Source organism: Coregonus clupeaformis, chromosome 24 (assembly GCF_020615455.1).
Source record: "Coregonus clupeaformis isolate EN_2021a chromosome 24, ASM2061545v1, whole genome shotgun sequence".
NCBI classification, from domain to species: Eukaryota; Metazoa; Chordata; class Actinopteri; order Salmoniformes; family Salmonidae; genus Coregonus; species Coregonus clupeaformis.
In genome coordinates, this window is record NC_059215.1 from 60,432,701 (window position 1) to 60,576,879 (window position 144,179).

Genomic DNA, 144,179 nt, shown 5'->3' on the forward strand with positions numbered 1-144,179 from the left:
TTTGGGGGGTTTGTATCATTTGATTTACACAACATGCCTACCACTTTGAAGATGCAAAATATTTTTTTGTGTGAAACAAACAAGAAATAAGACAAAAAAACAGAAAACTTGAGCGTGCATAACTATTCACCCCCACCAAAGTCAATACTTTGTAGAGCCACCTTTTGCAGCAATTACAGCTGCAAGTCTCTTGGGGTATGTCTCTATAACCTTGGCACATCTAGCCACTGGGAGTTTTGCCCATTCTTCAATGCAAAACTGCTCCAGCTCCTTCAAGTTGGATGGGTTCCGCTGGTGTACAGCAATCTTTAAGTCATACCACAGATTCTCAATTGGATTGAGGTCTGGGCTTTGACTAGGCCATTCCAAGACATTTAAATGTTTCCCCTTAAACCACTTGAGTGTTGCTTTAGCAGTATGCTTAGGGTCATTGTCCTGCTGGAACATCTGTCCCAGTCTCAAATCTCTGGAAGACTGAAACAGGTTTCCTTCAAGAATTTCCCTGTATTTAGCACCATCCATCATTCCTTCAATTCTGACCAGTTTCCCAGTCCCTGCCGATGAAAAACATCCCCACAGCATGATGCTGCCACCACCATGCTTCACTGTGGGAATGGTGTTCTCTGAGTGATGAGAGGTGTTGGGTTTGCACCAGACATAGCGTTTTTCTTGATGGCTAAAAAGCTCAATTTTAGTCTCATCTGACCAGAGTACCTTCTTCCATATGTTTGGGGAGTCTCCCACATGCCTTTTGGCGGACACCAAACGTGTTTGCTTATTTTTTTCTTTAAGCAATGGCTTTCTTCTGGCCACTCTTCCGTAAAGCCCAGCTCTGTCCAGTGTACGGCTTAAAGTGGTCCTATGGACAGATACTCCAATCTCCGCTGTGGATCTTTGCAGCTCCTTCAGGGTTATCTTTGGTCTCTTTGTTGCCTCTCTGATTAATGCCCTCCTTGCCTGGTCCGTGAGTTTTGGTGGGCGGCCCTCTCTTCTCCTCCTCAGGTTTGTTGTGGTGCCATATTCTTTCCATTTTTTAATAATGGATTTAATGGTGCTCCGTGGGATGTTCAAAGTTTCTGATATTTTTTTATAACCCAACCCTGATCTGTACTGCTCCAGAACTTTGTCCCTGATCTGTTTGGAGAGCTCCTTGGTCTTCATGGTGCCGCTTGCTTGGTGGTGCCCCTTTCTTAGTGGTGTTGCAGACTCTGGGGCCTTTCAGAACAGGTGTATATATTCTGAGATCGTGTGACAGATCATGTGACACTTAGATTGCACACAGGTGGACTTTATTTAACTAATTATGTGACTTCTGAAGGTAATTGGTTGCACCAGATCTTATTTCGGGGCTTCATAGCAAAGGGGGTGATTACATATGCACGCACCACTTTTCCGTTATTTATTTTTAATTCAAGTTATTTTTTCATTTCACTTCACCAATTTTGACTATTTTGTGTATGTCCATTACATGAAATCCAAATAAAAATCCACATAAATTACAGGTTGTAATGCAACAAAATAGGAAAAACGCCAAGGGGGATGAATACTTTTGCAAGGCACTGTATTGTGAGACACAACTTGAGTGAACAACATATGGACTGTGCACAGATGTTGTACAGTCATCATCCCCATAAAGACATGTCTTTGCCTGGACGCCAGAGGACGGTCTCCTGATCATGGTTAAGGGCCAGGAATGCAAGGAGCTGTCAATAAGCACTCTGTAAAGAGACAAGAGACAGACAGGAGTCATCAACAGCAATAAACCAACTAAAATCACATTTGCAAATTCTAGAATATTCTTGAGTTCTTGAATATGCTGCTTTTATATGGGGTCATGTGGACTGAGTGGACTCAGTGAAACCTGTTAACCAATGTATTTCACTCGGACTGGTTATGTCTTGCTAATGCAGATAATAATTTATGATAATATATCATAAAAATAGCATATATTACCATTATATTATTATCTATTATATTATAATAATTACATAATAACAATATATGCAATTTAGCAGTTTTATCCAAAGCGTCTTACAGTCATGCGTGTATACATTTTACATACGAGTGGTCCCGAATCAACCCACTGTCCTGGCGTTGCAAACGCCATGCTCTACCAACTGAGCTACAGAGGACCACAGAATGTATGGTAAACATGAGTAGGACATTGCCTCCTAGTCTAGAGCCTTGTGAAACAGGCAGCCATGTAATGCAGTTCAGCTGGGGATTCTGTAGATCCGGGACTGCCAGTGTATCTTGGGTGAATCCTAAATGGCACTAGATATCCCTTTATAGGGCCACGGGGTTATACAGGGCTGTGTCTAGTCTTGTCCACCAGCCGGCTCCATAGCAATTAGCCTGGGGACGAGGTTATGCTGGTAAAATGGGCCTCCTGTAGCTCAGTTGGTAGAGCATGACGCTTGCAATGCCAGGGTTGTGGGTTCGATTCCCACGGGGGGCCAGTATGAAAAATGTATGCACTCACTAAAACTGTAAGTCGCTCTGGATAAGAGCGTCTGCTAAATGACTAAAATGTAAAAGTAGTGTACTGTATAAGAAATAGGGCGCCATTTCGTGTGAAGCCTTGGTTCCCTATCCTTTTCAGCGGTAATCCAATGGCATCCCCCTTTGTATTAGCATTAAGTGTCTCTGTAGAGCTGATGTAACAAATGGGAGCACATATTGGATTTCAATTGGATTGGATTCCCTGCCGGCTACAGGTCAGAGAGCCAATTACAGTAATGCTTCCAATTTACTCATTCAACCTTTCTCTTCCCCTTGCAACTCCTCCCCTGCTCCCCAGGTCATTGCTGTAAGTCTAGAAGAGAATGCATTCTGTCTAATTTCCTGGTCAAAAAAGAGTTTGATACCACATACAGATAAACCCCAGTATATTGAATTCCCTTAAAGAAACCAATGTTGGTTTTCCGTAACACTTAGTCCACTAGAATCTGATGGAACCAGTGATACAGTGATGAATGGCAACCACTGACCAGCTGCCTGAACATTCAATCATTCATAATACTGATACAGACTGAGTCAACTTTCACTTGTTGGAAGTATACGTTTAATGTGTCCCAATTGAATCTCAGCCTATCATGTGTATACTCATCCCTTTTAGAATTTGGGATGATGTTTTTCCATTGAGCGTAGTCGAGCCTTCTGAAGTCTTAATTGACAAATCCACTTAAATCACCCTGGCTGACTCTGCTTATGCAATTATCATCTCAGGGTTTGTTGTTTACGACTGATGATCACATGAGTCTGGTTCTCTTGTTGTTTCCCCCATTCATGTGTTCATCCTTCCTCACGAGTTCCATCCAGCCTTAGCCTGTCAACATAAATCGTCTTATTTTTTAGTTCCACTCTGGCAGCAAATCTCTTAGGGCCTTGTGTACTGATGATAGCATAATAGGTTGTATTTAGAAGACACTATGTGACACAAATTATTCCAAGAGATCAAACATGAGTAATTGGGTCTCCCTTTAATCATGTGATGTAACATACCCTAGAAAGGTACTGTTAATTCACACACACACAGCTCAGTTGGATAAGTAGTTCAGCAACATAATGTGATATACAAGCATGTTCAACAGCCTAAAATCACATTCATTACCTATAACCAATTCCAAGTAAGGGAATTCTCAAGATATTTCAGAATTAGGCCTACAAAATGTAATTGTGCCCAATCCAGATCCCAAATGAGCATTTCACAGAATCATAATTTTGATAATGGGAGAACTCCAAGAAGTGGAAGAGGGGTTTCTCTGTTCCCCAGGTCTACGGTACTTTGGCCTGTATAGGGAAGTGGAAGAGGGGTTTCTCTGTTCCCCAGGTCTACGGTACTTTGGCCTGTATAGGGAAGTGGAAGAGGGGTTTCTCTGTTCCCCAGGTCTACGGTACTTTGGCCTGTATAGGGAAGTGGAAGAGGGGTTTCTCTGTTCCCCAGGTCTACGGTACTTTGGCCTGTATAGGGAAGTGGAAGAGGGGTTTCTCTGTTCCCCAGGTCTACGGTACTTTGGCCTGTATAGGGAAGTGGAAGAGGGGTTTCTCTGTTCCCCAGGTCTACGGTACTTTGGCCTGTATAGGGAAGTGATGTAAAGCCTGTAGCGCCTGGAACCTGTCCACTAAACTCATTTCCATGGCCTAATTGAGTCACTCCAATCAAATCTCACTGCTGAGTAACACTGTGTGTGTGTGTGTGTATGTGATTACTACAGGAAGACCATGCCAGATCTGGGGAGGGTGGAGAATCCCAAGTCAAAACAACCCTGAAAAGCAATGCTAATATGATTAGGTCAAATCATAAAAACATGTTTTTTGGGAGGGGGTGGGGGGGAGACAGCAAGGCCTAAAAATGTGTCATACTCTTACATGCTAGTGCTACAGAAGCGATCTCACAAAGTCTCTCTTCCTAGAAATGCCCCAATAATCGAATAATGCTGTAGCTAAGTGATGGGACAAACAAACGTGGGGAGACACAAATAAAATCCATATCTGTATCCATTAATTCCTTAATTCTTCCATATCACCTGATCCATCTAGTCGTATCTTTATACAGATATGGAGCTGAGGCCATAAACCTTTGGTACATTCGACTGAGTGAGGTCACTCATCACTCATAGGATAATAGGTCTCCATGGCATTCTCTTACTGGAAGACATTCTGATGAAGCTTGTGGCACTACAGCGCTGACTTTAAGTTTCTAATTGGGTTGACTTAATTAATTGTGGGTAATGTGTTTGAGATCATATGTCCTTTGGGGATTAAAGGTTGCTGAAACATAACCCTTTGACCAGCTGGTGGGTAAAGACAAGTTGTCGGAGTAATGGTGAAAGCATGTAGCCAAACCTGTTTTAATCTAATTTACCTCCTATGTATGCATTTTGGGTCCATGACAAAACTGTATTTTCTTCTTGAATGCTTGGATTCGTTTATTCAACCCCATAACTCAACCTAAAATTTGAAACGAATAAATAATTCAACTTCATATGTTTCAACAATGTATTTTTCCTCTCTCCCTGTGCAGGCAGGTGCTTGTTAATCTGTTATTGACTTAACCCATAAACTTTGTTAGTCAACTAGGTAACATTCACATTGATAGCGTTTAACCACTGAATTATTGCACACAGGAGCTGCTGCAGAGACAATACCCTTCTTCATCAATTCCCATCCATTTATTTTGTGAATTTGATCAGGATGTACTTTAGTGGATCACACTCACTTAATCATGGCAGATGCAGACCACTCTATTCTCATTCAGTCCCAATTGGGAACATTGACGTAACAAGAGCATAACCATCTGTACTTGCTAAGGTGTAAATGCCCATGTCAATAATAAATTCCTCAGTTGAGGATTGAGAACTCTATGTGAACCCCTGGCGGTCATGTTTGGCATTACTTTTAATGACGCGATGATATGCGACTGCGCAGAGATGGCACGTCACACTTTCGAGAAACAGAGGAATGTCTCCAACTAGTTAGCTAGCTGGGTACGAATTAAATTATTTTACTCTTATAATGTCGGTGTATCACGACGAAGTTGAGATCGAGGACTTTGAATATGACGAGGATGAAGAGACATACTATTTTCCCTGCCCATGTGGCGACAGATTTGCCATAACCAAAGTAAGTACAGCGTGAGAAGATCCCCTGCGAGTCACGTTGTGCCAACTAGCCTGTGATGGTTGTTGTGTTTAATCTCTCTACTTGCAGGAGGATTTGGAAAATGGTGAAGAAGTAGCGACGTGTCCGAGCTGCTCGCTCATTGTTAAAGTAATCTACGACAAGGTTGGTGCTACGTTTTGATAGCCTCGGTTTTTCACGTTCTGATTGAGTCAACGAGACTAAACGAGATTTAGGAGGCATCGCGAGACTAGTGTATTGATGGGCCCCACCCTACTAGCTACTTGTCATTTAATAGATGTTTGCTCTTTCTTTGATATTATAACTATTGTGTTCATGGCGACTAATATTATTTCTCTATTCACCAGGAGGAATTTATGTCTGGGGAGATAATCGAAGCACCAACTACAGAGAGCAGATTGGAATTGACTCAGTCCTCCTGACAGCGATGACACACCCCCTTCATTTTCTAATCTCCCATCAGTAAAAGTGGACCCTGCTGCATTTGTTTGTGCTCTCATACAACACAAAGACACATTATGAACGATATGCATCACTGGTGAGGTCTGTGATGGAGAATTATCAGCATTCATTCACAGATTCCTGGCATTGATTTTGCAGAGTCACGTAAAGGACCCTAACTACTACTATTTGCACAATGTATTTAAATAAATATTGTATTATTTTAAGTCTTTCACTCCCTTTTTATAAAGATGTCATGCATTTTTGTTGATTCCTCAAGATTAAATCAGGATGAAGTGAATACAGTTTTTTTATTTGTAACTTCTTGTAGTCTTTCTGTTTGAACAGCAGGGGGGGCAGATGTTCAAGGAAAAAATACAGGCCTACTGTACACTATGTAGGGAATAGAGTGCTGTTGGGAAAATGGGTGGATAGACATTCTATCCACAGATACTATCCTTGGGATTTCTGAGATTATTTCAATTTAAAAGGAATGAGCTGGTGTGAGATATGGTGGAAACTCTTTAGCCCTTATAGGCTCTGGTCAAAAGTAGTGCACTATGTAGGGAATAGAGAGCCATTTGGGACAAATCCTGGGAGAGAACATGATGGTGTCCTTCACATGATATTGAAGGCCCTGCCTGTCTATTTATCCAATATCCAGTCAGCGCTGTGCCTGATGCTGTGGCGAGGGAGGAAGCTGAGCACAAGTCAATACGTCTAACTGCATCTCCCATCAGGGGGGCCACAGCAGCGGCAGGCAGGCATTGACAAACGCCAGCACTCAGTCAGAGGAACCTCACAGAGAGTTAGAGCACTGAGCAGTAGCATCCATGATGTGGGGATGTTTGTGTGGTGTGTGTGTAACAGTTGTTAAAGTACTCTGAATTTCACCATGTTCATATATTAATATAGCATGTTGATGTGTTATTATGCATGCCTGCATCCTGGGAATAGGAGAGTGTGTACTTAACGTTTTGCCCTGCGTGCTCGTGCTCAAATCATGTTGATGCACTATGAGAGGTAGGCACGCTTTTTCTGTCGTCTTTAGAAAAGTTAGATTCCTTCAAGCACAAAGTCGTACACACAGTGTTTTGTTCATGAATGATGTTGTATATTTAGAGTTTACTCATGAGTGGATGGTATTTTAAGATGCAATTGTAATTGTACTTTTTAGAATGATATTAACATTCTGAATTCAACATGTGGTTACTAGCTAGCTAAGGTATTGTATGTGTGAACGATGGCTAGCTCCTCGACTGATTCCAGTCCTTTGTATTGTGCGTCTGTTGTAGAAAGAGGCGACAATGGGCAGAACATATTTGTGCTCTACAAATGTTTTGTATTTTCTTTTGGATGCAGGTATGTGGTTTTACCTATGTAAAATGTATGTTATGTGTTGATACATTATAAGGAGAAGTTGTACTCATTTTTGTATTAAAAAAATCATTTTGATGCACTATAAGAGAAAGAGGCGACAATGGGCAGAACATATTTGTGCTCTACAAATGTTTTGTCTTTTCTTTTGGATGCAGAAAGTATTCTGATTCATTAAAACAGCCTGATCTCTGAAGTCCACGCCTGTAGTCCCAATCAATCACACACAACGCAGAGATACAACCATGCAGTACAATGCCGGTTACATGAGGATGGCATTATGTATCGTTACTCCCTCACATCTGGAGGAATATAGTAATTATTCATGTGATGATAATCATTTGTGTGAAGTGTGATAATCAGTCACAAACAGTAATGAATTGCTCTGCTGAGAGGGATAGACATTATTACAAGACAATGCAAATGTGATGTAATGTATGTACAATAATTGTGTTTGTGCTCTGTGCTCCCTACCCACTCCTTTTGGTAGGCGTGACGTCACATTTCAAGGCAGTTGGTTGAGCTGGAGGTAGAGGAGGAGACGAGCAACCCAGCGAGTTGAAGGGCCTGCGAGAAAAAAAAAGATAAACAAGCATATTGGTTTTTCAACGTCAACTTTTAGACCTCGAAGGTGAATATCGAAGACTACTTTAGCAAATTCCTGACCTGAAAATCCGATTGAACTGGAGAAACCACCAAGGTAAGAACACAACGAAGCGCTGACGAACTGAGTGCAAAGTTATGGTTGCTTGCTTAACGGGAGGTGCAGTTGGTGATGACTGGTGTTTGTGGATTTTAGTTAATGACACCATTACGAACGGATTCAAATTGTTATTTTGAAGATCATAAAATACAACAGTCAGAATAAGGCTCGTGGAATCGGCGCCGGGATAGTAGAATACTATTGATGTGTTTGTTTGTCCATGCGGTTTTCTATCTCCTCCGTGGCTTTGTCCATGGCAGTAACGAACATTACAATAGCCCATTGCCGCTTCGTAGTCTACGACAGAAATGTGTGTTTGCGCTTTTGCTAATATTTTTTGCACCATTGTATTAGTTATGTTTCAAACTTTAACATGATATCTCTTAAATAATCACTCTGCTTCGATTGTTTCATTCGTGGTACGTTTGTTTATATACTGTAGTTAGACAGTCTTGGTGAGCAACATGTAGGCCTATTTGCAATAAGCGTTCATGTTTTTTTCTCTATAAAACGTGCTCATTCATGCCCAGTAATTGTTGAGCTATACACCCAATATATACAATTAGAATACATTCTGCCTATGCGTTTCTGTTTTTCTGTCATTCTGAGCTGATAGTTTTTTGATGGCCATGATAAGGTGTGGTGTACCTGTTTTTGCTCAACTGTAACAAAACCTGAAACTGGTGATGAAGAAGATGCAACCATTATTCTCTCTATGTCAGAGGGTGTAGGCTAGCAAGCCCAATAGGTGTAGTAAAGATGGGACTCTAACCTTTTCGTGCGATTAACACCTTCAGATCTTAGGCCTAGATTTTCTTTGGCCACACCTAAACCACCGGAGGCTCCTCAGAGGAGGAAGGGGAGGACCATCCTCCTCCAGTGAATTTCATAAAAATAGTAAAACATTAAAAAAGTTATCGTTTTTAGATAAAACTATACTAAATATATTCACGTCACCAAATAATTGATTAAAACACATTGTTTTGCAATGAACGTCTACAGTAGCCTCAACAGCACACTGTAGGATAGCACCATGCTGTAGCCGGAGGACAGCTAGCTTCCGTCCTCCTCAGGGTACATTGACTTCTATACAAAACCTAGGCGGTTCATGGTTCTCACCCCCTTCCATAGACTTACACAGTAATTATGACAACTTACAGAGGATGTCCTCCAACCTATCAGAACTCTTGCAGCATGAACCGACATGTTGTCCACCCAATAAAAGGATCAGACAATGAAAGCATACGCTACAGCTAGCTAGCACTGCAGTGCATGACATGTGGTGAGTAGTTGATTCAAAGTGAGAGAAAGACAATAGTTAAACAGTTTTGAACAAATGAATTTCTTCAAAAATCAAGGAGAAGCGAGATAGATATATTTCAGCATTTTCTTTGATTTACTTAGCTAGCAAATGCAGCTAGCTAGCTAGTTTAGCCTACTCAAACAGAGGGATGCTATGTTAGCTAGCTGGCTATGACTATCCAACACAACACTGGAACTCTTCCAAGGCAAGGTAAGCTTTTGATTTTACAAATGTATTGCTAAACTGTTTACTGAACTGCTTACTGACTGTACACTGTAACGTTACTGCATGATTGTAGTGTGTTTGCTAACGTGTTAGTTCTATTAGCTATGTTGACTATGACGTTACTTTAGCTAATGGTGACAACGATGTAGGCTGTGTGTAGAGGTTATGATATGGTTTGGCTTGGAAAGGTTTTTTTGCGTGGTCACACAGCTGATGTGTTGTGGATTGAAGTCTACAAGCGAAGGGAAAAGTGAGAGGAGGAGAGCCCATAAATGCGAGAAGGAATACAACGTGGCCGCTATGAAAGTGTGATCAGGGGTGTATTCATTCTGCCTATTCAGTTGAAAAACGTTTCTTAAACGGAACAAAACGGGGATAAACATACCTGAATTTGTCCAATAGAAACTCTCGTTTGCAACTGTTGGACTAATGATCACACCCTAGATCAGCTAGATGCAGGCAAGAGTGTGCAAGGCGGTATTGAATGGGTCACTGTCTGTCCATGTGTCGTCACTGTCTGTCACCTCAAATCTTTCTCGAACTGTGTGCACCTACGTTGTAAACTTTCATTCATAGGCTAGGTTATAGCAATTTTGAAAATGTGAGTATGATATAGTAGCCTAAACCTATCGATGTTACATTGAACTAGGGGAATGGAATATGAATGATAGTCATCCAACATGCTGTAATACAAATAAGTCCATGCTCATGAATTGTTATTTTTGTCCTCATCTTAAACGGCACCGACCGCCACTGACCTAAACATGTCACCACAAAGGAGTGACAAACACAGCTCTGAATAGGAGACTTACTTTGCACCACTATGGCTGTGTTTACACAGGCAGCCCAGTTCTGATATTTTCCCACTAAGTGGAGCTGATCTGATTAGTCAAAAGGCTAAGCGAAAAAAAGATCAGAATAGGGCTGTGTAAACGCAGCCAAGGAAGCTTCTGCACCTGTGCTAGAGATACCAGAAATTCACTCTCTTTCAGTTCTTCTCACTGCTTATTATTTCCTCTACCTGCACAGGTCAAACTTCGAGAATAGTAATATCCTTCACAGACATAATATTTTCATCTGTCTGCTGTAATGGATAATTGAAATCCAATAAGTCATTCATTAGTTATGTACCACATAGGCTGGTAACATAATTTTACTCTCAAATGCATTCCAACAGTTCTGCTTCAGTTCTCACACTGCTATTAAAAGCAAATCAAAATAGCAGTCTAAACCATAAATAGAGCGAATGAGTCATTGGGTGTAGACTGACTAGTTGTTGAATGACATGCATTGGCAACCAGACCTATGAATATAGGCTACAAGAATCGTGAAATGATTATGGTTAAACTTGGTCAATCATAGTATTTTTAAACATAAATAATGATATGGCTCTTAAATGGATACTCTGGGATTTTGGCAATGGGGAAGTTGCTAACTAGCACTAGCACAATTGCTAACTAGCATTAGCGCAATGACTGGAAAATACCCATAGACTTTCAGTCATTGTGCTAATGCTAGTTAGAAATGGCTTGCGAAACTACCTCTAACTTCCTTCATACCGGACACAGAGACATAAAAAGTATATCAACGAGTTCATCTGACTCTGGGTCTTCCTTTCCTGCGGCGGTCCTCATGAGAGCCAGTTTCATCATAGCGCTTGATGGTTTTTGCGACTGCACTTGAAGAAACTTTCAAAGTTCTTGACATTTTCCCGATTGACTGACCTTCATGTCTTAAAGTAATGATGGACTGTCGTTTCTCTTTGCTTATTTGAGCTGTTCTTGCCATAATATGGACTTGGTCTTTTACCAAATAGGGCTATCTTCTGTATACCACCCCTACCTTGTCACAACACAACTGATTGGCTCAAACGCATTAATTGAAATGCATTCCAGGTGACTACCGCATGAAGCTGGTTGAGAGAATACCAAGAGTGTGAAAAGCTGTCATCAAGGCAAAGGGTGGCTATTTGAAGAATCTCAAATATAAAATATATTTTGATTTGTTTAACACTTTTTTTGGTTACTACATGATGTCATGTGTTATTTCATAGTTTTGATGTCTTCACTATTATTCATTTCATAGTTTTGATGTCTTCACTATTATTCTACAATGTAGAAAATAGTAAAAATTAAGAAAAACCCTGGATTGAGTAGGTGTGTCCAAGCTTTTGACTGGTACTGTAGGTGTAGCAAAGCAATTACACTCAACTGGCTTGCACATTTTGTGTAGTGCAAAGTCCATGACCAATCCAAGCCAGCTCACAGCAGAATCAGGCAGGCCATTATCCATGCCAAGGCATCCCTCTCCTCTGCTTTATTTCCCTAACAGTTGGATGAAGCAGAACGAGAAGAAGAGTGATGTTGATGGAGGTCTGGAATAAGTAAAAAATATATATTAGAGGTCGACGTGGAAAAAGGAGCCTTTTAATATTTCATCGCTGTGCAGTGAATCATCGATGCCAGGAACAAGGATGAGTGAGAGTAATGGTACTTTAAAGTATTGGAGGAAACTTTGACTTTCCTTTTACATGAGGTAAATGTTATCTAGCACATAAATTAAACTCAGTCTGCACTATATAGGGAATAGGGTGCCATTTGGGATGCTGCCAGTGAATCCAAGAAAACCTTGGGCTGAGCCACAGCCTGGTCAGTATGACCCAGAACTAACACTATGGTAATCTAGATTATGCACAGGGCATTTGATTTCCCTTGTGTGCTCAAACATGGTTTAGAGGACCTCTTCCCCATCGACCTGCACTGGTTCCCCAAGACGGTGGGAGGCAAGAAGCAGTCCCAGGCCGAGATCTTTGTGCTCACCAGCACTGACGGCAAGTCACCGACGGGCCCAATAATGATGAGAATAATAAGAGATTTTCTTGTAACAGGCTTTAATGATAACAGGCCCCGTGTAACAGGCCCCGTGTAGCTCAGTTGGTAGAGCATGGCGCTTGCAACGCCAGGGTTGTGGGTTCGTTTCCCACGGGGGGCCAGTATGAGAAAAAAAAAAAAAGTATGCACTCACTATCTGTAAGTCGCTCTGGATAAGAGCGTCTGCTAAATGACTAAAATGTAAATGTATTTCGTCACATGAGAAATTATCCCAATAGCATGCTCTAACTTCTGAACATGAGGAGGAGGCATGGGCAGGGGACGCACAATGATCCGCTCTGTTTGGTAGTGAGGGCTGACGCACTTCCCGGACCCTCTCACGTTGGGAGCATATGTCTAGCCGTTTTGGATGCGGAACTGCTAGTGCCCCTGGCAGTAGTTAGATACTTCTGTGTGGCCCCACTTCTCTCCACTTCAAAGGGGTTCAGTGACGTGGCTTGCAGTGTAACACTAGTTACCGGACCTTATGTCACTTCACCTGGTCTTGATATTGTATTTCCTTCCTCTCTTTCTGCTTGTCCTTCACCTTGGAGAATGTAGTGGGGTAATATTTGATATGTAAACCATGTGCAATCAAGTATTATGCGTTTTAGCTGTCTAAGATCAAGGAATGGTCATGAGAATGGAATTCTAATTAAGTGTATTTCATTTTTTTGTAAAAATGAAGAATACATAAAGCTGAAGTTACAAAGCATTAACAAGCATTACAAGGCGTTATTCTAGGCATGATCAGAGAGAGAGTGAGTCTCACCACAGCTGTTCAGGAACAAAAAAGAGAATGAGACAATGAATCTAAGACCTTTTATAACAGTTGTTTGGAATCAAAATCTGAGTTGTTGACCAATGGCATTACTGTAACGTTAACCTCCAATCAGATATCAGACCTACATGATGTAATCACAATAGAACTTCTGCTTCTCAGAGGTGTGACAATGGGGGTTGGTGAGATCAACACAGAGAAGGCTGAATTCTTGAGAAGACGATAATACCTTTTGCATAGTGTTAATAAGAAGAGTCACTGCGGGGGCTGCCATACAACAATATCCTCTAGCACTTCCTTCAGGAAGTTGAACTCTTTCCTCTAGTATCTTTCAGAACACATTTTTATTTGATCTTGAACCCATCTTTGATGCAGTCTGTGGGAACTTGGTAGTGCGCTAACTTTTAGGGTAGCTGTAAAACATGACACTAGTTGGCGAGGAGCCGTGTTGCTAATTCGTTATAAGGATTGTTTACCGGGTGAGTTTTTAACCCAGTTCCAGTAGCCAGGGATATTTTCAGTGTCAGGGCTAGAGTTGGCATCTTGCCTCTCAAGAGAGAAGGTGCTATTTGAGCATTCTACAACTTGGAGTTGAAGCGGGCAAGCATAGACTTAGTGCATGTGTTGGTGTACGTGAATACGACTGGGTTTGTCGTATTGCGAGCTTTGAAACATAGGCCTTGGGATGCTTGTGATCTTGAGAGCTGCTTGCTGGAAGAGAACATTGTGTTGGGGGAAATAAATCCTCACCACTGTTGCTGTTTCTTGTGATGTTTCGTGTGAAAGGGTCCTATCGGGGGGTTTCTGCTTGTAGACGGATAACTAAAAGGCAGAGGTTGGATTTACTTGGCTTCTGGTCAAAGCCAGCCAGGAAATCCTTGGGCTGTAGTGCGTAGGCAGACCAAAGGGCTGTCAAAGGGAGGACATTTTATTTGGTTTGTGAAGGCACCAGTGTAGCTTAAATAAGATAGCCTAACTGCAGTGTGTGCATGTGTGTGTACGCGTTTGCATCTGTATCTTTGGTCTGCCCTGTTAAGTCTGAATGAAGACAAAGACAATGCTCCACCACCCCAGAGCTCTGAGATTGGTAGTCATTAGTCATTACCTAACTCTGTGACATCATGGTACCTATGCTTCATGCGCCGGCTACATAAAGATGTCATTCCCGCGTCCCACAGGGCCACAGCGTTGCGTGTTCAGGTTTGCCAAGACAGAGACTCATCCAGAGAGGAAAAACAGAACAGGAGAGGGATCCTCTTAACATACAAGACTCCTCAATTACCAATGCAGAAATGGTTGTTCCTTTTTCAAGGGGAGCAGATTCCAAGAGAAAAGGAGGATATACAACATTAACTCTCCAGTGAATCAGAGTCAAAGTGAAACAGGATGTTTTGTAACCTAACAACGTAGACTAGTGTGTGTGACTGACAGCATACATCAACTAAGTAAGCCGTATGCAGAGAATAGATACACACCCCATGCAGTTTCCAGTTTGGACGCTTCTTTGTGTTAAACTAGACTAGAGCAGGCCTCACAACAGGCTGGATGACAGTGAGGTTACTCTACCGTGGTAAAGTGAACCGCAACAGGAGCACAGTATAATACAGAGAAATGTTTCTGTTGCGTTGAGTGTGCATGTCAGAGTGGTTCTGTCAGAGTAGGGATTATACACTCCGCTCACTGCGAGCGAGGTCGAAGAGCAAGTCTATCAGTGAAGCAGAGCCTGGTGTCACCAAATCATAATCATTGTCATTGTCACAGAACACTTTTGTCACTTGTGACTCTGGCTGTTGATGCTAAATGGGGCAAAGTGAGGGAGGGAGGGAGATGGGAGAAAGGTGAAGGGAGAGAAGGAGAAACAGCCCTTGTTGAAATGACAGCGGGTTGTCTCATAAAATTGAAGGGTTGGCAGTTGGCATGGGGCCGCTCGTTTGGTAATTGATCTCATTAAGATGTGCTGACTCAGAAGCATTATTCCTTCATAAAACAATTCACTAGAAGATGACTCATGGGTAGATTACTGTGTCTCTGGGAACCTTGTTGCTAGCTTGCACTGTTTCCTCTCCTTTCATGTGGTGGTGGAAATGTCAGTTGTTGTGTTTTGATAAGAAGTCATTTGAAAATTCTCCATCTGTTTCGTCTGCCTCGTCTCCACTGGTATGTTTGTGAAATGGATGATTTTCCCATGCTGCATCTGCTTCTGTTCTGTCTCTAGGCGAATAGTAATAGCTCCTCCGACTCCACCACTGTGAGATATTTGAATATTTCATGAGTATGTCTTTTTACCTGCTTTGTCCCACTTTTCCTCTGGAATATAGATTTCACAGTTTCTCACTGTCTCTGTTTTGAAAGCACCTTGGCTCAGAGTGACAGATTTTAACACAATTTTGGAGGTGGTTGCAATCACCACAGTCTCAGGATGTGCAGTGGATGGCAGATTTCCACCACAATCACTTCAAATCTCAACATCTTAGTTCGTACCGGGAAGAGTGACTAGAGTTTTTCAGAAATTGGGCCAAGACGAATTCCCCAACATCAATTTCGTCATCTCACGTAAATCAGGGTTTGAAACATGCAGATTTCAATCATGGGAGAGATCAATGAGAGCCTGAACATGCCTGTCAGAGTTCGACGGCCACAGTCTCTGCTACCCAGTATACTGGCAACAGCAATGCTTCGAGCTCCAGTTCTTTCAGTTCACGTTCTCGGGCTCAGGTTCATTTGATGAATACTAGAGTACAGCGACTTTGACTCCAAACTGACCGCTGTGTACAGTCAAATGAGAGATTCCTCTTCCTCCAGGAAACGTCAGGCAGGTCCTGGTCATCACGAAAACAACCTCTGTCCAGCCGAGGCATCCACAGCTTCCAGCTATGATGGCCAATTGCACGGATTCATGTGAAATTTCATAATGGCTTTTCCCTTTGGAGCTTGTTTTAGGCTAACTGCTGTGAAGATGGGATGTTAGATTCTACTGCTGTCTCATTTTGAATGAGCTTAAAGGATCTGAAAAGCAGAATCTTCCTAGCTACTACCCCTCATAGCAGCCGCCAATTCAAGTTTAGGCTAACACTCACCAGAGTGGGAGCGCTAATAGCACTCATCATAATTACTTTTCTCGCCACTTAAAAGCCCTTTTGCTCAAAGTTCTTAAGAGATTTAGCAGCCATTGCCCACGACCCCAACAAGTGGAATAGTAGGACTACCCTTACGTTTGATATTTTTAGTAATTTAGCAGACGCTCTTAATCAGAGAGACTTACAGAAGCAATTAGGGTTAAGTGCCTTGCTCAAGGGCACATTGAAAGATGTTTCACCTGGTCTGCTCTGGGATTCGAACCAGCAACCTTTCGATTACTGTCTCAATGGTCTTCTGTAGTTTGAACCACAGGGATGGCAAATTCACTTTTCAGATGCAGCAACTGACAGCATACACGTCTTTTTAGATGGTTGTTGTTTTGTGACTATGGACGAAGAAAAACACTTTGCAGCAGGCTTGTCATAGATTAGAATAGGTCTACGTTGTGACCTGCGCCTGACCTCATAAACTATCCATTCAATCATGATGAGTCATGAGTCTAATGTGACCTTTACCGGAATGTCGGAATGCCTCATGGAACTGGTCATCCAGTGTTGAGCAGATGGGATGCTTGCTGTGAAAATTAAAACTGGGGACATTGTTCTGTAGGTATGTTACCTGGTGGCTCTAATAGACTACTGTGCTCAAGACACTAACAGTGTGATGGAACAATACAACTGTCAAATCGGACAGACATCAAGATTACATTTTGACCTACTGTTTGAGGCTATAACTAAATACTTAGTTATGTTTCTGTTTGCGTGCCACCATGCCTCACTGTCAACAGAGGCAGCAGGATAAGGTGAGGCAGAGCCTGCCTCTGAGTCTAACTGTGGCGTGACTATTCCCTCTAGAACGTTCTAGACCTGTCTCTCTCTCCATTTCCCTCTCTCTCCTCTTACTCGATCCACTCTCTCCACTCAAACCTGCATTCCAAGCAGCTCTTTCCCAACAGAAGCATGTTACAGTGCTATTTTTACCAGCTAGCAGGGAGGGATATGGCACAAGCTGTTGTCAGGCTGAACATGAGTCGGGACCACAACTGAACTGAGCAGTGGTGCCGAAAGGTTGATCATGTAAACAAAACAAAAAAAGAATTATTGGAAAGGATTGGTTTATGTAAGAGCGCTTGCTGTTGTTGACCGGTCACTATGTATTTTCCCACTGGTTTCTAAGAAGGGTAGGATCTTTAATTCAGTTCTCTTTTTTTGCTCCCTTGCTCTTTCTGGGCAGGCTTTGAGTTGTTTTGTCTGCTTTGCTGTTTGTATTTGTATTTATTATGGATCCCCATTGCAGCAGCTACTCTTCCTGGGGTCCAGCAACATTAAGGCATTTAAGTCTCCATGTTCTTCTTTTCATAGAATAAAGATTGGTTTTCTTTGAATGAGGCTACTTTCTCTGCTCTTTGTGTCTGCTTCCTGTAAACACTTTCCCCCACCAGACAGTGAGTGCACAAAAACATTGTTTCTGAATATCAGGCCCAGACTCTCTCCTCATTACTGATTGAGAGCCTTGGGGTAAACCAGACTGTTGCAGTGTTCTCTCTCTCTCGCTCGCTCGCCCGTTCTCTCTCTCTCCTCTCACTGGGGAAATAAGATGTGTTATACATCCAATAAGACTAAAAGTATGTGCTCTAGCGGCAGACATGAAAGTTGTCACACTGCCTAAAGGTCCTTCTAAAGCTCCCAGCATGCAGACCATAATCTGGAGCCAGAGACTTCACTGGAAATCCAATCTGAGGAAAGTGGAGTCTGAAACGGCAATTTAGGACAGTGGGGGTAGGCAGACCTTTTTACATGCACTTGCATTAGTTGCTCTCATAATCTCTTGTGGACAGACTACGTAAACATAAAAGGTACCGTAGATCTGTCATGATACAACGGGGTGCGTGAGGTAACGAGCAGCATTACTTCCGGTGCTTTGGGCAAATCACGATTTCACAGATGAATTTCCAAAGGGGAGGGGACATTTGGCCATTAGACTTGCCCATAACTTGCAAGGAGAGAGAGTGGAGCTCTTCCTTCTGGTTCCGATCCTCGTTATATCTCTTATTTTAACACGTATGGTCCCAGTCACGACTCAGGAAATACAGGTTCCTAGGGCTCTTCCCTTAGGCCTACGTGCTAACTAAAACTATGTTAATATGATATTAATATGCACATCCTTGTGTCTATGCTGCTCCAATAGCCAGTGACAAGTCTCCAGAGAGAGGCCTAGGGAGCCTGTACTTCCTGTATCGTGACTATACTATGGGAGAGAGAGGGACATTTCTTGGCCCCTGAGGCTCCCTGAGGCACGGACTCCAGCTGTTGTGGTAACATTTGACCCCTCTTCCTTCCTGTTTAGGTTATGGATCTTGTCCCTCTTCCCTCCCATTCCCTCCAGATAGCTGATCTGATGTGATAGGCCTGTTCAGTCACGCTATCATGCATATTTCATCTCCATGTTTGATGAGCGGTAGCCGGGGTCATCAGTTCTTGTCTGTTGGAAAGAGCCGTTCTGTGAATGTGATGGATCCCACAACTTTCCATTTCTGGTGGCTTCGCCACCTCATCATCGCTCTCTGCTAGACCTGTTGAGGAAGATGGAGATCACACGAGAGAGAAAGACCCAGTCTCTCCAGCCTGCTTGGCAGAGACTGATAACAGAGATTAGCATAAAGGAAGGTTTTTATTCCCTCTTTAACGCAGCGGGCAGCTAGCTAGTCCACGGGTTTGGTGTATATGTGGCTATCATCAGGTCCCTCTGAGCAAATCAAGTGGAACGCAATTACTGTGTGTGCATCCTCGATCTGATAAGGCTTTTAAAAACATTCTACCTCTTTCCCTCGCTCTGTCTTTTTTCTCTCTCGCTATCTCTCCCTCTCCTCTCCTTCTCTCTCTCTCTCCTCTACTTTCACTCTCCTCTCCCCACGTCTCTCTCTCACCCATCCATCATTCATCCATGCTGTTGCGCTTCTAACTGAATTACCAAGGATTCATTGTTTCATGTCTGGAGTTAAGGAACCTGTCGCTGTGTAACTGACAGCACTGAAAGGCCCAGTGGATTTCTGTGGTTGTCTTATTGGTCTTAACAGGGCTTGACGATCAGTCAGCAGTTAAAAGGTGATCCCAGCCATGATATGCTTTATCTGATCTAGGGCCTATGTCTAGAGCAAGTTGTGCATAGCAGGCATATTTGGCTGCTCCAAAATATCCAAGCGGGCAGGCAAAAGTATGGCCAAAGATGACATCATTCCTTGCTCACACAGCGTGTGCGTAGGAGGGTGCGCGTGCGTGCATGTGTGAGTCAGTCCACCGTTAGTGTGACATTGAGCTACGTCGTCTATTTCATAATTCAGGAGAATAGTTCATCTCCCCCCTGTGACGGTGCTGTGGTGTTAGAGAGCGAAGGAGGATGATTAGACCTAGATGGTAAGTTGGCAGTCACACACACACACACACACACACTCGTCCCTCACCCACCCTGGCACTGTGGGCCAGGGCCAGATCAACAGATGTAGCTGGACCAGCTCCCCTCTCCTCTCTCTGTGCCGTGACTCTTCCTGCACTCTGGTTGACCCTCTAATGCAGATGTACAATACAGGCCGTCACTGTGTGGGTGCCGTGAGGGCCACGATGTATATACTCCTAGCACTGACTCCCACTCAACAGCAGTAACAGCTGCTCCCTGTTCTATACTGACTACTGAAGGAGCCTAAATCACTAGCACTATGCTAATAACATACGATGCAAATATTATCCTCTTTTGAATAACAATCAATGACAGTGTGATCTCTTTAATGAAAACTCATTTTTTCGCTTAAGATTGGCTACTACAAAACTCATGACTGTATGCTTAAAATATCAAAAATGAAAATAGAAAGAGAAAAATAATCTGAGTAATTGGAATGGATTATATTGAGTTGAACTCACTTTTATAGGCTGAGAGCAACTGTTTAACTGTTGAGAATTCCTCTGGCCCTGTCAGCCAATAGGCTAATTTAATTATCACTGTTTACATTCCTCTCTGTAATAAGTAGCAACGTGTGTTCACATTTAGTTGTGTGTCCTCCGGCTTGTAAATCACTTAATTCTGCTCTCTTTGTCAGGCTTCCTCTTCTGCCTTCAATTATCTGTACTCTCTCTCTATTCTCTCTCCTCGTTTTTGAAACAATGCACATCAACATGGACCTATTGTTCAACTAGTGAGGAGAAACATTGGCGCAGCAGTCACTGCATCTCAGTGCTTGAGGCGTCACTACAGACCCCCCGGTTCGATTCCAGGCTGTATCACAACCGGCCGTGATTGGGAGTCCCATAGGGCGGCGCACAATTGGCCCAGCGTCGTCCGGGTTTGGCCGGTGTAGGCCGTCCATTGTAAATAAGAATTTGTTCTTAACTGATTTGCCTAGTTTAAATAAAGGTAAAATAAAAAAATATTGTGCAGGGTTGCGATGTTGTGTAGGGTTGTGTGATATTGAGCAGTGAGATATTAGCTTGAGGGGACAAACATTGTAAATTCTTGCAGAACTGAATGTTACAGCTGTGACTGTCTTGCTAACAACACAGAGTAAGACTACCTCTGCACCTCCCCATAACCTCCCTATGTTGCTCTGGGGCAACTGTTTGACATTAGTCATATTAGGAACACCGAGCAAACATACAGACAGAAACTGGGTCACAAGTTAGTTGTATTTAGCCTAGTATAGCCTATTTGTCTAAAGCGATATCTCACATAGCCTACTTTTTGTCAAGAATACGACTGTTCCAAGTGGCAGGCAGCAAATGGGCTCGTATTCACTTGGATGACACAACCTGTTCCAGAACAGACATTGTGTGTGGGAGAGTGTTAGAAAGAGGCAGAGAAAGACAGAGAGGAAAAATCACCAAAAACTTGTCATCAAAAGAAATCCAAAATGATATCCTTAGCCAGGACAAACATGGCACACTCTCTGGGGCATCAGGAATCTACAGGAATTGAAATGGAACGAGGAGGGAATGTTGAATCTGAGAGGGGGCAGAGCAGAGGCCTACATTTTGAGTTATATCCTTTAATGAGATTGGGGAATGAACCTGATAGTTCAGAAAAACCTATCTTTCTCCTATGTTAAGTAATGAGAAGGGTAATGCTGGAATGTTATTTTCTATGGGTGTAGAAAGACTGTGTGTGTGTCTGTTTCTGCATAGTAGTTGTATTGCAAGATTAAACCAATTAACAATCAGCAATCGCTCAAATGGAACTAATAGCATAATAGCGTTCTAATGCGATTTCAGATCTGTAGTAGAATCACAAGATAACGAGGGAACAGAAAAAATTGGCCTAGCTTCAGCCACTTGGGGGTTCTGTCATGTTTTCGGAGAACAGCTGCATTTTAAAAGATGTTGTGTGAAGCTCTGGATCTGCTGACAGCGCACACACATGCCTGCTATATAATCTCACGGGAGATGCTTGTTTTCTTGCACAACAGCCCATTTCTTATTCTTTCTCTCGGGGCTAGGCTAGGGATTTATTGTGATGGGCCTGAAAAGAATACTGCTGTATCCGTGCCAGTCTCTCAGGCTAATTATTGCCTGCCTGCCGACAGGCCCGGCTCCCCCGGTCCTTACTTGTGAATGGATGGATTTTCACAACAAGTGAATGTTCTATGGAGTGTTTCATTGTGTCCCTGGTTGCCCGTGGCCATGTATCTCCCGGATAGTCACGATCTGCAGTCTCGTAGGCCATATCAACGGTCTGTCTGTAGGTACAGTAATGATCTGGCCAGGGTCTAGTCTACTCATAATGGTGTCTGTGTGGATTAAACATGCAGATGCTTTGAGTCGTAGGGAAATACGCTGACATTAAAAGGAGTACTGACGGATACATATCCCCTTTAAAATAGGGGCCAAAGGGTGCGTACAAGTTCTCCTTTTTCCTGAGGAGTGGGCCATTCAAGGTCTGTGGCTTAGAATTGGAACTAGGTCCGTGTCCCAGATGAGTGAATTGCTCAACTGTACAGTAGAGAATGAATGAATGAGAGCCTGTCTAGTCAAGGCCATCTGGAGGAGGAGGAAGGCCCAGTTGTTTTGACAGGTGCTTAACTAGCTGCTACTGTAGCAGGTCATTTTTGTGAGCGCTAACTGAAACCAGACGTCGGCCTAGAGGTTTAGGGGAAGAGCGAGAGCATTGGAAGCACATGCTGCTGAGAGAGAGAGATCGAAAGAGGCAGTGCACACACTTTGTGTTCAGTGTTGATGAATTAAGGAGACATTTCCTTTTGCTCTTTTAGTCAACGTGTGCAACGTGTGTTTCCAATTTTATGTGGAAGGAGCACACCTATTGCTCTCCCCTATATTGCAGGAGCCTGATTTCACGTAGTGGAATACTGCAGTTATCTGCATAACTGAGAGTAGTAATGGTTGGACCTTTATCATCGTGAAGGGTAGCGGCAGTGGTACCATCCATGAATCCATGTAGTGTCCCTGTTAAACTGAGGACAAAACGACTTAAGGAGCCTTAGACCAAGTCGCTAAGTATAAAGTAGGCTTTTAAGAAACGGTTTGAAGGATTTTGTTTGAATTCGTTTTTTCTCTCAAGTACAATGTATTATTTCTAACTTGTTAGGTCACTTTTCATGGCCACATAATATATTTAGACCTTACATATCACCTTCACTAGCTGCTTCTAATACCAGTGCTGTCCTTAGGCTAGGCAACTCAGACCACGTGCCAGGTGGTTAGGAGGTGTGTTCCAGAAACATAGTTCTGCAATCTGCATAGAGTATTTACAATGCCTGGAGAAAAGTTGAGCGTCTCAAGAACCACATCAATATGATATGATCAATCATTTATGCATTGTTGCGTTATGGCAAACCAAAAAACGGCTTCCAAAACTGACCGGTTTTGGTCATCAACATGTATCTGCAGCAGAAGCTTTGACAGAGTTATGTTAATGGAGTTGGGGTGGTACTGGGGTCAGAGTTACACACTGAGTGTTGAGAAAGGGAGTGGGTGAGAGAGATAGCTCTGCCACTGAGGGTTAACAACATTGTGACTGTGCGAGGCTCTGTTTAGAATAATACTAAATAATTTATTCAACTTTTATACTGCTATTCATAAAAAATATTATCTTAAAGCGATTTAAAGCAACAAAAAAAGACAAGCAATTTAGAAAAACAACATAATTCATGGAAGGTCATGAGAGGGTCAGGAAAGTTCATGGCTTGAGCGGTCATTGGAGGAAAGTGGTCATAAGGGGGAGAGCAAGCAAAGCTGGTCTGTGTCATCAAGGTGTCTCGCTGTCCCTCCCGTCTGTGTGGCTTCTCCATAGTAGGACTCGGATGAAGTTTGAGCTCAGCCACTGCAGTAGGACTCCGGAGTAGGTGTAGCTAGCTACTCCTTCACTATTACCAAAATGAAGTACCCACTTGGGTGAAGCTAAAGCAGTCACGTGGCGCCAGAAAGCACACCACATTTCAATAATAATTCAAGAGTAGCCTTAGTCCTCAATACGATCCTCATCACTCCACACCTCTGCTGTGCCGTCTTTCTTTCGGTTCCTCCATCCTCGACCACCGGACACTGTTTATGAGTACTGTGTTTATGAGTACTGTGTTTATGAGCTCTGCCTGCGTCAGTGTCGGAGAGTTAGACTGAGGACGGAAAGTTACAGGGAGTATGATGTACTATAGAGCCAATAATGCTCTGTGCGTCACAAGTTGTGGCCAGCTCTTCCAGATCAAAGACTAACACTCAGGGGCATTCTGAGAAAGGGAAAAGGGGAGGATGGTCAGGTGGAGAGGAAAGAGAACCGGGGGGGGATTTTTGGCCAAGCATCCACTGACTGTAGCTGTTTTTACATCCTTTCTTCTGTGTACTTGGAGCCCTGGCAGTAAAACTTGGATGATTTCTCTTTTCACACAGGGTCGGTTTGTTCTCTTCTTTTAGTTTTTTCTCGGCTTGAAAAAAAAGTTGAAGGCTTCCAAAGGTTTACTAGGGTGTTTTTTTTATTGACTAGCCTACATGGTTCTGACAGCCATTGGGACTCTCCTGTCTCTCTTAACACTATGACCCCTGACCTCTAACCCCTTGGCCCCTTCATTCCCGTTCTATTTTTACCCTACCATCCTCCTAACTGTTGCTCTCATCCCAACAGGCTACACAATGCTACTTTTCCCACCGCTGCCTCAGATCTGTTTGGGATTAAATGGCTGTTTTCCCAGAGCCACCGAGGTTTTCACATGTCCTCAAATGGCTTGGGTGAAATCTGAAATGTGGGACTCGTCAACATCATTGGGGTCTGATAGGCTCCTATGTACTCAATCTCTTTCTTAAATGAACGATGTGTAGGCTAATAGTGAAATGAACTGATGCTTACCATTAGTGCTGCGCAATTAATTGAAATTGCAATATTGACATGTGCAATATTCATATCGCAAATGCCATAAATGTAACATTCAAATGTAATAACGGTCCCCTGAGAAACTCTGACCAAACACTTTGCTTCCTACCCTGTCCCACTCTGATCAAACTGATAGAATCACTTGTATGTGTAAAGTAATGTCTAAAGTGTTTCCACCCCGATACTGTATAAATGTGTAAACTGTGTTTAGAGTTATAAGACAATAAAACCACTAACAGGGAAGATGGGTAGAAACTGTTGGAGGCGAACATTCCATAGTAAGGTGGGACCTAGAAACTGCTGAAAGCTATACTGTGGAAAGTCACAGGCGGCCTAAAGGTGGGCGGAGCAAAGTTCCTTTGTATGAAGGTATATAAAAAGCCTTTGTGTTTTTAGCGCCAGAGCTCTCATGAATAAAAAGACTGACCTATCGCAGAACGGGACTTTGTTTAATTCATTAATAAACCAGAGCCTTACACCCTCTGGGAATTATTCAAAGCTTGCAACCATTGAGAGAACACAATTCTCGTGACACAAACACTTTGCTTCCTACCCTGTCACACTCTGACCAAACACTTTGGTTCCTACAGTGTCTGATTTTGATCAAGCACTTTGGTTCCTACCCTGTCACACACTGACAAAACACTTTGGTTCCTACCCTGTCACAACAACTTCTACTGTACATGGCTTTGTCATTAGTTGTCGTACCAAACATATACTCAGAATATTAATTTTATTTATATGATTACAACAGTTCATCCAAGTGTTTAGATATATGGTTAAAAAATCGCAATTAGATTATTTGCCCATATAGTGCATTCCTGCTTACCATGTTAAATGGTAGCCTGATGGACCCAGATCTGTTTGTGCTGTCTTGCCAACTCACGAATGGTCACTGTAAAGCCAAACGCACAAACAAATCTGGAACCAGGCTATAGTTAAGTGGGTCAAGCTGGAAGGAAACTTGGTGAGAAGCATTTTTCAGGAGATAGGATAGGCTTGTCACTGTTTGCTGGAAGCCTTGTTAGCTGGATGGATGCCTGGCTGTGTGGAAGCGGACAGACGGTGATTCCAAACTACCTTGATCTCCACTGGGCTGTCATACTGTCAACACACCATCATCACAGGCTACACAGGATGTTTCTCCTGTAGCGCCTCGCTCCCATAAACATCTCTCTCTGAGTGGATGGATGATGCAAGCCCAGCTCAATCCTGTCACACACACACGGGGACACACACAGCACGCACGCAGACGCACACACCTGCAATAATCCATTCCTATCTGCAGGCATTCTGCCTTCAGATGTGTGACAACTGCTCAGTGTGCCAATTCACACTGAACAAAAATATAAACGCGACATGCAACAATATCAAAGATTTTACTGAGTTACTGTTCATATAAGGAAGTCAGTCAATAGAAATATACGCTATCTGTAATCTGCCCGGTACAGTTGAAACCGGGATTAATCCGTGAAGAGCACACTTCGCCAGCGTGCCAGTAGTCATCGAAGGTGAGCATTTGTACACTGAAATCGGTTACGATGCCGAACTGCAATCGGGTCAAGACCCTGAGACTGTTTCTGACAGTTTGGGCAGAAATTCTTCGGTTGTGCAAACCCACAGTTTCATCAGCTGTCCGGGTGGCTGGTCTCAGACGATCCTGCAGGTGAAGAAGCCTGATGTGGAGGTCCTGGGCTGGCGTGGTTACACATGGTCTGCGGTTGTGAGGCCGGTTGGACGTACTGCCAAATTCTCTAAAACTACGTTGGAGGCGGCTTATGGTAGAGAAATGAACATTCAATTATTTGGCAAAAACTCTGGTGGACATTCCTGCAGTCAGCATGCCAATTGCACGCTCCCTCAAAACTTGAGACATCTGTGGCATTGTGTTGTGTGACACAACTGCACATTTTAGAGTGGCCTTTTATTGGCCCCAGCAAAAGGTGCACCTGTGTAATGATCCTGCTGGTTAATCAGCTTCTTGATATGCCACACCTGTCAGGTGGATGGATTATCTTGGCAAAGGAGAAATAGTCACTAACAGGGATGTGAACAAATTTGTGCACAATTTGAGAGAAATAAGCTTTTTGTGCATATGGAACATTTCTGGGATCTTTTATTTCAGCTCATGAAACATCGGACCAACACTTCACGTTGCGTTTATATTTTGTTGCGTGGAAAATCATTTCTCCACAGTCACGGTGGCAATTTGAATGGCTTATACTTGTTCAGCCTCACAGTGTAATAACAGTAAGCTCCCTTTACATCATGGATTACCACCTTTTAAGGGGATACTGCTGCTTTCACCCTCAAAGTATAGTCGGATTAGCCATCTGTTAGAAGCTATAACTGGTCAGGCCACATAGTCATGAAAAACGATTGGTCTTGATTTTTGGTCCCCGGTATAAAGAAAGCATGGGAATGCTGTGACTCTGAGTGGGAGACAGAGATGGAGAGAATCCTCCTTCCCCCCTGCTCCCCTAGAGCACTATATAAGACAGAGTTCAAGGTCAATTTATTTTGGTTTGGCAGCGGTTTTAACAGCACTGTACAATGATACAGACATTCTGTTCCTCAAACAAGCTGGAACTCTGTCCGTTTCTATTGTTGAGGGAAATGGCATTGGCTGGGTTGTAAAATCAGCACAAGGCACAGTGAGATTGATCACAGAGGAGCTGGCGGCTGGCTGGCATGCAAACAAATGTCCCCAGCTTTAGAATTGATTTGCCTCTTGGCAGCAATGCTTTCACTCCTACTAAAGGATCTTTGTCATTTAAGGAAGAAGGCAAATGAGGCAGCGAAGCCGAGAACACTCCCCCACACTTAAACTGGGATCAAACTGTGTGTTTTTCTGTGTCAAGCAAAGCTATTAAATCACTTAGTATCCTTCTGTTTCTGTTGAGATAATAGATGTAGAAATATGTCTAATAAGCTCGCCTCTTTTCAGTTCTGTGCCTCTTCAATATTACAATAGAGGTCTAATGAAAGTGTGTATGCTTGTGTTTTAGACCACAGCTGTGCCAACACTGGATTGGCCTGGCCCTATAGCAGCCAATGTGTCAGCCAGCCTCTTCTGGTCTGTCTTCTGATACTAGTGGGCTGTGTTTAGGCAGCCCAATTCATTTAATTTTTTTTGACCAATCAGATCAGATGTGATTGGTCAAAAGACCAATTAGTGGAAAAAAACATCCACATTGTTCTGCCTGTGTAAACAAAGCCGTGGTGTCAGTTTGCACTGTGGTCTCTTGGCCCAGTGTCAACCATGTGACTCCTGACTGCCGTGAACCAGCTGCTGGGAAAGACTTGACCCTGGAGGGAAGAAGGGATCCATCGGAGGAGGGGAGGAGGAGACTGTGGCAGCAACACAAGGGGACCCCTGCACACAGGAAGTCAGAAGCGTGACCCCAAGTCCAGAGAGCACCATGGGAGCTGTCATAACACCAACAGCCTCTACAGACCAGTGCTAACCAGGCAGGCACTGACAGATAGACAGGGACACTAAACAGCAAAAAAAACAGTCGTCAGTCTGCATACACCGGCTCCGACGCTCGTTAGATGTGGCAGGGCTTGCAAACTATTACAGACTACAAAGGGAAGCGCAGCCGTGAGCTGCCCAGTGACACGAGCCTACCAGACAAGGTAAATTACTTCTATGCTCGCTTTGAGGCAAGCAACACTGAAGCTTGCATGAGAGCGTCAGCTGTTCCGGACGACTGTATGGTCACGCTCTCCGTAGCCGATGTTAGTAAGACCTTTAAACAGGTCAACATTCAGACGGATTACCAGGACGTGTACTCCGAGCATGAGCTGACCAACTGGCAAGTGTCTTCACTGACATTTTCAACCTGTCTCTGACTGAGTCTGTAATACCAACATGTTTCAAGCAGACCACCATAGTCCCTGTGCCCAAGAACACTAAGGTAACCTGCCTAAATGACTACAGACCCGTAGCACTCAAGTCTGAAGCCATGAAGTGCTTTGAAAGGCTGGTCATGGCTCACATCAACACCATTATCCCAGAAACCCTAGACCCACTCCAGTTCGCATACCGCCCCAACAGATCCACAGATGATGCAGTCTCTCTTGCGCTCCACACTGCCCTTTCCAACCTGGACAAAAGGAACACCTATGTGAGAATGCTATTCATTGACTACAGCTCAGCGTTCAACACCATAGTGCCCTCAAAGCTCATCACTAAGCTAAGGACCCTGGGACTAAACACCTCCCTCTACCTGACGGACCGCCCCCAGGTGGTAAGTAACAACACATCTGCCACGCTGATCCTCAACACGGGGGCCCCTTAGGGGTGCGTGCTCAGTCCCCTCCTGTACTCCCTGTTCACCCATGACTGGCCAGGCACGACTCCAACACCATCATTAAGTTTGCCGACGACACAACAGTGGTAGGCTTGATCACCGACAACGATGAGACAGCCTATAGGGAGGAGGTCAGAGACCTGGCAGTGTGGTGCCAGTATAACAACCTCTCCCTCAACATGATCAAGACAAAGGAGATGATTGTGGACTACAGGCAAAAGAGGACCGAGCACGCCCCCATTGTCATCGACGGGGCTGTAGTGGACTAGGTTGAGAGCTTCAAGTTCCTTTGTGTCCACATCACCAACAAACTATCATGGTCCAAACACACCAAGACAGTCGTGAAGAGGGCACGACAAAGCCTATTAGATTTGGCATGGGTCCTCAGATCCTCAAAGTTCTACAGCTGCACCATCGAGAGCATCCTGATTGGTTGCATCACTGCCTGGTATGGCAACTGCTCGGCCTCCGACCGCAAGGCACTACAGAAGGTAGTGCGTACTGCCCAGTTCATCACTGGGGCCAAGCTTCCTGCCATCCACATGATACTACATGATTCCATATGTGTTATTTCATAGTTTTGATGTCTTCACTATTATTCTACAATGTATAAAATAGTAAAAATAAAGAAAAACCATGGAATGAGTAGGTGTGTCCAAACTTTTGACTGGTACTGTACATATGTGGACGAGCAATGATAGAGCGGCATGGACTAAGATACAGTAGAATACAGTATATACATATGAGACTATTTGCATTAATAAGTAAGTAAGCATTTCACTGTAACGTCTACACCTGTTGTATTCGGCGCATGTGACAAATAACATTTGATTTGATTTGAAGACGTCTTTCCTGTCTTCATTGTATTGAACCAGCCTAGTGTTGAGATATGTTGGCTGTGTCTGATCAAACGGCTTCCACAAACTAATATTACAAAACACCACAATGTGGCCCCTAAAGGGAAGTTATTCATGAAAAACAAAAGAACATAATGAGAATCAGATGATACATTGTTAATTTGCAGTCTTTGGTCTTCCTCTTATTCAAGGACAGGCTTTAGAAATTCAAAGAGAATCGGCGAGAACCAAGAACAACATAAAATACCTTCCTATTACAGCTGGTAGTGAGATCCTTATCTTTAACAGACTATTACCGAGAAAGAGAAATGGGAGCGCTCAGAGACATTTATGGGTTATAAAAGCAAACGTCACTTAAATTAAGAAATTGCTGCGCTGGGAGGAGAGGGAGGGAGAGAGAGAGAGAGAGCAAAAGAGAGAAGCTGTAGAGCTGTAGTAAAAACGTTGACCTTTGAAAAAGCCGTTCAACATGGTACTGTGGGATAAGTGGAACTGAATACTGTTGGATCATCACATTCGACTCGTCTCCGGGTCTCAACTGCATGGGGAAATGTAGTGATTTTAGCAGGTCTGAACCCAACCGCTCATCTGTCTTTCTTAGGGAAGTGCAGTTTGGGAGCAGTGTGGTGCAACAGTGAGTATAGGGACGCTTTCCAGTTCAGTCACTGTAAGCCAGCACTGAAATAGCCTAGGCCTACACTTACATTTGTATTCATATGAATGTCGAATAAAACATTTTTTTTTTTTTTACATTTGTAGTATATCAATCTATAAGAGCTTCAATCTATAAGAGCCCGTCATACCCACACTTAAGCCTGCAGCTTGCAGCAGCAGCTGTACACCTGAGTGCACCTGTCTGTCTGTTCCTCTGTGAACTAGAGCATGGCTAAACCCGGCTCTCTGTATTTCTCCTAGACTGGGAAGCCACAAGCTAGTGCACACCATTCTACTACTGTGGCCTGCACAGCAAGAATACGCAGACTTAGGCCAAATCAACAAACCTTTATCAAGACAGTTTTGGATATGGTCCGTCCTGTTTATGTAAGTCATACTGTTTACTTCCAGGCTAACACCTGATTCCACCTACGTAGGGTCGTCGTCCCCTCCCCCTGTGCTTTGAACAACCAACATTTTGATAGTTTGTAGGGCTTCATCTTTATTTTTCAAATTGGAGTGATTTATGTCAGATGTGTTGATTCGTGACCTACACACATTCTGCTAGCTAAACCATCTGCATATTAGAGATACACAATTACACATCAGCCCCTCAACAGGGGATTGTGGACTCGTCACATCCCAGCCAGACATATCCAAGGACATTTATTATGATGATGATGACGACGATGGGGATTACTCTATCTGGGCATCAGCACACTCAGCCTGACTAAATGTAATTTAAAAGTCCATGGATTTTTATGTATGGAGGATATTTGTCTCTGTTTTTCTCTCTGTCACTCGCTTCCTCTTTTTATTTCCCTCTATTGCTCTCGCTCCCCCCCTCTCCTTTGAACAGATGATCCCTCTCTTTGCCCCCAGCACAGTGTATTTGGCTGCTGTTCACCATGCTCTGAGCATTATGTTGCTGTAATAAAAATGGAAGCCGCCTTTCGTGCTGCTGCCGTGTTCAGCTCTGGCTCTGCATGTCTCATCCTTCTGTTCTGCTGGTCTGTGTAGACTCTAGCTTTCGGCCCAGTGTTTGAACAGGAGTTCAGACAGAGGCACATCAACAGACCCCAGTCCTCCAGGACCACATCCAGATTTGTGTTGCTCCCAGGCAAAGTGTAAATGTAGCACTCATTCAAAGGCAATAAGGAAAGGTAGCTGACTTTGTGGCCCTCAAGGACAGGAGTTCTTCATCCCTGTGTTGAGAAAGACCCAGAGAAACTTAGCTGGCTTCTAGGCTATCTGCAGGGGTTGATGGGTGGCTCAATAGCAGATGTTTCAAATTGGTTAAAAATGAGTGTCTGTATCCCTGTACGGGGAGTAGTGGTGTGCTTGAAGCCTCCAGAATATACTTTTTTAGACTGAACTACAACTCTGGTGTCCCATCAGACATGGTTGCTGTAGGATACCTAGTAGAGATCAAAGGATGACAGAGTAGTTCATGTAATGAAGTTGAGAAAGAGTGGACCCTGGGGACTACCTGTCTCCTGTCACACAAACAGACACACCAGGGTTTCCGTTAGGAAAATGTGGCGCTGGACATTTGACTGGCGGCATTTTAATTTACAGGACATTTGAGAAATTTACCGGACCCATATGCATTGGGTGCATATTCTGATTAGGGCGTCCACCCACGGTGCACAGAATGACAGAAATCACATTTAGATTATTGTAATTCATATTAACAGAACATGCAAATCGAGGATTCAACAATGTGCAGTCCTTCTTACCAAATTCTGATGCACACTTTTGAAGATGTTCCAATAATTGTCCACATTTACTTTTCCACAGCCAACAAGATGCGTAACGAACAGCAAAATCACAAGCCTATGTCAATCTACTATCCCCCATAGTAGAAAAGTTGACCCATTCTATTGGTCAGCTTGTTGAGAAATACATGGCCTATTCCAAACAGACTCTGGGACAGTTGTGGAACGATTGATTCCAAATTCATACAACCAGTAGGCCTAGGCGACATAAACCCCCCCATAAAAAAGCAATGAGTTTAATGCAACAGATCAGAACGTTTAGCTTAAAATGTTGATAAACTATTATTTCTTCACATTATAAGGGCAGCAATGAGCACAAGGCAGTACTACTCGCGAAGGTTCGTTCAATAATGCAATAAGCGGGAAAACACTTGTCAAAAGGGCACCGCACATGCACACAGTTTCAAGTGACAGAGATGAAAATATCTGTTGGAAATGTAGAAAGAGGGGAGATTTAAAATGCAACAACTAGCATGTATTGCTAATATGACTAGGATTGTGCCTTTGGCTACTGGAAAATGAAACAAAGTTGATATAAAATAATTGCCTCCACGGATATGGTCTGATTTTGGCTAGCCTACAAGGTAAGACATGCCTCATAATATGTAGTAAAAGGTTCAGGTTTCAAACAATTAAGTATATGTTTTAAAAATGTATGCTGCCTCCAGGTCATTGCAAAGTGGTGTGTGACACGCTGATGTAGCAGCAGCTCGCGCTGTCTGACAGATTTCCCGCTCAAAGACTCTGTATCTGTATGCTGTACGCATGTAATAAATAAGATGCATAACGAATATACTGTACAAACTCACCAATTTTAATACCACTAAATTAAGCAAATGAACCTATAGACCGATGAGCATGACCAGTCAAATGTATTTACTTCAACTGGTATTTCCATCAATGAATAGGCTAAAACATTTTCGCAATGAGATTTTGTATTCTTTTCCCGGACAATTGGCCGGCGGCAATTTTATTTATTGACTTTTGTATTTTTTTATTGGCCAAAAGCCAGCTATTACCGACTAACCGAAACCCTGACAAACACACATACACACACAAAATGTGTCTATTAGTTCCACACTGCTCACATGCCCTCCTCTTGGCATGGCATGACATGGTACCCTGGCAGTGGGCCCTGCTGTCAGGGCTCGTTAGGCCTAGGTGAGCTGAGACACGCCACCCAGCCAGCAGGGGGTCGAAGAGGGGAAGGGGGGTGGAGCGGAGAGCACAGCTGGCTGTGGGAACCGTGCTGAGCCTCTGTCTTATGGGCCTCTGTGTCGCACCATCCACATACTCTCCCTCTTGTGCTCTGCCTGCTTCTAAAACCTCTAATCCAGTCTGTACTGGAAGCTCTGCACTGCCTTCTCCTATAGCCTCTAACTCAGTCTGTACTGGAAGCTCTTCACTGCCTTCTCCTATAGCCTCTAACCCAGTCTGTACTGGAAGCTCTTCAATGCCTTCTCCTATAGCCTCTAACCCAGTCTGTACTGGAAGCTCTTCACTGCCTTCTCCTATAGCCTCTAACCCAGTCTGTACTGGAAGCTCTTCAATGCCTTCTCCTATAGCCTCTAACCCAGTCTGTACTGGAAGCTCTTCACTGCCTTCTCCTATAGCCTCTAACCCAGTCTGTACTGGAAGCTCTGCACTGCCTTCTCCTATAGCCTCTAACCCAGTCTGTACTGGAAGCTCTTCACTGCCTTCTCCTATAGCCTCTAACCCAGTCTGTACTGGAAGCTCTGCACTGCCTTCTCCTATAGCCTCTAACCCAGTCTGTACTGGAAGCTCTGCACTGCCTTCTCCTATAGCCTCTAACCCAGTCTGTACTGGAAGCTCTGCACTGCCTGGTCCTATAGCCTCTAACCCCGTCTGTACTGGAAGCTCTGCACTGCCTGGTCCTATAGCCTCTAACCCCGTCTGTACTGGAAGCTCTGCACTGCAGCCCCGTCAGTCCACAGGTTTCCCGGTTGAGGTCATTGTCTTGATAGCACTCTGCTGCTCTCATACTGAGTGACATGATGACGAGCCTCTCTTCCAGCTCTCTCCTGGTCGTCACATTGATCATCATTGGCCCCCCGTCCTCCTTTCTCTAATGAAAGACATCACTCTTTCTGCCCCCTCTCTCTCTCCCTCTCCCTTTGTATTACTCGCCCCATCCCCTTCTCTCACCTTCCCCCATCTCTCTCTTACTCTCCCCCTCTCCTCCCCTTCTCTCCTGGTTCTCAGACGAATGAAAAGGATCCTCAGATTGGATTACAGAGCTGGCTGAGACTGAGATGAGGGGATTGGCTGAGTTGGGCCTGATTTAAACCCGTTAGGAATCTCTCTCTACCCGCTACAGGCAGCTCCGACCATGCTGCACGTTTATGCAATTACACTGAAAACTGGTCCACGTCCTCCCCAGCCTCCTGGTTCTCTAGGGTAATCCCTGCTCTCCATAAGTGCTCTCTGCTATTGGTTAATACATGCTTTGTGCCATAATGATCTATTAAAGACTTGAAAGTTATTATTAAGTAATACCTGCTTAACCTTCCTTTCAGTTCAGTATTATATTTGTGGAAATGCACAAAATACACAAGATGCACAATAAGAAATTGTGATTTTTGTAGACTTAAAAAGATGAGAGAGGCCTGTAATTTTCATCATAGGTACACGTCAACTATGACAGACAAATTGAGAAAAAAAATCCAGAAAATCACATTGTAGGATTTTTAATGAATTTATTTGCAAATTATGGTGGAAAATAAGTATTTGGTCACCTACAAACAAGCAAGATTTCTGGCTCTCACAGACCTGTAACTTCTTCTTTAAGAGGCTCCTCTGTCCTCCACTCATTACCTGTATTAATGGCACCTGTTTGAACTTGTTATCAGTATAAAAGACACCTGTCCACAACCTCAAACAGTCACACTCCAAACTCCACTATGGCCAAGACCAAAGAGCTGTGAAAGGACACCAGAAACAAAATTGTAGACCTGCACCAGGCTGGGAAGACTGAATCTGCAATAGGTAAGCAGCTTGGTTTGAAGAAATCAACTGTGGGAGCAATGATTAGGAAATGGAAGACATACAAGACCACTGATAATCTCCCTCGATCTGGGGCTCCACGCAAGATCTCACCCCGTGGGGTCAAAATGATCACAAGAACGGTGAGCAAAAATCCCAGAACCACACGGGGGGACCTAGTGAATGACCTGCAGAGAGCTGGGACCAAAGTAACAAAGCCTACCATCAGTAACACACTACGCCGCCAGGGACTCAAATCCTGCAGTGCCAGACGTGTCCCCCTGCTTAAGCCAGTACATGTCCAGGCCCGTCTAAAGTTTGCTAGAGTGCATTTGGATGATCCAGAAGAGGATTGGGAGAATGTCAGATGAAACCAAAATAGAACTTTTTGGTAAAAACTCAACTCGTCGTGTTTGGAGGACAAAGAATGCTGAGTTGCATCCAAAGAACACCATACCTACTGTGAAGCATGGGGGTGGAAACATCATGCTTTGGGGCTGTTTTTCTGCAAAGGGACCAGGACTTCTGATCCGTGTAAAGGAAAGAATGAATGGGGCCATGTATCGTGAGATTTTGAATGAAAACCTCCTTCCATCAGCAAGGGCATTGAAGATGAAACGTGGCTGGGTCTTTCAGCATGACAATGATCCCAAACACACCGCCCGGGCAACGAAGGAGTGGCTTCGTAAGAAGCATTTCAAGGTCCTGGAGTGGCCTAGCCAGTCTCCAGATCTCAACCCCATAGAAAATCTTTGGAGGGAGTTGAAAGTCCATGTTGCCCAGCGACAGCCCCAAAACATCACTGCTCTAGAGGAGATCTGCATGGAGGAATGGGCCAAAATACCAGCAACAGTGTGTGAAAACCTTGTGAAGACTTACAGAAAACGTTTGACCTGTCTCATTGCCAACAAAGGGTATATAACAAAGTATTGAGAAACTTTTGTTATTGACCAAATACTTATTTTCCACCATAATTTGCAAATAAATTCATTAAAAATCCTACAATGTGATTTTCTGGATATTTTTTTCTCATTTTGTCTGTCATAGTTGACGTGTACCTATGATGAAAATTACAGGCCTCTCTCATCTTTTTAAGTGGGAGAACTTGCACAATTGGTGGCTGACTAAATACTTTTTTCCCCCACTGTATTTGGCAAGATATGAGAGATGCATTTCAGCATACATTTTCAAGATATCAACAATTGTTTCAGGAAAAGTCTAATGAATACTTCTCAGAACCAGCACACTAAATCTGATGAATGCACAAGCTTCTGAAGCTAAGATATATCAATAGTGATGGGGAAAAATCGATGCAGTTACATATTGAGATAATATTTTTGACGATATATCGTTTTGACTATCACAATATTACTTTTGCGCTAGTTGGCTGTACCTGCACCAAAACGTCAATGTTTTTCCATCATAGCTTGTTCTCCATCTTCTTTTTTAAATAGGGAGCCAATTTGTTTTCAGTACTTTTATTTACATCAAAACTCGTTTTCTCATGGCTCTCTCTTGTCCCTCTGCAGCAGACATATGGTGAGCAATATGTTTGGACCATGGAATCGCAATAAAATTACAGTATTGACTCGCAATAAATATAATATATATAAATATAATATCGTATCGTGATAATATCATATCATGAGGTCCCTGGCAATTCCCAGCCCTAGATATCCAATATCCATCACATCCACAACCGTTATGGATGTTACGGATATCAGAACGCGTAAAAAGGATACTGACAATTAAAAGAGAAACCAATTATAGACCATATAAAACCTTGTTGAAAGTTGGCTTTACAGAGAAAGTTTAAAGATGTAAGGTGCATGTTTTACAAAAACGTATCCTAAAAAAACGTTATGGATCTTACATTGCATGTCCCAGTCACCCCCCATATATTTACAAGACAGTAGAACATGCAAACAAAACTCAAGACTCTTACATTTGTTCTGTATTGCTTCATTAACACCTCATCTTCATAACTAACACTGGGAGACAGCTGTGAGTGGACGAACAAGCTCTGTGAGCCCTTTCTGAAAGCCATAAAATATGAATGTCTAAAAAACTTTTTTTGAGACTTGGCCTCCTACCCTGTAATGGTCAAAATTCATGCAATTTCCTAGTTAAACTGGTCAAATAAATAAATAAATATAGACCTTAAGGATAATTATGAACGTGGTTTCATTTGGAAATGCCTAACTTTATTTGTACATGCTTAGGTTGACCTTCCCACTGAATCGCCCCTATATGCCCAATGCTTGGGATAAAACCTAAAATGTTTCTAAAGAAAAGGAGCTTAGGGTACTATCAGACAGAAGTCTAGTTGACTAACTAAAACTGTATAATCAATAAAGGTGGTTTAAAATGTTGGCAGGCAAAGAAGGATTTATGGTGTGGTGAGGTAAATATGTTTTATGGGTTTGCAATTTGCATGTCTGTTTTCAGCATTAGGCCTAAAGCAACTTCTGCTTGAATAGAAGTTCTTCAACTTGTTTGTGCCTTTAACCCTGCCAGTTGATGACAGTAGCCTTTATCAGGCTCTTCCTGCCCTACGGTCATGGATGAGAGAGGAAAGAATTCCTGTGACATCATCACTCTCAGACAATAGTGGCTTTCTCTTGCTGGGTCGCTGAGGTTCTTTACTGTAGCCTTACTGTGTCATATCAACCTCAATGGGCTGTAGAAATAACAGCGAATCAGTAAAGAGACAACCCTTGCAGCCCCACATACTTGTTTCCTGGACCCTGGTTAAACCTATTCTTAGACTAAAGAGAACTTTAAATCGAGGTGAGCATGTTTTTTATTCAAAGAGTTTGATCTGGGTCCGGTAAACTGTCCCTCAGAGTTGGAGAGAGACTGTATGAACTGTGAATAAGGTGGTCTCAGTCAGGCAGAGAAGTGGCCAGTGGTTAGTGTGACAGCTCTGAAGTGTGTGCATTATCATTTTTGCTTGGCGCCTCGAACCCCGCAGCCCTCCCTCCCTCCCTGACTTGTCAAGGCCGCCCCGCTGAAGGGTGATGGGTGAGAGGCCTGGGGACTCCGGTGCTGGCTGGCTCACAGCCTCATCCCTGTGGAGGGTGTCAGGACGATGGGGGAGCGCAGCTCTGACTGGCCCTGGAAGGAAAAACAGCCTGTCACTGCAATACCTCTGTCTAACACCACAGTCTTGCTGGAGACACCATCCATGTTGTCTCTCTCTCTCTCTCTTGCTTTCTCTATTTCTCATTCTCTCCCTGAATCTACTGTCTCCTTTTAACTTCCTCTCTCATCTCTTTTACTTCCTCACCCCCCATGTCCCTAATGTCTCTATCTTGGTATCTCACTCTTTTGTTTTTTCTCTCTCTCTTTCTCCCATCCCTCCCTCCATCTCTCTCGCTCCATGAATAGACACCCAGTCCTTCTGTTGTTGACCCTCTGTGCAGCAGCACTAGATATCTCCTGGAGCTGTTTGATTTATACCTTATTAGGCCTGCATGTGCTGGCTGCCTTACCTCTCTCGCTCTCTCTCTCTCTCTCCCTCTACTCCCTTCTCTCTCTCCGGCTATCTCTCTCCCTCTCTCTCTACTCCCTTCTCTCTCTTTCCCTCCCTCCCTCCCTCCCACCATAAGTCGTGTTTATAGACACATTTAACATAGAACAGTGCTCTGCTCCGTGTGTCGCTGAATAATTCAGTACATTTAAGATGAATAAGAGAAGCTGGTAAAAGGGAGAGGCTCTTGTGTGGTTTGGAAGCAAAGCTGGAACTCCCAGCTCAGTCTAGAAGGAGGGAAGGAGAGGGTTCCTTTGATTGCAGTTAGTGGGGTAGTTCTGCATGTAGGTCTACTTACCTTGAGTCCTGAGTGTCATACATACTCATTTACACACACACACAGTAGGTCTCAGCCAACCTGAATTACAGGGCAGAGAGGCTCCGCTCTGCCAGATGTCTTACAACAACAGCTGTGTGGCAGACACGCGAGTGCCAAGACCAGGCCTGCACACTGTCAGTCTGAGACACACAGACCATAGTGGTGGATGGCACCATCCCTCTGAGATTGGCTTCTGTGTGTGTGTGTGTGTGTGTGTGTGTGTGTGTGTGAGTGAAACCGGTTCTCTCATAATTTCTAATGTTGCACGGAAACTTCTCACCTCATCATTATATTAATGTGTGTGTGTTGCTGGTGTTTGTATTGGTATGTTAAATTCCCTGTTAACTAGGGCAGGGACGATTCCTTAATATCGTGGCAAGGAAACAAAACACGAAGTGGATTTAACTTCTTTAGGAAAACAGCCCTAATGTTGGAAACAAACATCATGTTGTCATCCAGAGTTACATGTATTTATTTTACATAAAGCAGGTTTTTAACAGACTAAAGAGTTTGGTCTGCTTCGTTTTGGAAAGGGTATCGTCACAGCCCTACTGTTAACCCCACCCTGACCTAACAGTATGTCTCCCTGTGTCTCTCTGTGTTCCAGAGGGACTCCATGAAAGATGACAGAGGAGGTGATTGTTATAGCCAAGTGGGACTACTCGGCTCAGCAGGAACAGGAACTTGACATCCGGAAAAATGAGCGGCTGTGGCTCCTGGATGACAGTAAGACATGGTGGAGGGTGAGGAATGCCTCCAACCGGACCGGCTACGTCCCCTCTAACTATGTGGAGAGGAAAAACAGCCTAAAGAAGGCCTCGCTGGTGAAAAACATCAAAGACACACTGGGTGAGTTGGGTTCAGTGTGTAGGTGGGTGGACCAGGGTGAGTGTGTGCGTACGACAGGGCATCTCTCTGCTGTTTTCTAGGGGTGCCCCCACAGAGGCGTCTCACCTCATCATGTGATTCAGGATGAATAAACACTGTTAAATGCTTGACTACCTCACACACTTACACTGTCCAGTTAGCAATGTTTTCTCAAGGATGTTGATGTGTAAACAGTGTGTTTAATACAGAAGAGTTTTGTTTTGTAAGGAAGGCATTGCTTAGGCTATTCATTATCAGGCAAGGTAAAGCTGGTGTGATCGATCAGGAGAAATGCAGGTATTAAAGCAGCTTTTGTTCAGGCATTGAAGCATATTTTTCCCAGGTCAGAGGAGGTAAGGACTAATGAAATATGAAGAGCAAGGCTTAAAGGTTTTCTTGGATGGACAACGGCTGGGATTAGCTGATCTCCGGTAATTCTCACTGTGGAATGATAGGGTAGAACTCTTACCCTTATTAGGCTAATTAATTAATCTCCGTTGGTAGATACTAAGATGTTCATACTCACAGAGAATTGGAGATCATTTCCAATGGCGCGAAAGCGCAAGGTGATGCAAATATATTTTTTTAATGGTCGACACTCAACAGTGATACTGAGCAATAGGAACTGAAGTTGTGATGAGATGGAACCTTGCCATTCAATGTTATCAGTGAAGAATAGGCGCATGCATTAGAAATGCACAAGATAGATGAGACTTCTAACTGAAAGAATAGGATAACTAACCAAGAGGATTTCTCCCAGTGCTTTGCCTAGTTGTCAGAGTTCTTGACAGACAATGCAATTAAAAACCTGCACCTTGTCTGTTCCCAGTGCCAGGTCTCTGATCAACCATGCATCCTATGCTGAAAACAGAGAGATGGAGAGACTTAGAATGTGTAAGAGAGAGAAAGAAAGAGAGCGAGACAGGGAGGATGTTGGTAGTAAATCTCTGTCAGGAGAAACAGGCCATGGCCCATGGCATTTACTGTCCCTGAATACTCCCTTATCTGATGTAGCTGTACACCATCTGTACTCTCACTCTCACTTTTGTTCTCTCTTTCTCTCTGTGAATTAATGAGCCTTGGAACTTCAGGAAACATTTTTCACATTTCTAATCTCCCCTGTCATCCATGGCAGATGAATAATCTACATAATGTTTAGTGAGGATAAATTGAGAAGATAAGAGTTGGAGCCCTAGGCAGGCAGAGAGTGGACAGCTCACCATGGACATATGGCACGTGTTGTGCTGTTTAGGGAATAATCGATCATTTGATGGCTGTTCTGGACTGCAGCTGACAGATCGATATATTACCTCCATCATGACAGTCTGATAGAGTCTCCTACTGTATGTTATGGGAACCTCAAGGGCACATGTAGTAAATTGGGGGTTAAATTAATCTGGTTTTGAGTGGAGGGGAATGGTATTGAGTTTTAAGAACTGTAAAGCCAAGCTATGACAGCTGATGGTAACACCAGATGCAACCAGAGCCAGCCATTTAGTTTATGGGATGCAACCAGAGCCAACTATTTAGTTTATTGGATATCTTTGGTATGGCTGGCTTTCTTTTCTCTCTGTCTCTAGAAACATAGTTCACTGCTGTTCCTCCCTAATGGTTTTGGATATTATGGTGTTCCACTCTTCATTGGCTTATGTCCATGCCTTTTCAGTCAAAGGATGTCAGTCTTGGTTGCATATTGCTCCCAAGATTGCATTGTTCCCAAGGTTGCATCATGCTTCACAATCCACAATTTGCTCTGTCAGTGGAATGCATTTGTAACCTTCAACTTGCAACACCATGCCATGTGGATCCCTCTGGAAGGATAGAGAGCACTAGAAGATGTTTCCATCAGTAAAAACATTTATTTGGCAACACGCCATGCTGCTCTGCTCGGTGGATAGTTATAATAAGCTTCACAGAGGTTACACAGATCTGGCTCATCACAGTGATAACCTACTTCCTGTATTCTCTATCAAACTCCCAACAGCATCGCTGTGGAGTGTTCAGATATACATATGTTATGTAGAACAGACATTCCTCCATGACAGAATAAGGAATCATGTTGGCTCTATTCATGATATTTCTATCTGCCACGTTCAACACATTTGCTTACTGAATGTGACTCTGGTCTGCATTGGACTATTAGGCCTATACTATATCTGTTTAAGTGATAATGCCCTCGAAGCTGGCACAGGTAAACCGTGCCAATATATCCTCCAAACACTGGCTTCGAAGGCATTATCACATTTATACAACGGGTTACCAACATATTCAAATAATGATTGACATATTTTCATAAAAAACTTTATTTTGATTAATTTATTCATACTATTTCATTCTTCCACGAGATATAGTCCTGACACAAATCTAGGGTTGCTACTGACGCTGGCTGGTTGTTCGTTCTATCGGTTCGGTTGCCAGAGACGCGACCCAGTCGTTAAGTATTTTTGTTCTGTATCTATGGACGCGACCCAGTCGTTCGTTCTAAATGTTCCATTGCCATACTGGCTGGCAACGTTCTTATCCCTTGCTTGCTAGCTAGCCAACTACGGTTAACTTAGTCATGTCAAACAGTGCAGCCAGAGTAACTGCAAAGTAGCTGCATTTGCATTTGTTTAAGCTGTTTTCTAGTGACATGGATTTGGATACATTCATAAGAATGAGCTAATGATGCGCGATTTCACCTGGCATCGAAAATGTGCGCTCTCGTTAGGACACTGTTGTTCAGAGGAGCTAGCCAACAACACAGCTAACACAATCACTTCAAACTGAAGCTGGAAAGACTGCAAACTAGCTGCATTATGTTTTGTTTGACCTGTTTTCTGTTGACATTTCTTTGTATATGTCCATAACAACTATGCTGATTCATGATTTCGACTGGCTGAGAAAAGCTGTCTGTCTCGTCCCGACTCCCGACCCCCGACACGTTCACTACTATGGGACAGCTGGAGATCACATTTCAATATGGAAACAATGTTGCAAATGTCGGAGAGACAGACCGCAAGTTTTATACAAATCTCCGCTGTTGAAAACCAATTGCTTGTCTAAAAGAAATGGGAGATAATGTCCAGAGAGTGGACTGTCTGGTTGGGCTGATGACAGTGGATTGTGCAGTGAGATGGAACAGAGTAAATAGGCATTTCAACGTCATAGATTTAGCTGGTGGTAACTTGTTGAATAAACACCGGCTGGAATGCGGTTTTAACCAATCAGCGTCCAGGATTAGACCCACCCGTTGTATAAATAGTGAGTAACCTGAGGGTGTTTTCTGCTGCTACCAGTAACACATATTCTTCCCTATCAATCCAACTATTGATCAATTAATATAACCCTGGTGACACTGTTTAAAGGGGGAACTCTAAATCCACGACAGCTCTCTTTGTTCTCTGGGCCCAGAGCGCTGAGAGCACTGAAATAATGTTGTCAGGGCTGTAGTGAGACAGAGCTTTTTGGCTTCGCACACCACACACCACACACCACACACACACCACACACCACACACACACCACACACACACACACACAAAAAGCCAGATCACGGGAGCATAGCTGGAATAGTTATTGAGTGTTCTCTCTCTTTGAGATAGAGGCAGATGAAGTGCTGTGAGGTGGGAGGTGAGTGTTACTGCTTTGTGCATTCCTCACACTCAAATACCATCAGGCTTACGTACTGTACACCGTGATTCCTAATGCGGACACGCGCTTAAACATACGCTTAAACGCACAAGCCTTGAACGCACAAGCCTTGAACGCACACACACACACACGTGAACTTGCTGACTGCTATGTTCTTGTTGTATTGAATTGATTGCATCCCCCATAGGGTCAGTGGACATTTTTCAGAACATAAACCAATCATCTCCAGCCACCTGCTACAACCTTGGCTTCCTCCAAGGACAACCTCTGTATGTAAATGGCTGGACCTCCATCTGTTTTCTGATTTGGTTATTACCAGGGTTACTTCAACCAGTGACATGTATGCAAGGCAGGTGTTATGCTATCACCTAAGAGAGACAATATTTGCTTTAGTCAGTCACCAGTTGATTTGAATCCTCTCTAGTGTAGGCCTGCTTATTTTCTATGTTTATTTAGCCGTAAAGCGCTTGTGTGTGTGTGTGTTCGCTCCAACCTAGGTAATCAGGTTTGTGCTGTACATAATCCTCTCTATCCACTGAGGTATTATAATTACTAACACAACTGCAGCCCTTTGTAGCGATTAAAATGACCTCCGTTTCTGTTTTCGAGCTGGGTCTACTGATAGGCTTCCAGTGTGTTCTTAGCTCTCCATGGGGTGCCAGTCCTGTATAATGCTCTGCCTGTGGAAACGTTGGCTCCGTTCACTTTCCCACAGGGAATGACCTGGTGCCAACCCAGCTAGGATGAAACTAAACTCTATGTCCTGCATTCATCTTAATGGAACGGTTCACATTGGGTGCCTCAGAAATGGCACCCTGTTCCTATATAGTGCACTACTTTTGACCAGCGCTCTGGTCAAAAGTAGTGCACTATATAGTGAATAGGGTGCCATTTCGGACATAGATATTCTTGTCAACAGGAACCTTTCAAAACAACTAAAACTATAATCTGCCTTAAAGTTTCTTTATGGGCTATTGAATAATCATGACATTAAACAAACACGAGTTGGGCAATTAAGCAGTAAGGCCGAGGGGGTGTGGTATATGGACAATATACCACGGCTAAGGGCTGTTCTTATGGACGACACAATGCAGAGTGCCTGGATACAGCCCTTAGCCGTGGTATATTGGCCATATACCACAACCTCCCCGAGGTGCTTATTGCTATTATAAACTGGTTACCAACGTAATTAGAGCAGTAAAATTAAATGTCTTGTCATACCCGTGGTATGAGTCTGATATACGACGGCTGTCAGCCAATCAGCATTCAGGGCTCGAACCACCCAGTTCATAATGACAAATAAATAATGTTTGAAGAAGATGAGGCTAATTCAAATTGGTTGACCTAATGCAGTCAAGTAGATGAATTGTGTTTAAATTAACCCTCTAAGTACAGTTGTGTCTGATTAAGTTATTTTTAGTTAATGACTCAGTGATTCTGTAAACAAGGTGGTTAATGGAGCCCTTTCCTCTTGATTAACTACATTCATTATGAGTGTTGGCACTCGGCAGACCTCATTCTGGTGTGCTACTTTTTCATTGATAATGCCAGTGTAATGAGGGTTGTGTTCAGGTCACTGTAAAAGCTATAGGCCAGTTGGCCACTGGCTCTATCAATACGGTGTTCAACCATTCAGGGCTGGCAGTTGGACATTGTTACGGATTGATTTGTTGCCATGCGATGTATATGGTCACGTTGTCTTTACTTACAACTTCAGGGGCCAATTTAGTGTGCTGCTCAACTAGGGGAGACGATGTATCTTATAGTTAACCAGAGCGTTGCTGGTCAGTGCTAAATATTAGCGTTTTAAAATTTGTATCTTCAAGCTGATCGTACTACAGTCCTAATATATAGATCAAACGACGTTGTGCTTGTCTGGAACTTGTGAAATGCACTTGACAAAAAGTGGTGTGGTGCTTAATCCGAGCCAGATGCTGATATTGCTGAAGTTTCCTCCTATCTGATTTGAAGGGAGTCGTCAAGGGCATTGAGTCTGTGATGGGCAATCTGAGGACAGTAGAACAGACAGAGAAATTGCTGCTCAGACAAGAATGACTAAGGCTTTATATGACAAGTGACAGAGAGCGATGGGGAGCTGTAGAGGGGTGTAGAGGTAAACGATAAGAGTATTGTCTGTGAGACAAGCACTCTCTCCTCCTCTACTCTCTACTCCCGTCATCCTACCACACTATCCTCCTCTACTCTCTACTCCCTTCATCCTACCACTCTCTCCTCCTCTACTCTCTACTCCCATCATCCTACCACTCTCTCCTCCTCTACTCTCTACTCCCGTCATCCTACCACACTATCCTCCTCTACTCTCTACTCCCTTCATCCTACCACTCTCTCCTCCTCTACTCTCTACTCCCATCATCCTACCACTCTCTCCTCCTCTACTCCCGTCATCCTACCACACTATCCTCCTCTACTCTCTACTCTCGTCATCCTACCACACTATCCTCCTCTACTCTCTACTCCCTTCATCCTACCACTCTCTCCTCCTACTCTCTACTCCCTTCATCCTACCACTCTCTCCTCCTCTACTCTCTACTCCCGTCATCCTACCACACTATCCTCCTCTACTCTCTACTCCCGTCATCCTACCACTCTCTCCTCCTCTACTCTCTACTCCCGTCATCCTACCACACTATCCTCCTCTACTCTCTACTCCCGTCATCCTACCACACTATCCTCCTCTACTCTCTACTCCCATCATCCTACCACTCTCTCCTCCTCTACTCCCATCATCCTACCACACTATCCTCCTCTCTCCATCTTCCTCCATCCCTCTCTTCCTCTAAGTGCACCCACACAGCTTTCCCACCCATCATCCAGAGAAAATGAGTTCCCGGCAAACCTCAGATAATCATCTTACTCTGATGTTCATCTGTGATTGTGGGGTATAGATAGGTAGATATAGCCTAGGTATCGGTTTACAGTATATCCTCCCTGTGCTGGAATTTAATTTCAGACTGAGGCATGGAGAAGAAAATCAGGTTTATGAAAATTGAATAAAGCGAAAGTTGTTGGCGAGTGATTAATTGGTCTCATACCACACCTTAAGTGTAGCGTCTCATCAGGAGGGAGGGAGGGAGGAGGGAGGGAGAGACAGGGTGGGAGGAGAGAGAGGAGGTAGAAGAGAGAAGGGAGAGAAGAAAGAGCGAGTGAAAAGAGCGAGACAGACGGGTAGAGAGGGAGAACATTGCTGCTTTCATGGACACTAAGTACCACCTGGACTCACATTTTTCTGGTGGATCACACTGCTACTTAATAGCATGGTGGGCGGTGGACCAATTATCTATTATCGGAGAACATCTGAGATTATTATTGCAAAGAGAACATTCTGATTAAGCACGGCCTGTTCCATTCGTCAGCCCATGTAATGTGCAGATATCTCAGTAACTACGTGGGCCTATATCTGGGATTGATACTGTATAGCTTGGCAATCACTTCTCATCAAATTACTTTCTTTTCTCACTCCTCTAGTACCGCTGCAGTAGCCATATGCAGTGCATTGGGAAAGTATTCAGACCACTTGACTTTTTGCACATTTTGTTACGTTACAATGAATTAAATAAAAAAATGTCCTCATCAATCTACACACAATACCCCATAATTACAAAGCGAAAACAGGTTTTTAGAAATGTTTGCAGATTTATTAAAAATAAAAAAACAGAGATACCTTATTTAAGTATTCAGACCCTTTGCTATGAGACTTGAAATTGAGCTCAGGTGCATCCTGTTTCCATTGATCATCCTTGATGTTTCTACAACTTGATTGGAGTACATATGTGGTAAATTAAATTGATTGGACATGATTTGGAAAGGCACACACCTGTCTATATAAGGTCCCACAGTTGACAGTGCATGTCAGAGCAAAAATCAAGCCATGAGGTCGAAGGAATTGTCCGTAGAGCTCAGAGACAGGATTGTGTCGAGGCACAGATCTGGGGAAGGGTACCAAAAAATGTCTGCAGCATTGAAGGTCCCCAAGAACACAGTGGCCTCCATCATTCTTAAATGGAAGAAGTTTGGAACCATCAAGACTCTTCCTAGAGTTGGCCGCCCGGCCAAACTGAGCAATCGGGGGAGAAGTGCCTTGGTCAGGGAGGTGACCAAGAGCCCGATGGTCACTCTAACAGAGCTCCAGAGTTCCTCTGTGGGGATGGGAGAACCTTCCAGAAGGACAATCGTCTCTGCAGCACTCCACTAATCAGGCCTTTATATTAGAGTGGCCAGACGGAAGACACTCCTCAGTAAAAGGCACATGACAGCCCGCTTGGAGTTTGCCAAAAGGCACCTAAATACTCTCAGACCATGAGAAACAAGATTATCTGGTCTGATGATACCAAGATTGAACTCTTTGGCCTGGATGCCAAGCGTCACGTCTGGAGGAAACCTGGCACCATCCCTACGGTGAATCATGGTGGTGGCAGCATCATGCTGTGGGGATGTTTTTCAGCTGCAGGGACTGGGAGACTAGTCAGGATCGAGGCAAAGATGAACGGAGCAAAGTACAGAGAGATCCTTGATGAAAAACTGCTCCAGAGCTCTCAGGACCTCAGACTGGGGCGAAGGTTCACCTTCAAACAGGACAATGACCCTAAGCACACAGCCAATACAAAGCAGGAGTGGCTTTGGGACAAGTCTCTGAATGTCCTTCAGTGGCCCAGCCAGAGCCTTTTCTTGAACCAGATTTAACATCTATGGAGAGATAGCTGAAAATAGCTGTGCAGAGAAGAATGGGAGAAACTCAGGATTGGCTTTGGGATAAGTTTCTGAATGTCCTTGAGTGGCCCAGCCAGAGCCCAGACTTTAACCCAATCGAACATCTCTGGAGAGACCTGACAATAGCTGTGCAGCGACGCTCCCCATCCAACCTGACAGAGCTTGAGAGGATCTGCAGAGAAAAATGGGAGAATCTCCCCAAATACAGGTGTGGCAAGCCTGTAGCGTCATACCCAAGAAGACTCAAGGCTGTAATCGCTGCCAAAGGTGCTTCAACAAAGTACTGAGTAAAGGGTCTGAATACTTATGTAAATGTGATATTTCAGTTTTTTCTTTTTAATAAATTTGCCAACATTTCTAAACACCTATTGTTGCTTTGTCATTATGGGGTTTTGTGTGTAGATTGGTGAGGAAATTTAATCAATTTTAGAATAAGGCTGTAATGTGGAAAAAGTCAAGGGGTCTGAATACTTTCCGAATGCACTGTATGATTAGTGTTACTCTGCAATCACCATTGTGCTACATTGAACAGTTGTCACCAGGTCCTCCACATTGCTGCCCTGCACCAAGCTGGATAGGGTTATCCCTGGCCCTGGCCTGTTCTCCTCAATCAGCGTAAATTTAAAAGCGTATCGTAAAGCATCGATGAATCAGCTGTTTGGGTCCACACTGAGACTCGCCTCGGGCCTGGTGGAATTGATGGCTTGGTGAGGGCCCAGTTTAATTGATGACTTGGTGAGGGCCCAGTTGAAATGATGACTTGGTGAGGGCCCAGTTGAAATGATGACTTGGTGAGGGCCCAGTTGAAATGATGACTTGGTGAGGGCCCAGTTGAATTGATGACTTTGTGCGGGCTCATTGATCTGGGGAACCACTCTTAATGACCTGTGAAGCGTTGTTAGCCTAAATGTGGAAATGACACGCACGCTTGCACACACACAGACACACAGACACACACAACTTTAGGCTTTCAAGGCACTTCCTCACGATTTCTGTCCTACTTATTTTTGTATTATTTTTCAGGTAAAGTTAGATTTTCAGAGCAGTGAAACCAAACTACCTGAAACTATACCTAGCTTTGACTGTTAACACTAGGCCAGCCTCATCATATGTTTCCTGGTTTGATTCCCATTAGCGCTTGTTGTTGTCTAATTAGTGTTGCCACTGTCATCACGCCGTTGCTTAGTGGGGGCGACTGTGAGTCAGTGTGTCGTTGCTGTTGTGGTGTGTGAGCGCAACACAGAACACCTCGTTTGTTGTTGCATGCTGCAGAGGAATGAACAGGAAAGCCATGGATCAGCTGTCAGAGCTTGCTAAGGAAGGAAGGTACAGTGGGGAAAAAAAGCATTTAGTCAGCCACCAATTGTGCAAGTTCTCCCACTTAAAAAGATGAGAGAGGCCTGTAATTTTCATCATAGGTACACGTCAACTATGACAGACATATTGAGGAAAAAAATTCCAGAAAATCACATTGTAGGATTTTTTATGAATTTATTTACAAATTATGGTGGAAAATAAGTATTTGGTCACCTACAAACAAGCAAGATTTCTGGCTCTCACAGACCTGTAACTTCTTCTTTTAAGAGGCTCCTCTGTCCTCCACTCGTTACCTGTATTAATGGCACCTGTTTGAACTTGTTATCAGTATAAAAGACACCTGTCCACAACCTCAAACAGTCACACTCCAAACTCCACTATGGCCAAGACCAAAGAGCTGTCAAAGGACACCAGAAACAAAATTGTAGACCTGCACCAGGCTGGGAAGACTGAATCTGCAATAGGTAAGCAGCTTGGTTTGAAGAAATCAACTGTGGGAGCAATTATTAGGAAATGGAAGACATACAAGACCACTGATAATCTCCCTTGATCTGGAGCAAAAATCCCAGAACCACACGAGGGGACCTAGTGAATGACCTGCAGAGAGCTGGGACCAAAGTAACAAAGCCTACCATCAGTAACACACTACGCCGCCAGGGACTCAAATCCTGCAGTGCCAGACGTGTCCCCCTGCTTAAGCCAGTACATGTCCAGGCCCGCCTGAAGTTTGCTAGAGTGCATTTGGATGATCCAGAAGAGGATTGGGAGAATGTCATATGGTCAGATGAAACCAAAATAGAACTTTTTGGTATAAACTCAACTCATCGTGTTTGGAGGGCAAAGAATGCTGAGTTGCATCCAAAGAACACCATACCTACTGTGAAGCATGGGGGTGGAAACATCATGCTTTTGGGCTGTTTTTCTGCAAAGGGACCAGGACGACTGATCCGTGTAAAGGAAAGAATGAATGGGGCCATGTATCGTGAGATTTTGAGTGACAACCTCCTTCCATCAGCAAGGGCATTGAAGATGAAACGTGGCTGGGTCTTTCAGCATGACAATGATCCCAAACACACCGCCAGGGCAACGAAGGAGTGGCTTCGTAAGAAGCATTTCAAGGTCCTGGAGTGGCCTAGCCAGTCTCCAGATCTCAACCCCATAGAAAATCTTTGGAGGGGAGTTGAAAGTCTGTGTTGCCCAGCGACAGCCCCAAAACATCACTGCTCTAGAGGAGATCTGCATGGAGGAATGGGCCAAAATACCAGCAACAGTGTGTGAAAACCTTGTGAAGACTTACAGAAAACGTTTGACCTGTGTCATTGCCAACAAAGGGTATATAACAAAGTATTGAGAAACTTTTGTTATTGACCAAATACTTATTTTCCACCATAATTTGCAAATAAATTCATTAAAAATCCTACAATGTGATTTTCGGGGGAAAAAAATCTCATTTTGTCTGTCATAGTTGACGTGTACCTATGATGAAAATTACAGGCCTCTCATCTTTTTAAGTGGGAGAACTTGCACAATTGGTGGCTGACTAAATACTTTTTTTCCCACTGTATACATGTGTGTCGTCTCAGAGAAAAGTTGTGTGTGTGTGTTCATAGACAAGTGTGTGTGTGTGTGTAAATGCCAATCTCCCTGCCTGCCACTTGCTCTACAACCCTTTAAATGCCATCGGCCCTACCATGTAAAACAACATAAAGCCCAGTACGCTCCAGTATGTAAAGCAAATGTTAGCTTTTTCCTTTATTTCTGTGAAAGCTATAAATAGTGACTGTGGCTCTCTCCTCACAGTTTGTGGTGTGAGGGATGGAATGACTTGTTGATGGGGGGATAGTTGTGAAAGGGGCTAAGTGATGGTATTTCACCATCCTCCGTTTCCCCGCACCCCCCTCTTCCCCCCGTCCCCCCCACCTCTCAAGGTCAATGTTTCCCCAAATCGCTCCGTGATGGAGGCTGATTCATGGAGACAAGGGCTGTCTTCTCGTCATTTTAACTCTGAGGGTGTTTTATTCTGTTCTTGGTTAAGAGGAGTTTGTCCTTTTGTATTTATACTCTAGGCTTGTTTGTTGTGGGTCATATTTGACTCAGTCGGTCCGTCATGCTGTCGGTCTCCATATATGTGTGTCTGGTGTGTGTGTTTCAGTATGTAGGATGTAGGCTAGTCTATGATTGAACCAGTATCTAGGCAAAGGAGCCTCTTCCGGTCCAAAACAATACATTGAAATGTTTTCGGTTGCTTGTAAATGTTTATTTAGGGTAAACGTCCCTATTAAGCCCACCAAATCCGCTTTTCAGACATTTTTTATATATGCTGCCCCAATTTAAGTGAGAAGTCTCTCATTTGAAGTGTCAATAATTCATTTATACCAATTTCTAATGTTTTTATTGTTTAATTTGTCAAAATATGTTGAAAGTCTGGCATGGGCTTAATGTTCCAATTAAGCCCACTTCAGATTTGTTGATAAATAAATATATATATATATAAAAAATCGTAACAATACAAACTTGTTCTATTCAAATCTGTATTCTCTTAGCTCTCAAAAGCTATTTTCATTTTGTCTCCACCCCTATGGCCTGTAAATGGCATTTGAAATAGGCATGACCAGCCTTTTTGCTGTGTGAAAAAGCTAAACTTACATGTCTTCTTTGGAATGTACCCAAAAATCGATTTATGAACAAAATCAAAACTATAGTGGAAATGACTCTTCAATACTTCATCTTTCAATATGTGTTGTCATTTTGTCTGTATCTCTAACCTGTGGTGTGCTGTTGGCATTTGAAATTGGCCAAAATTGCAGATGTTTTTATGAAGATTTCTGAAGACCGACTGACTAAAAGAAAAACAGTTTGCAGGTTCAATACTAATGTTCTAAGGACAGTAAATGAGTCAATTTCAGGATTTACATTTAACCAATAACTTTAATTGATTTTAAAATGTTAATCACATTTATGGTAGTAGTTTGAAAACATTGTAAAAACACATTTTAAAACCATTCAGTTCATTGTTGAGTAATATTAAAACATGCATTTCATTGTGAGGAGACATCAGTCATAACATCGTGAAGCTCATGTATCATTAGCCTATAACTTAAGCAAAATAAACAAGAAACATTTCTGCAATTTCTACTTTCTCCTTGGCTAAATGTAGGCCTATGCTCTGATGTGATTTTATCATTTTAGTTATCTTAGTAGTGTAACATAACAGGTTATAGGGTGGTCTAAGCTTTCTTTTGGTTGTGGTTGTCTTTGCTTGCCAGTCTTACGCTAACAAGTCTTTGATGGCTTTCATCTTGTTTTTGTACAGATTTTCAATGACTTCATGATTGCGCAAATAGAATGGTCCAGGTCCCTCCAGCTCTGCTTTGCAGAGGATGAACTTGAGCTCTACACCCTCAATCTTGCCCCTGGATGGGAGGAAGAATATGTTGTTTGGCACTCTGTCTAGGAACTTCATCACATACCGTTCACCCTCTGGTGGTGCTGACTCGTTAAGTGATCGTGCGATGTAGTATGCCGCTGGTTTCGTGAACATGACAGCATAGTACTCGTCTCTCTCCACTGTGAAGGTTGTGGTACAGGTTTCTGTGTTCACATTGGCCTCTTTGCCCACTGCCTCCGATGCATTTGCCTTCTCCAGAGGAGTCTTCTTGCTCTTAGTCTTGCCATCCTTTGGTTGTTTCTTTTTTGCTGCCTTCTTTTTTCTCAATTTCCCCTAGCCGCAACAAGGCTTGTTCAGATGTTAGAGACTCTCCATATTTTAGAGTTGATTCTCTGTCTTTTGGCTGGATTGCTCTTCTTGGTTGGCATGATGCGTTGCAGGAAGAAATCTTTGATGCCAATGCCTGATGAGGGTGAAGGGCTTGAAGTTGCAGAGGATGCAGACGTTGATGGTTGGGGTTCCGACTTCCTTATGGTCAGTTCCGCATGGTCCCGCATGAATCGTTCAAACCATTTTTGTCCGGGTCTTTGGGCCTTGAAGGGGGTTTGAAGTTCCTTTGCTATCACAAACTCTTGAACGAGATGGAGAAGATCCGTCCGGGTAAAGCCCCAACCCCACTGGCAAAGGACCTGAAGAGATGGAGAAGATCCGTCCGGGTAAAGCCCCAACCCCACTGGCAAAGGACCTGAAGAGATGGAGAAGATCCATCCGGGTAAAGCCCCAACCCCACTGGCAAAGGACCTGAAGAGATGGAGAAGATCCGTCCGGGTAAAGCCCCAACCCCACTGGCAAAGGACCTGAAGAGATGGAGAAGGTCCGTCCGGGTAAAGCCCCAACCCCACTGGCAAAGGACCTGAAGAGATGGAGAATGACAAAGCATTAGTCCTGGACGCACGTGTGAGAGCACACACACACATGTTTGCATGCACACACACACTTACACACGCACACAAACACGTACACAGGCACACACACATACCCAGGCACACACACATACCCACAGGTCACACATTGAGAACCACTGGATTAGGCAAAATCACATTTTTCATGACCTCATATTAGGCTACCCACTGTTTCATGTTATCCTTTTCTTAGCCTATCAGTCACTATAGTATAACCCTACCTGAAGACACTCTGAAATCTCCTGCACTACTGCTGGACTCAGGTAGATCACATGTCCCTGTTGTGCATCAATGCTCAGCTGCTCCTTCACTCTCTGCCTCAACGACTTCCTGTCGACTCCATAACGTTTTGCCAGAAATGAGAGATTTTGCATTGTTCCCTCCCTGTACAGACGGCATGTTTCTATCATGCGTGGGCATGAACTGTAGTTTTTTCGTGTTTTAGTCATCTCAAACTAAAACCCATCTGAAAAGTAGGCCAAAAAAAGTATTGTTAATGTTAGGATAGAATATAGGCCTATCCAGAATGAATTGACCTATGCAATATGAATATATATGGGTATTAATTATCTGAATTATGGAGCTGAGGGGGGGAAAAGGAAAAAAAGCTTAATAGAGCGTAAGTGAAATAGTGAATATGGTTAAAAAATAATATTTTATTCTACACACATGACATTGAAAAAAACAATTATATGAAATAAATCTATATATGGTGCACTAACATAACATGAAAAGTATAAATGTATCATGCAGAGAAATAATTAGCCATACTCATTTATATCCACCCCAGACAGTGTGATATTTCTGCTAGCGTCCCCTTTAAGCCCACCAGGTAAAAATGTTAATTAAATAATTAATAAAGATAAGCATACACATTTGTCTATTTAACAGTATAAGAATAGAAACGGCATACAACAATGTAAACTATACCTCCTTATCATGCTTTGTCATAGCAAAGAACCATACTATGTAGCTACTGTATTGATGCAGCATGTGGTCTGTTTGCTAGCATGCTAAAACTCATATTTTGATTTCAAAATAAACTATATTTATAATTCAAGTAATATTCTAATATATGTCTTATTCAAAACACTAATCACTTAAATGTTGATAACAAATGAGTACTTACCAAAAACAGGAGTAGAAATATGCAAAAAATGTTATCTTCTGAGGGTACCAAAATCACGAAAGTTTTTTTGCAACTTCTTCTGGGATCAGCAGGCACGTCACACATATGCTTTGATAACTCAATATTGACAAATCTGATTGGCTTACAATAAGTGTCAGTTATGTAACAAGCAGCTTCATTGGGAGAAACATCACACAGCAAGAAATGCTGTAGTTTTTTTTTATTTGACGCAGAAGTTGCAAGTGGGCTTATATGGTACATGGGCTTAATAGGGACGTTTACCCTAGTCCTTTATTGGAAGTACATACAGGGCGTCACGGCAGTAAATGACAATAGTTGCAGGCAAGTCATATTTAGAGAGTGATGAATGTGTTTTGACATTATAACGCTTGAAGAGCTGGTGAATGGTAGCTTGAATGGTAGCTTTCTGGGCAGAAAGGAGATCTCGTCGTATTCATCGTCTCCATTGCCCAGATTGTGGTCCTCTGTAGCTCAGCTGGTAGAGCACGGCGCTTGTAACGCCAAGGTAGTGGGTTCGATCCCCGGGACCACCCATACACAAAAATGTATGCACGCATGACTGTAAGTCGCTTTGGATAAAAGCGTCTGCTAAATGGCTTATTATTATTATTATTATTATTATTATTATTATTATACTGGTTCAGTCTACGATATGCTCTTTTCATGAGGGGAATACTATTATAGGAGGCAGAGAGAAGATCTATGATTTAATCATGTTTTTTGGTCCCAACGGCTTTGTGTCATCATGTTATCTGTGCTGTGTGTAACTGGGCATTGTGTAAGCTATGTGATGCTTCCCATGAGCAGGTGTATCTGTCATTGTGAGATGAGTTCCACATTTGAATAAAAGTGTGTGTCTCTGTGTGCGTGCCTGCTGCATGCTTATTACATACCTGTGTGCAGCCCATCTCATCTCAGGTTTGCGTGCTCTTGTAAGTCTGCTAATACCGGAGTGTTGTTGCTGTACACTCACGCAAAGACCCTCCCTGGTTGGCTGCGTGCTCCGTCAGAGCAGAAGGCCAGTTAAGCGTCAAGAACACGGGAGGTCAGAAAGCCGCCTTGTTTCATGCATGAGATGTGGAGGAGGAAGAGGGGGTGGAGATGGAGGAAAGGGATTGTTTGTGACCTTTCGGAGTGCTCCCCTGCCTGGCTGTGAGGGAGTGGGTGAGAGGGTTGAGCTTTATTCTCTCTGACACTAGGCTTTAAATGGCAATGATCCTCATCCTTCTGCTTGCATTAGTGCTTCTGTATATTGTCTTAAATATACAGTACAAGTCAAAAGTTTGGACACACCTACTCATTCCAGGGTTTTTCTTTATTTTTACTATTTTCTACATTGTAGAATAATAGTGAAGACATCAAAACTATGAAATAACACATATGGAATCATGTAGTAACCAAAAAAGTGTTAAACAAATCAAAATATATTTTATATTTGAGATTCTTCAAAGTAACCACCCCTTGCCTTCATGACAGCTTTGCACACTCTTGGCATTCTTTCAACCAGCTTCATGAGGTAGTCACCTGGAATGCATTTCAATTAACAGGTGTGCCTTCTTAAAAGTGAATTTGTGGAATTTCTTTCCTTCTTAATGCATTTGAGAAAATCAGTTGTGTTGTGACAAGGTAGGGGGGGTATACAGAAGATAGCCCTATTTGGTAAAAGACCAAGTCCATATTATGGCAAGAACAGGTCAAATAAGCAGAGAAATTACAGTCCATCATTACTTTAAGACATGAAGGTCAGTCAATCTGGAAAATGTCAAGAACTTTGAAAGTTTCTTCAAGTGCAGTCGCAAAATCCATCAAGCGCTATGATGAAACTGGCTCTCATGAGGACTGCCGCAGGAAAGGAAGACCCAAAGTTACTTCTGCTGCAGAGGATAAGTTCATTAGAGTTACCAGCCTCAGAAATTGCAGCCCAAATAAATGCTTCACAGGGTTCAAGTAACACACATCTCAACATCAACTGTTCAGAGGAGACTGCGTGAATCAGGCCTTCATGGTCGAATTGCTGCAAAGAAACCACTACTAAAGGACACCAATAAGAAGAAGAGACTTGCTTGGGCCAAGAAACACAAGCAATGGACATTAGACTGGTTAAAATCTGTCCTTTGGTCTGATGAGTCCAAATTTGAGATTTTTGGTTCCAACCGCCGTGTCTTTGTGAGACGCAGATGGATGATCTCTGCATGTGTGGTTCCCACCGTGAAGCATGGAGGAAGAGGTATTATGGTGTGGGGGTGCTTTGCTGGTGACACTGTCAGTAATTTATTTAGAATTCAAGGCACACTTAACCAGCATGGCTACCACAGCATTCTGCAGAGATACGCCATCCCATCTGGTTTGCGCTTAGTGGGACTATCATTTTTTTTTCAACAGGACAATGACCCAAAACACCTCCAGGCTGTGTAAGGGCTATTTGACCAAGAAGGAGAGGGATGGAGTGCTGCATCAGATGACCTGGCCTCCACAATCCCCCGACCTCAACCCAATTGAAATGGTTTGGGATCAGTTGGACCGCAGAGTGAAGGAAAAGCAACCAACAAGTGCTCAGCATATGTGGAAACTCCTTCAAGACTGTTGGAAAAGCATTCCAGGTGAAGCTGTTTGAGAGAATGCCAAGAGTGTGCAAAGCTGTCATCAAGGCAAAGGGTGGTTACTTTGAAGAATCTCAAATATATAATATATTTTGATTTGGTTAACACTTTTTTGGTTACTACATCATTCCATATGTGTTATTTCATAGTTTTGATGTCTTCACTATTATTCTACAATATAGAAAATAGTAAAAGTAAAGAAAAACACTTGAATGTCCAAACTTCTGACTGGTACTTTATGTGTCAATGTTAAGAGAGCGAGTTAGAGCGATTGAGAGTCTCTAAAGTGAAAGGAGTAGCCTAATTTTACGGGAGTAGTATACAGTGGGGGACCGGTTTGGGGGGTTGTTATTGAAAGGGGTTAAAGGTCAAGATTTTCAAGCGAGAGAGCCAACCAAGCACTCCACAGGATGTGTTCCAAATGGCACCCTATTCCCTACATATTGCACTACTTTTGACAAGAGCCCTATGTTTTGACAAAGTCCCATAGGGCTCTGGTCAGAAGTAGTGCACTATGTAGGAAATAGGGTGCCATTTGGGATGCAGACCATATCCACCCTCCCGACCACCTCGGTGTCATCCGATCTGCATTTCCTGTCTCCTAAACAGCCTCCCGGCACGGTGGTCTGGTCAGTAGCTGCCTGAGAGGAGTTAACATTGCCTATCAATACCCAGAACCCCCCTGGTCTCTCCTCTGGCCTCACCTCCAGTTTCCCTCCAGCACTAATTACCCAGAACCCCTCACTCCTCCCTAACTTTATCTGAAGTGTTTACCTTCTCCCTGGCTGCAACCTCAAAGAGAAGCGGTGCCCTCCTAACCCCGGACCGTCTTCTACCAGCAGTACTAGGAGCTAATTAGCTCAGATTGTTGCTGCACTTCACTTGAAGACTGTTTTTGGCGTAGCGTAGCTGCCTACTTAATCTCAATGACAACTTAGGGCTTTCTGTTTGGAGCCGTTTTCTCTAGATGTTTTACACCAGCCTTTTAACCTAATATGTTGAGGAGGGAGTTTTTACTATGTTATTCTGCTCTGTTGTGTAACTACTGCTGCGATCTTCAATGTATGGTATAAATATTTATTGTCTATTATACTAACTTATTTCTCTCTCTCCCTCTCGAAGGCCTGGGGAAGACCAAGAGGAAGACGAGTGCCCGCGATGCCTCGCCAACGCCCAGCACGGACGCAGAGTACCCGTCCAATGGTGGTGGAGGTAGCAGCGCCGAGCGTATCTACGACCTTAGCATCCCAGCCCTGGTCAAGTTCGCCTACACGGCGGAGCGGGAAGACGAGCTGACACTGGTGAAGGGGTCAAGGGTCATTGTCATGGAGAAGTGTAGCGACGGCTGGTGGCGAGGGAGTTCTGAAGGTCAGGTAGGCTGGTTCCCCTCTAACTATGTCCTGGAGGAGGGGGAGGAGGAGGCCTCCTCAGGGGACCTAAGCGGAGGAGGTTACCCAGGACAGGGGGCAGGGTCGGGAGGGGTGACCAACGGGACCACCAGGGCGCTCCACACTGTTCAGACGCTGTACCCCTTCAGCTCTGTGACAGACGAGGAGCTGAACTTTGAGAAGGGCGAGGTGATGGAGGTGCTGGAGAAACCGGAGAACGACCCTGAGTGGTGGCGGTGTCGGAACGCCCGTGGACAGGTGGGCCTGGTGCCAAAGAACTATGTGGTTATCCTTAGCGACGATCCGGCCCCCGGGGGTGGGGTGGGCTCGGGGCCCCACTCGCCCCAGATCAACTACACAGGGCCGGCACGCGTGGGAAAGTTTGCCGGGAAGGACTGGTACTATGGGGGAGTGACCAGGCATCAGGCGGAGTGTGCGCTCAACGAGAGAGGAGTTCAGGGAGACTTCCTTGTCAGAGACAGCGAATCATCGGTGAGTAGTCGAGAGTATTGTGATTGGTGGAACAGTTGAGAACAGTGGAGAACAGTTGATTTGTGTCGCTGATTATTTAAATAATAATGTACTCTAAAATGGTTTGCAATAGCTTTATCATACTGTATTTTGAGCAGTTTTTATTGGGAAAGCTGTCTTGAGGGAAATCTTACATTATTCAGTGGGACAGGGTGTACTTTACAGTAGAACTATGGCCCCCTCTAGTGGCTTAAGAATGAAACTCCATGGCAATAATCATCCATCCTTATTTCTCTCTCGCTCTCTCCCAGCCCAGTGATTTCTCTGTGTCCCTCAAGGCGATGGGAAAGAACAAGCACTTCAAGGTTGCGCTGGCGGAGGGGGTCTACTGTATCGGCCAGAGACGCTTCAGCACCATGGACGAGCTGGTGGAACACTACAAGAAAGCCCCTATCTTCACCAGCGAACACGGAGACAAACTCTACCTGGTCAAACCGCTGCTGTGACCACACACACAAACACACATGCTCGCATACACACATTTGCATACACACACACACACTCCGGACCCCGATGCTCGGCCTAACAACAAGCCTTATTACTGGACTTGCCGCTGACTGATTGAGCACAGCAATATCCACTGGTCTGCCAATGGCCCTTCAATACAGGAGCTAACAGTCCCCATAAACTCAACAGAAAACAGTTAGCACATAGAGAGACTCAAATGGTACATGTTGGCCACCGTAGCTCAGATTCCTTTCAAAATAATGACAGTGAGTCCTGTCTAGAAGTGTCCCTTCACTAAGGGGCCGTCTGTAAACACCCGCTCTTTGCCCTGGCTGACAACTCCACCTAGTAAAGCCTTGTCGTGCCTCTAGGTTTTTGGAGTGAGTACAGATTGGGATTTACAGTCAATAGTTCCTTCACAACAGCTACATACACTATGAAAGTGAATGTTTGTGTTGCCAGTGACATCACATTATCACTGGAGAGCTGTGATTTTGGGGGAAACAAACAGGAGAGAAACTGCTCTTCTCTTTTGCTCGTCTTCAGCAGGTCTTGTTGCTTTGTCTGTCGTTATCGAGTGACCCGTCCCTTGCAGAAAGTAGTATTATGTTTCCATAAAGACTGTTGTACCAGAAAGAAAGACGCCACAAATGGTACTGTACTGTATTTACCAGATAAGGAAAGGATGCCCTCTGTAGGTGTATTGTGGAATGGACACTGTCAGTAAGCTGTGCGTTGAATGTCCGTGGATGTATACGACCGACCGTATGTGCCACACCCTCATACTGCTCATATGTGTGCCCCGAACGTCCGAGTGAAAGCGTTGCTGATCGAGGATGAAGATTCAAGAGCGATAGGAAAACCTTTTGTTGATTGTCTGTTTGCCAATGAAAGTCTGTTCAACATTTGTTTCCTGCTTTTAAAAAAGAAAAACTGTCTTAATGTTACTGAGCACTGTTATTTAAATCTTGTTTTCAGCTGTATATGTCTATTTAAAAGAAGAATAAGGTGAATATTATATGAATTTAGATACAGCTAAAAGGTACTGTACTCCAAGACAGTGTGGTGACTGAGGTTTGAAATACTTTTGTTCAATTAAAAGTTTTTCCAAAATAGATTTCTGGTTGCACATTTGTCTAGTATTAAATTGTTTTCCTTTTGATATCACCTTTTTACAAGACTTTACCTGAGAAAAGAAAATAATTGTGTTCAATCTTGTTAAATTAGAAGACATTCAAATTGCATTTCTGTATTTATCATTTTCTACCAACAGATGGCAATGTTACTGTAGGTAGGATTTCATCATTTCAGGTCCTGAAAGCCCATCCTGATGCAAGAGCTTAGGTAACCACTAACGTGTGGAGGGGGAGCCAACCCACTGCTTTTTTCACAAAAACATGGTTTGTCTGGCACCCTATGGGCACTGGTCAAAAGTAGTGCACTATTTAGGTAATAGGGTGTCATTTGGGAAGCAGACAGTGCTTCTGATATCTTATAACCTAACCCATGGTAGCCATGTTGTCTCTTTCCTAGAGATAAATGAGCTTAGATATAGCTAGCCAGATCCAATACAGATGTGTTGTCTCCTTGCCGAGACGTAATGCTCCTGTCCAACTCCTCAGGGACAAACAGAGGTAAATGTGCACTGTATTTGAGGCACCCGTTGTGGTCGTCTGTGGTTGAGACAGTGTAGAAGTACATAGAGAGGAACCAAGAGACTAAGCAATCCTTGAATCCCAGTTAAAGTATGTGAAAGACCATGCAGTGTTTGTAAAGTTTGTCTTATATTATAATGTACAGTGAGAGAAAAAAGTATTTGATCCCCTGCTGATTTTGTACGCTTGCCCACTGACAAAGACATGATCAGTCTAATTTTAATGGTAGGTTTATTTGAACAGTGAGAGACAGAATAACAACAAAAAAATCCAGAAAAATGCATGTAAAAAATGTTGTAAATTGATTTGCATTTTAATGAGGGAAATAAGTATTTGACCCCTCTGCAAAACATGACTTAGTATTTGGTGGCAAAACCCTTGTTGGCAATCACAGAGGTCAGACGTTTCTTGTAGTTGGCCACCAGGTTTGCACACATCTCAGGAGGGATTTTGTCCCACTCCTCTTTGCAGATCTTCTCCAAGTCATTAAGGTTTCGAGCCTGACGTTTGGCAACTCGAACCTTCAGCTCCCTCCAGAGATTTTGAATTGGATTAAGGTCTGGAGACTGGCTATGCCACTCCAGGACCTTAATGTGCTTCTTCTTGAGCCACTCCTTTGTTGCCTTGGCCGTGTGTTTTGGGTCATTGTCATGCTGGAATACCCATCCACGACCCATTTTCTATGCCCTGGCTGAGGGAAGGAGGTTCTCACCCAAGATTTGACAGTACATGGCCCCGTCCATCGTCCCTTTGATGCGGTGAAGTTGTCCTGTCCCCTTAGCAGAAAAACACCCCCAAAGCATAATGTTTCCACCTCCATGTTTGACGGTGGGGATGGTGTTCTTGGGGTCATTCCTCCTCCAAACACGCGAGTTGAGGCCAATGAGCTCGATTTTGGTCTCATATGACCACAACACTTTCACCCAGTTCTCCTCTGAATCATTCACATTACATTTTAGTCATTTAGCAGACGCTCTTATCCAGAGCGACTTACAGTTAGTGAGTGCATACATTATTTGTTTTATTCATACTGGCCCCCCGTGGGAATCGAAACCCACAACCCTGGCGTTGCAAACGCCATGCTCTACCAACTGAGCTACATCCCTGCCAGCCATTCCCTCCCCTGGACGACGCTGGGCCAATTGTGCGCCGCCCCATGGGTCTCCCGGTCGCGGCCAGCTACGGCAGAGCCTGGATTCGAACCAGGATCTCTAGTGGCACAGCTAGCACTGCGATGCAGTGCCTTAGACCACTGCGCCACTCGGGAGGCTAATGGTAGCTCATTGGCAAACTTCAGACAGGCCTGTATATGTGCTTTCTTGAGCAGGGGGACCTTGCAGGCGCTGCAGGATTTCAGTCCTTCACGGCGTAGTGTGTTACCAATAGTTTTCTTGTTGACTATGGTCCCAGCTGCCTTGAGATCATTGACAAGATCCTCCCGTGTAGTTCTGGGATGATTCCTCACCGTTCTCATGATCATTGCAACTCCACGAGGTGAGATCTTGCATGGAGCCCCAGGCCGATTGACAGTTATTTTGTGTTTCTTCCATTTGCGAATAATCACACCAACTGTTGTCACCTTCTCACCAAGCTGCTTGGCGATGGTCTTGTAGCCCATTCCAGCCTTGTGTAGGTCTACAATCTTGTCCCTGACATCCTTGGAGAGCTCTTTGGTCTTAGCCATGGTGGAGAGTTTGGAATCTGATTGATTGATTGCTTCTGTGGACAGGTGTCTTTTATACAGGTAAAAAACTGAGATTAGGAGCACTCCCTTTAAGAGTGTGCTCCTAATCTCAGCTCGTTACCTGTATAAAAGACACCTGGGAGCCAGAAATCTTTCTGATTGAGAGGGGGTCAAATACTTATTTCCCTCAATAAAATGCAAATCAATTTATAACATTTTTGACATGCGTTTTTCTGGATGTTTTTGTTGTTATTCTGTCTCTCACTGTTCAAATAAACCTACCATTAAAATTATAGACTGATCATTTCTTTGTCAGTGGGCAAACGTACAAAATCAGCAGGGGATCAAATACTTTTTTCCCTCACTGTAGGTCATTTTGCAGACGCTTTTATCCAAAGCGACTTACAATCACGAATGCATAAAAAAAAAAATTGTATGGGTGGCCCCGGTGGGATTTTAGATTGTGCACTGCTGTGTGAGATTTGTGGGTTACAAAATCAATGTAGGCTATGATGTTTTTCACTTTCAAGATGTGGAGGTATTGATTGAACGTATACTGTACATGAAAGCATTATTGATAATGATGTTTCATTAAATTAATGGACAAATTGAGCAGCAGAAAACAATTATTTTAATCAACAGTACATGATTGCGGTGCTTGGGAACATAAGCATTTGTAAGTTATATAGATAGGTACAATTTGTCTGCATCGGACCTATTGGTGAGGGGTAAGAGTGTTGACATTCCCTGCTCTCCCTCTCCTCCATCTCTCATCTTCCTCCACAAAGGAAGCCTTTCAGTCCGTTGACATGTCTGCTTCAGGTGTGAGAAGTGGAGACCGGGTAGGAAAGAGAGGGTGGTTGGTTTGGAGGTAAGGTATGGCATGTGATGCTGAAGTGTGAAGGACCAACATATCCTGGACAGCTCTGTTTACTGTATCTGTTCTTCCTGGGTCTGGGTATATCTGGACATACACACACTACATGCCCAGAGCAAGAGGAACAACAGCCCGGATCCAGAACCAGGTACCTGTATCAGTGTAAATTAAGAGTGTTTATTGATTTCGTTTTGTTTTGGGTGATTTATCTGTTACTGGGGGAAAATGCAAATCCTGCACCTGCTGCAAAATCCGAAATGTACCTTCAAATGTTAAATGTAACTCTTTGTGTTCTTACTTGTGTTTCAAACCTTCTTTGTTGTGTTCTTCTGTTGTTCTCTGACACAACTCTTCTCCCCAAGCTAAATCTTAAGATGTTACAGAACAAGCTGCCACAATTTCTCACAGTTAGTGGTTGTGTTTCTGTCTTTGTGCTACCTACCACAGTGTAAAACCATGCCTCGTCTTTGTGTCTCAATGCTGCTCTGGGTCGTCCTGCTGGGTCTCCTCTCTCTAATAGGTAAGTCAGCCTGTTAGCACTCCACACTGCAGTGGAGGCTGCTGAGGGGAGGACGGCTCATAATAATGGCTGGAATGGCGTCAATGGAATGGTATCAAACACATCAAAGACGTGGTTTCCATGTTGTTGATACCATTCCATTGACTCCATTCCAGCCATTATTATGAGCCGTCCTCCCCTCAGCAGCCTCCAGTGCCACACTGGTGAATAGAGGTGAGAGACTGAGCCTGTGTCATTTTCATCAGTGATAATGGAAGGCATCCAAAAGGTCCCAGTGAGGACAAGACATCTCTTCAACGTCATTTTAACCTACAGTAAATAGAAATAGAAGATGTAAGATGCGCTTCAGATGACAGAATTTTGAATCAAATATTGGGGCAGAATGTTATGAGATATTTGAAAATGTTTGCATATCAGAAGTGTATTTTTTGACATCTGACACTAAGTGTAGAGACAAAGTATTGTCTCTCAAGGCCCACAGGCCTATATATATATATATATATGAGAGAGAGATTTCAATTGAATGCCAGCTGCTACTGCCTATACATACATACAGTGCCTTGCAAAAGTATTCATTCCCCTTCGCGTTTTTCCTATTTTGTTGCCTTACAACCTGTAATTTAAATGGATTTTTATTTTTATTTCATGTAATGGACATACACAAAATAGTCCAATTTGGTGAAGTGGAATGAAAAAAATTATACAAAATAAATAACAGAAAAGTGGTGCGTGCATATGTATTCACCCCCTTTGCTATGAAGCCCCTAAATAAGATCTGGTGCCACCAATTACCTTCAGAAATCACATAATTAGTTAAATAAAGTCCACCTGTGTGCAATCTAAGTGTCACATGATCTGTTCCATGATCTCAGTATATATACACCTGTTCTGAAAGGCCCCAGAGTCTGCAACACCACTAAGCAAGGGGCACCACCAAGCAAGCGGCACCATGAAGACCAAGGAGCTCTACAAACAGGTCAGGGACAAAGTTGTGGAGAAGTACAGATCAGAGTTGGGTTATAAAAAAATATCAGAAACTTTGAACATCCCACGGAGCACCATTAAATCCATTATTTAAAAAATGGAAAGAATATGGCACCACAACAAACCTGCCGAGAGAGGGCCGCCCACCAAAACTCACGGACCAGGCAAGGAGGGCATTAATCAGAGAGGCAACAGAGACCAAAGATAACCCTGAAGGAGCTGCAAAGCTCCACAGCGGAGATTGGAGTATCTGTCCATAGGACCACTTTAAGCTGTACACTTCACAGAGCTGGGCTTTACGGAAGAGTGGCCAGAAAAAAGCCATTGCTTAAAGAAATAAATAAGCAAACATGTTTGGTGTTCGGCAAAAGGCATATGGGAGACTCCCCAAACATATGGAAGATGATACTCTGGTCAGATGAGACTAAAATGTAGCTTTTTGGCCATCAAGGAAAACGCTATGTCTGGCGCAAACCCAACACCTCTCATAACAGTGAAGCATGGTGGTGGCAGCATCATGCTGTGGGGATGTTTTTCATCGGCATGGACTGGGAAACTGGTCAGAATTGAAGGAATGATGGATGGCGCTAAATACAGGAAAATTGTTGAGGGAAACCTATTTCAGTCTTCCAAAGATTTGAGACTGGGACGGAGGTTCACCTTCCTGCAGGACAATGACCCTAAGCATACTGCTAAAGCAACACTCGGGTGACACTCGGGTGGTTTAAGGGGAAACATTTAAATGTCTTGGAATGGCCTAGTCGAAGCCCAGACCTCAATCCAATTGAGAATCTGTGGTATGACTTAAAGATTGCTGTACACCAGTGTAACCCATCCAACTTGAAGGAGCTGGAGCAGTTTTGCCTTGAAGAATGGTCAAAAATCCCAGTGGCTAGATGTGCCAAGCTTATAGAGACAAACCCCAAGAGATTTGCAGTTGTAATTGCTGCAAAAGGTGGCTCTACAAATATTGACTCTGGGGGGGGTGAATAGTTATGCACGCTCAAGTCTTCAGTTTTTTTTGTCTTATTTGTTGTTTGTTTCACAATAAAAATTATTTTGCATCTTCAAAGTGGTAGGCATGTTCTGTAAATCAAATGATACAAACCCCTAAAAAATCCATTTTAATTCCAGGTTGTAAGGCAACAAAATAGGATAAATGCCAAGGGGGGTGAATACTTTCGCAAGCCACTGTATTTTGTGCATAAGCGTAGTATTGGATTGTGACTTTGTACTTGGATGAAACTCAAGTCTGAAGTGGTGGTGGTGGCCTCCTTTCTTCAATTCATCTCCCCAATATCTCTGTGGGCTTTTAAAAGAGGAAAGTTCACTACCTCTTTACTGGGTTCTCGGCTTTGTGTACTGTAGATGAATAAGAGGAGATATGGAGAGGAATCCACTTTGCACTATTGAGACACTCCCCATTAATGTGAGTTAAATCTGAATGAGACTGTTATTGCCCTGCTGTTGTCTCTTACTGCAGACTGGAGCGACTCTCAGAAACCGTCAACTGGAACTAATTACCTTGGAGATGCAGCCAGACAGTCAGTTTGTTTCTCTGGAGGAAATGTTATCCATTAGTTCACTAGGAATGTAACCTTCTGACAAATCTGCTGTGACATTACAACGGCCGGTACAGTCAACAACAAAAAAATGTAAGACAGATATTGATTATAGTGTTTTTACTCGGTTCTGTCTCAATGCATCAAATATGAAGTTTAGTACACAGCATATCTCTTTACATTGTTTATAGTCAGACATTTCTCTGTAAACTTGGATTTTATTGTGGAATATAAGGAGAAAGTTTTGAAGGTTTTTCTTTCAAATTAAACGGATGTCCTCCCATGATATAATGTTGGTAACATTTCTTCAACAATACACCACAATACTGTATATTTAATTGAATAGAGCTTCTTCCAGCTTGCCTTGCCTACACAATGCATGTGCAGTATTGGCTATTCAGAGACATACAGCAGTGCCTGCATGGTGGCATTGTTGCAATAGCAGTGTGTGTACTGCCCGTGTATTACTTAGCTCATGGTGTTGCTGCAGGTTGTAAGCAACAACAACAAAACGCCTTTACAACAGGAAGGAACAGAATGTGTTCTTACTCTGTGGTGGCGATGCAATAGAGCCTTTGTCACAACATCACTCCGAGATATTTGATTGAGTGGAAATTACGTTGTTTTGATGAAAAACATCTGGTTGCGGTTTATGGAGGTCAGAGTAGACCAGTCATAGTTCATTCCCTTCTTTTGCTCTTTCGTTTTCTCTCTCCCTTTTTCATTTTCATTGAGACGGTAGAAGTATTACACTGTGTGCCTACCGTGCTTAGCTCTCTCTAGTCTCTGTTGACCAAGCTGAGCGTTTACCTTTCCCCTCCCCTATGTAACCCTGACCTGGGTTCAAATACTATTTGAGATTTTTAGCGTTTGCTTCAGTAATAATTATAAATATAATAATAATAATTAAATAATAATTAATCATTTAGCAGACGCTCTTATCCAGAGCGACTTACAGGAGCAATTAGGGTTAAGTGCCTTGCTCAAGGGCACATCGACAGATTTTTCACCTAGTCGGCTCAGAGATTAGAACCAGCGACCTTTCGGTTACTGGCACAACGCTCTTAACCACTAAGCTACCTGCCGCCCTATTAATGGGCGGCAGGTAACCGAAAGGTCGCTGGTTCCTGGAGTGCCAGATGGGCGGGGTTTGTAATTTTCAGTCTATTCTATTGGTTCTATTGTGCCAGGCAAACTCAACCAATCCCAGAGAAAGTATGTTGAAATTACTTTGAATAGCATTTGAACCCAGTTTTGTGTTTCTCTACTGGCCTTTACTTACCTCTTCATTGTTCTGCCGCGACCTTCCTCTCCTCTGAGGAGATTTAATAAAGGCTGTGAATGTCAGAGCAGTCCAGGGCCAGGCGCAGCGCATGGCACTTAGCAGTCAGCCGCTCCATATCCTCTTCATCGCCTGTCTTCCACCTCACTGCCTCTGTCTCCCTCCCTCTGTCTGCTAACCTGCTGCTGCCTGCCCAGCGTGTTGGCCATATTGGGCAATGTCAGAGAGAGAGAGACACTCCTCAATCCTAGTGAGAAAGAGAGAGTGGTCCATCAAAACACACTTTAATACTGGGAACACTAGCTAGACTAATTCACTTTCTCTGTTTTGTCAATACTGAGAACACTGGCTAGACTAATTCACTTGATCTCTGTTTTGTCACAAGTCACCCATCAACAGAGCTGTGTGAGTCACCATGAAGACCCATAGGGTTCCTTCAGTTCTGTCCGCTTGTCTGAATCATTCCTGTGTCTTTTCTCCCTCTAACTCAGGGGCTGAGGAGACAGCAGGCAAAGGCAAAGGTGAGTGTGTTTTACTGGGAGACTGGGTAACCAGGTGTTAGCAAGATGGAGTTGGATTCCATCAAACCAGCCCTAGCAATGTTGATTCAATATTTTTAGTTGTGCAACTATAGCTTGAAGACATACACTGAGTGGACAAAACATTAGCAACAACTGCTCTTTTCATGACAGGCTGACCTGGTGAATCCAGGTGAAAGCTATGATCCCTTATTGATGTCACCTGTTAAATCCACTTAAATCAGTGTAGATTAAGGGGAGGAGACAGGTTAAATAAGGATTTTTAAGTCTTGAGACATGGATGGCTTGTGTATGTGTGCCATTCAAAGGGTGAATGGGCAAGACAAAATATTTAAGTGCCTTTGAATGGGGTATGGTAGTAGGTGCCAGGCGCACCGGTTTTAGTTGGTCAAGAACTGCAACTTTGCTGGGTTTTTCACTCTCAACAGTATTAAGAATGGTTCACCGCTCAAAGGACATCCAGCCAACTTGACTCAACTGTGGGAAGCATTGGCGTCAACATGGGCCAGCATCCCTGTGGAACACTTTTGACACCTTGTGGGGGGGTGCAACTCAATATTAGGGAGGTGTTCTTAATGTTTTGTACACTCAGTGTATGTACACACACACAGCAAGAGACAAGGAGAGAGAGAGGTCAGAGGGACAGACGTAAGAGAAGACGTCATTGGGGCCTCCACATCATATCCCCGTAGCTTCCTATAGTTTCTCACTAACATGGTTGTTATGTTTGAGTTGGGAGCTGTGGAGTGTTGTTGTCCTAGCCTGCTTTCCCAGCGTGGCCCTGGCCCTCTCTCCCACCACCCCACAGTGAGAGGCCTATCTCTGGGCCTAGGGGACGTCCGGAGCCCCTCGCACCAGACTGGTCTTTAATCAACCATAAGTCTGAGATGCTCAACGGGAGCTTTGGTTTCAATTCGAAGACAAGCCGTTTTTTACAAGGTATTTTATTGACTTTGGTTAAAGGAATGCGGCTTAAGCTCAGGTTGTAGTGAAGGGGTGACAGAGGTAAACACTGAGAAATTAACGAGGCTGTTATAGTTGGTGTAGCAGGGAGGAAGGCTGGGAAGTGGGAGAATTGCAAAGGTTCCGTACAGTGGTTCTATCACTGTCACAAACACACATGTATAATCAATGAATACAGCTTGTGTATTGATTGTGTATTGATTATGTATTACACTGAAAATAATGTATGTAGTAAACAGCTATCAATCCATGTCAAGTTGTGTCATGTGTGTCCAGTCTTAGTGAAGTGCAGTATCATTCACTCAGCCTCTGATTGGTTCCCTTATGACATCCTCTTCTCGTGCTCTCATTGGTTCCCAGCAGCAGATGTGGGGCGTGAGAAGCGCAGCATGCCCAACTGGGCTCTGACCTCCTCTGACTTCTTCGGCTGGGTGGAGGCTCTGCGCGAGCAAGCTGGTTATGAGAAGATTGAAGACATGTCCAGAACCTTCTGGGCTCACTTCCCCTCCGCCAGCCGCCTGGGCTATGAGCTGTCCGACCCTGACGAGGAGTGAGGAACCGGAACCACAACAACAGCATATACAAAAACTGGTACAGGATCAGTTTCGCCTTTTAAATCAAAATGAATAAGAGTGTATGGACAGGGGGTACCTGAGCCTAGATCTGGGGCCATATCAAGCGTCTCAGAGTGGGAATGCTGATCTAGGATCAGGCCCCCCTGTCCATGTAATCTAATTAATTGTGATCTAAAATGAAAAACGGATCCTAGATCAGCACTCCTACTCTGAGACACTTTATGATTACGGGACCAGAACTAGAACCAACATCTCTCTACTGCATGCAAGTAGTGTAAATTGTATATAGAGGCCTAATCTATGTCCTCAGAGGACCCTGGAAAAGACATGTATTGACAATCACCAAAGAGGAGAAAGGGAGGGGGTGGAGCCTCTGCATGGGGGTCATGTGATGCTCAGTACTGTACGTGTGATAGACAGAGAACACACGTTGACACCAGATCAGGTCTCTCATACACTTGACTTTGCCTTGTGTTGTGTCCATGGACAATAAATATGTATGCGTTCTATGTGTGAAACTGCCTTGCTACAACCCAATTAAACTCTCCCAGGAACCTGGAGCTGTAATTCTTGTGAATAGTCTGTTTCTTTAAACTTGTCTTGAACAGCCGTTGCATGCAAAGCTCTCCTCCCAAAAGATGTCCTTGGCACAGAAGTTAAAGTTGTTAAACAATTGATTAATGGAAATGTACAATCGTGCAGCAGCTATCAACATGTTTGTCAGAATCCTGGCTTGCTTGAAACTACTACTCAGGGCAAGTTTCCTGAACACAGATTTAGCTTATTCTTGGACTAAAAAGCACTTGCTTAATCCGTGTAATCGACCCTTTGCAAATCCACATATCAGAGATGTCTGTAACTGTAACTATTGAGCGATTCAAAGAGCAGTGATGTGGAAGTGTTTGAATTCTCCAAGAATTAAGTATTGTCCTCTTCGTATCTGTGTGTTCTTTCGCCTGGCATGCAGCAACTGCATGTCATGCTGGCTGAGAGAGATCAGAGAGAGGCAATGAATAGGGCATGCTGTGTAGTGGCCTGCGGTGGCAGGGAATAGGGCATGCTGTGTAGTGGCGTGCGGGGTGATCACTCAACATGGGGGGAAACTTTACCATTAACACACACTTTAAAGAAGAAGCCTTCCCCCGGTTGCCATGGTGACAGAGGCGATAGGATAGGTGGATGTAGAGTTGTTATAAGGATGGCGTCAGGTCAAGATGGTGTAAAGTGTGTATCATCCTCATAGCTATAGATACACTGTACACCTAAACACTTTTCTACGGCTGCCGGTTCTAAGAAATCGCACACCAAATGAACATTGAGATGCTGTGTGTTATGTAGAAATCTCCTGAAGCGTGACCTTTCTCCTATTTCTCTGAATCTACCCAGCTTAAGTGTTATTTATTCCCCCAGTGTTTTACCCCTGTGTGTGTGAGAGAGTGAAAGAGCGCTTGTCGCCCCTCTCTCTCTGTGACTTCTCTTTGACCCCTGTTTCACTGCAGAGGCCAGCCCTGAGCTGAGTGCAGGTGTTCCGTCCTCTCACAGGAGCACAGTCAGGAATGCAGACTGAGATTTCACTATCAGGGTACATGCCAGGCAGGCAAACCATTCAAACCCCAAGGTTAAGGTGTGTTCCATCCCAGTCTATAATGCTAATCACAGGGGGAATCTCACCTATGTGTGCGCCTTACAGACAGAGGGGTCTATCATGTGACTCTCATGCAAGTCACAGCAGCTGAGTTCTCTCAGTGTGTCTTGAGGAAGAGTCAGTCTGCACGCTGACAGATGTTTGCCAAATAGTCTGTCGGTTGGTGAAGCAGTGGCTCCCTGAAAGCCTAATCGACCATTAACTGAACATCGCCCGCTCAAGGATGGCTTGCTTTAAAGCGCAGAGAAATACTTTCATTCATTTAATCTTGGCCTACTAAATAGAATAAGCCAATTTACTAACACGGTAAAGACCACTATTATGATCCCATAAACAACAATATATATATATATACAAACAATAGATTGGTAGCCAATTAGTGTGTATTACAAACATATGGTAGATATTGTAGTCATACGCTTTGCTGGAGGGATTTTTTCTTGCGAACAATTGTATTTAATACTTAAATAAATATTGGGAGGTGAGGCCTAGAGGTGAGTCTTGTTCTGTTTTTAAGTTGAGTTGTGTGTTTTCTATTTGCTGTCGATATATTGTCTGTACACCATAATAAGAAATAGACAAGTAGCTGTTCCATCGCTCCTAGGGACAAGGACAAAGTTGGTTTGTCCATAATCTGGAATAGACACTAACACATTTTCACAATGCCACGCTAACAAAGACAGCATTCCTTGATTTGCAACCTGCAGAGTGGATCAATGAGGTATTCATCACAACAAGAAGAGAGCACATTGTTGCCTTGCCTCCTGTCCACATCAGCCATCAGCACTGAAGAGAAAGATTACTGATGGTAAGATATCCAACATATTGATTTCACTTATAATGCCTTTAACACCTCTCCTACCTTCAGTTCAGAGAGTGGACAAGGACAAGGTTGCAGTATGTCTTAAACATGGTGTCATCTTGGTTGAGAGGAATCTCTCAAAACATGACTGAGGGTGCGTCTCAAATGGCACCGTATTCCCTTTATAGTCCTGTGGGACCTGGGCAAAAGTAGGGAAATATATACACTACCAGTCAAAAGTTTGGACACACCTACTCATTCAAGGGTTTTCCTTTATTTGTACTATTTTATACATTGTAGAATAATTGTGAAGACATCAAAACTATGAAATAAAACATATGGAATCATGTAGTAAACAAAAACGTGTGAAATCAAAATATATTTTATATTTGAGATTCTTCAAATAGCTACCCTTGATGACAGCTTTGCACACTCTTGGCATTATCTCAACCAGCTTCATGAGGTAGTCACCTGGAATGCATTTCAATTAACAGGTGTGCCTTCTTAAAAGTTAATTTGTGGAATGTTTTTCCTTCTTAATGCGTTTGAGCCAATCAGTTGTGTTGTGACAAGGTAGGGGGGTATACAGAAGATAGCCCTATTTGGTAAAAGACCAAGTCCATATTATGGCAAGAACACGCGGTGCGGGTGAACGGATGATCTACGCATGTGTAGTTCCCACCGTAAAGCATGAAGGAGGAGGTGTTATGGTGTGGGGGTGCTTTGCTGGTGACACTGTCTGTGGTTTATTTAGAATTCTTAACCAGCATGGCTACCACAGCATTCTGCAGCAATACACCATTCCATCTGGTTTGCGCTTAGTGGGACTATCATTTGTTTTTCAACAGGACAATGACTCAACACACCTTCAGGCTGTGTAAGGACTATTTTACCAAGAAGGAGAGTGATGGAGTGCTGCATCAGATGACCTGGCCTCCACAATCCCCCGACCTCAACCCAATTGAAATGGTTTGGGATGAGTTGGACTGCAGAGTGAAGGAAAAGCAGCCAACAAGTGCTCAGCATATGTGGGAACTCCTTCAAGACCGTTGTAAAAGCATTCCAGGTGAAGCGGGTTGAGAGAATGCCAAGATTTTGCAAAGCTGCCATCAAGGCAAAGGGTGGCTACTTAGAAGAATCTCAAATATAAAATATATTTTGATTTGTTTAACACTTTTTTGGTTACTACATGATTCCATATGTGTTATTTACATTTACATTTACGTCATTTAGCAGACGCTCTTATCCAGAGCGACTTACAAATAGGTGCATTCACCTTATAGCAAGTGGGATAACCACTTGACAATGTTTTTTTATTTTTTAATGTTTTTTTTTTGGGGGGGTAGAAGGATTACTTTATCCTATCCCAGGTATTCCTTAAAGAGGTTGGGTTTCAAATGTCTCCGGAAGGTGGTGAGTGACTCCGCTGTCCTGGCGTCGTGAGGGAGCTTGTTCAACCATTGGGGTGCCAGAGCAGCGAACAGTTTTGACTGGGCTGAGCGGGAACTATGCTTCCGCAGAGGTAGGGGAGCCAGCAGGCCAGAGGTGGAGGAACGCAGTGCCCTCGTTTGGGTGTAGGGACTGATCAGAGCCTGAAGGTACGGAGGTGCCGTTCCCCTCACAGCTCCATAGGCAAGCACCATGGTCTTGTAACAGATGCGAGCTTCAACTGGAAGCCAGTGGAGTGTGCGGAGGAGCGGGGTGACGTGAGAGAACTTGGGAAGGTTGAACACCAGACGGGCTGCGGCATTCTGGATGAGTTGTAGGGGTTTAATGGCACAGGCAGGGAGCCCAGCCAACAGCGAGTTGCAGTAATCCAGACGGGAGATGACAAGTGCCTGGATTAGGACCTGTGCCGCTTCCTGTGTAAGGCAGGGTCGTACTCTTTGAATGTTGTAGAGCATGAACCTACAGGATCGGGTCACCGCCTTGATGTTAGCGGAGAACGACAGGGTGTTGTCCAGGGTCACGCCAAGGCTCTTCGCACTCTGGGAGGAGGACACAACGGAGTTTTCAACCGTGATGGCGAGATCATGGAACGGGCAGTCCTTCCCCGGGAGGAAGAGCAGCTCCGTCTTGCCGAGGTTCAGCTTGAGGTGGTGATTCATCATCCATACTGATATGTCTGCCAGACATGCAGAGATGCGATTCGCCACCTGGTTATCAGAAGGGGGAAAGGAGAAGATTAGTTCTGTGTCGTCAGCGTAGCAATGATAGGAGAGGCCATGTGAGGATATGACAGAGCCAAGTGACTTGGTGTATAGCGAGAATAGGAGAGGGCCTAGAACTGAGCCCTGGGGGACACCAGTGGTGAGAGCACGTGGTGCGGAGACAGCTTCTCGCCACGCCACTTGGTAGGAGCGACCGGTCAGGTAGGACGCAATCCAAGAGTGAGCCGCCCCGGAGATGCCCAGCTCGGAGAGGGTGGAGAGGAGGATCCGATGGTTCACAGTATCAAAGGCAGCAGACAGGTCTAGAAGGACAAGAGCAGAGGAGAGAGAGTTAGCTTTAGCAGTGCGGAGAGCCTCCGTGACACAGAGAAGAGCAGTCTCAGTTGAATGACCAATCTTGAAACCTGACTGGTTTGGATCAAGAAGGTCATTCTGAGAGAGATAGCAAGAGAGTTGGCTAAAGACGGCACGCTCAATAGTTTTGGAGAGAAAAGAAAGAAGGTATACTGGTCTGTAGTTGTTGACATCAGAGGGGTCGAGTGTTGGTTTTTTGAGAAGGGGTGCAACTCTCGCTCTCTTGAAGATGGAAGGGACATAGCCAGCGGTCAAGGATGAGTTGATCAGCGAGGTGAGGTAAGGGAGAAGGTCACCGGAGATGGTCTGGAGAAGAGAGGAGGGGATAGGGTCAAGCGGGCAGGTTGTTGGGTGGCCTGCCGTCACAAGTCGCAAGATTTTATCTGGAGAGAGAGGGGAGAAAGAAGTCAAAGCATAGGGTAGGGCAGTGTGAGCAGGACCAGCAGCGTCATTTGACTTAACAAACGATGATCGGATGTCGTCAACCTTCTTTTCAAAATGGTTGATGAAGTCATCCACAGAGAGGGAGGAGGGGGGATTCAGCAGGGAGGAGAATGTGGCAAAGAGCTTCCTAGGGTTAGAGGCGGATGCTTGGAATTTAGAGTGGTAGAAAGTGGCCTTAGCAGCAGAAACAGATGAAGAAAATGTAGAGAGGAGGGAGTGAAAAGATGCCAGGTCCGCAGGGAGTCTAGTTTTCTTCCATTTCCGCTCAGCTGCCCGGAGCTCTGTTCTGTGAGCTCGCAATGAGTCATCAAGCCACGGAGCTGGAGGGGAGGACCGAGCCGGCCGGGAGGATAGGGGACATAGAGAGTCAAAGGATGCAGAAAGGGAGGAGAGGAGGGTTGAGGAGGCAGAATCAGGAGATTGGAGGGAGAAGGATTGAGCAGAGGGAAGAGAGAGCGAAGGTTGCGACGGCGCATTACCATCTGTGTAGGGGCAGAGTGAGTAGTGTTGGAGGAGAGGGAGAGAGAAAAGGATACAAAGTAGTGGTCGGAGACTTGGAGGGGAGTTGCAGTGAGATTAGTAGAAGAACAGCATCTAGTAAAGATGAGGTCAAGCGTATTGCCTGCCTTGTGAGTAGGGGGGGACGGTGAGAGGGTGAGGTCAAAAGAGGAGAGGAGTGGAAAGAAGGAGGCAGAGAGAAATGAGTCAAATGTAGACATAGGGAGGTTGAAATCCCCCAGAACTGTGAGGGGTGAGCCATCCTCAGGAAAGGAACTTATCAAGGCGTCAAGCTCATTGATGAACTCTCCAAGGGAACCTGGAGGGCGATAGATGACAAGGATATTAAGCTTAAATGGGCTAGTGACTGTGACAGCATGGAATTCAAATGAGGAGATAGACAGATGGGTCAGGGGAAAAATTGAGAATGTCCACTTGGGAGAGATGAGGATTCCTGTGCCACCACCCCGCTGACCAGATGCTCTCGGGGTATGTGAGAACACATGGTCAGACGAGGAGAGAGCAGCAGGAGTAGCAGTGTTTTCAGTGGTAATCCATGTTTCCGTCAGCGCCAAGAAGTCGAGGGACTGGAGGGTAGCATAGGCTGAGATGAACTCTGCCTTGTTGGCAGCAGAGCGGCAGTTCCAGAGGCTGCCTGAGATCTGGAACTCCACGTGGGTCGTGCGTGCAGGGACCACCAGGTTAGAGAGGCAGCAGCCACGCGGTGTGAGGCGTTTGTGTAGCCTGTGCGGAGAGGAGAGAACAGGGATAGGCAGAGGCATAGTTGACAGGCTGCAGCAGATGGCTACAATAATGCAGAGGAGATCGGAATAAAATGAACTAAACATAGTTTTGATGTCTTCACTATTATTCTACAATGTAGAAAAATAGTAAAAGTAAAGAAAAACCATGGAATGAGTAGGTGTGTCCAAACTTTTGACTGGTACTGTATATATGTAAAATATAAAGAGAAAAGGGTGCAGAATTGGGATAATTTAAAAGCACACCTCTCTACTGCCCCCTACCTGTGTAAAGAGGACTGGTCTCCATGATCTTGGGGCTCAGACACACTTCAAAGTAAAGTAAGGAAATTAAATTAAATTCAAACGTTTTTTTTTTTTTCTCTGTGGGGATGTGTTTTTTCCTGTTCAGAAACATCTGTCCTTCCCTTGAGATATTTTGCTCTTTCTGCATGGAAACATGCCCCAGGGGAAAACGTCCTTGAGTGGTGTTCCATAAATATGGCCCCAGATTTGTTGATTGCAGCAGTATGATGCTATTTGTTAAGTTACTACGTGGTCTGAAAAAAGCACACAGGAAAATTATATAATTTACTGCTGAATATGTGGAGGAAATATGATACAGTTTTCTGTGTTGTCGTTGTTTCAATGACATCATTGATCAGGCTGAACAGTTGTTTGACAGTTACCATTTTCCGCTTTCTGTGTAAAGACATTCGACAGAAAAACATCAACATACAGTGGGGCAAAAAAATATTTAGTCAGCCACCAATTGTGCAAGTTCTCCCACTTAAAAAGATGAGAGAGGCCTGTAATTTTCATCATAGGTACACGTCAACTATGAAAGACAAAATGAGAAAAAAAATTCCAGAAAATTATATTATAGGATTTTTTATGAATTTATTTGCAAATTATGGTGGAAAATAAGTATTTGGTCAATAACAAAAGTTTTGTCAATACTTTGTTATATACCCTTTGTTGGCAATGACACAGGTCAAACGTTTTCTGTAAGTCTTCACAAGGTTTTCACACACTGTTGCTGGTATTTTGGCCCATTCCTCCATGCAGATCTCCTCTAGAGCAGTGATGTTTTGGGGCTGTCGCTGGGCAACACGGACTTTCAACTCCCTCCAAAGATTTTCTATGGGGTTGAGATCTGGAGACTGGCTAGGCCACTCCAGGACCTTGAAATGCTTCTTACGAAGCCACTCCTTTCGGTGCCCGGGCGGTGTGTTTGGGATCATTGTCATGCTGAAAGACCCAGCCACGTTTCATCTTCAATGCCCTTGCTGATGGAAGGAGGTTTTCACTCAAAATCTCACGATACATGGCCCCATTCATTCTTTCCTTTACACGGATCAGTCGTCCTGGTCCCTTTGCAGAAAAAACAGCCCCAAAGCATGATGTTTCCACCCCCATGCTTCACAGTAGGTATGGTGTTCTTTGGATGCAACTCAGCATTCTTTGTCCCTCCAAACACGACGAGTTGAGTTTTTACCAAAAAGTTATATTTTGGTTTCATCTGACCATATGACATTCTCCCAATCCTCTTCTGGATCATCCAAATGCACTCTAGCAAACTTCAGACGGGCCTGGAAATGTACTGGCTTAAGCAGGGGGACACGTCTTGCACTGCAGGATTTGAGTCCCTGGCGGCGTGGTGTGTTACTGATGGTAGGCTTTGTTACTTTGGTCCCAGCTCTCTGCAGGTCATTCACTAGGTCCCCCGTGTGGTTCTGGGAATTTTGCTCACCGTTCTTGTGATCAATTTGACCCCACGGGGTGAGATCTTGCGTGGAGCCCCAGATCGGGGGAGATTATCAGTGGTCTTGTATGTCTTCCATTTCCTAATAATTGCTCCCACAGTTGATTTCTTCAAACCAAGCTGCTTACCTATTGCAGATTCAGTCTTCCCAGCCTGGTGCAGGTCTACAATTTTGTTTCTGGTGTCCTTTGACAGCTCTTTGGTCTTGGCCATAGTGGAGTTTGGAGTGTGACTGTTTGAGGTTGTGGACAGGTGTCTTTTATACTGATAACAAGTTCAAACAAGTGCCATTAATACAGGTAACGAGTGGAGGACAGAGGAGCCTCTTAAAGAAGAAGTTACAGGTCTGTGAGAGCCAGAAATCTTGCTTGTTTGTAGGTGACCAAATACTTATTTTCCACCATAATTTGCAAATAAATTCATTAAAAATCCTACAATGTGATTTTCTGGATTTTTTTTTCTCAATTTGTCTGTCATAGTTGACGTGTACCTATGATGAAAATTACAGGCCTCTCTCATCTTTTTAAGTGGGAGAACTTGCACAATTGGTTTCTGACTAAATACTTTTTTTCCCCACTGTATCTCAGTAAGAGAAAGCACAGTATCTTAGCCTTGCACTGCTGTACATGTAGCAATGCTCGGTCACACTTTTATTTGGATAGTCCGAATAGTCCATCTGTAGATGCTATACAGATGGTCATACTATCAACAAACTGCTTGCTAAGGTTACGGTTAGGGTTAGGTTTAGAATAAGGGTTAGGGTAAGGGCTAAGGTTAGGGCTAGGGTTAAAGTAAGTGTTAAGTTAAGGGTTAGGATAAGGTTATGGTTATGGTTAGTAGAAAGTTAGTTTAAGTGTTACTGATGGCTTGTAGATAGAGCATCTACAGAAGGACTACAGACTATCTAAATAAAATGTTACCCATCCAACGAACATATCACCCACACATTCAACTTTAGAGAGAATAACTGAGTGCTTCTGTTTGGCTGGGCCTTCCTTTTATGACATTCCTGAACCGGCACAAGCAGGTTTTCCTCCAGGAAGGAATGTTTGTTCTCTGGCCCTGTGGGGAGACTCCTGCTTCCACTTCACCTGATTCTCCTCCCGCCTCTTCTTCCCACTGCTTCCCGAGACTCAGAGAGACGTCTGGAACAGAGACGGAGACCATGGCTTTCCACAACCTCTGTCTGCAGGTTCTACTGCTAATTGCCTTCCTCTCCTACTGCGCTCACTCAGGTAAAACCCTTCCGTCATTCATATTGTACATTTGTGATTGAGTGTACTCACTGACCCATCACATTTATACTGTCATTTTGCAGGTTGATGCATTCAAATGTCATAGTATGTTGCCACGTGACAAAATTGTTACAGAGAATAGAGATTTGGAAAAGGGCGCCTGCACGCCTGTCTCGATATATTTTCCCCTCTCACTCTGTTTCGAAATTGCTGAGTTTAACCGAGACTTGATTTTTTCTTCTTCTCGAGGACAGTGTGACATCTGATTTTGAAAGTGTTCAGTGGCTATTCTATCCGCCCTGTAGCCACCATCTTGGATGCTCTGTGGGAGGCTTTGATTTTTTGAAGTACACTGGGAGAAAGAATAATGGTTAAGAGAGAGAGGGAGAAAGAAGGAGAGGTAAACCAAGAGAATAGCAAGAGGGAGGGAGAGTAAAAAAAAAGGGAGGAGAGAGATTGAAGTATTTGTGCGTGGGGGACAAAAGGCAGTCAAACCTAACCACAGCTCCTGGAGGGAGGATTTCACACCCTCACGTCACATTGTTTGCCTGTGAATATCACCGTCCTACCGTCTACTGTCTGCTAGCTAGAGGAAGAAGGTCTCAACTCTCTACCTCTCTAACCGGTCCTCTAATATCAAACCAGACTACATTTAAAGAACTACATTTATACAACACACCCATTAACCCTTTACACTCGAGGGAATGGGCCTATATGGATATGGCTAAATTGAAATGTTTCTTACAAAATAAATATGAAAAGCATTTGCATAACCATGGTAACAATTGAAAGGGAACAGTTTGGAGATAATGGGAAAATTATTAGACCAAAGTTGAGGACACAACAGTTCACAAGACTGAATCCAGACATTACACTGTTGATTTTATGTGCATTTTATATTTACTGTACTTTTTGCCGCATTTGTTGATAACGAAATCCGAAAATACTCTGGATATGTTCAGTAACATGATAATAATATTTCTGGAGAATATGGGGTAGGTGCAACATAAGACAAAACAATTATAAGGATTTGAGTGAGAAGTCTGATTGGTGTCTCCAAGTGGCCACACACCTCTCCAAAGTGTGCACAGTTCCTAAGTAATTTCAATGCACTTTTATGACTCAAAGATGAGTCTTCAACTATAAGGAACTTTTTTTTGAGCTCTCCTAGCTGTGCCATAGAGTAACTAGAGCAAGCACACTTGTAGTTGTTTTGTTTGGAACATGGCCCTGCATCCCCGCCATCACACAATTACTGTTGTTTACGCAATCCAAAAACGGTCCATTATAAATCGTAATCTGGGTCAGGTGGGCACAGAAAGGAGTCAAGAGTGCGTTCAGGAGGGTGTGCCATGGCAAATGTTCTTCACAATAAACAAACACAGGCTCATTCTGTTCAGAACAACCCAGGGTATGACGATATGTCATATTGTAACTGTACATCAAACATACTGATCATAAACGTTGACACTGCATATGACATGAGTTTTATGATGTGGAGATGTGAAGTGCACATTTGGACTCACGGGTGTTTGACTTGGTTGTACGACATCAGAGCGGTATTTATTATAATCCTCAACGTCTCATCTTTCAAAATACATTGAGTCATCTTAATTTACAGCATTTCCCTCACTCAGACAACAAAACAAGTTGCCCAATTAGCAGGAGGGATGGGGGCAACTTCTTATCTTGCGCGGTGCCCAAGTTCCTGAACGGCTGTCATCAAAACCCATACAGAGCTGTGAATTATTTGAGAAGCTTGCAGTTTGTATTCATCTTGCATAGTAATGGTTGAAAAATAGAAATACCAGTGCCAGAATTCCATTGTTGTTCAACGGACCTTCCAATGTGTTGTTTAGGTTGCCCTGGTAATACTTTGATAACTGGAGTGTTTTTCAAGTATTGGTATGGTGAATGGGTATGAAGGGATGGATAAAACCTTTTTTATATAAACATTATTTGTACAACTGTTTTTATATACTCACCAAGGTTTCTATATACTGCATAGGTTTGACGTCTATCACTTAATTGGAGAATTGTAACACTTAAATGTAATAAAACAGAGCTGCTTCCGTATTAGATTTCTTATTTACTCTTTACTTGAACTCTCTCTGTCATAGGTCATAATAATGATATACACTGAGTGTACAAAACATTAGGAACACCTGCTCTTTCCATGACATAGAGTAGACTGACCTGGTGAATCCAGGTGAAAGCTATGATCCCTTATTGATGTCACTTGTTAAATCCACTTCAATCAGTGTAGATGAAGGGGAGTAGACAGGTTAAAGAAGGATATTTAAGCCTTGAGACAATTGAGACATGGATTGTGTATGTGTGCCATTCAGAGGGTGAATGGGCAAGACAAAATATTTAAGTGCCTTTTGAACGGGGTATGGTAGTAGGTGCCAGGCGCACCGGTTTGAGTGTGTCAAGAACTACAGCGCTGCTGGGTTTTTCACATGTAACAGTTTCCCGTGTGTATCAAGAATGCTGCACCACCCAAAGAACATCCAGCCAACTTGACACAACTGTGGGAAGCATTGGAGTCAACATGGGCCAGCATCCCTGTGGAACACTTTCGACACCTTGTAGAGTCCATGCCCTGACGAATTGAGGCTGTTCTGAGGGAAAAAGGGGGTGCAACTCAATACAAATATTTTGTACACTCAGTAATGATATAACAGTTGATTCAAAGTGAGGTAATGTTTAGATCAAGTACAATATATCTGATTTGTCTTTATTTAACCTCTTGTGTCTGTGCGTCTCCAACAGATGGCACAAGGGAGAGCAGGCTCCACAGACTACTGAAGAAAAGAGGTGGTAATATGGATTATGGCTGTTTTTCATGAGAAACATCTCACAGCTGAGACTACACACACTGACTACACTGAGCCACAGTACATCCACATGTCTGCGTCATAAATGTCAGGAAAACAATTCACCTTTCATAAATAACTTTATTGACAAATCTACCTCAGGCGGTAAACTTTTCACACTTGTCTATCTTTGAATAGCCCTGTCAAATTCAGACAGACCTCCATGGCATGCAAAACATACAGTCCTCTGTGGGATGAATGCCTGGATTGATAAGTGACAGTTTCAGATGATGATGGCTTTATGAGTCTTATTAATAATAAAAAGCACCCATTGATATTTATAGAGTGTCGCTAATGCAGCCTTAGGCTCCTCTCCTGTCTCTCCTGGCTGCTGCTGCTCGGTCAGAACCACTCTATCTCTGTCACTGACAGCTCCCCTGCTCCCTACACACTTCCCCTGCCTCCAACACTGTTGTAGACAAACAGGTGTGGTTATTGACTGCTTTACATCCGCACCTTGACCCTTAACCTCTCCTACCTGTATTTCCTTAGTGGGCGGAGACACGAAGCCTGTGGGGGTGGAGGTGGGGGTGGCGGTGGCCCCCTCCAAGGCCAAAGAGTTCCTGACCTCCCTACGGAGGCCCAAGAGGAACATCTGGGACCGCAGCAGGCCAGATGTGCAGCAGTGGATCATGCAGTTCATGCACATGGGTTATGACGAGGCGGTAGGTGCACTGCACACTGTACCCTTCACAATACACTACACTCTGCACACACAGATGCTTTACCCATTGGTCAGTAAAACATTCCTACAGTCCTTATGGTAATCCGGTCTAGTAAACTACAAATGCATCGTATACTATCATGTTTTATAAACTGGGTGGTTCAAGCCCTGAATGCTGATTGGCTGACAGCCGTCGTATCAGACTCATACCACGGGTATGACAAAAAAAGTATTTTTATTGCTCTAATTACGTTGGTAACCAGTTTATATAAGCAATCACGTCATGGGTTTGTGGTATATGGCCAATATACCATGGCTAAGGGCTGTATCCAGGCACTCCGCGTTGCGTCGTGCATAAGAACAGCCCTTAGCCGTGGTATATTGGCCATATACCACACCCCCTCATGCCTTGTTGCTTAAATATACAATTCCATTTAACATTACAAATAACTGACTTACAGGAAGAATGTACAGCATAGTACAAGCACATCCCTGTTATGCTACTAGTTATGTTCTTTTAATCTAATCTGAATGGTTTTCCTTTAACATCGTTATAGAAATTCTGACAATTTTTCCATCATTGTATAAGTGACATGGTGGCATTTACAGGAATGATAGGTCAACATATGAATAGGTCAGTCTTTGTGTTTGCTTCAGTCTCATATAGGCTGTACAGAGACATGGCTTCCTTTCTACAGCAATATCTTAGCAACACAATGCAACCACTCTCCACTGTCCAGACAGCTCTATTATAAGGTGTGTGTTGATATTTTTATGACGAGGCTGTGTGATTGGGTTAATGTCGGTGTCTGTGACACCTGTCTCCTAGCGGGCTCAGCAGCTGCCCCCTGTGTGTGTGTGGTGTGTGTCAGCTCCAGCTCATCCCAGCTCCAACATCAGTCGATGAGGGGCCGTAATATTTCTCTCACATCTGCGGCCATCGTCCAACAGCGGCAGACCTGTCCAAACTGTCTCGCCACATAAAGCCCCCTGCCTCCAGAAATGCCTCATGGAAAACGTGTCGGTTAATTAGTCAAGAGAAACGTGGACAAACGTGAGGTTGCCCTCTAACACCAGTCATGCTATAACTCAGACGCACCATCCCTTCCAAGACCTCATCTATGCAAACATGTTTACACTACTTTAGGTTGATTTCCCGCTGGGTTCATACATTATATATTTTTAAATTAAAATGGACTGAATGTACTGCAAGTCACTTTGGATCAAAGCATCTGCTATTACGATATTATTTCATTGTATCTCCAGTTGTCCTTGAGATGGGTCTCTCCTACTGCAGCTGTCACACAAATACACACACTGTCTCTTCTAACACCTTGTCTATTCACTGTCATTCAAACAAGTTCACGAGTCTTCTAGCTTGAATTCATTGTGGATTTATCTCTTGTTGTCCATCCATCCCACAGAGGCTTGAGACTGACCTGTCCTACTGGATGGACCTGTCCCGGTCATCAGACCAAGGTCACCAGCACCATTATGACGAGAACGCCCCCATCGGGCCCCAGGACCCCGGTTCCTACAGACACGGCGCCAACGTCAATTATGACTACTATTAATTGTCCCGCTGTGATTTACTCAGCTTAACGTCTCAACATAACAATCACAGAAGCTTAGACTACTTCAAAGTAGGGAAACAAATATGTTGTTATGTAAAATCGCTTTACTGTCCCAATTTCATGAGTGCTTCCCTCTTCTGCCTTCTTCAATGTATCCCTCTGATGCTATTCTGCACACATACAGTACTGTAGCCTTCTCTGTAATGCAAGACATGGAGCTAAGACATGCCTGTCCCAGACTATGGATTGGGTTGCACTGTCTCTACATTGTATCCTTTGCTGTCTGAGAGATTGAGACCTGCTGTACCTGCTGATGTACATGCTGTGATGGGACCACAATGCATTGGGTTGATCTGTCTGAATAACTAAATAAAGACAGACGAAACCTTGAATAAATCATGACTCTTTTACATGTGTGTGTGGTGAACCAGCAGACCGTACAGATACAGGCAGTACCTCAACCAGCCTGTAGATTGGTTGCCAATCTATCCCTAAACTGATGCGAACAAACAAACCATCATGGTGAAATAATGGTAAATGGGGGGCGACACGGCAAGCAGAGGAGATGGCAGCACCAACCACAGTCAACAGTTTAATGGAAGAAAAAGAGGGCGGTTGAAAGAGAAGAGAAACCAGGGAGTGAGTGCTATCCCTTCTAACCCGTGGTTAGTCCCACTGGAATTGATTTTCTGTAGGATTGGGAAGGGTTAGTGCTATCCAGAATCCTTGGGATGTCCCTACCCTGACTTTGTAGACAAGCAGCAGTATGGACCGGGAGTAAAGTTCTGAGCCGTATGTTATTGCTTTCAAATCCCTAGCTTACGTCTCATAAGTTCTCTTAACCTGCTATGAAAAGTCATTTCTGAAATAAGCTGTATACCATCTAGTCAACATCTCTGCCAACACTACACCAGGGAGGTTGCTCCCGGCTCTGTCTGCCTCCCCACAGGGACCGAAGTGAGAATATTTACTCTGAGAATAGCTACATTCACACATCACTGTTTTTCATGTTTCTAATTCACACAAATCAGCCTTATCATAGCCAGATTTCCTCTGCCTAATTTATAACACAAGCAAGTTGATCTGTCATAGATCTGAATAATAATGTGTGTGATAACATCCATACTAATTTCAATGTTTTTATTCCATAAAACACCATGGAGTGTCACTTCCACTTATCTCACACGTCCTTGTTTGAATGAGCAACATGCATCTCTGATCCTGCTCCTGTCTGCTCCATGCTGTGTTATTCAGATGTTGTCCAGAGAGGGGAGGTAGAAATCACACACATGCCAGAGGAGAGCATGTCCAACTGGGAATGATGTTCATAGAGAACGTTTAGTTTAGGGTGGAAATGGACGTTGTTTATCATGCAGTTCATCAGTTCAGGAAAGTAATTGAACGCAGATATTTACTTTCTTGTATGGTTTGGCTATGAAGTATTAGTTTAGATGGTAAAGTCTGCATTAGTTGGATAAACATACAGATGCCCCAACAGATAAAGGCTATACAAACCATAAAGAAAGACATCAAGTGACCAACAAATCTAGGACACCATGACGACAGCTATTTGTGGTCATCATAAAAACCCATGAGTAACCGCATTCAGCAGGTCCACTCCCATAGACGTTTTTATGTTGTTTCCCACCTGCTCCTCTGAATCAAATCAAATTTGTTTGGTCAGATACACATATTTAGTAGATGTTATTGTTGGTGTAGCGAAATGCTTGTGTTCCTAGCTCTAGCAGTGCAGTAATATCTAACAATTCACAACAATACACACAGACCTAAAATAATGGAATTAAGATATATGTATATCAATATTAGGAGGACACAGGATTTCTCTGTAATGCCATATCGTTGTTATTCTACTCTGGTTCTATTTCATGCTCTGTGTTTGGTTTCTGCTCACCGGCCATCAATAGATCACTAAGATACTATGGATTCCCTTAGGAGGCTAAGTCACCCAATAGGAGAGAAGATGATTAAATATGCATAATAAAAAATTAAGAAGAAGAAAAAGTTCAATTAGATAGGTTAGTGAATGCTGCAGGATGATGTCACCTCTAAGTGTACGTCCCAAATGACACCCTATTCCCCCCATAGGGCTCTGGTCAAAATATAAAGAGAATAGGGTGTGATTTGGGACGCAACCTTAGGCTTTTTAAGAGGGCAACAAGAGAGCCGTGGTCCCTCTCTGTGGAATGCGTAAGGGAGGTCTTGTGGGCTGGAAGCTGATGTATTTTAGTGGAGTAATGGCTCTGGTTACCAGGTGTCAAAGTGCTGGGGCTGCGAGAGACATCTCATCCCTCAGGGCTGCTTGGATCCCAGGAACAGCAAGCGGACACTATGCCACGGGTCAATGTCATTTTCCATTGTCCATTTTCTGCCTTCAACAAAATCAAGAATAAGAAGGAAAAATAAAGAATCTCTGCTCATGATGTCGTATATAGAAGACTATTATTTTGCTATACCTTCTGACGCGAAACCTAATCGACCATACCTTGATTGCTTTTCTTCCTGGATAAAAGAAACAATTCTGAGAAATTGAATCGTTTTCGACTATTATCTTCTATTATGGCTATCAGAGGAGAACATTCAGGCTCTTATCCTGGTATTCAGGGTATTCTGGGAATTGTGTCTTTTCTTCCCCTGCCCTTACACACCTTCTGTCCGTGTGCATATATTAACCTACACTGATGGCTCACACACAGACAAACACACACACAAACACACAAACACTCTCACACCTTATCCTCCGCACAGCACAGATCCAATAACCTATTTCCATGCTACCGGAATATATCAATCAAAGTGTATTTATAAACCAACACTTTGAGGTTTGCAATATTTCACATGAACATTTCCAAGTTGAAGGATTTATATGCACATGAAGAGGCATTGGCATTAAAAATCAAATCAACGTTTATTGGTCACGTACACAGTTTAGCAGATGTTAGAGCAGGTGCAATGAAATGCTTGTGTTACTAGCGCCTAACAACGCAGTAAAATGTCAAACATTTACAAAAATAATCCCCCCCCAAATAAAATCTAGATACATCACAACGAATCCACTTAACCCAAATAGCACTGTAACAGTAATCCAAATGCAATCTATACATGCAGTATAAACAGTGTAACTAAAATGCAATGTACAGTAGTAGAAATTAGAACGAGTTATGCCGAGAATACAGTATTTAAATACACAGTACATGCAAACTGTAGCATACACACACTATGTAGCATACACACTTGTTAATCCTGTACAGCCAACACAGCTGATTCAGCTAATCAAGGGGCTTGTTGATTAGTTGAATCATGTATGTTAGTGCTGGGTGAAAATAAAAATCTTCACCCCTGCATGCTTTCAATTCTGGTCCTGGTAGTGAGTACCCAACCCACTACCAGGACCAGAATTGGAAAGCATGCAGCTGGAAACCTGCTATAAAAGAATGAGAGACCTCAGGGAGAATTTACGGCCTTAAAGCTAGAATCCTTAATTGAAGCAATAACAAAGCACCACCTCGACTCTGTTTTGGTAAAAAGCTGAAGGATGGGCCTGGAGAAATGTAACCACTCTCAAATTCATAGAGAGAGCCATGGATGCAAGGACTGACCATCCATGGTATGGACATTTTAGTTTGCTATACAGTGTTGTTTACGTTTAAATTGTTTACAAACACTGGAGTATAACAAGCTTATATTTTGGGTTGTGATGAGGTATGACAGTTGAACTTAGCTCATGACGCATGTATAAGTTATATTCTTCAAGAATCAATGGGTATATTTCATTAATTTATAACTCCAAAAATGGATGTAGCAACTAAGGATTATAGCTTTAAAAATGGCATGTAGCCTATTATTTAAGCAACGGCCTTGGATGCATGTCTCTGGGACACTATACACCACAGCAAACAGCTCAGCCCATCACCGTTACATGGCTTCTACATGACAGTTTCAGTTTATTAGACAAATGCTCTTCCAGAGCCATAGATCTTAGGGGGGACGTCATGGATTCATTTAATTGATCTGTGTTTGTTTATTAGCGCGCTGCTTAGTGGAGGAGGTGTATTGTATGGACATGGACTACAGAGCTAAACAAGGGCCGAGCCAGGGGGCTCAATAGCTGTCCGTCTCACATGAGAAGAAGTCCAAGAGGCAGGCGTTGTAGATAAATACTAACAAGGCAGTTGGAGACTGGAGGTTTAATTACTGTATGGAATATAGGATCTAACAAGTCTATATTCATTTTAAACAATCCATCATATTATAGATTTGTGTAATGAAACTGGAGAAGCAGTAGGCCTATACAGTGCAAATGTGGTGGTTAAAGGAATGTTATCGTACTTGTGTTCTATCGATTCCCGGGGTCATTTCATGTTTTCATGTGTATCTGAGCAATTTGCCGTTCAAGCAGGCAGAAATACAGCCGGTATGACGCATTTCTGCCTGCTTGCACAGTGAATAGCTCAGAGATGCACGGCGAATAGCACAAATATGATGTAACATTCAAAATGGATGAATCTTTACTTTAACTAAGTTGATTAGTGTTGATGAAACTGATGCCAGCCACACACACACACACACACACACAGAGAAAGACACACACACACACACACACATTTTTATAATGCACTAATTAAAGACAATAGAATTGCGAGTGTCACTGACATGCTTCCTGTAATTTATAAAAATAGAATACCGGTATACAATCATTCTATCAAGGATGATGGAAGTAGACTGCAGGTGCATAGAAAATGTACGTCATTCAAGGCTTGTTTGACTCCAGCGCAGCTTGCTAACAGCCTTAGCACTTCCTCTCTGCACCACATGTAGGAAGTAAATACAGAAGAATCTGGCTCGTCAAACAAACAGACAAATTAGAACAACAGTAGGAGCTCCATTGACAGATAATCTACCTCAGCGGGATGCGAGTCATTTTTTCTCTAACACCCCCACGGTAGAGGATTGGCATGCAGATATAAATACAGCTCTTTTCATATGATTCCAGCTCCTCTGGACTTCTCACTTAGAAAAATGACTTCCCATCTTAATAAGCTTCTTCCCTTTTTTTTACTCCAGGCTGCCAACCAGCCTTACAGCAGAGTATACTGCCGCTAACCCACCTGTCTGTCAGTTCGAGTCACCCCCACAGTCCTCAATATCCTAATTGACTCATTATTAGGGCACAGTACAGTCACGATAGAATAGACCACAACTCCATTGAATGACCAAAGGAAAGCTAAACCAATCTGAAATTCTAATCCAAGAGAACACATCCTAAGTCAATGATGCAACGTGAGAAGCTGTACACAGAGGAAGGAGAAACATGGTTTAACAGCATGAGCCAATAGCTCAAATTGAAGAAGTGTGTAAATTATGATGCTCCAGATAGATGGTGGCGTCCCAATCAGTTCCTATGCATCATCATAATCCGCACAGGACAGACAGAACTTGATGAAAGCACTTCCCTGAAGCTGCAGGCGACATGGTCACATGACACTGGAGAAAAATCAGCAAAGATCGGTGTTCCTTATTGACATGTGAGATGAGGAAGTGGATATGATGTTTCTGTCATGTCTCATCAGACACAACTAGTTCTATAACGATCCCTTAGCCTCTGTCACAGGCTTTCATCCTAAAAGGCACAAACGTCTTTAGAAAACAATCACTTTCATCATAAACTTGTGTCTTAAGACATGACTCCAAAGACATAGCCTACATACTGTTTGTCTGCATGAAAGGTCTACTCTAACTAATTCATCCTCTGCCCTCTAGGACCTTAAGACAGAATCCAGGCCGGGGCTGGTTAGAAGCCAACGAGAAAACAGAAGAGATTTAAACGTCCTCTCTTCGCATCCCAAGGAGGAAAGAGCTGCAATTTAAACGTCTCTCTCTCTTTTCACATCCAATATTCATCCAGTATTCCACTGGGCTCACACCAAAGCCTCTCTGTGTGACTGACAAGCCATGTTCCAACCCCTCAGAGAGATACTCGTCATGTCTGGCTTTTATGCAGTATGCACTGAAGACCGGCCACTAAATTACTGACAGGGATGGAGGGATGGAGGAGGACAGTCACACTAACTCACCGGGAATTTTGAATGACACTCCAGAATTATTTGAGAATGACAAAATGTGACATTTCAACCCATAGAGGGAAATAATAGAGGATAATAACGTTTTCTAATGTAATCTAAAACAAAATCATACAAAATATCCAAGCTTCAGATTTCCTAACGGTCACATGGGTACTCTTTGGCCTGGTCCGGGTTGAAGTTTGTTTTCTCGCTAGAGCGTGGGAGAGAGTTGTAGTGTAAGTGACTTTGTCTAATAGCTGAAGGGCAGCCCACTGCCGTGCCTAGCTACCACCTCTGCGTTTAATTAACTTATTCAGACTCCCCGGCCTCCTGATGCCATCTCTTGACATGGCATATGCTGTGAACATATTTCACTTAGATGCTCCGGGCGGAATACAGACATGGAAACCAAACAGAAGTAACTGGAATATGAAGCGTAAATCTATTCAAGTGGCATGAACGTTTTTTTCTTCTTAATTTACTCTTTAAATAAAATTATGTATTTATAGTATCTCTCAATAACAAAAAAATACAATATAAAATATAATTTATCAGAAGCAATATGAAGTTTGTCCCAACAAAGTTGTCTTTTGCATGATTTGTCATTTCTTATGTTATAGTCTTGTTCAGTCGATCATGAAGACATCAAAAATGGTGACCTTTTATGAGGCATCAGATCAGACTCATTTCACAGAAAAGGGATTGATGTTTTGAATTTCAGGAAAACTGAACAATTTTGAAGTCCTGATGGGTTTTTGCTTCAGAAAGGTAATCTCATGATTGTGGCACAAGATCGCTTGAGTCATCTTGATGAGACATTAGTCTGTCACTCTTTTGTTTCCCAATGATGAGAATTTAAAACCAACTATTAAACAACAGACAGATTTATCTGGAAACCTTTTGATGCCGCCTTTTCTTTGTGAACTTTCTTTCTGCTTCACCAAATACCTTTTTATTGCACTGGCAAACCTCAAATGACAAGAGATTTTCAAACTCTGCACTGAGATCAAATTGTCCTTAACCCAATGTGTAACTTCCACATCCGTTGGTACCATTAGTCTGTGTGATTAACGGGGGCGGAGCTAGAGCGGTGTTTGTGAGACAAGGGCGGATACCAACTGGGGCCCATGACCATGTCTTTTTACAAAAACGTCTATAGAGTCCAAATGGTTTCAGCTACAGAAGCTGAGACTCTCACGAACACGCATGTTTGCTCTATGACGCTCACAAGGTACACAAGAGTTGTTAAAGGGTAAGGGGTTCTTCTATAATACTGTAATAAGCTTACATAGTTTCTGTCACAAACTCCAAACTCGACACAATTTCTGTACTTACAGCATTCATAAATTACTTTTTATCAGGGTTTTATATTGACATTTGTCAATAAAACTCATGATTGCAACTGTTTATGTCGAATCGTTTTGTGTTCTACTTGTAGCTCTGGTTGTCCTGAAAATAAAATGGTAAAACATTACATTGTGAGTCTAAATATAAGGGCTGGACATGCAGATAAATTAGATTTTTGCTGGGGTCTCGGGACTGATAGGGTTAAATAATCCTCTCACTTTAGGTCTTGGTGGGGTGTACAAAGTGCTCTCATCACCTCCCAGCAGAAATAAACCCTTTCCTCTGTGTCTGAGAAATCATAGATCAGATCATACGTCATTCCAGGTCATAGTACGTCCAAACAGTTGCCGTTGATTACCCATGTGTCCTCAAATATCTTTCCTAGTGCTCCAATTTTGTCATCATTATTCTCTTTCAGGCTCTCTACAGGTCCCGGCAGCAGTCTAACAACCATTTACATGCAAAGTGCAACACTTCCCCCAACCCTTCTAACACCCTCCCGCACCACCTCTCTCTCCCCACACTGTAAAACGGTCTTGTTTTTTTGACAGTATTATACAATAAAACTAACAGTAAAGTATTGTATTAATTATTTTTAGTAAATTGCCGTAAATGGCAATGCACTCTGGGTGATTTTAGGTGTAAACAGTAAATTATACCGTAAATTCCAAATAAACTTTGGTTTAACAGTACATTACTGTAACTGCACAGCATTGTGGGATTGGCAACTGGCAACTTATTCAAACAATTCTGAGTGATAGGATTGAAAGACATCTGAATATTACACTGTAATGGAAAACTGTAATTTGTATGGTACATTTTTACATTTATCAACAATAAAATACTTTGAAGCACTATACTCCAGCGTACTGTAAATGATGGTGCATTGTGGGAAAATGTTGTGGGCAGGGAAATCATTGATGTATTTTGAAAGGGCACTGTAATTCCACCCCACAGAATACAGTACCGTGCCATATTTTAGGAGCGCCAAAAACCACGCTGTAGAAACTGTAACTTGTTTTTATGGTAACTTATTGGCAGCCAGTTACCTATAAGTTACTGTAAAAAAAAAAAGTACAGTATGTTACCATAAATTCCAAAGAAACTTTGGTTAAAGAGAAGTTATTTTGTGGTTATAAGAAGTTATTTCGTGGTTGCATGGTATTGTTGTTTTTGTCTCATTAAGATATTTGAATGAGCCAGAAAGAAGCTACATTTGTGCTACCCATTAGTGAGATTGCTGTACCAATTTAACTGATATGCGGTAGTAGTGACCCAACAATTAAATGTGTATTGGGGACAGATTGGAGTGGCAGCAAGTCTCAAACCATTAATGGTTGAGTATTTGCCATGTCCTTTGGTCTGTTTTGCCATGTTGTCACCTCCAGTTTGGAATACCAAAATGTGGTATTTTATAGCACTTGCACTTTTAGAGGCCTTAACAAAGGCTTCCAAACTGGCATTAATTGATATTCTGTAATATGTAAACACATTACCTAGCAGCCAACCTGCTTGCACCAATCCCATGCAATTACGGTAAAATACTGTAAAATACAAACCCCATCTGCCCTTATTGAGTTTAATTAATTCATCCATTCGTTAATAAGATTACAGTAATGCACTGTACTGTTGTTTTTTGGTAACTTACATGCAGCCAGTTGCTTGTAAATTATCATAAAAACAATGGTAAAAAAATATTACAGTAACGCTATTGGATACCCTAAAATACAGTATGGTAACATACTGTATGTGGTTATTTTCTGCATATGCATCTTTCTTCCCACACCAAACCAACCATTGGTATAAAATACTGTAAAATATGGTGATGGGTCTTTGATGTTATGGAGCTATTTTATTTCTGCTGGTCCTGGGGCCCTTGTTAAGGTAAACAGCATCATGAACTTAACCCAGTACCAGGACATTTTAGCCAAAAACCTGGTTGCCTCTGCCAGGAAGCTGAAACTTGGCCACAAGTGGATCTTCAGCAAGACAATAACTGCAAGTACACATCAAAATCCACAAAGAAATTGTTAATTGACCACAAAATCAACATTTTGCAATGGCCTTCTCAGTCTCTGGACTTGAACCCCGTTGAAAACCTATGGTTTGAATTGAAGAGGGCAGTCCATAAGCGCAGATAAAGGATATCAAGGATCTGTATGGAGGAATGGTCTAAGATCCCTCCCAATGTGTTCTCCAATCTCAAAAAACTTTTAGAAAAATGCTCAGTGTCATTATCCTCGCAAGGGGAGGGTGCTGGAGTGTTCAAAACAGGGGTGCCAATCATGTTTTGCTCATCTTTATCAAGGGTGCCAAGAATTTTGGACCTGACAGTATATGTCTCCATGTCAACATACAGTGCATTCGGAAAGTATTCAGACCCCTTCACTTTATCCACATTTTATGTTAAAGCCTTATTCTAAAATTAATTAAATTGTATTTTTTCCTTGTCAATCTACACACAATACCCCATAATTACAAAGCAACATTTTTAGCAAATGTATAAAAAATAAAAAACGGAAATATTACAATTACATAAGTATTCAGACCCTTTACTCAGTACTTTGTTGAAGCACCTTTGGCAGCGATTACAGCCTTGAGTCTTCCTGGGTTGACACTACAAGCATGGGGCACCTGTATTTGGGGAGTTTCTCCCATTCTTCTCTGCACAGCTATTTTCAGCTATCTCTCCATAGATGTTAGATCGGGTTCAATTACAGGCTCTGGCTGGGCCACTCAAGGACATTCAGAGACTTGTCCCGAAGCCACTCCTGCGTTGTCTTGGCTGTGTGCTTAGGGTCATTGTCCTGTTGGAAGGTGAACCTTCGCCCCAGTCTGAGAACCTGAGCGCTCTGGAGCAGGTTTTCATCAAGGATCTCTCTGTACTTTGCTCCGTTCATCTTTCCCTCGATCCTGACTAGTCTCCCAGTCCCTGCCGCTGTAAAACATCCCCACAGCATGACGCTGCCACCACCATACTTCACCGTAGGGATGGTATTGGCCAGGTGAAGAGCGGTGCCTGGTTTCCTCCAGACATGACGCTTGGCATCCAGGCCAAAGAGTTAAATCTTGGTTTCATCAGACTAGAGAATCTTGTTTCTCTTGGTCTGAGAGTCCTTTAGGTGCCTTTTGGCAAACTCCAAGCGGGCTGTCATGTGCCATTTACTGAGGAGTGGCTTCCATCTTGCCACTCTACCATAAAGGCCTGATTGGTGGAGTGCTGCAGAGATGGTTGTCCTTCTGGAAGGTTCTCCCATCTCCACAGAGGAACTCTGCAGCTCTGACAGAGCTGCAATCGGGTTCTTGGTCACCTCCCTAACCAAGGCCCTTCTCCCCGGATTGCTCAGTTTGGCTGGGCGGCCAGCTCTAGGAAGAGTCTTGGTGGTTCCAAACTTCTTCCATTTAAGAATGATAGAGGTCACTGTGTTCTTAGGGACCTTCAATGCTGCTGACATTTTTTGGTACCCTTCCCCAGAGCTGTGCCTCTGAGCTCTACGGACAATTCCTTCGACCTCATGGCTTGGTTTCTGCTCTGACATGCATTTTCAACTGTGGGACCTTATATAGACAGGTGTGTGCCTTTCCAAATCATGTCCAATCAATTGAATTTACCACAGGTGGACTCCAATCAAGCTGTAGAAACATCTCAAGGATGATCAATGGAAACAGGATGCGTCTGAGCTCAATTTCGAGTCTCATAGCCAAGGGTCTTGTAAATATGGTGTTTCTGTTTTCTATTTTTAATACATTTGCAAAAGTTTCTACAAACCTGTTTTCGCTTTGTCACTATGGGGTATTGTGTGTAGATTGATGAGGAAAACATTCATTTGATCCATTTTTGGATAAGTCAAGGGGTCTGAATACTTTCCGAATGCACTGTATTATGAGACTGACCCTCTTCGTCTTTCTCCTCAGTGGCACCGCCACACATTGGACAAGGCTCCTTCAGCTTTATTACAGATGATGGGCAGACAAGACATGTAATAACTCCCCAGCCTGTGTTCCTCTCTCACTGCTACTGGACCCACTAGTCTTAATGAGAGACTGTCAGTCTTCATGTTGAACCACATGCTGTTGATGCTGCTTGACCCCTGAAGCTGTTTCAAAAAGAAATAATAGAGTAATGTTTCAGGTTCTCATGCTCTCAGACTCTCAGCTCTGGAGAGGTTAGGTTGGCAGCGCTGCAGCGGCAGGGATGTGAATGCATTAATATCTTGGCAATATGTGTCTTCCCACTCTTCCCCAGGTCTCCACAGGTGTTAATGTGAAAGTGCATGCCCTGAAGCGCTGTCTACGTATCAATCAAGGTTAGGCCCAGCACTCTCATAATGTTCCTAATGTTCAATGGAGATAGTCGTGTGTGTGTGTGTGTGTGTGTGTTTGTGAGGGGTAATAGCCAGTCTGTGGAGAGGTGTAGAGCAACATGACATAGAATGTGTTAGAGCAGAGCTGTTTCTATAGGAGGAGAGCTGTCCCTATAGGAGATAAAGAGAGGAACGCTCTCAGTCAAACACCTGGTGTACCAGCCCAAACGTGTGTGCTCTTCAGACATATATAGAATGTTGAATTTATGGCATGGCGTGGCATTTTCTTTCCATGGCAAATGAGATGTACAGATATACTGTATGTTGTATTATGTTACACGATTCCCCCATGCGCCACATGTACCCACCAGGGGTTTATCTCTACTGGAACAGCATGAGAAGGTCATGGCCCTTGACTAATAGCCCTTACGTTTTCAACAATGCCTCGATATATTTCTGAAAAAATTACGAATTCCATGATGTCAGCAGTGTCACTAAGTGTTACGGGATTACCAAAGGAATACAGGAAATAGCAGACAGAGATAATGGGAGAGTCTCACAATAATAAGAACAAGCAAAAACAAAGAGAGGCTAAGGGAACAGAACACAGTAGTAAACTCTCATGCAGCACAAACCCATGGAAAATAAACTGTTTCCAGTGCGAAAAATCTAAGGGGATAGCCAAGCCAACAACAGTTAGAAATAGGACAATTTGGACAATGTGTTGTTGTTACATGCCTCGGACTGAGACGTAGTCAGCAGATAATAAACCTGAATTAACTGGGTGAAATGAGGAGACGGAGAAACGTTAGTAGTGTTCAGTAGTAGGCATTCTCCAAGATGTATTAAAGTATTGTTCTCTTTTGTTAAATATATTTTTTTCAAAATCAATTATACATTATACAACTCTATTGTAGTTTTAAATCTTCACATTCCATATTCCAGTATCAAAAACAAAAGGTCACAGTTTAAAAAAAAACTATCACACATTCACATTATATATAACTCACTCTACTACCAGTGTCAATTTCGAAAAAGCTATAAATTACTGGAGGCCTGTGCTAAACAATGCTACAACCATTATATTATAACCCATTAACATGTAAGCTAACATTAACTGAAACCAACTAGCCTAGAGCTAGCTAGCGCTTAGCCAAACTAAATTTGGTTAGCATAAAGCTAGCAAACTGTTAAATGCTATTTTCGTACAAATATTAACACTTGAACACATTTTATCGTGACATCACATATTTACATATATTACCTGAACTAAACTGAGCATTCGTTCATAGAAAATAAAACAAATAGGATCTAATACCTTGTTGAAAAAAAGTATAAAATGTTCGGACGCCATCTTAATCCCTTCTCTTACATGTAAACCATTAGAAACCTAGCCAACATCCATTACTTACAATGGAGAAAATACCAACCAGTTTTCACATGGTTAAAACTCCCTTCAATTGCCTTCAAACATCACCAAACTCATGGACTATGTATTAAACATGTTATGGAACTGACAACATTAACTACTTTTCAGGTATGAAACAAACATACAATCATAATATCAGTCAAAAATATCAAATTCCCAGGTTATGATTCAAAACCAACTTTATAAGAGGTTTAAAAATAGGTTATATTTGACTCAAAATTCAATGATGTACAGTAAGGCATTGTTCGCAGAATAGATGGATGTAGTTCAGTGCATGATTAATATAATTCACCAATACATTTCTTGGTAGTACCCAAAAAATGTCTATCAGGTTGTAAATGACAGCTGGCCTGGTACATTGTTTGTTGCACTGTTTCAGTTTCAATGACTCAATATTTTGAAGAAAAACGGATGACTGTAACCAAGGCTAGGAATGTCTATACACTCAAACTAGCAAGGCCCGGGGGCCGAATAGGACACACAAGCGATTATAAATGAGTCAACAATTGAGTCATCTACTTGATGAAATTACAGCCTGATGCGCTCGCATCAGTGAATTCAACTTCAATTGCTCTGCTTTTTTGTGTCCCATTTACAGAATGCAGCGGAGGGAAAGTGTACAGACAGATGCCACAGTCCTAGCTAGGATAATATAATGTTGCAGTCTGGCTTTGGTTTTTAAAGCTTGACAATGAATATCCAAAAAACAAAACCTGCAACAAAACACCATGCAAAGGAGAAACATGTAGGCCTATTACAGCAACATTTGAGCAATAGCCTAGGCTGGCTACTCAACTACAATACATTTTGAGTGCACCATACAGCAATGCTGCATTCAACCGCACCGGTGATCCATGCAGTGCAAAAAACATGTTTTAAGTTAGTTGCATTAGTTGTTGATCTTGTTGTTGTTGATGTGCATAGGCAACTGAGGGAGCGATAGCCTACCTCTTCATGGTTGTTTGATCAATAGGACTGTAAAGTTCCCAACTATAAGAGGACTCCTGTGGTATTTGCATATTTGCAGAAATCCATTCAGGTGTATTTTGTGGCTTTTTGCGAATGCGTTATAATGATCTAAAGTTGCGCTGTTGCTACTGCCTGTAAACTCACAGTCCAGTTCAAAGGGAATGATGGCAGGCCCATGTGGCAAATGCCTTTTTGCATATAGGCCTACTGTAGCTCTGATTGGCAATGGCGCATCGGTCTGCGTAGACTCCGGTCCTGGACAAGACAGATGTTTTTATAAGGTTTTATTACTGCACTGTCTATCAATTGTCCAAATGCATGGCCGCTTTCCCACCCTATATTGCTATAGAATTTTCACAAATACCTTACTATACGTTATTCCCGAACATTCTATGAATTTATGAAAACGTGAAAATGACCACTTGTCAGAAAATGTAAAAAAAAAAGGTGTCATATTCGTCCTGGGGTTGTATATGAACAGATTTGAATAAGATTTCATGTTGCTAAAACGCTGTCAGTTCCACTTAAAAAATAAAGATAAATCACCTTTAACCCTGATGTGTCCCTCCATCCATACTCTTCATCCACCAATTAACAGAATTATGAATTATATCACTCTGCATTAAACGCACAGAAAATCAAACCCTGGCTCCTCTGTCGGCTGATATTACTGGGGAAGACGGATAATAAAAGTGTTGTTTCCCTCTTATACTAATACATTACATTGGAGAATATGACGAGTATAAGCTAAGACTAATGATTAGCTCACATACTCCATACATTCTTCCACGCCATGCACATTCAGTGCAAGCACATACACCCTCAGCTCACACTCTCTGTATTTGACTAATAATGATGACCCAGAGGATTCAGACTAGATATCATATATATATCCAGGTTGCTCTTATCATGGAGACAAAGCTCTGATATCTGTTCAGGCTCTGACTGATATTGTGCTGCCACCTCAGTATCACACCTATTCCTTTAACAACACCCTTATCTTGATGTGTTTATAAAGCTCTTTGTCTGCCACCTTTTCATATCCACAGCCACATGTTAGAGGTAACTAGACAGTAACTAAGGGTCAGTAGTATCTCTATTCCTTCTGTGAGGCTCCAGTTAGTTATTCAGTCTTATGTAATAGAGGGTCATCTGCATTGATCTTTGCCTTTTGTGTCAGAATCATAATTGTCTTTTTGACTTTTTCCACATTTTGTTACGTTGCAGCCTTATTCTAAAATATATATAATTATTTTCTTCCCTCATCAATCTACACACAATACCCCATCATGTCAAAGTGAAAACAGGTTTTTATACATTTTTGCAAATGTATAAAAATGACAAATGAAATACCTTATTTACATAAGTATTCAGACCCTTTGCTATGACACTCGAAATTGAGCTCAGGTGCATCCTGTTTCCATTGATCATCCTTGAGATGTTTCTACAACTTGATTGGAGTCCACCTGTGGTAAATTCCACATGTTTTGGAAAGGCACACACCTGTCTATATAAGGTCCCACAGGTGACAGTGCATGTCAGAGCAAAAACCGAGCCATGAGGTCGAAGGAATTGTCCGTAGAGCTCCGAGACAGGATTGTGTCGAGGCACAGATCTGGGGAAGGGTAGCAAAAAAATTATGCAGCATTGAAGGTCCCCAAGAACACAGTGGCCTCCATCATTCTTAAATGTAAGAAGTTTGGAACCACCAAAACTGTTCCTAGAGCTGGCCGCCTGGCCAAACTGAGCAATCGGGGGAGAAGGACCTTGGTCAGGGAGGTGACCAAGAACCCGATGGTCACTCTGACAGAGCTGTAGAGTTCCTCTGTGGAGATGGGAGAACCTTCAAGAAGGACAACCATCTCTGCAGCACTCCACCAATCAGGCCTTTATGGTAGAGTGGCCAGACGGAAGCCACTCTTCAGTAAAAGGCACATGACAGCCGGCTTGGAGTTTGCCAAAAGGCAACTAAAGGACTCTCAGACCATGAGAAACAAGATTCTCTGGTCTGATGAAACCAAGATTGAACCCTTTGGCCTGAATGCCAAGCGTTACATCTGGAGGAAACCTGGCACCATCCCTAAGGTGAAGCATGGAGGTGGCAGCGTTATGCTGTGGGGATGTTTTACAGCGGCAGGGACTGGGAGACTAGTCAGGATCGAGGGAAAGATGAACGGAGCAATGTACAGAGAGATCCTTGATGAAATAGGACAAGCACACAGCCAAGACAACGCATGAGTGGCTTCGGGACAAGTCTCTGAATGTCCTTGAGTGGCCCAGCCAGAGCCCAGACTTGAACCCGATCAAACATCTCTGGAGAGACCTGACAATAGCTGTGCAGCGACGCTCCCCGTCCAACCTGACAGAGCTTGAGAGGATCTGCAGAGAGGAATGGGAGTAAACTCCCCAAATACAGGTGTGCCAAGTTTTTAGCATCATCCACAAGAAGACTCAAGGCTGTAATCGCTGCCAAAGGTGCTTCAACAAAGTACTGAGTAAAGGGTCTGAATACTTATGTAAATGTGATATTTCATACATTTGCTAAAATTTCTAAAAACCTATTTTTGCTTTGTCATTATGGGGTATTGTGTGTAGATTGATGAGGGAAAAAAACTATTTAATCAATTTTAGAACAAGGCTGTAATGTAACAAAATGTGGAAAAAGTCAAGGGGTCTGAATACTTTCCGAAAGCACTTTAATTCTATGATCTCTCTGGGCTTATAGGAATAGAAGGAATGATGGTTAACAATGTGATAGGGAACACTGTTAATGCAGCTTCAGACACGTACCCTCAGAGATTATCCTCCCCTGTCACATTAGTGTGTTCTGTTTTGTCAAACAGATCTTGAACAAACCAAGCCGTAACCTTGCTAACCTAGGCTACGTTTTGGAGCAGGCCCAAGAGCTCTCACGAGTTACCGCTTAATCCAGGAATTACCGCTCTTTAAAATACTTTTCAATGTTTTCTGGCACCAAATCAGAAGATCACCTCATTAAAAGGCAGTGTAATCCTTCACCTCTCCAGAACAATGAGGATTAGATGATATGGTGTTCACACCACTGTGCTTAGTGTGCTTACTGTCTATGGTTTGGGACAGCACCTGTCCAGACACCAAGTGGACAGTCTGGACACTGTTCACCGGCCGTTCTGAACTTCCCTATGATTAGCCTTTGATGGTAACAGTCTGTGAGTACCATAAGCCTTTTGGTTTGTTTTAACAACTTTCCCAGGACCCTGTTTTTACATTTGTATCACTATAATACCCTACCTCGATCAAAACAGGTTGTCCTTATAGAAAGCTTCAGTCAAAATGATGAGGGATGAATTAAATCCAAATTAATTCCTCCCATCCTGTTTGTCTGTCCGACGATTTCTCACTGTATCTGACAGGAAGCGTTCTTAACTTGATTTGCAAAGCAGCAGCTCACCTTCAGAGAGGACCTTGCTTTAATATCGACTCCTCATTGCGCTGTTATCTTGTCATTTTGACTAATGTGTCCCACTGAACAGTGTCTCGACCAGCAACATGTTACAATAATGGAAATGAAAATGGGAGAATAAACACTATTCAAGGACAAGGCTGAAGAAAAAGTAGAAGAAGAAGAAGTAGAAGAAGAAGAAGAAGAAGAAGAAGAAGAAGTAGAAGAAGAAGTAGAAGAAGAAGTAGAAGAAGAAGAAGAAGAAGAATAAGAAGAAGAAGAAGGCCTATATGGCTCTAGAATCTCAAGTTTATGGTAGATTCCACAGTTTGAGAAGTCACCCAAAATGAACTTTCAACAAAGAGGTGAATTTAGAGAAACTACAAAGATCTATAGACAAATAAGTTGAAGACGTGGTCACAGAGAAGCAAAGTTTGAGGAACCTGTTGTTGTTGATTGACAGTGGACACAAGAGACAACTCGAGCCACACTGATTGCAAGGCAATGCAATCCATATGCAATTGCTTCAAGAATGGCAATTTATGCACTACAAAAACGTGTTGTAAGGATTGAAAAGTAGGTCAGAGAATTGTTTGATCACTTCTTCTGTGACTGTGTTTCTGTGCATTCCTTTGAAAGTATTTGTTTTGGTTTCTGTGGCTGTGTGATTGTTTGTTTATTGTTTGTTTATTCATTACATTTGTGGCCAAGCCGGTGCAATTCAGGAAAGGAGTCTCATCGAAACAACAGGTGTTGCATTTACCACAGTTAAAAGTAACACAACAACTCCCATAGACTCTACTGTGATTGGACAGGGTTGATAATGAAGTTCAGTGCAATGTTCAGCACACTCAGTAACTAACCTCTCATTCTTTTATTGTAGCTAGCTACAATATATATACAAAAGTATGTGGACACCCCTTCAAATTAGTGGGTTTGGCTATTTCAGCCACACCCGTTTCTGACAGGTGTATAAAAAACGAGCACGCAGCCATGCAATCTGCATAGACAAACATTGGCAGTAGAATGGCCTTACCGAAGAGCTCAGTGACTTTCAACGTGGCACCGTCATAGGATGCCACCTTTCCAACAAGTCCTCTGTGGTCCTCTGTAGCTCAATTGATAGAGCATGGCGCTTGTAACGCCAGGGTAGTGGGTTCGATCCCCGGGACCACCCATACGTAAAAATGTATGCGCACATGACTGTAAGTCGCTTTGGATAAAAGCGTCTGCTAAATGGCATATTATTATATTATAAGTCAGTTGGTCAAATTTCTGCCCTGCTAGAGCTGCCCCGGTCAACTGTAAGTGCTGTTATTGTGAAGTGGAAACGTCTAGGAGTGACAACGGCTCAGCCGTGAAGTGGCCACACAAGCTCACAGAACAGGACCGCTGAAGCACGTAGCGCGTAAAAAACGTCTGTCCTCGGTTGCAACACTCACTACCGAACTCCAAACTACCTCTGGAAGCAACGTCAGCACAATAACTGTTCGTCAGGAGCTTCATGAAATGGGTTTCCATGGCCGAGCAGTCGCACACAAGCTTAAGATCACCATGTGCAATGCCAAGCGTGGAGTGCTGTAAAGCTCGCCGCCATTGGACTCTGGAGCAGTGGACATGCGTTTTCTGGAGTGATGAATCACGTTTCACCATCTGGCAATCCGACGGACAAATCTGGGTTTGGTGGATGCCAGGAGAAAGCTACCTGCCCCAATGCATAGTGCCAACTGTAACGTTTGGTGGAGGAGGAATAATAGTCTGGGGCTGTTTTCATGTTTCGGGCTAGGCCCCTTAGTTCCAGTGAAGGGAAATCTTAATGCTACAGCATACTGTCCAACTTTGTGGCAACAGATTGGGGAAGGCCCTTTCCTGTTTCAGCATCACAATGCACAAAGCAAGGTCTGTACAGAAATGGTTTGTTGAGATCGGTGTGGAAGAACTTGACTGGCCTGCACAGAGCACTGACCTCAACCTTTGGGATGAATTGGAACGCCGACTGCGAGCCAGGCCTAATCGCCCAACATCAGTGCCCGACCTCACTAATGCTCTTGTGGCTGAATGGAAGCAAGTCCCTGCAGCAATGTTCCAACATCTAGTGGAAAGCCTTCCCAGAAGAGTGGCGACTGTTATAGCTGCAAAGGGGGGACTAACTTCATGAATTTGGAATAGGATGTTCGACAAGCAGGTGTCCACATACTTTTGGTCATGTAGTGTACGATCAGAGCAGGTGGTCATATGAGCTGTGATAGGCTACTGGCTGCATTCTCTTCAGCCCTGTCGTAACCAATCCATGTTGATTACTGTCGGAGGGTCTTGGAGCAGCATGGTGGAAACACAAACACGCATACGCATTATGTTATTCTATCGTCGTGGGGACCTAAAATGTCCATTCAAAATCCTATTTTCCCTAACCCCTAACCCTAAATCTAACCTTAACCCTAACCCTTACCCTTAACATAACCCTAACCTTAACCCTAACCCAAACTCTAACTCAAACCCTAAACCTAACCCTAACCCCTAAGCTTAAAATAGCCATTGTCGTCATGGGGACATGGGAAGTGTCCCCACGAGGGAGAATTGTCCTTGTTTTACCATCCTTGTGGTAAACCACAAAGATAGAACCAACCCACACACACACGTACACACACACACACACACACACCATTTCTAAACAGTCTGGTAGAGGCATCGTCCTGTCCTCTCCCCAGCCGTGGAACAGAACACTGATTACATAATCATCCAATTACTTTAACATCTCCCTGTTTTCTCTCTTTACTATCGGTTGATGAGGTTTTGTTCCTCAATACCAAAAAAGAGGTAATATACTTTGTCGGCTCTGTATTGTTCTGGATGCTGTTGATTAGTAGCCTATCATAGACTTTGAAGCTACAGTGAGGGAAAAAAGTATTTGATCCCCTGCTGATTTTGTACGTTTGCCCACTGACAAAGAAATGATCGGACAAAAAAAATGCATGTAAAAAATGTTGTAAATTGATTTGCATTTTAATGAGGGAAATAAGTATTTGACCCCCAAGCAATCAGAAAGATTTCTGGCTCCCAGGTGTCTTTTATACAGGTAACGAGCTGAGATTAAGAGCACACTCTTAACCTGTCCACAGAAGAAATCAATCAATCAGATTCCAAACTCTCCACCATGGCCAAGACCAAAGAGCTCTCCAAGGATGTCAGGGACAAGATTGTAGACCTACACAAGGCTGAAATGGGCTACAAGACCATCGCCAAGCAGCTTGGTGAGAAGGTGACAACAGTTGGTGCGATTATTCACAAATGGAAGAAACACAAAATAACTGTCAATCTCCCTCAGCCTGGGGCTCCATGCAAGATCTCACCTCGTGGAGTTGCAATGATCATGAGAACGGTGAGGAATCAGCCCAGAACTACACGGGATGATCTTGTCAATGATCTCAAGGCAGCTGGGACCATAGTCACCAAGAAAACAATTGGTAACACACTACGGCGTGAAGGACTGACATTTCTGAAAGGTCCCCCTGCTCAAGAAAGCACATATACATGCCCGTCTGAAGTTTGCCAATGAACATCTGAATGATTCAGAGGAGAACTGGGTGAAAGTGTTGTGGTCAGATGAGACCAAAATCGAGCTCTTTGGCATCAACTCAACTTGCCGTGTTTGGAGGAGGAGGAATGCTGCCTATGTCCCCAAGAACACCATCCCCACCGTCAAACATGGAGGTGGAAACATTATGCTTTTGGGGTGTTTTTCTGCTGAGGGGACAGGACAACTTCACCGCATCAAAGGGACGATGGACGGGGCCATGTACCGTCCAATCTTGGGTGAGAACCTCCTTCCCTCAGCCAGGGCATTGAAAATGGGTTGTGGATGGGTATTCCAGCATGACAATGACCCAAAACACACGCCAAGGCAACAAAGGAGTGGCTCAAAAAGAGGGACATTAGGGTCCTCGAGTGGCCTGGCCAGTCTCCAGACCTTAATCCCATAGAAAATCTGTTGAGGGAGCTGAAGGTTCGAATTGCCAAACATCAGCCTCGAAACCTTAATGACTTGGAGAAGATCTGCAAAGAGGAGTGGGACAAAGTCCCTCCTGAGATGTGTGCAAACCTGGTGGCCAACTACAAGAAACGTCTAAAATAAAAATCATTTTTCAATTCATCCAGGTTTTTAATTTCTTTACACAATCGGAAAGAGCAGATTCTAAGGGTTCTAAAGCACATACAAACTACTTTTTTCTCCCCAATTGGTAGTTACAGTCTTGTCCCATCGCTGCAACTCCCCTACGGACTCGGGAGAGGCGAAGGTCGAGAGCCATGCGTCCTCCGAAACACGACCTGCCAAGCCGCACTGCTTCTTGACACACTGCTCGCTTAACCCAGAAGCCAGCTGCACCAATGTGTTGGAGGAAACACTGTCCAGCTGGCGACCGAAGTCAGCTTGCAGACGCCTGGCCCACCACAAGGAGTCGCCAGAGCGCAATGGGACAAGGGAATCCCGGCCGACCAAACCCTCCCCTGACCCAGACAACGCTGGGCCAATTGTGCGCCGCCTCATGGGTCTCCCATGCTTGGGATCAAACCCGGGTCTGTAGTGACGCCTCAAGCACTGCGATGCAGTGCCTTAGAGCGCTGCGCCACTCGTGAGGCCCCAAACACCTACAAACTGAAAAGAAGGTGGGCATGGGCTCTGTTTCAAAATATAACTTTTTTGTTATATGACAGCAGTTCCACACATTCCCATGACATTCAAGCTGTGTGGGAAAAATAGTATTAATATTTTATTCTCATATTCCATTATATTCTTACTATAAAACATGTGTGTTGACTGTGATCAGGGCAGGGGAATGTAAGTGTGTCTTAACTGTTCAATGAACAAAATAACAAACTATTGATTTCATTTGGATGGTGCAGCCATGTAGCCCCATAGGCTGCACAGACAAACACCATCATTAAACTCAAAATATGCCATTATATTCTTTTGAAATTTTTATTTTATTAGTCTTAGAATGTTTCTTGGGCCTGCCTAAACGAAATAGTAATGGATTTCTTTGTGATGGTGTATATTCAATGGATTTATTCAAATAGACACCCACCCTCATCAGCCCACCCCTACTCCCACTCCTCAACATGCCAGCACACAATATATAAAAGGCTTATGCCGGCAAGAATGTGGTAAAAATGGGTCTGTTTGAATGGGGGTCACATAAACATTGCCCACTTTATTTTTTACAGGCAACATACCATAAATCCTTTGTGAAAAGTGTAAAGGAAAGAGCATCTGGAAAATGTCATATTGGTATTCTATTCAAGAAAATCAAGGAGGGATCAAAACCTATTTTTAAAATGACGTAGCATTCATTACATTTTGGGATTTATTGAAATTGCATTTCATGTAATCAAATCACTTTTATTTCTAGGTTGGATTTACATTCATTAAATTATTATATTCATGTGGCTTGTCAGTGTGTGAATTTATCTTGGTATGAAAATTGATTAGAGTTTTTTATAACTCACTGCGTTGAGATTTAGGATTTATGTGCCTAATATTTAATTAATTATATGATGGTGCAATTGGGCCTCCCGAGTGGTGCAGCGGTCTAAGGCACTGCATCGCAGTGCTTGAGGCGTCAATACAGACCCAGGTTCGATCCCAGGCTATGTCGCAGCCGGCCGTGACCGGGAGACCCATGAGGTGGCGCACAATTGGCCCAGCGTCGTCCTGGTTAGGGGAGGGTTTGGCTGGCCGGGATGTCCTTGTCCCATTGCACTGTGGCGGGCCGGGCACATGCATGCTGACTTCGGTTGCCAGCTGTACGGAGTTTCCTCAGACACATTGGTGTGGCTGGTTACGCGAGCAGTGCAGCTTGGCAGGGCCATGTTTCGGAGGACGCATGGCTCTCGACCTTCGTCTGTATGAGAGTTGCAGTGATGGGAAAACACTGTAACTACCAATTGGGGTAAGAAATATGATGGTGCAATTTTAGAAAAATTATATTTCCTGAATGAAGCCTGTTATAATTGAAATTGAACCGTAATTAAAATATCAGATTATAAATAACTTGTCATTCAGTATGTACAGTGCATTCGGAAAGTATTCAGACCCTTTGACTTTTTCCACATTTTGTTATGTTACAGCCTTAGTCTAAAATGGATAAAATTATTTTTTTACCTAATCAATCTACACACAATACCCCATAATGACTAAGCAAGAACAGGTTTTTAGAAATGTTTGCAAATGTATTCAAAATTAACTGAAATATCACAAGTATTCAGACCCTTTACTCAGTACTTTGTTGAAGCACCTTTAGCAGCGATTACAGCCTCGAGTCTTCTTGGGTATGATACTACAAGCTTGGCTCACTTGTATGTGGGGAGTTTCTCCCATTCTTCTCTGCAGATCCTCTCAAGCTCTGTCAGATTGGATTGGGAGCGTCGCTGCACAGCTATTTTCTGGTCTCTCCAGAGATGTTCGATCGGGTTCAAGTCCGGGCTCTGGCTGGGCCACTCAAGGACATTCAGAGATTTGTCCCGAAGCCACTCCTGCTTTGTCTTGGCTGTGTGCTTAGGGTTGTTGTCCTGTTGGAAGGTGAACCTTCGCCCCCAGTCTGAGGTCCTGAGCGCTCTTGAGCAGATTTTCATCAAGAATCGCTCTGTACATTGCTCCGTTCATCTTTCCCTCGATCCTGACTAGTCTCCCAGTCCCTGCCGCTGAAAAACATTCCCACAGCCTTATGCTGCCACCACCATGCTTCACCGTAGGAATAGTGCCAGGTTTCCTCCTTATGTGACGCTTGACATTCAGGCCAAAGAGTTCAATCTTGGTTTCATGGTCTGAGAGTCCTTTAGGTGTCTTTTGGCAAACTCCAAGTGGGCTGTCATGTGCCATTTACTGAGGAGTGGTTTCCGTCTGGCCACTCTACCATAAAGGCCTGATTGGTGGAGTGCTGCAGAGATGGTTGTCCTTCTGGAAGGTTCTCCCATCTCCCCAGAGGAACTCTGGAGCTCTGTCAGAGTGACCATCGGTTTTCTTGGTCACCTCCCTGAACATGGCCCTTCACCCCGGATTGCTCAGTTTGGACGGGCAGCCAGCTCTAGGAAGAGTCTTGGTGGTTCCAATCCTCTTCCATTTAAGAATGATGGAGGCCACTGTGTTCATGGGGACCTTCAATGCTGCAGATCTTTTTTTGTACCTTTCCACAGATCTGTGCCTCGACACAATCCTGTCTCGGAGCTCTACAGACAATTCCTTCAACCTCATGGCTTGGTGTTTGCTCTGACATGCACTGTCAACTGTAGAACCTTATATACAGTGCCTTGCAAAAGTATTCATCCATCTTGGCGTTTTTACTGTTTTGTTACATTACAACCTGTAATTTAAATTGATTTTTATTTGGATTTCATGTAATGGACATACACAAAATAGTCAAAATTGGTGAAGTGAAATGAAAAAAATAACTTGTTTCAAAAAATTATAAAAAATAAATAACGGGAAAGTGGTGCGTGCATATGTATTCACCCCCTTTGCTATGAAGCCCCGAAATAAGATCTGGTGCAACCAATTACCTTCAGAAGTCACATAATTAGTTAAATAAAGTCCACCTGTGTGCAATGATCTGTCACATGATCTCAGTATATGTACACCTGTTCTGAAAGGCCCCAGAGTCTGCAACACCACTAAGCAAGGGGCACCACCAAGCAAGCGGCACCATGAAGACCAAGGAGCTCTCCAAACAGGTCAGGGACAAAGGGTTGGGTTATAAAAATAAAAAACTTTGAACATCCCACGGAACACCTGTCATGAATCCCGCTTCCTGCGTCTGTTTCTGCCTGAGTTGCCTGTTTTCTGTCTTGGAGTCTGTTTCCTGAAGGTTCCTGAACGCACCCTGTCTGGTTGCCGGGTGACGAAGCTAGATGCCAGGAGATCTCTCGATTACCTGCACCTGCATCTCATCAGCTATCTGCACACACGGTCCTGATCATCACCTCTTCACTTCATAAGCTCTGACCTGAAATCCATTCCCTGCCGGATCGTTAGCCATGAACATTATTCTCCCGGGAACATTCACTCCACCCTTGCCTGGTCGTCGTGGGTTCTGTAATATCATTGGATCTGCCTATTCACTTCCACCAACTCACCTCCGCTGCCCGCTCCGTCTCCTGAATTATCCTGCTTCCACATTTGAGTCGTTAAATAAATACTCCCCTTCTGTCTACTCACCTTGTTCTGGTCTGCTTCTGGGTTCTGCTTTAGAGAATCGTGACAGCACCATTAAATCCATTATTTAAAAAATTGAAAGAATATGGCACCACAACAAACCTGCCAAGAGAGGGCCGCCCACCAAAACTCACGGACCAGGTAAGGAGGGCATTCATCAGAGAGGCAACAAAGAGACCAAATATAACCCTGAAGGAGCTGCAAAGCTCCACAGTGGATATTGGAGTATCTGTCCATAGGACCACTTTAAGCCGTACACTCCACAGAGCTGGGCTTTACGGAAGAGTGGATAGAAAAAAGCTATTGCTTAAAGAAAAAAAATAAGCAAACACGTTTGGTGTTCGCCAAAAGGCATGTGGGAGACTCCCCAAACATCAAGGAAAACGCTATGTCAGGTGCAAACCCAACACCTCTCATCACCCCAAGAACACCATCCCCACAGTGAAGAATGGTGGTGGCAGCATCATGCTGTGGGGATGTTTTTCATCGGCAGGGACTGGGAAACTGGTCAGAATTGAAGGAATGATGGATGGCGCTAAATACAGGGGAAATTCTTAAGGGAAACCTGTTTCAGTCTTCCAGAGATTTGAGACTGGGACGGAGGTTCTCCTTCCAGCAGGACAATGACCCTAAGCATACTGCTAAAGCAACACTTGAGTGGTTTAAGAGGAAACATTTAAATGTCTTAGAATGGCCTAGTCAAAGCCCAGACCTCAATCCAATTGAGAATCTGTGGTATGACTTAAAGATTGCTGTACACCAGCGGAACCCATCCAACTTGAAGGAGCTGGAGCAGTTTTGCCTTGAAGAATGGGCAAAAATCCCAGTGGCTAGATGTGCCAAGCTACCCCAAGAGACTTGCAGCTGTAATTGCTGCAAAAGGTGGCTCTACAAAGCATGCTCAAGTTCTGTTTTTTTTCTTCTTATTTCTTGTTTGTTTCACCCCAAAAATATTTTGCATCTTCAAGGTGGTAGGCATGTTGTGTAAATGAAATGATACAAACTCCCCAAAAAATCAATTTTAATTCCAGGTTGTAAGGCAACAAAATAGGAAAAATGCCAAGGGGGGTGAATAGTTTTGCAAGCCACTGTAGACAGGTATATGCCTTTCCAAATCATGTTCAATCAATTTAATTTACCACAGGTGGACTCCAATCAAGTTGTAGAAACATATAAAAGGATGATCAATGGAAACAGGAAGCACCTGAGCTCAATTTTTAGTCTCATTGCAATTTCTGTTTTTTATTTTTAATAAATGTGCAAAATTGTAAAAAAACTGTTTTCACTTTGTCATTATGGGGTATAGTATGTAGATTGATAAGGGATTTTTTAAAAATTTAATCAATTTTTGAATAAGGATGCAACGTAACAAAATGTGGAAAAAGTCTGAATATTTTCAGAATGCACTGTACATAACATATTTCATTAACTGGCATCATACCAGCTTGTTTGCATAGCAACAAGCACCAATTACATCACACTTGTTGATGCCTGCAATTTATTTTAGTTGCAATCAAATCAATAGAATATCCATTGTATTTACATGGAAGCTCTTTTTGTCATGGTCAAACACTCTATTCATGTCCCCATCCCGGTTCAACCCTAACCCTTTGTTACGCGGAGTGGAACGGGGGAACCCAAGAGCAGACTCAGACGAGGAGACTGGGATGAAGTAACCAAGTTATTTATTGAGTCAGGGGGGAGATGGAGTGCAGGTCAGGGGAAACTGCTGGAAACCAGGTGCGGAGGCTGCGGCTGGAGCGAGGGGGGTTGAGACAGGGTGAGCAGGTCCGGAGGGGAATCCAAGGGAGTAGTAGAGTGGGGAATCCAGGACAGAGTAGCAGGATGACGAGACGTGGGACTGGAGGCAGGGACCAGAGTCAGAGCGGGCAGAACTGTAGCGGAGAGGAAAACAGCGTCAGGCAAGGAAAATAGGCACAACAGGATCTGAATAGTAACAAATGGCTAGCACCGTAGACTGACTGAGCAGAGACTACGATCTGGCAGTGTGGAAGTGGCAGGACTGAGTATTTGTAGAGGTCTTGATTATGGAACAGGTTGCAGCTGGTGGGGATCTGCTCTGACTCCAGCACACCTGTCTCCGTCCACACAATCACACACACTCACACAGCGAGAGAGAGGGGGAGAGGGAGGGAGTACTGGGGGAGTGGTGGCAGGTCAAGGAGACACAGGATGAGCAGTAGAGGGCGTTGCAGGGCAGATGTGACACCCTTACCCCAACCCCAACCCCAACCCTAACCTTAACCGTAACCCTACACTCTAAAAAGAAAAGGTTCCTGGACTATCCTTTAGGGGTTCTTCAAATTGAAACTGTGGGGGAACCCCTATAAATTCTTTGAAGAATCCTTTAAAAGGGTTCTTCAAAGAACCCCTTTTAATGGATCCTCAAAGAACTATTTGAATAATATTTTGGGGTTTCTTTTTTAACTACCCCCCTCTCCCCTATTATTATTGTTATTAATAATATTCATAACAATAACAACAATAACACAATATTTTAGTTGTCAGTGTTTATTATGATTTTAGTGGCAAAGCAGAAATGAGGCAAAAATGAGGTATACTTCCAGCAGAGCCCCAAGTCCAATGGATATATCCTCTGGCATGTTGATGTTCTCTGTATCCATAGCCAGAATAGCCAGAATAATTTTGCAGTACATGGTGATCGAACAGGTTTCCTGTTATATTCATCAGAGGTGTAGGGAGGGTGAAGTCTGTGAATCCCAAAAATAGTATTTTATTTTTTAACCTTTATTTAACTAGGCAAGTCCATTAAGAACAAATTCTTATTTACAATGACGGCCTACACCGGCCAAACCCAGACGACACTCTGCCAATTGTGCGCTGCCCTATGGGACTCCCAATCACAGCCGGTTGTGATACAGCCTGGAATCGAACCAGTGCATTAGACCGCTGCGCCACTCGGGAGCCCAGATGACAGATTACACAGATGATTAACAAAACGTGCACAAGGCAGTATTCAAACCTTGGTTTTTGTGGTAAATGTGAATGAAAAAAACTGTTATTTTGATAATTTAGACATGTGGTTGCAGTTTTCTCTGGCTGCTTTTGCCACAGAAACTCTCTCAGGGCCATGGATTAAAGGATCTAAAAACTGAAGTCCTGTTTGATGCTTCTGCCTTCGCCTTCAAGTTCCAGTTTGTCTGTTTTGAACCACTTCCACATCATCTTTCTACCTTGGAGACCCATGTGTTATACACTCCATTAGTATCTCTCTCTCTTCTCTCTCTCTCTCTCTCTCTCTCTCTCTCTCCCCCTCCCCAGTAGACTTGCTTCCCAATGTCAGGTCTGAGATGCTCTTTAAGGTCATTTACTCTCCATTTCTTCTTTTCTTTTAACACAATATGGGAGGCAGAGTCGAAGTGAAATATAGAACGGTGGATAAACAGAAGGTGCTGTTGTACTGTAACCTGCATCCCAAATGGCACCCTATACACTGCACTAGTGGGAAGGGAAAGGGGATACCTAGTCAGTTGCACAACTGAATGCATTCAACTGAAATGTGTCTGCTGCATTTAACCAAACCCCTCTTAATCAGTATGTAGGGAATAGGGTGCCATCTGGAACGCATCCTATGTTATGTGACCTCTTGGCCTTCTCCCTTATAGTTAACCGTTCTGCTGTAACTCCCAGATCATGTCTCCTTGGGAACTGAAGTGGCTGCACACATTTTGACCCTCAGTTGCACTATAGGAGGAGAGACTGGAACATACAGCACTGTAAAAGGTAAAGGTTACTGCAAAAACATTAGCATAAAGGGCATTTGACCATTGGGCAGTGCAATTGGGCATTTATCCTGGTTATGTTCAATAGCCTGTCTTTTTTAAATGTAATTTGGTGTTATTCTAAATCACTTTAATTAACACAATGTACAACTGGAGACACTAACATGGTCCAAGCACACCAAGACAGTCGTGAAGAGGGCACGACACTGAAAATATTTGATTTGGCATGGGTCCTCAGATCCTCAAAAGGTTCTACAGCTGCACCATCGAGAGCATCCTGACTGGTTGCATCGCTGCCTGGTATGGCAAGTGCTCGGCCTCGAACATTCTACAGTACAAGTCAAAAGTTTGGACACACCTACTCATTCAAGTGTTTTTATTTATTTGTACTATTTTCTACATTGTAGAATAATAGTGAAGACATCACAACTATGAAATAACTCATATGAAATCATGTAGTAACCAAAAAAGTGTTAAACACATCAAAATATATTTGAGATTCTTCAAATAGCCACCTTTTGCCTTGATGACAGCTTTGCACACTCTTGGAATTCTCTCAACCAGCTTCACCTGGAATGCTTTTCCAACAGTCTTGAAGGAGTTCCCACATATGCTGAGCACTTGTTGGCTGCTTTTCCTTCACTCTGCCGTCCAACTCATCCCAAACTATCTCAATTGGGTTGAGGTTGGGGGATTGTGGAGGCCAGGTCATCTGATGCAGCACTCCATCACTCTCCTTCTTGGTCAAATAGCCCTTACACAGCCTGGAGGTGTGTTGGGTCATTGTCCTGTTGGAAAACACATGATGGTCCCACTAAGCGCAAACCAGATGGGATGACATATCGCTGCAGAATGCAGTGTCACCAGCAAAGCATCCCCACACCATCACACCTCATCCTCCATGCTTCACGGTGAGAACTAGACATGCGGAGATCATCCGTTCACTTATTCTGCATCTCACAAAGACACGGCGGTTGGAACCAAAAATCTCAAATTTGAACTCATCAGACCAAAGGACAGATTTCCACTGGTCTAATGTCCATTGCTTATGTTTCTTGGCCCAAGCAAGTCTCTTCTTCTTATTGGTGTCCTTTAGTAGTGGTTTCTTTGCAGCAATTCGACCATGAAGGCCTGATTCACACAGTCTCCACTGAACAGTTGATGTTGAGATGTGTTTGTTACTTGAACTCTGTGAAGCATTTATTTGGGCTGCAATCTAAGGCTGGTAACTCTAATGAACTTATCCTCTGCAGCAGAGGTAACTCTGGGTCTTCCTTTCCTGTGGCGGTCCTCATGACAGCCAGTTTCATCATAGCGCTTCATGGTTTTTGCGACTGCACTTGAACTTCTTGACATTTTCCGGATTGACTGACCTCCATGTCTTAAAGTAATGATGGACTGTCATTTCTCTTTGCTTATTTGACCTGTTCTTGCCATAATATGGACTTGGTCTTTTACCAAATAGGTACCACCCCTACCTTGTCACAACACAACTGATTGGCTCAAACAAATTAAGACGGAAAGAAATTCCACAAATTAACTTTTAAGAAGGCACACCTTTTAATTGAAATGCATTCCAGGTGACTACCTCATGAAGCTGGTTGCCAAGTGTGTGCAAAGCTGTCATCAAGGCAAAGGGTGGCTACTTTGAAGAATCTCAAATATAAAATATATTTTGATTTGTTTAACACTTATTTTGGTTACTACATGATTCCATATGTGTTATTTCATAGTTTTGATGTCTTCACTATTATTCTACAATGTAGAAAATAGTACAAATAAAGAAAAACCCCTGAATAAGTAGGTGTGTCCAAACTTTTGACCGGTACTGTACATAAATCCTATGTCACACATCCTTTCCAACTTGGCATTCTGAAGCGCTCTGAATCAGTTCCACAGGCCTTTCCAGCATACAATATCACTTTCCTCCATCTTCAACATGGGATCGACATAGAACATTGTACAGGGAGAATGCTTGAGGTATTTGGACTACTTACTCCAACGTGTTGATATTAATTTCAGTGGAAGGGCATACATGATTCTCAATGCACGATCAAATTGAAGCGAGGAGAGAAATGTAACACTTTCATCACAAGGGATGCTTTAATACCAAACACAAATCCATGGAAAATAACTTAGCCCTCATGAATTAAATCTATTTATATGGAGAGCAATGAGTTAATCTGAAATGAAATAATTCATACCTGTAATGCATGAATGGTTAGGTTCAGTACAGGATAAAGGATTCTTCCATTCCAACTCATGTTTCTTTCAAAGACTAATCAATCTTATATTGCAAACAATACTTGAGGGCTGTAAATGGATACCCGGTCCAGTCTGACTCATACATGTAACTGTCTTAATAGATCCCAGACCAAGGCATGGGTATCTGCCTGAGGGTCTAAAGAAAATGAAAACCAGAAATCAAACGTATCCACTGATACAGTCAGTGATTTGAAAATGTAAATTACAATCTAGGAGTATGCATGCTAAAGTAATACCTACTGTATTAAATGTAGATGTTTAGTTATTTTCCTCCCAATTTATTTCCCAGTTTATTTCCATAGAGGATATCCCATTCTTTATACGTTAGCAGCTATACACTCTTAGAAAAAAGGGTTCCAAAAGGGTTCTTCGGCTGTCCCCATAGGAGAACCCTTTTTGGTTCCAGGTAGAACCCTTTTGAGTTTCATGTAGAACCATCTGTGGAAAGGGTTCTACATGGATCCCAAAAGGGTTCTACCTGGAACCAAAAAGGGTTCTTCAAAGGGTTCTCCTATGGCAGGGGTTCTTAAACTTTTTCAGCCTTGGACTCAAATAAGAAATGCTGTGTTTTCCTGGGACCCAAGCTTAGCATAATATGCAACTATACGTAAATATCGGTACATTTCATTGCCCTTATGCCTAAAACAAATGCAATATAGACAAATTCATGTTTATTTTCCCCCATTAAAAACACTCATTTTTTATATATATTTTTTTATTATTATTATTATTATTATTATTATTATTATTTTTTTTTATTTTTTTTTGGGGGGGTGGATCAGCTTAATATTGCAGATAGATTGTATCTTCTATCAATGTAATTGTCTGCATCACTTCCAATCCCCCATGTTTTTTTATATATACTCCCCTTTATTACTTTTCAACCCCGCCATCCTTTCCCTACTTGGAGTAAATTAGTGAACAACAATGCCCAGGCCTCTACTTCCGGTCTATACTTACTATCTACACCTTATGGACACAGTTAATTTTACAATAATTCTATTATATATACAGTGGGGAGAACAAGTATTTGATACACTGCCGATTTTGCAGGTTTTCCTACTTACAAAGCATGTAGAGGTCTGTAATTTTCATCATAGGTACACTTCAACTGTGTGAGACGGAATCTAAAAAAAATCCAGAAAATCACATTGTATGATTTTTAAATAATTCATTTGCATTTTATTGCATGACATAAGTATTTGATACATCAGAAAAGCAGAACTTAATATTTGGTACAGAAATCTTTGTTTGCAATTACAGAGATCATACGTTTCCTGTAGGTCTTGACCAGGTTTGCACACACTGCAGCAGGGATTTTGGCCCACTCCTCCAAACAGACCTTCTCCAGATCCTTCAGGTTTCGGGGCTGTTGCTGGGCAATACGGACTTTCAGCTCCCTCCAAATATTTTCTATTGGGTTCAGGTCTGGAGACTGGCTAGGCCACTCCAGGACCTTGAGATGCTTCTTACGGAGCCACTCCTTAGTTGCCCTGGCTGTGTGTTTCGGGTCGTTGTCATGCTGGGAGACCCAGCCACGACCCATCTTCAATGCTCTTACTGAGGGAAGGAGGTTGTTGGCCAAGATCTCGTGATACATGGCCCCATCCATCCTCCCCTCAATATGGTGCAGTCGTCCTGTCCCCTTTGCAGAAAAGCATCCACAAAGAATGATGTTTCCACCTCCATGCTTCATGGTTGGGATGGTGTTCTTGGGGTTGTACTCATCCTTCTTCTTCCTCCAAACATGGCGAGTGAAGTTTAGACCAAAAAGCTATATTTTTGTCTCATCAGACCACATGACCTTCTCCCATTCCTCCTCTGGATCATCCAGATGATCATTGGCAAACTTCAGACGGGCCTGGACATGCGCTGGCTTGAGCAGGGAGACCTTGCGTGCGCTGCAGGATTTTAATCCATGACGGCGTAGTGTGTTACTAATGGTTTTCTTTGAGACTGTGGTCCCAGCTCTCTTCAGGTCATTGACCAGGTCCTGCCGTGTAGTTCTGGGCTGATCCCTCACCTTCCTCATTATCATTGATGCCCCACAAGGTGAGATTTTGCATGGAGCCCCAGACCGAGGATGATTGACCGTCATCTTGAACTTCTTCCATTTTCTAATAATTGCGCCAACAGTTGTTGCCTTCTCACCAAGCTGCTTGCCTATTGTCCTGTAGCCCATCCCAGCCTTGTGCAGGTCTACAATTTTATCCCTGATGTCCTTACACAACTCTCTGGTCTTGGCCATTGTGGAGAGGTTGGAGTCTGTTTGATTGAGTGTGTGGACAGGTGTCTTTTATACAGGTAACGAGTTCAAACAGGTGCAGTTAATACAGGTAATGAGTGGAGAACAGGAGGGCTTCTTAAAGAAAATCTAACAGGTCTGTGAGAGCTGGAATTCTTACTGGTTGGTAGGTGATCAAATACTTATGTCATGCAATAAAATGCAAATTAATTACTTAAAAATCATACAATGTGATTTTCTCGATTTTTGTTTTAGATTCCGTCTCTCACAGTTGAAGTGTACCTATGATAAAAATGACAGACCTCTACATGCTTTGTAAGTAGGAAAACCTGCAAAATCGGCAGTGTATCAAATACTTGTTCTCCCCACTGTATATATATATATATATATATATATATAGTGGGGAGAACAAGTATTTGATACACTGCCGATTTTGCAGGTTTTCCCACTTACAAAGCATGTAGAGGTCTGTCATTTTTATCTTAGGTACACTTCAACTGTGAGAGATGAAATCTAAAACAAAAATCCAGAAAATCACATTGTATAATTTTTAAATAATTAATTTGCATTTTATTGCATGACATAAGTATTTGATCACCTACCAACCAGTAAGAATTCCGGCTCTCACAGACCTGTTAGTTTTTCTTTAAGAAGCCCTCCTGTTCTCCACTCATTACCTATATTAACTGCACCTGTTTGAACTCGTTACCTGTATAAAATAAAAGACACCTGTCCACACACTCAATCAAACAGACTCCAACCTCTTCACGATGGCCAAGACCAGAGAGCTGTGTAAGGACATCAGGGACAAAATTGTAGACCTGCACAAGGCTGGGACGGGCTACAGGACAATAGGCAAGCAGCTTGGTGAGAAGGCAACAACTGTTGGCGCAATTATCAGAAAATGGAAGAAGTTCAAGATAACGGTCAATCACACTCAGTCTGGGGCTCCACGCAAGATCTCACCTTGTGGGGCATCAATGATCATGAGGAAGGTGAGGGATCAGCCCAGAACTACACGGCAGGACCTGGTCAATGACCTGAAGAGAGCTGGGACCACAGTCTCAAAGAAAACCATTAGTAACACACTACGCCGTCATGGATTAAAATCCTGCAGCGCACGCAATGTCCCCCTGCTCAAGCCAGCGCATGTCCAGGCTCGTCTGAAGTTTGCCAATGACCATTTGAATGATCTAGAAGAGGAATGGGAGAAGGTCATGTGGTCTGATGAGACAAAAATAGAGCTTTTTGGTCTAAACTCCACTCGCCGTGTTTGGAGGAAGAAGAAGGATGAGTACAACCCCAAGAACACCATCCCAACCGTGAAGCATGGAGGTGGAAACATCATTCTTTGGGGATGCTTTTCTGCAAAGGGGACAGGACGACTGCACCGTATTGAGGGGAGGATGGATGGAGCCATGTATCGCGAGATCTTGGCCAACAACCTCCTTCCCACAGTAAGAGCATTGAAGATGGGTCATGGCTGGGTCTTCCAGCATGACAACGACCTGAAAAACGCAGCCAGAGCCAGGGCAAGTAAGGAGTGGCTCCGTAAGAAGCATCTCAAGGTCCTGGAGTGGCCTAGCCAGTCTCCAGACCTGAACCCAATAGAAAATCTTTGGAGGGAGCTGAAAGTCCGTATTGCCCAGTGACAGCCCCGAAACCTGAAGGATCTGGAGAAGGTCTGTATGGAGGAGTGGGCCAAAATCCTTGCTGCAGTGTGTGCAAACCTGGTCAAGACCTACAGGAAACGTATGATCTCTGTAATTGCAAACAAAGGTTTCTGTACCAAATATTAAGTTCTGCTTTTCTGATGTATCAAATACTTATGTCATGCAATAAAATGCAAATTACTTACTTAAAAATCACACAATGTGATTTTCTGGATTTTTGTTTTAGATTCCATCTCACACAGTTGAAGTATACCTATGATAAGAATTACAGACCTCTACATGCTTTGTAAGTAGGAAAACCTGCAAAATCGGCAGTGTATCAAATACTTGTTCTCCCCACTGTATATATTTATATATATATATATATTATTTTTTTGCTCCTGAACTTCTTCTACTCTCAACCTCTCCGATTATTTTCATGATGTCCATCTGGTTTGCTTCTATATGCCATATCTTTCTAACTGTGCTCTTTCCCAAAAGCTCCCAACATACAACCTATATACTTATTATGGACACAGTATGCTTACATTATTAGCTATCTTTGTTATTATTTGTTGTTATTTGTTATTAGTCCCATCCTTCAACTCTATTCATTACCTCCCATCTATCTCTTAACACCATCCATATAGGATTTCTATTTGCCATATATATTTCAACCGTACTGTGATGTTTTACAAAAGTTCTGAACCTTTCTATTCTCATTGCTTCTACAGATTGTGAATTAAAAATAAACATTTTTGCTAAAAGTATTATTATATTATTGATCGATTGACTATGACTTTTCAGATCATCCAGTAATGCTATCTGCAAGGTTAGCTCCAGGTAAATATTGCAATCCTATAGCCATTCCTGGACCTGTGTCCAAAAACAAGCTACAAATGGACAGAACCAAAACAAATGATCTAATGATTCTGTCTCTTCACAGCAAAATCTGCAGAGCTGGGACGATTGTATCCCCAATATAAATAACATTCTATTGGTAGCAAGAATTTTATATAATAATTTTAATTGAAAGATTCTAATTTTTGAATCCGGTGTCGTTTTGTGTGTCAGTTCATAAACACTATGCCATGGGATCGGTACATCAAAAATCTCTTCCCAACTATTTTGCAATCTATATGGGACGGCTGTCAATCCTTTGGTCCTTAAGTGAAACTGATATACTTTTTTATTTATCACAGTTTTCCTTAACCAATTATATTATTTAATGCAAGTCCGACAGACAAGTTCCTAACTTTCTCCCCCTTCCACTTTCCTCTTCCACTTTTGCGGTAAGGCTGCAATTATTTGGTTGTAATTTTGGGTAGAGCAGACATTTCCATATGTTTTGGTTAGCTGCATGTGCGACATAACTCCACCAGTCCTACCGACACTCTTACATATCTGTCTAGGTTGGAATGGTTGCTGTTAAAATACAATAAATCATTTAAATTCTGAACTGGAATAAACTGATTGATCACATCACACAGATGAATAACAGAACAGACACACAGGCTGTCTGATAGTGCAACCCTAAGTAACAGTACAGATGAAAAATGATCAGGCCTACTGTACATCTTACTGTAGAAATTATTGTTGAAAGAAAGTCTAGGTTGGAACTGTTGCTCACATCTACTACTATGAGAGTTAGTACTCCCTTATTTCAACTTATCATCACCTGTTATAAAATGACAACAATGCCTTGCTAGCTGACTTACTTTTCCACTGTCGAACCACTGTTTCCTGAAGCATTCTGCTCTGTTCTGAAAGAACTCCCTGGGTTTACCATCATGCTGTGCATGTTTGGTCAGGACGTGTCGTTTTATTAATTAGTTCGTTTTGAGAGACTCGTTACTAAGCACTTCCCAGCACAAATCACATTGTGGGCGCTCCTCGTTATTTCTCGAAGTTTGTATGAAAGAGAGAGAAACTCATCGCTGTATTTGCGTTTCATGACAATTGAGCTCAGCCAGAACTTGTGGCTAGCATGAGTCCATTTGATGACAGCGGTGAGTGATGGCGAGTGGCAGTGGCGGCTCCTGAAAAAATTCTCAGGGGGGGCAATTTTTCTGATGATTTAGGTGACCTACACACATTTTTAAAAAGATATGTCCAGCAACAACATGAAGACAGGGGCAACATATAAGTCAATACCAGAAGCATTTATTGACTGATCTCAAAAGTGTTGGCTTACAAAAGCAAAATAAGTTATCACAGTAAAAATAATCAAGGGTGTTCTTTCACATTCCTCAACACTGCATAAACAATATGCATTTCCATAAAACACCTCATCTAATTGTGCCACAAAGTTGACAAGTCCAAGAAAAATACCAGGGTTGGTGGAGCCCTCAGTTTCATCTTTGCCTCGCAAAGCTAACTCAAACACTCCGCAAAACTTCACACACTGGATTAGCCGGCTGAGGATGTGGCGGTTCTTGCTAACCTCATCGTTGTGGCGGCGGACAGCTAGCCTGTATCCCTCATCCAGTTGAGTGGCAATGTTCACTCTCCCCAAAGCAGACAATCTCAAACAGCTATCCATGTGGGTCTTTGACAGCTCATGTTTCTTAATCTTTTCTGAAAGATGGTGCATGTCCGTTACACCAGTCGCTGTCCAAGCGGTGCTGTCTGCCGTGCCGCCTTCAGGGTGAAAGAGTAAGCAGGGGTAGCAGAAGACTGCATTAGCTACATCGCAGCCTGCTAGCCAGGTTTTTCGTTCGTACCAATTTTTGGAAAATCCTCGGGTGTAGGACTTTCCCCCTTTAGTAGAAACCTGTTGAATTATTAAATTTGGTCTGGGAGGTCCTAATTGTTTCGTTGCCAATTTATCTTGATTTGTTCGCCGACAAAAAGGAACTTCTTTCAAAGAGACAATCGAGTTGCACTGAACGCTAGCCATCTTGACAGTAGTACGTGAATTGATTGACGCTGCTACCCGCTCTTTTCTTAGTTACGTTCATGGTTATGTTACGTATGACGAAAGCGCGTAAGTGCAAGCCCCCCCCGGAACCCATAGAGATTGTATTGAAAGCTCTGATATTTGAAAAAAAAAGATTTTACATGAGAGTCTATGAGAGACTTCTGGGGCGATTTTCAACCTGACTGAAATCGCCCCAAAAGGGGCGGGGCCATTTGAAGCACGACTTTAGCCTGATTGGACATTTAGTGGCAGATCAGACGTCTAGATTAGAACACTGATAACTACTGTTGCCGTGATATAATTGATTAGAAAAAAAATCCCTTCCTTTTCCCGTTTGCCAGTGCGTCGCCCATATCGCCCTAATGAACACACCGCCCCTGGCGAGTGGGAATGAGAAGTCAGTGGCTGACAGCGCATCATCTGTTGCTGAACGACAGCGCTGCATCGTGTGTGTCGCGGAGTGATCTTCAACAAAACTGCAGAAAAAATATCCGCTAAACCGCGAAGCACACGGACATCTCCCTCTCCCACTAGCGCAGCTGCCAAACTGAGCAGAGACCGCTGCTAAGTAGAGAGCACATCGAACATAGACCGCAGATGCACTTGGCCAAATCAATTATACATTTACTCTGACACCCATCAAGATGCTCCTCCAACTATAATACAACAGATTGACAGTTATGTATTCCTCCTCCTGCTCCTCTGCTTTTTCTGCAAGTGCCCAACTGCATCATGGTCCATAATCATTCTCTCAGCAATGTATGCGTGTTACCATGTCCCTGACCCCTCAACAGCACATCAGTATGCACACAACTGACCATTTCACCTTGCCGACCGCCAAACATTGGCAAAAGAATGAGCATTGATTAAAATATTATGAATCCCATAAACTATTGACACTTCCTGACAGTTAAAATACACTACGTGAATGTAATACAGAATACATAATCTCTATTATTAATTGTTTTCTGTCAATATGACATTTAGGGGTAAGCTATTACAAACAGGAAATAGAAGAGTAAGCCATGCATGATTGGTTGCTATGGTGAGGAATTGGCTGCTCAGGGTTGTCAAAGCAGATGTTTTATTAGAGCTGAAGAAGTCATGTTCAATAATAATAATTATAGGGAATATGAATCCCATGGTGACTGGCTTGACTGCAGTGTATTTTCCCATAGTGAATTGATGGATGTCATGAACCTATTAATAATGATCATAAGGGAGATGGAGGGTTGGATACTGTGTCGGTCTGTGTGATATGAATACAATGGTCAGAGGAGAGGTAGTCAGTCAGGAGATCCAGGGGATGAAGGCCTGTAGAAGACGGATACGACTCTCTGGGCTAATGTCGTGTTTACATGCAATACTGCATGAAATTGTGCTCTCAAAGTATTACATGAAACAAGTGAAAAATGAGCTTAGGGTTAATAACAAACGTTACTTTCAAATGGGAAGGATGTGCTCAGCTCATTAGCAAACTGCAAACAAAGCATGCTTCTCTTCAGCTTGTCTCAATCACATTGCTAATAAGAGAGAGTGGAATAGAATAATGTACACATTTTTGTGTCAACTAAATTCATCTTGAGTTGGATGGCTGAAAGAAAGTCTGCACTATTTCCCTTTGAACAGATTCTTATCTTGATGACAAACACTGTCATGCATAGCTTTGGCAACACTTGAAAGGCTTGAGGTTACACTCAGCATTCTGTACATTGAGAACTTGCGCAGTCTGTTGTCCAATACTAATGCAATTCTCCATCAACATTGGGTACTTGTTGTCCTGGAGTTGTTGTTATGTGTGACCTTATGTTAAACATATTAATATAGTCATGGTGACTGTATGTATGGTTATGCTTGTATGGAGCCTTAGAAAATCATCTTCCAATCTCCTAGGTCACCCTTTGTCCCTTGCCTCGCTGCACTTGCTGCCTAAAAGGGATAATTTTCTGACCCATGATTCAAATACATTGTTGTCATATTACGCTGCTCGATTTTGGAAAGAATGAAGTCGACATTTCATAGACGTGTTCAGGCATTCTAAGAACATTCAACCATTCTGAGAATTCACATTCAACTTTTTCCTACATGCCTGTAATGTATGACCCCTTTCACAAATAAATATATATTCCTTTGGATTTATCGTCTTCTTGGGCAGCTTTTGCTCCTGCCCTGCTCTGCCTTGACCTGACATGGTTACTGTAAATAGGCCGTGTACTGTCTCTGATAGACTCTGCCTACCAGAGCAGGGTGAGCTCATCTTTCTACCGGCTGGTTCCTCTCAAAGTTCCCTTCTTGAGATTTTCTTAATCTTACCCTGACCCTGACCCTAACCCTGACCTATAAGCTTGCCATTATGGTGGTTTTAGAAGAGGAATGTTAACATTTTGTAAGAGGTTGGTCTATGACATTATTACCTGTGATTGCTTTATACCCAGGTATTTTACAAATAACCTTCACATATTGTATTATATAGAGATGTGTCATTTTATCTCAGAATTATTATTACGCTGGAGCTGAGACCGGTAGTTGAGTATGAATTGTTTATTTCTATTTCAGTGATGCTTGAGGCAGCTAGGTGCTACAGTACATGTGAAGCTCAGGTGATGACAATAAAAGGGGTGTTTCTTGGAACCACTTGGAGTCAACAATTAACACTTAAACTGCTGTGCCTCGCTAACCTCCCTTACTACGCCAATGAGCATCCATTTTGACTGCAACATTCTAACAGTCTAATAAATACATTTACTATATGCTATCTGAAAAATAATCCTTTGTGTTTATGAAGGTCTTGGGTAACATTAGAATATAAAAAAAACACATAAAAAAAAACACAATAGCATGTTCATTATGTTACTGTAGGTGATCTGATGACCTGTGCTCATGTGTGTAGTGCAAAGTAACTTGGAAAAAGTGACATTTCTTGGAAAAAGTGATATTTTCAAATAGAGCTCATATCTTAGAGTTATTTGGAATTCAAGACATGGGTGACTAGTTAACGTTAGCTTGGCTCTCTCTGTGTGTTTCATACCGTGGGAGGAGGGGTTGGTTTGTTGACAGAGAGCAATGGCTAGCTAATATGCTAACTATTCTAGCTAGCTAACTAACTGGCTGAATAAGTTGACGACGTACTCACTCAAACTGTCAAAACTAACCCCAAAACTTTACACAACGTTAGACATGGACACGAATGATCTGTTTAGCGTGTTAACACACTATTGGTAGTTTGTTGTAACCAAGTATAGGTGCTAAACCGTGTGTTATTGGAAGCTAGCATGCTAGTTAGCTATGGCGCCCTGGGCGGTTTTCACGGAAGAATACTGTACCAAGTTAGCTAGCTGAATAAACTAAGTTAGAGTCTATTCCTAGAAAACATTGAACCGCTGTAGTTTACAACAATTATAATTTCTAAAGTGGAAGTTGGGAGAGTTATATTTGGGTGTTTCAGTGAAACGTAAGTGAGGGAGGCCCCGCTCTCTCGCTTTCCCAGATGTTTAGTTCATTTCATCCCGATCTCCTTTGCATTATTGTAGTCTTTTCTGTAGCCTGTCAACTATGTGTCTGTCTATCCCTGTTCTCTCCTCTCTGCACAGACCATACAAACGCTTCACACCGCGTGGCTGCTGCCACTCTAATCTGGTGGTCCCTGTGCACACGACCCACGTGGAGTTCCAGGTCTCCGGCAGCATCTGGAACTGCCGTTCTGCGGCCAACAAGGCAGAGTTAATCTCAGCCTATGCTACCCTCCAGTCCCTCGACTTCTTGGCGTTGACGGAAACATGGATTACCACAGAAAACACTGCTACTCCTATTGCTCTTTCCTCGTCTGATCATGTGTTCTCGCATACCCCGAGAGCATCTGGTCAGCGCGGTGGTGGCACAGGAATCCTCATCTCTCCCAAGTGGACATTCTCTCTTTTCCCCCTGACCCATCTGTCTATCTCCTCATTTGAATTCCATGCTGTCACAGTCACTAGCCCATTCAAGCTTAACATCCTTATAATTTATCGCCCTCCAGGTTCCCTTGGAGAGTTCATCAATGAGCTTGACGCCTTGATAAGTTCCTTTCCTGAGGATGGCTCACCCCTCACAGTTCTGGGTGACTTTAACCTCCCTACGTCTGCCTTTGACTCATTTCTCTCTGCCTCCTTCTTTCCACTCCTTTCCTCTTTTGACCTCACCCTCTCACCGTCCCCCCCTACTCACAAGGCAGGCAATACGCTTGACCTCATCTTTACTAGATGCTGTTCTTCTACTAATCTCACTGCAACTCCCCTCCAAGTCTCCGACCACTACTTTGTATCCTTTTCTTTCTCGCTCTCCTCCAACACTACTCACTCTGCCCCTACTCAGATGGTAATGTGCCGTCGCAACCTTCGCTCTCTCCCTCTACTCTCTCCTCTTCCATCCTAACATCTCTTCCCTCTACTAAATCCTTCTCCCTTCGATCTCCTGATTCTGCCTCCTCAATCCTCCTCTCCTCCCTTTCTGCATCTTTTGACTCTCTATGTCCCCTATCCTCCCGACCGGCTCGGTCCTCCCCTCCTGCTCCATGGCTTGATGACTCATTGCGAGCTCACAGAACAGGGCTCCGGGCAGCCAAGCGGAAATGGAGGAAAACTAGACTCCCTGCGGACCTGTCATCTTTTCACTCCCTCCTCTCTACATTTTCTTCCTCTGTTTCTGCTGCTAAAGCCACTTTCTACCACTCTAAATTTCAAGCCTCTGCCTCTAACCCTAGGAAGCTCTTTGCCACCTTCTCCTCCCTGCTGAATCCTCCTCCTCCTCCCGCTCCCTCCTCCCTCACTGTGGATGACTTCATCAACCATTTTGAAAAGAAGGTTGACGACATCCGGTCCTCATTTATTAAGTCAAATGACACCGCTGGTCCTGCTCACACTGCCCTACCCTATGCTTTGACTTCTTTCTCCCCTCTCTCTCCAGAAGAAATCTTGTGACTTGTGATGGCCGGCCGCCCAACAACCTGCCCGCTTGACCCTATCCTCTCCTCTCTTCTCCAGACCATTTCCGGAGACCTTCTCCCTTCCCTCACCTCGCTCATCAACTCATCCTTGACCGCTGGCTATGTCCCTTCCGTCTTCAAGAGAGCGAGAGTTGCACCCCTCCTCAAAAAACCTACACTCGATCCCTCTGATGTCAACAACTACAGACCAGTATCCCTTCTTTATTTTCTCTCCAAAACTCTTGAGCGTGCCGTCTCTAGCCAACTCTCCTGCTATCTCTCTCAGAATGACCTTCTTGATCCAAACCAGTCAGGTTTCAAGAATGGTCATTCAACCGAGACTGCTCTTCTCTGTGTCACGGAGGCACTCCGCACTGCTAAAGCTAACTCTCTCCCTCCTCTGCTCTTATCCTTCTAGACCTATCTGCTGCCTTTGATACTGTGAACCATCAGATCCTCCTCTCCACCCTCTCCGAGTTGGGCATCTCCGGCGCTGCTCACTCTTGGATTGCGTCCTACCTGACAGGTCGCTCCTACCAGGTGGCGTGGCAAGAATCTGTCTCCGCACCACATGCTCTCACCACTGGTGTCCCCCAGGGCTCAGTTCTAGGCCCTCTCCTATTCTCTCTATACACCAAGTCACTTGGCTCTGTCATATCCTCACATGGTCTCTCCTATCATTGCTATGCAGACGACACACAATTAATTTTCACCTTTCCCCCTTCTGATAACCAGGTGGCGAATCGCATCTCTGCATGTCTGGCAGACATATCAGTGTGGATGTCGGATCACCACCTCAAGCTGAACCACGGCAAGATGGAGCTGCTCTTCCTCCCGGGGAAGGACTGCCCGCTCCATGATCTCGCCATCACGGTTGACAACTCCATTGTGTCCTCCTCCCAGAGTGCAAATAACCTTGGCGTGACCCTGGACAACACCCTGTCGTTCTCCGCTAACATCAAAGCGGTGACCCGATCCTGCAGGTTCATGCTCTACAACATTCGCAGAGTATGACCCTACCTTACACAGAATGCGGCACAGGTCTTAATCCAGGCACTTGTCATCTCCCTTCTGGATTACTGCAACTCGCTGTTGGCTGGGCTCCCTACCTGTGCCATTAAACCCCTACAACTTATCCAAAACGCTGCAGCCCGTCTGGTGTTCAACCTTCCCAAGTTCTCTCATGTCACCCCGCTCCTCTGCATACCCCACTGGCTTCCAGTTGAAGCTCGCATCTACTACAAAACCATGGTGCTTGCCTACGGAGCTGTGAGGGGAACGGCACCTCCTTACCTTCAGACTCTGATCAGACCCTACACCCAAACGAGGGCACTACGTTCATCCACCTCTGGCCTGCTAGCCCCCCTACCTCTACGGAAGCACAGTTCCCGCTCAGCTCAGCCCAGTCAAAACTATTCGCTGCTCTGGCACCCCAATCGTGGAACAAGCTCCCCCACGACGCCAGGACAGCGGAGTCACTGACCACCTTCCGGAGACACTTGAAACCCTACCTCTTTAAGGAATACCTGGAATAGTAAAAAAGCAATCCTTCTACCCCCTCCTCCCCCACCCCCCCATAAAAATTTTTAAATAGGGTTGTTGTCCCACTGGCTATCATAAGTTGAATGCACCAATTTGTAAGTTGCTCTGGATAAGAGCGTCTGCTAAATGACGTAAATGTAAATGTGAATTTGGCAAAGGTACGTGTTTTGTAAACCTCAGAATCTGCTCTTTCTGATACTATATAGAAATCAAAACATCTTACCTGCATGTGACACAGTAGGAGGATTTGAAAAATGACATGTCTTCTTAAAACGGCTTATAACACAAATTCTGTTCGTGATATCAAAATTAGAACATATGTGTCTTAAATAGACTTATTTTGGAAACGTCAAGGACGAGGTCTGCCTGACTTAAAAAATTGCAGATATTTCCATTTTAAATTAATATGCTGTCAAAATGACTGCCTCGTGCTTCTAGTGTAAACATCAAAAAGCACCTCCATTTGAAGAGGTCAGTAGTTTAATTGCATTCATAGCTGCGTCTCCACCTTAGCTGTTTTTGCTTGTGGTATCATTTGATGATGCCATAAAACCATAAAGTAGTCACACACATAGCATGTGTGTGTGTGTGTTTGTGTGTTAGTGTATGTTTTGTTTGCTCTGCACTTACGTATGTACCACCTAAAGGGGAAAAGGATGTTATTTGTCAGTGAAGCTGAGCATGAGATCACTGCAATGTTTTCCTGTGTTTCAGTCCATACAAATCAATAAAAGCAGGATTAAACACATGATTGAAATGTTTTTCAGAAAGTTTTAGTAAGACATTCTTGAGGACAGCTAGCACTTCTGTAGTCTCTAGAGTGTGATGTTATTTTTGCTTCATTATTTTATGTTGAATGGGAATAATCAATAAGGTTTGACAGTTTGAGATCACCATGTATAATCAGCGTAGCGATAGACTGAACACAACTGCATTCAAACATATGGTTCCAAGTTAAGTGGGATCTAGGATGCTTCCCAAATGGCACCCTATTCCCTATGAAGTGTAATACTTTCGACCAAGGCCCATAGGACTCTGGTCAAAGGTAGTGCACTTCATAGGGAATAGCTTACCATTTGGGATGCAGCCCTAATGCGGTGTCCTCTGATTTCTCACAGTTTGTTTTGTTTTATGTTCTTAATCTCACTGGCAAAATAGCAGACTGATTTCTCGCTTGTGCTCCTTCCCTGGGGTTCCTTGCATGTGTGAAGTATAGAACAATATGTGTTAGAAACTCCTATAAAGTCACAGTGAATGAAAACTGGCATCATGTTTTCAGCTCTAATGGTGTATTCTTTTTTTCTGTTGAAAATATTATGTAATATACAGTAATATGAACTGAGTACCTACATCTACTTCCTCAGCATTGTGTGCTGGGCTGACAGCATGATCTTTACATTTAATTTACATTTCAGTCATTTAGCAGACGCTCTTATCCAGAGCGACTTACATGAGCAATTAGGGTTAAGTGCCTTGCTTAAGGGCACCGACAGATTTTTCACCTAGTCGGCTCGGGGATTAGAATCAGCAACCTTTCGGTTACTGGCACAACGCTCTTACCCACTAAGCTACCTGCCACCCTTCAATTGCGCTGTCATCAGCGTTTGTGATTAAACACAGCTGAAGTCAGAAAACGATCAACAACTTAATTAGGGACAGAGAGAAACTCTCCAAGGGGTGTCTTGTCTCTCAATACTGTATATCAAAAATGTCCAAATACAACCTTCCTATTGGCACCCTTGATAAAGATGAGCAAAAAAGAATATATAAAATAAATAATACAAATACTGAGCTATATTGTATTATCCCCAAAACTTTGACAATTATATTGTTTTATACTAATACAATTTCTCAGAGAAAGAGATTTAGTTGAATACTGTATGTAATCTTTTTTTCCCTAAAAAAGATAGGGGTCAAAAGGATTGGCACCCCTGTTTTTAATACCTCACCTTGCGAAGAAAAAGGCACTGAGCCTTTTTCTATAATGTTTTATGAGATTGGAGAGCACATTGGGAGCAGTGGGGTACCTCAGTTTCGTGGGCCCTCCTCCCGTAAGGTCTGATAATTTTGTTGGGGGAAAACAGCCAACTTCCAAGAATTCTACACATTTTGCCATGGGGCAAAATGGAAAAAGGTGCAGTTTTATAGCTAACCTCATGCTATTCTACATATTTTGCCATGGGGCAGAGAGAAGAATTTGCAGTTTTATACACATATGGAAGCAAAATAGCCCCATAACATCAAAGATCCAACACCATATTTTACAGTAGGTATGGGGTTATTTTCTGCTAATGCATCCTTATTTTGAGGCCAAACTCACCACTGGTGTGCGTGGCTAAAGAGCTCTATTTCATGTAATCTGACCAAAGCACCGATTCCAATCCAAGTGCCAATGCCATTTAGCAACTCCAGGCGTTTACATTTATTGGCTGACATGAAAATAGAGCTCTTTGGCCACGCACACCAGTGGTGGGTTTGGCCTCGAATTAAGGATGCATAAACAGAAAATAACCCTATACCTGCATTAGCAGAAAAGAACCCCATACCTACTGTAAATATGATGTTATGGGGCTATTTTGCTTCCACTGGTCCTCCCTTGTTAAGGTCAACAGCATCATGAACTTAACCCAGTACCAGGACTTTTTAGCCAAAAACCTGGTTGCCTCTGCCAGGAAACTGAAACTTGGCCACAAGTGGATCTTCAGCAAGACAATAATTGCAAGCACACATCAAAATCCACAAAGAAATGTTAATTGACCACATAATCAACATTTTGCAATGGCCATTTCAGTCTCCAGACTTGAACCCCTTTGAAAACCTGTGGTTTGAATTGAAGAGGGCAGTCCATAAGCGCAGACAACAAAGCTAGCACGTTTCTTAGAGCTGGTGAGAGCGTTCTGAGAACTATATGTTTCTTAGAGCTTGGTGAGAGCATTCTGAGAACTATATGTTTCTTAGAGCTGGTGAGAGCATTCTGAGAACTATATATTTCTTAGAGCTGGTGAGAGCATTCTGAGAACTATATGTTTCTTAGAGCTTGGTGAGAGCATTCTGAGAACTATATGTTTCTTAGAGCTGGTGAGAGCATTCTGAGAACTATATGTTTCTTAGAGCTGGTGAGAGCATTCTGAGAACTATATGTTTCTTAGAGCTTGGTGAGAGTGTGATTCTTATTGTTATTTTGCATACAACCTTCCTACAACTTTCTGGGAATGGTGTATGATAGTTGCTTGGCTTTGGAACATTCTCAGCATATTTAAGGAACTTGACAAAAAACTTAATTTTCTTGGTATTTCATAACTTTAACAGAACTTTTCGTAAAAGTTTAAACATGTTTACATTTCATTTCAATTTTGTTAATGTTCTAGGAACGTTCTCCTACGTGTTTGACATTGGGAATGTTCTCAAACAGTTCAGAGAATGTTAAGAAACAACGTTCTTCTGCGGGAATTTCAGTACTTCAGCGTAACGTTTCCTACAGGTTTCCTCGTGGTTCTATAAAAGGTAAAGTCAGAAATAAAATGGCATTTCTTTCTGGTTTAATAAACACTAGACTGCATTCGGAAAGTATTCAGACCCCTTGACTTTTTCCACATTTTGTTACGTTACAGCCTTATTATAAAATATATTAAATTGTTTTTTCCCCTCATCAATCTACACACAATACCCCATAACGACAAAGCAAAAACAGGTTTTTAGAAATTTCTGCATATTTATACAAAATAAAAAACGGAAATATATTACATTTACATAAGTATTCAGACCCTTTACTCAGTACTTTGTTGAAGCACCTTTGGTAGTGATTACAGCCTTGAGTCTTCTTGGGTATGACGCTACAAGCTTGGCACACCTGTATTTGGGGAGTTTCTCCCAGTCTTCTCTGCAGATCCTCTCAAACTCTGTCATTGTTGTCATTATTAAATACATGTATTCTTAGTATTCTCAGGCTTTAGTCAGTGTATCATGAAATGACCTCAATCAGTATACCTCCTGAAATGACCCTATCGACTCTATTTGAACTCCCTCCACTGCCATCATTGAGTGGGTGTTCAATGCACCCAGAAGTGCTGCAGAGCATCCCCCCTCATCACCCCCACCCCTCTTTTCCCTCGCCATGCCATCAACCCCCATCCCCTCTCTCCCCTCACTATGCCATCCACCTTCACCTCCTCTCTCCCATCTCTCCCGTCAACATGCCCTCCGACCCCTACCATCCCCTCTCTCCCCTCACTATGCCATCCACCTTCACCTCCTCTCTCCCATCTCTCCCGTCAACATGCCCTCCGACCCCCACCACCCCCTCTCTCCCCTCAATATGGCACATTGGCACGCTTCCCTGGGGCATTTCTGCTTTCTCCCCAAACATGCCTCACTTTCTATCAGTGTCTGTGGACGCTGTAAAGGTTACAACAATACTTGCTAATGGTTCAGACTCACATGATGATGAACTAATGAGACTGATGGTACGTGATAGCCAAAACATCAACATCAATGTCTCGCTTACCATCTGCTATACTGACATTGATTTTGAAGACATGTTACATATTTATTTTTCGATTTCAATGATCAATCCTTGGAACTATCAATGTGCTTTCAAAGGAGGGAAGGGCAAACAGAGTACAGATAAACTGGAAAAAATTATACAGTTACTGAAATTAGTTACCAAGTGTTTAGTATTTATCTGGCTATTTTCTGCTACTTGATGCACTGTTAAAGGTGGGCAGCTCCAGCCACAGAATTTGAATAAGATTCTTTTTTCTACGATTCCATCCCAGTAAAGCTCACAGACTCACACTGACTGGGTTAGTGTGATCCTGACCTGTTGGGTTCTCTGTTTACATGTTTGCCAAATCAAGTGAATCTACCAGTGGCCATGTAACCTGTCAATTATACAGTCGCTGCTCAATATGAGATCACAGTGCTACTGAAACACATGTAACTCTGCATAAATTATTATGTTTATTTCATAACCAACTCATTTTTACACAACATAATTAGGTAGGCAAGCAACACTGCAGAACCGATATAGCCCCTGGTTCTCCTCAGACTTGACTGCCCTTGACCAGCACAAAAACATCCTGTGGCGTACAGCATTAGCATCAAATAGCCCCCGCGATATGCAACTTTTCAGGGAAGTTAGGAACCAATATACACAAGCAGTCAGGAAAGCAAAGGCTAACTTTTTCAAACAGAAATTTGCATCCTGTAGCACTAACTCCAAAAAGTTTTGGGACACTGTAAAGTCCATGGAGAATAAGAGCACTTCCTCCCAGCTGCCCACTGCACTGAGGCTAGGAAACACTATCACCACCGATAAATCTACAATAATCGAGAATTTCAACAAGCATTTTGCTACAGCTGGCCATGCTTTCCATCTGGCTACCACTAACCCGGCCACCAACTCTGCACCCTCTGCTGCAACTTGCCCATGCCCCCCCCGCTTCTCCTTCACACAAATTCAGACAGCTGACGTTTTGAAAGCGCTGCAAAATCTGGACCCCTACAAATCAGCTGGACTAGACAATCTGGACCCTTTCTTTCTAAAACTAGCCGCCGAAATTGTCGCAACCCCTATTACTAGTCTGTTCAACCTCTCTTTCATAACGTCTGAGATCCCCAGAGATTGGAAAGCTGCCGCGGTCATCCCCCTTTTCAAAGGGGGTGACACTCTAGATCCAAACTGCTACAGACCTATATCCATCCTGCCCTGCCTTTCGAAAGTATTTGAAAGCCAAGTTAACAAACAGATCACCGACCATTTCGAATACCACCGTACCTTCTCCGCTATGCAATCCGGTTTCCGAGCTGGTCACGGGTGCACTTCAGCCACGCTCAAGGTCCTAAACGATATTATAACCGCGATTGATAATAGACAGTACTGTGCAGCCGTCTTCATCGACCTGGCCAAGGCTTTCGACTCTGTCAACCACCGCATTCTTATTGGCAGACTAAATAGCCTTGGTTTCTCAAATGACTGCCTCGCCTGGTTCACCAACTACTTCTCAGATAGAGTTCAGTGTGTCAAATCGGAGGGCCTGTTGTCTGGACCTATGGCAGTCTCTATGGGGGTGCCACAGGGTTCAATTCTTGGGCCGACACTTTTCTCAGTGTATATCAATGATGTCGCTCTTGCTGCTGGTGACTCTCAGATCCACCTCTACGCAGACGACACCATTTTGTATACATCTGGCCCTTCATTGGACACTGTGTTAACAAACCTCCAAACGAGCTTCAATGCCATACAACAATCCTTCAGTAGCCTCCAACTGCTCTTAAACACTAGTAAAACTAAATGCATGCTTTTCAATCGAACGCTGCTGGCACCCGCCCACCCGACTAGAATCACCACTCTCGGCGGGTCTGACCTAGAGTATGTGGACAACTACAATTACCTAGGTGTCTGGTTAGACTGTAAACTCAACTTCCAGACTCACATAAAGAATCTCCAATCCAAAGTTAAATCTAGAATCGGCTTCCTATTTCGCAACAAAGCCTCCTTCACTCATGCTGCCAAACATGCCCTCGTAAAACTGACTATCCTACCGATCCTTGACTTCGGCGATGTCATTTACAAAATAGCCTCCAACACTCTACTCAGCAAATTGGATGTAGTCTATCACAGTGCCATCCGTTTTGTCTCCAAAGCCCCATACACTACCCACCACTGTGACCTGTACGCTCTTGTTGGCTGGTCCTCACTATATATTAGTCGCCAAACCCACTGGCTCCAGGCCATCTATAAATCACTGCTAGGCAAATCCCCGCCCTATCTTAGCTCATTGGTCACCATAGCAGCACCCACCCGTAGTCTGCGCTCCAGCAGGTATATCTCACTGGTCATTCCCAAAGCCAACACCTCCTTTGGCCGCCATTCCTTCCAGTTCTCTGCTGCCAATGACTGGAACGAATTGCAAAAATCTCTGAAGCTGGAGACTCTTATCTCCCTCACTAACTTTAAGCATCAGTTGTCAGAGCACCTTACCGATCACTGCACCTGTACACAGCCCATCTGAAATTAGCCCGCCCAACTACCTCATCCCTATATTGTTATTTATTTTGCTCTTTGCACCCCAGTATCTCTATTTGCACATAATCTCTTGCACATCTAGCATTCCAGTGTTAATACTATTGTAATTATTCTGCACTATAGCCTATTTATTGCCTTACCTCCATAACTTGCTACATTTGCACACACTGTATATATATTTTCTGTTGTATTTTTGACTTTATGTTTTTTACCCCATATGTAACTCTGTGTTGTTTTTTTTATTTATTGCACTGCTTTGCTTTATCTTGGCCAGGTCGCAGTTGTAAATGAGAACCTGTTCTCAACTGGCTTACCTGGTTAAATAAAGGTGAAATAAAAAAATAAAAAAAAACACTGAGATATTCCTTTCTCACATCATGTTCCTCGAGGCAGTTGGTCTATGAAATCACTTTCATAACATTTCATTTCACGCAGAGGGCTTTTGTAAAGCTACAGGATTTGCAGGCTTTGGTTCTAGCCCAGCATTACCCAACACTACACAAAACTGGATTCCACAATTCACTAACCAGGACCAGGGATGGAGACCAGACGACTGCTTAAGATGTTTCAATCCCCTGACCTTTTCCATCCAGCACCCAGCAGACCGGAAAGAGCAATAGGGTAAACATGTCTGACTGTCACATCACTAAAACTGCTCCCATCCTTTAACACATTATATTAGACGGACAGCAACAATATCCAGTAGTAGATTCAGTACTTGTTATTTGTTTATTGTATTTAACCAGGCTAAGAACACTTAGTTAATAAGAGCACATTTATTTACAATGACGGCCTGGCAAAACTGAAATGGACAGCTATAAACATTGACACACCACATTTTAAGAGCCTCCCAAAATACCTAATCTGGAACCAAAACAACTGACAACACCAAGCATAGCAACATCGTCGGCATCATTAACAAGGAATGCATGCCTGATTCAATAAATAAATACCAACACCGGCAGTGGCACCAGAAAAAATCACCCCATGCTCCCACTCACAGTGATACAATCTGCACGTCATCACAGATAGTCCCTAGTTAACCTTTGCACCCATGATTAGCCAGACCAAGACCCTCACCGCAACCTGGACCAGTCATACCTAGAGGGAGATCATACTCCACCACGAGGGAGCCCAGAAGAAGACTCTTTAGACAACCTCTTGAAATATGTGGTTTAATAAATAACAATTCTATCATAGTATACAGTTGTGTCATGGAGTACGAATTGAGGACTTGGGAAACCAGTGATCGAGTCACAATATGTTTCTAGCTTCAACTGAGCCCGGTGATACAGCACTTATAATTGGTGGAATGTAAATATCAATATTGATTGTTTATTTGACAAGCGAGTGAGAGCTACCTCTGAGCCAGATGGCGAGTTAGGGGCCAGTAGAGTCTACCAAGTATTCCCCTCCCTAAGGATGATCTCATTTACCAAACAGAGCTTAAAAAAATCACTGCTATGTCTAAATAAGGCTAAATGTTTACTGTTTGACATAAAATCATGCTGTTTTTGGACGCAGCAACCGTTTAGTATACACACTCCAATGCCATGACATCGGATTCAAAGGGGATTTTTGTTTCATTTGCAACTTCTCATAAACCTGTTTGATAAGAATCTAACGCAATGGAAAAAAGGGTGAGACATTATTTTGAAATGGGGATGTTGGTATAATAAAGTTGAAACATATGCGGTTTGTTATAGTTAGTGTGTGCGTTTGTGCGTGTTTCTGTGTGCCTACGTGCATACATGCATTCATTCATACATTCATACATGCATACATTCATACATTCATACATTCGTGCATATATGCGTTGAACCTCTTAAGGATCGGACCCTTTTTATCAATTGTCGCCTAAAATGACATACCCAAATCTAACTGCCTGTAGCTCAGGACATGAAGCAAGGATATGTATATTCGTGATACCATTTGAAAGGAAACACTTTGAAGTTTGTGTAAATGTGAAATTAATGTAGGAGTATATAGAGAATATAACACATTAGATTTTTTATTTTTTTTAGCATTTTTGAAATGCAATAGAAAGGCCACACTATAATATTGCAGTTTAGGCGCAATTTAGATTTTGGCCACTAGATGGCAGCAATGTGTGTGCAAAGTGTCAGATTGATCCAGGGAAGCATTACAATACTGGACTATTTTGTATCAAGTCTGCACAAATGTGCCGAATTGGTCAATTGATACATTTTCAAGCACATAACTATAGAGAACATACAAAAATGATATGGTAATACAAAATGTAAGCTTACACACTCCCAGGAATGTCGTACATGATGGACCATTAGCTTATACACTAACTTTCACACATCTAGATGGCCGGGTGGGGTGGGTGTGGAGCCAGAGACAGCAGGGGTTCAAACTGTAGAACCCAGTTCCTACATTTCAATATAAAAATGGATTTTATCAAACAAAACTATGCTACATTTTATCTCTGGGACCCTTAGGATGACAAATCAGAGCAAGATTAGTGAATGTAAGTACATTATTTACCTTCAGAGGTGAATGTATCAAACCAGTTGCCGTGATACGTTTTTTGTTGTTGTGCACTCTCCTCAAATGATAGCATGGTATTTTTTCACTGTAATAGCTACTGTAAATTGGACCATGCAGATAGATTAACAAGAATTTAAGCTTTCTGCCCATATAAAACATGTCTATGTCCTGGAAAGTTTGCTGTTACTTACAACAGTCATGCTAATCACATTAGCGCACGTTAACTCAACCGTCCCGTATACGGGACACCGATCCCGTAGAGGTTAAATCTAATCCTAAACCAATTTAATAAGGTACAGACTACAGTACTTCCTACAGCGTTTCTTACTGTTTCCTAAATGTAACATGAATGGATGGCTGTAATCCATAAGAAAACTGAATTTGACACAAGCCCCTTCAAAGGGTGGTCTGGATTACACATTGAACAGAAGCACTAGGTTGCATCCCAAATGGCACCCTATTCCCTATACAGTACACTACTTTGTCATTAGGGACTCACACTTAAACTTCAGACTACCTATACGGTGCATTGTCAAGCTTGAAATAACATCTACAGTTGAAGACATCATACTGCATATAAGCTATAAAGGAGAGACATCCCCTTTAAATTATACTTTGAGGTTATTGTCTGAAACGGTCAGTCTAAAGTATGGGCTTCCCCTGCAGAAAAGCAGATCTCCTAACTCTACTGGAGTGTGAAGGGACACTACTGAGGGCTGCATTGACTGGATGTAGTATGACTCATGACTGATAGAAAAACACTAATGGTTTCCCCTATTATAGAGGTATGAAATTGTGAAATTGCGAGATACTGGAGCACTCGATACAGTATTAGTAGCATGTAATTGACTAACCTCATCTTAACTTATCAACAAGTCATTGATGCGAGGACTAAAGTGTGAAAACAACCACCAATGAAAACAGCATAGAATTAGGATTGTTCTATTTCTATAGAAAGCTGGCCATTGACTCTTTAAGTATCCTGTCCTCAGGTCCAGGTCGGTTGTCATGCGAACAGCTTTGTTGTGAGAATACCATATCATTGTCCTTATCATTATCCTCCAGACAGCGATGTTCCACCATCATATTTTACTGTAGGTATGGGGTTCTTTTCTGCATATGCATTTTTTGTTCAATGCAAAAAACACTAATGGAGTGTGTGGCCAAAGAGATCAATTTTCAAGTCATCTGACCAAAGCACCTGTTCCAATCCAAGTGCCAATGACATTTAGCAAACTCCAGGCGTTTACATTTGTTAGATGACATGAAAATATAGCTCTTTGGCCACGCACACCAGTTGTGGGTTTTGCATCAAAAAGAAAGATGCATATGCTGAAAAGAACCCCATACCTACTGTAAAATATGGTGGTGGATCTTTGATTTTATGGGGCTATTTTGTTTACACTGGTCCTGGGGCTTTGATAAGGTCAACGGCATCATGAACTTGACCTAGTACCAGGACATTTTAGCCAAAAACCTGGTTGCCTCTCCCAGGAGTTTGAAACTTGTCTGTACGTGTATCTTCCAGCAATATAATAACCCCAAGCACACATCAAAATCCACAAAGTAATGGTTAATCGACAACAAAATCAACGTTCAGTCTCTGGACTTGAACACCATTGAAAATGGAAGAGGGCAGTCCATAAGCGTAGATGATATCAAGGATCTGGAAGGATTCTGTATGGAGCAATGGTCTAAGATCACTCCCAATGTGTTCTCCAATCTCATAAAACATTTTAGGAAAAGGCTCAGTGACGTTATCTTCCCCAGGTGAGGTATTGAAAGTGTGATGTCACGAGAGGCTGTGTCCTGGAGGGACGTTACATCCCCCTGAGGTGGCTGCAAACCCAGACAGCTATGGCTCCATCTGCTGGTATGGTCGGGAACTCCACCCCTCTATGGCCAATCTTCCCACGCAGCTGAAACCAATCAGGAGCTGATGAGCTGAAGGTTTGTTGAAGGGAAGAGACACACTGGGGGGGAGTGTGTGGGGGTGAAGAGACACGGTCTCCAACCTGGGCTCTCTGGAGGACAAGAGTGCTGCACGTCCACTTCCATGAGGAATATAAGGATTTGGAGATACTTACCTTTGGGAAATACTCACCTTTGGATATATGCACCTGTGGAAATACGTGTGGGACATTTGGAAGGACGTTTTGCTGGGTTGGCCACTAGCTGCAACGTGGAATACAGTAAGACTGGGGAAAAGTTATTTGAGCGAGTGAGAGTTATGATTTTGGATGTGGAAGAGACATCCCTGAACTGTTAACCCTTAAAGAGCCACAAGAGAACAGAATTGTGTTATACTTTCGTTAGTTTCCCAAGACCTTTAATAAAATCCTTGTTTTGATTGAACCTGGTCTCCTTGCACTACTTGAGCAATCCCGCTGAAAGCTGTGTAGCCTCTCGTGACGTCACAAAAGGTATTGAGAAAAAATATTTTTACTTATTTAACAAAATCTCTTTCTCTGCGCAATTGTATCAGTATAAAATAATATAATTGTCAAAAAATGTGTTGCATACAATATAATGTAATTCAGTATTTTAATTATTAATTTTATACAGTCATTTTTGCTCATCTTTATCAAGGGTGTCAATAATTTCGGACCCCATTAATGCTGTGTAATGAGAATGTGTTCTCAGTCAATTTAAGGGTTAAATAAAAAGCAGTCAAAAACAGCTCTATCAACATGTGGCTCTGTCCCAAAGCTAAGCCCATGGGGTGATGGTAAATGTGTTTTTGTCTCTGTGCCCATGCTCTCCCTGATGCTTCCTCTGTCATCCCTCCAGGCGCATTGATCTAAACAAGACCTTCCCTGACCTTTCAACGTTCAAAAGAGGGGGCCAGGGGAAAACAGATCGAGACCAACGACTTGATCAGCCATTAACACGTGGATCAGGGAGCTTCTCCCCTCGACCAGACATATCAGGAGGTGTCCTGTCCACCTCGATGGAGCTAACACATTGCCCTGCGGAACACTCGGACGCCTCGGAAGCCGCAGGAGTTCCGGAACACTGTGGAACACTGTGAAGCAGATGGATCGGAAACTGTTTGAGATAACATGAGTATTCCAGCTATCTGACAAGACCATCCTCAGATTACAGCATGAATCAGTAGAGATAAGTGACATTTTGTCTGCGATGAACTATTCAGTGCTGTCTGAACCAGCATACGCTTGTGGTGCAGATTGCCTATGAGGGGGAAACACAGAGATTTGGTTTACTTTGACATTTTCTGCATGATCATATCCCGGATCATTTTTGGTCTACATTTCTGAAAACACATTTGTCAAATTAACTGATAACTTGTCGGAAGTGGAAAACTATTATATATGCAGATGGAACATTCCGAGAAAAGGACAACCAATATTGCCAGCTGCCTTGCCCAAGGCTGCATACATGACCTTGTAGTTTTGTATTTGACTTTTAATTACCCCTGTGACTATTGCTTTATAATAAAAACAGAAAATGTAATTATCCATTTATGACAGCGGAAATTACGTCTTCTATTTCTCCCCATCCCCTGAGACAAAACCAGTTCAGTCCAGTTCCCAGTCCAGAAAATATCAAAACAAATACAATCAATCTCCCTCAAAGTAGCAGTGGATCCCACGTGCCATACAAGCTTATCGAGAGCACCAAATGTTTTATTTCTTAATCACTGCAGGGGCTCTGAGACCTGAGACGGAGACTTCCGGATAGACGGGGAGAACACAGAGCGAAATAAAGACAAAGACCTTGAATGGATCAAATTCTGCATTTTATGTCATTATACTATTTTGCCCCAAACTCCCAAAACAGAATCTGTATTACTCCAGTGTGTGCTGTACACAATGAGGGTGTGCATTTCATTACCAATCGATGTTAATGT

The 144,179-nt window shown here is 43.1% G+C and overlaps 4 protein-coding genes across 8 annotated transcripts; all 4 read left to right on the forward strand.

The window, feature by feature from the left end:
• The first annotated feature begins 5,415 nt into the window (after positions 1-5,415).
• dph3 (diphthamide biosynthesis 3) lies at positions 5,416-6,311 on the forward strand. Its single transcript, XM_041845241.2, has 3 exons — positions 5,416-5,625; positions 5,713-5,787; positions 5,991-6,311. The coding sequence occupies exons 1-3, from the start codon at positions 5,518-5,520 to the stop codon at positions 6,063-6,065; spliced, it is 258 nt and encodes an 85-aa protein (XP_041701175.1). The 5' UTR covers positions 5,416-5,517; the 3' UTR covers positions 6,066-6,311.
• Positions 6,312-7,972: 1,661 nt separating this feature from the next.
• On the forward strand, positions 7,973-61,368 carry nck2b (NCK adaptor protein 2b). 2 transcript variants are annotated; one of them, XM_041845239.2, is made up of 4 exons: positions 7,973-8,161; positions 39,849-40,090; positions 59,008-59,765; positions 60,056-61,368. In XM_041845239.2, exons 2-4 carry the CDS (start codon positions 39,865-39,867, stop codon positions 60,248-60,250), a joined length of 1,179 nt encoding a protein of 392 aa, XP_041701173.1. In that variant the 5' UTR covers positions 7,973-8,161; positions 39,849-39,864; the 3' UTR covers positions 60,251-61,368. The 2 variants fall into 2 exon arrangements, with proteins under 2 accessions (XP_041701173.1, XP_041701174.1); XM_041845240.2 differs by lacking the exon at positions 7,973-8,161 and adding an exon at positions 34,666-34,805.
• Positions 61,369-64,474: 3,106 nt separating this feature from the next.
• otos2 (otospiralin 2) lies at positions 64,475-71,464 on the forward strand. 3 transcript variants are annotated; one of them, XM_045207376.1, is made up of 4 exons: positions 64,475-64,615; positions 64,915-64,987; positions 69,307-69,336; positions 70,681-71,464. In XM_045207376.1, exons 1-4 carry the CDS (start codon positions 64,574-64,576, stop codon positions 70,869-70,871), a joined length of 336 nt encoding a protein of 111 aa, XP_045063311.1. In that variant the 5' UTR covers positions 64,475-64,573; the 3' UTR covers positions 70,872-71,464. The 3 variants fall into 3 exon arrangements, with proteins under 3 accessions (XP_045063311.1, XP_045063310.1, XP_045063312.1); XM_045207375.1 differs by having other exon boundaries at positions 64,479-64,615; positions 70,678-71,464; XM_045207377.1 differs by having other exon boundaries at positions 64,534-64,629; positions 70,678-71,464.
• An 8,915-nt stretch (positions 71,465-80,379) lies between these two features.
• LOC121537345 (augurin-A-like) lies at positions 80,380-86,055 on the forward strand. 2 transcript variants are annotated; one of them, XM_041844996.2, is made up of 4 exons: positions 80,380-80,546; positions 83,322-83,366; positions 83,918-84,090; positions 85,514-86,055. In XM_041844996.2, the coding sequence occupies exons 1-4, from the start codon at positions 80,477-80,479 to the stop codon at positions 85,661-85,663; spliced, it is 438 nt and encodes a 145-aa protein (XP_041700930.1). In that variant the 5' UTR covers positions 80,380-80,476; the 3' UTR covers positions 85,664-86,055. The 2 variants fall into 2 exon arrangements, with proteins under 2 accessions (XP_041700930.1, XP_041700929.1); XM_041844995.2 differs by having other exon boundaries at positions 80,381-80,546; positions 83,322-83,369.
• Positions 86,056-144,179: the final 58,124 nt, after the last annotated feature.

What these genes read in the sequence shown, in the direction of transcription:
- dph3 (XM_041845241.2), top strand. Translation starts at nt 5,518, where the DNA reads ATGTCGGTGTATCACGACGAAGTTGAGATCGAGGACTTTGAATATGAC. An exon ending in ACAGATTTGCCATAACCAAA is followed by an intron (nt 5,626 to 5,712) that starts GTAAGTACAGCG and finishes CTCTACTTGCAG; the next exon opens with GAGGATTTGGAAAATGGTGA. An exon ending in TTAAAGTAATCTACGACAAG is followed by an intron (nt 5,788 to 5,990) that starts GTTGGTGCTACG and finishes TCTATTCACCAG; the next exon opens with GAGGAATTTATGTCTGGGGA.
- LOC121537345 (XM_041844995.2), top strand. Translation starts at nt 80,477, where the DNA reads ATGGCTTTCCACAACCTCTGTCTGCAGGTTCTACTGCTAATTGCCTTC. An exon ending in CTCCTACTGCGCTCACTCAG is followed by an intron (nt 80,547 to 83,321) that starts GTAAAACCCTTC and finishes CGTCTCCAACAG; the next exon opens with ATGGCACAAGGGAGAGCAGG. An exon ending in ACTACTGAAGAAAAGAGGTG is followed by an intron (nt 83,370 to 83,917) that starts GTAATATGGATT and finishes GTATTTCCTTAG; the next exon opens with TGGGCGGAGACACGAAGCCT.
- nck2b (XM_041845239.2), top strand. Translation starts at nt 39,865, where the DNA reads ATGACAGAGGAGGTGATTGTTATAGCCAAGTGGGACTACTCGGCTCAG. An exon ending in AAACATCAAAGACACACTGG is followed by an intron (nt 40,091 to 59,007) that starts GTGAGTTGGGTT and finishes TCCCTCTCGAAG; the next exon opens with GCCTGGGGAAGACCAAGAGG. An exon ending in TCAGAGACAGCGAATCATCG is followed by an intron (nt 59,766 to 60,055) that starts GTGAGTAGTCGA and finishes GCTCTCTCCCAG; the next exon opens with CCCAGTGATTTCTCTGTGTC.
- otos2 (XM_045207375.1), top strand. Translation starts at nt 64,574, where the DNA reads ATGCCCAGAGCAAGAGGAACAACAGCCCGGATCCAGAACCAG. An exon ending in CAGCCCGGATCCAGAACCAG is followed by an intron (nt 64,616 to 64,914) that starts GTACCTGTATCA and finishes TACCTACCACAG; the next exon opens with TGTAAAACCATGCCTCGTCT. An exon ending in GGGTCTCCTCTCTCTAATAG is followed by an intron (nt 64,988 to 69,306) that starts GTAAGTCAGCCT and finishes CCTCTAACTCAG; the next exon opens with GGGCTGAGGAGACAGCAGGC.